The sequence below is a fragment of the Salmo salar genome, chromosome ssa18, assembly GCF_905237065.1.
Source record: "Salmo salar chromosome ssa18, Ssal_v3.1, whole genome shotgun sequence".
NCBI lineage: Eukaryota > Metazoa > Chordata > Actinopteri > Salmoniformes > Salmonidae > Salmo > Salmo salar.
In genome coordinates, this window is record NC_059459.1 from 23483041 (window position 1) to 23604936 (window position 121896).

Below are 121896 nucleotides of genomic sequence, written 5' to 3' on the forward strand. Positions count from 1 at the left end.
ATGTTGAGGTTGGTAGAGGGAGGTAGTCTGTCTTACTGATGCAGTAGGGGGTCATGTTGAGGTTGGTAGAGGGAGGTAGTCTGTCTTACTGATGCAGTAGGGGGTCACGTTGAGGTTGGTAGAGGGAGGTAGTCTGTCTTACTGATGCAGTAGGGGGTCATGTTGAGGTTGGTAGAGGGAGGTAGTCTGTCTTACTGATGCAGTAGGGGGTCATGTTGAGGTTGGTAGAGGGAGGTAGTCTGTCTTACTGATGCAGTAGGGGGTCACGTTGAGGTAGGTAGAGGGAGGTAGTCTGTCTTACTGATGCAGTTGTGGCTGCTTTGCGTGATGTATTGTTGTCTCTACCTTCTTGCCCTTTGTGCTGTTGTCTGTGCCCAATAAAGTTTGTACCATGTTTTGTGCTGCTACCATGTTGTGTTGCTACCATGTTGTTGTCATGTTGTATTGTTACCATGCTGTGTTGGCATGTGTTGCTGCCTTGCTATGTTGTTGTCTTTAGGTCTCTCTTTATGTAGTGTTGTGTTGTCTCTCTTGTCGTGATGTGTGTTTTGTCCTGTATTTATTTTTTATTTTTAATCCCAGCCCCCGTCCCCGCAGGAGGCCTTTTGCCTTTTGGTAGGCCGTCATTGTAAATAAGAATTTGCTCTTAACTGATTTGCCTAGTTAAATAAAGGTTAAATAAATAAAAAAAATGTAAAAGTAGGTGGTCACAGGGTTGGGCGGTGTCTGTGTGGAGTCTGAAGTCGCTAGGGCAACAGGCCTGCCTGCTCTGCTTGGAGAAGAGGGGCGGAGGAGCAGACAGCAGGCAGAAAGCTAACACAATATGATGCCCCGTCACCTTATTAATTCAGCCACTTACCTAGATGGCAAGTTAAACTTAGGGGTCATGTAAATGCAGAATTCTCAGTTTTTCAAGCAGGAAAAAAAGATTAACGCGTAAGAAATCTCTTGCTGCGTTTTGTAAACGCAGCTCTAAAATGCTTCTTATTGTGATTTCTGCTCGGCATCAGACTCATTTTGTGCTTCAGTTGCACTTCGAAACTCTGAGAATTCACCAACGGGCAGCAGACAGCGCTCTGACTGATGTGTAGCTACTTTTCTCCAGTACTTTTCTCTGTGTAGCCAGACTACTTTTCTCCAGTACTTTTCTCTGTGTAGCCAGACTACTTTTCTCAAGTACTTTTCTCTGTGTAGCCAGACTACTTTTCTCCAGTACTTTTCTCTGTGTAGCCAGACTACTTTTCTCCAGTACTTTTCTCTGTGTAGCCAAACAATTTTTCTCAGGTAAAATGCAATATTAACTTTAAAGCAAGACATTAGGAAATGTAGCTGGCTACATTCTTTCTATGATAGGCCTAAACATTAGAAATATGATGGACATGTATCGTTTTTGCAAATACCCCGGTCACGAAGAGAAGTCTTGTTGATGTTCAAAGAGAGGTCTTATTGACATTTTCCTGTCATTGTTGATTTAGTCTTGACTGCATCGAAACACTAATAATCTGTACTTTCCCTCCAATTTTGTTTACAGTTTGAATTGACTTGTCAGACTCTTGATTAAAAAAACATAGTATGTTATTGAACATATCTGTAACAATTGCAATTATACAGTATAATGTTATTTTGTCTTTTCTAGAACTGAACAAGAACCGAAGGAAGCTGTTTGAGCCTCCTATCAGGTCCTCCTTCCTGGAAGGGGGAGCCAGCGGGCGTCTGTCTCGTCAGTTCCACGCTGACATGGCCAGTGTCAGCGGCCGGTGGTAGAGCTCCACTCCCCCAGGACCTAACTCGACAGAGACCCAGCCTTCAGTGCCTCTCTCTGGGCTTCTGTCGCCCAGTCTCCAGCCTCTCTGGGTCTCAGTGGTCCACCCTCCATCTTATGCTTAACAATGACTGTTAAACTCTATTTTTTTGGTTGGGGGGGGGGCATAACAAAAAGCCATAGTTTAACCAGAAGTGCCAAAAAAGACATTGCAGTGGTATAGAAAGTCCAGTGTTCACTCCACATAGTGCTAAAATGTTTTTGTGGAGTATCTACACATGAAGGGTATTTGACAAGTTATGAAGGACAGGTACTGTCTAATAGTTGTAATTTTTTGTTGAAGGGAACAGGCCAAATGATTAGTACGAAATAATTACATTGATACCGTCTGCATTCGTAGTATGCTGTTGTATCAATGACATGCACTTTAACAATACTAGAATTTTGCCTGTGAAAGCCTGATTCCTCTTATTGGAATACCTATGCATTTTGTATTAACTCAAAGCACAGATGTATTTGTACCAAGCCAAATGTAAGCACTTAGTGAGATGGGGTAATGAAGTTAATTAAGTTCAAAGGTCAAAGTGCCCAAGTGACATCATCAACTTAATACAGAACCTAGAGAAATGACCTTTGACCCCTCACTGTTTTGATTGATTGACATTCCACAAAGGTCAGTGTTGTATCCACCAGCAGTTGGGCAGCAGTCTGTCAAGGTCATATGTATTTAGACAAATATGATTTTGTATTTGCATTATGATTATTTTTTTTAATCATCATTTTTGGGGGGAGGTTTTAATGATAATCAGTGTACATGTATTTTTTTTATGTTTTCATTATTTTATACATTCATGAATGAGTTCCTATGGTTTGTAATTTGTTTATTATTAGTCTCTTTGATCATTTCTTTTGCCCCATAATCTGTGGAGCGGTCAGGCTGTGCCATGAGACGGCAGCAGAGAGAGAGAGCGCAATCTGTCAGAAGTGACTCTGTTTGTTGGCCTCCTATGGTTTTCTTAGTCCTTGTCATTATGTCTCCTGTTAACCTTTCTGTGGTCTCTACTCTATGTTGAATCCCACTGTGTTCCTCTATCGATTCAGGAGACTAGTCACTATTCCCAGACTGTGTGCTTTTATCTTTCCATTCACTTTGGCTGCCTTTAGAGCTGCGGACAGAGCAAGAACCTACTACAATGTAGAATGCCTCCACACTACTACAGTATAGAATGCCTTTACTTCTCTCTCTACAGTAAGTTGCTCAGCAGGGAATCGTTTCTGTTAGAATATTGGCATTTCTCTGAACAGGACTGACACTACTGCTCACCTAGGGGGTACACCACACCGTCGGTGGAAACTCAACCTTGTTTCATCTGACAGCCCCTAGCCTAGACACGTTTCTCGACATTTACCAAGATTTGTCCTCATGGAAGAGTCTAAAGTCTTCATAACATTTATTCTAGATTAAATGAACTATAGTGGAAATATACAATTTTCAGTATCAGTTGTGAAATCAGATATCCGGGAGTCTTGTAAAGCTATATTTGATGAAGTAACAGGATTATGTGCGCAGTGGTGCTGCTTATCAAAGGATGGGCTCACTCTGAGCTCTGTGTTATGTTCGGGTTCATATAATGGCACAGTATACTCATACCCTTTTGTTAATGTTGGCTGACTCTGGAATGTGTATTTGCTATAACTGCTTCAGATTGAACCCCCAGATTAAGCCTGGAAGTTGAGTCTTTTTGCATTCAATCATATACATAGTGTTCGTGTGAAGTACTCACCATCTTCATGTGCAGAATGTTTGTTGGTAGATGGTACAGCATTTGACTGACAATGCAGTGGCCTCTCAATCTTCAAACTAGATTCTAGGTTCAGAATGTTGAAGTAGATGGAGAGAACATTTCAAAGCAACTTGCATAACAAAATTGTTCTTAAATGTTGTGTGTTTCTGCACAGCAGCAACATCACTCTTAGCATCAACCGTTCTGTAATCACGCACAGAGAGAAGTCATTTATTTTTCTTGTTGCATGCTTCCTCTCTTGACCATCTGTTGTATCATGTGTTTACACTATACCACTTTCCTAACTGATTTGAGCCATTCTCAATGTCGTTGTTGTATTAATATAACATATTCTGACATGGTTGTCATTTCCGACCAGTAGTACAGTGGTTCATTTTCTTAGACATTTTAAAAAGAGACAGGATATAAAAAGGGATTTGTTACTCCACAAAGAAATATGGGGTATGTTTAACCCTTTATAATGGTACTATATTGAAGCTGTTCAGCATTGATTTATGTCAGTGCAGTTATGTCGACCCATGTACCTACAGTGCAGACGACAGTGTTTGTTTTCGCTTCTGTAAAGCCTCTGGTCATTTGTCTGTTTGGAGGGCAATAGAGATTGTTGTCTGTCAAGTGAATGTTAGAGTGAGAATTATTGATGCCTTTTATCTAGTTTAATGAAGGGAGTCATTTGCAATCAGTTTACCACCAACCTCCTTTCCCCACACCCTTTACAGAACCGTTATGCAATTGTCTTCCATTTTTGTGTTTAGTCCTTGTTATTCCTAAAGGGATACATTTGAAGGGGTCTACTTTGTACTGAGATAGATCAAATGGTACAACATGTATAATGAATGTAAACCACTAAGGAATTTATGTATGTATTGCTTTGCGTTTCTATCCTGTGCAGCCATGCTTGTTTTTTAGCAGTATAACACCAGTTTCCTGTGAGAAAAGGTACAGTTCCAAAAATATTCCACGAAGAATTTAAGGAGTGATATTGCCTTTTGCCATAGTTATTTTCCTTTTGTTGATAGGATTGTTGAGCAGGACATTGTTTTAGCTCTGTTGTTAAATCTGTAAATATAGTACAGATAAAAAGTGTTTGAGGAGTTATCAAATGTTATTACAAAGGAAATAAATGTATGCAGTAAAATGTTTCCTTTTGTTTTTGTTCATAGCACATACATTTTGACTGTTAAAGTGAAGAATGATATTCAATGTGTGAAGAGAGTGAATTTGATACAATACTACGGTAACCATAGCTGAGGAAAGCCTGTGTGAGGCCCACACTCTCATAATCTGGAATATAATCCAACTCTTGGTATGTCCGATTTGGTGCCAAAGCTGACATGTCCACTAATCCCGAGGCAGGATCTATCTAATCCCAGAGAATGAATCGACAGAGCACTAGGAAACACTAACCCATACCAACCATCCTGCCTGAATCACCCCCGTACTAAATAAGGAATGTATTGTCTCACCAATGTAACGTTCCGCCCCCTTCTCTCTCTTTCCCTCTTCCCTCAGATTCACTGTAGAGAGGAGGGAGGAGGAGTAGCAGCAGCTGGCAAATGTAATCCATTCCCATGTAATTAAGTGGCCCTAGGGTCAATGGTGGGTGCACTGTTCTACTCTCTACTGAATGCATCACCCTTCCAGTCAGGTCACAGCTACATTCTCAGCTGTATTGTGTTTTGGCTGTATACCTACCCTTTACCACTTTGACAATCTATTGTATCGCTCTTTCTGTCTTGCTCCAAATGATGTGTGATGAGCTCTCTGGAGCAAAATGGCTGCCATGGCATTGCCCAGGTGGGTGCTACACATTAGTGGTGGATGCAGGGAGTTTCTGCTGCATGTAATGTAAAGCCCTTTGGGCACCTGGTGGGAAAAAAACACTATGTAAATCCCATCTGTTATTGACTGAATATTTAGATGTGTTTATCTCCTCCAGGGGGCACTACAGTAACAAAACTCCTCCACTAGGCCTACCGGTGTATTGAGCTAAATTACAGAAAAACATTTATTTGAATCATTCAGCTTTACTTAGTGGCTATTATTAGAACATGCTCCTTGAATTTGTTAGGCTTTTACAGAAAATTGCTTCTAAGAGGAAATAGTGGCTCAACCTTTTATTGGTGTGAGCATTTCAAATTCTTGGATGTAGACATATTTATGGTACATCTCATTTAGCTTACAGTCTATTGAATTATTTCATTTTAATTTGAGGCTGTAAAACAGTCTGAGGCATATTCATTGCCCTCCTCTTTCCCCATAGCAGATGTATGCGCTCTGATGTAGAAATCTTTCATCCAATGCAATGCAAATGGACCCTCTCCATTCACAGCAGAAACAGCTGGCCTCATTGAAATGTTTTCTGAACAAGCATAGCGTGTAGACTGATTCCCCTCGTTATCTCATAAAGCATCATTATCTGAATAGGAGCCCTGCTGGGGAGAGAAAGCTGAACAATATATCCCAGCCTTTCATGTAAATCTATATGTAAAGTTAATGTCCAATGGTTGTTCTGTGAGGATGTGTTGTGAGGAAGAAATTTCTCCTGGAATTGTTACTCTTTTGAAATAAGTTATTTCATTAACATTAGAAACCAGTTTTCTCTGTCCTGTAAACAGTGCTGCCATTTAGACATCAATGAAGATGGTGTGATGGCATCTAAAAATAAGAGTAAAAAAAGATGCCATCCAAAAATACTTTCTCCCTCGCAAAATGTCACTGAGGATGGTTACAGACCGAAGGCTTTCCAGACAGTGTTGTCACCTCACCTCTTGTCACCTGAGTAGCTTCACTGTCAGAATATCTGACTATTGTAGAAATGCTCTGCATGTTCTACGCAACGTCTATGAGGATACATTGTTTGAAATTGAAATGGTATTGACTTACACCCTGGTCTCGACAGTATATTGCGTTTGAGAGCTACATTTTTTTGGAACAGTAATATGTTCTTTTGGGCAGCTGCCACATGAATGAAATGTAATATCTAATCCTAACTCTGGTCAGTATTACATAATGGAGCAGTCGGACTACGGGAGTTATTACATTGTTGTACTAAAAGTCTCTCGCACTCGCTTCAGGTAATTGCCTTGCTGCAGGCAGAACAATAACATTTTCTTTGTGTGAAAATGTCCATTTGAAATGCTGTTCCAAAGAGAGAAGCTGCTTCTGCTAGTCCTACAGTAGCATCACAGAAGAAATCATAGATTGTAATTAAAAGACCTTTAAGTCTCTAACTATGCGTTCAATGAACCCCCAGGCTCTTACTATTTAAAGAACAGCAGCATACCCACACCAGACCACTACTCTGACAGACAGAAAGGAGATTGGTGTTTGGGTGGTGTTCATTTCAAGTACAATATAATCTGTATACTAGGCTATGCAGTGCATTTAGATACTATAGTTACAGTACTCCTTTTCCTTTGATGTAATTCCCAGAATTCTTAGAGCAGATAATCAGACTTGGCCATGAGATTGTTTAGTCAGAAGATCACAAACACACTTGGCTTCACAGAGCTCTGAACACTGTTAAATCACTGTATGTTGTGCAACAGTGCTCTTTAATTCTGTCCTCATCAGCTCTGGCTCACAAAGTCGTCCTGTCAGTGTCTATGCCAGTGTTTCCCTGGACAAGCACACCTGATTTAACTTGGCAACTAATCATCAAGCCCTCAATGAGTTGACTCAGGTGAGTTTGTCCAGGGCTACAACACAAATGTGTTCTGTTGGGGGGTACTGGTGGACTGAAGTTGGGTAACATTGGTCTAAGACAAGGTCACGTACATTTAATTTAAACCAAGACCTAATTCATAGTCATGTTTGAAATGCTGTCATTTCAATTTACTCCCACATTCAATCCTAGGTAGTGAATGACTCATACCCTCATTGTGATAAAAGCATTTATTCGCAGGGAATCTTCCTTGCATCTGTCTTTCTCTGCTTATTTATAGCTGCTTATTACTAGATGTCCACTCATAACTTGGATGGAATGACCACTGTCAACTCACTTTGTGCATGGCCATTAATCCAACAGCACAGACCGAGCTCACTGCAAATCGATGACAAGCTCCATTTCACTCACCAAGACACCCGCACACATTACCACCCTTTGGACGGACTGTGTTGGTAAACCGTTAGGCCCTGTCACAACACAGCGTCCTATGACGACTGTGACCCCATTGCATGTCCGGTGTTCACCCCCAGGGGAGGTAGTTAAGTGTTACACCCTTAGAGTACTGTTGCTGGGCTCCTGCCAGTCTCCGTAGTGTGTGTGAAAGGACCAGATTAGCTCTCTGGTCCAGATGAGACCAAGATGAAATCAAATTTATTTATATAGCCCTTCTTAGATCAGCTGATATCTCAAAGTGCTGTACAGAAACCCAGCCTAAAACCCCAAACAGCAAGCAATGCAGGTGTAGAAGCACGGTGGCTAGGAAAAACTCCCTAGAAAGGCCGAAACCTAGAGAGGAACCAAGCTGTGAGGGGTGGCCAGTCCTCTTCTGGCTGTGCCGGGTGGAGATTATAACAGAACATGGCCAAGATGTTCAAATGTTCATAAATGACCAGCATGGTCAAATAATAATAATCACAGTAGTTGTCGAGGGTGCAACAGGTCAGCACCTCATGAGTAAATGTCAGTTGGCTTTTCATAGCCGATCATTGAGAGTATCTCTACCGCTCCTGCTGTCTCTAGAGAGTTTAAAACAGCAGGTCTGGGACAGGTAGCACGTCCGGTGAACAGGTCAGGGTTCTATAGCCGCAGGCAGTACAGTTGAAACTGGAGCAGCAGCACGGCCAGGTGGACTGGGGACAGCAAGGAGTCATCATGCCAGGTAGTCCTGAGGCATGGTCCTAGGGCTCAGGTCCTCCGAGAGAGAGAAAGAGAGAATTAGAGAGAGCATACTTAGATTCACACAGGACACCGGATAAGACAGGAGAAATATTCCAGATATAACAGACTGACCCTAGCCCCCCGACACATAAACTACTGCAGCATAAATACTGGAGGCTGAGACAGGAGGGGTCAGGAGACACTGTGGCCCCAACCGATGATACCCCCGGACAGGGCCAAACAGGCAGGATATAACCCCACCCACTTTGCCAAAGCACAGCCCCCACACCACTAGAGGGATTCTTCAACCACCAACTTACCATCCTGAGACAAGGCCGAGTATAGCCCACAAAGATCCCCGCCACGGCACAACACAAGGGGGGGTGCCAACCCAGACAGGAAGACCACGTCAGTGACTCAACCCACTCAAGTGACACACCCCTCCTAGGGATGGCATGGAAGAGCACCAGTAAGCCAGTGACTCAGCCCCTGTAATAGGGTTAGAGGCAGAGAATCCCAGTGGAGAGAGGGGAACCGGCCAGGCAGAGACAGCAAGGGCGGTTCGTTGCTCCAGTGCCTTTCCGTTCACCTTCACACTCCTGGGCCAGACTACACTCAATCATAGGACCTACTGAAGAGATGAGTCTTCAATAAAGACTTAAATGTTGAGACCGAGTCTGCGTCTCTCACATGGGTAGGCAGACCATTCCATAAAAATTGAGCTCTATAGGAGAAAGCCCTACCTCCAGCTGTTTGCTTAGAAATTCTAGGGACAATTAGGGGGCCTGCGTCTTGTGACCGTAGCGTACGTGTAGGTATGTACGGCAGGACCAAATCGGAAAGATAGATAGGAGCAAGCCCATGTAATGCTTTGTAGGTTAGAAGTAAAACTTTGAAATCAGCCCTTGCCTTAACAGGAAGCCAGTGTAGGGAGGCTAGCACTGGAGTAATATGATCAAATTTTGGGGTTCTAGTCAGGATTCTAGCAGCTGTATTTAGCACTAACTGAAGTTTATTTAGTGCTTTAGCCAGGTAGCTGGAAATTAGAGCATTGCGGTAGTCTAACCTAGAAGTAACAAAAGCATGGATTAATTTTTCTGCATCAATTTTGGACAGAACATTTCTGATCTTTGCAATGTTACACAGATGGAAAAAAATCTGTCCTTGAAACAACCTTGATATGTTCGTCAAAAGAGAGATCAGGGTCCAGAGTAACGCCGAGGTCCTTCACAGTTTTATTTGAGACGGCTGTACAACCATCAAGATTAATTGTCAGATTCAACAGAAGATCTCTTTGTTTCTTGGGACCTAGAACAAGCATCTCTGTTTTGGGGCTTCACCATGTTTCATTGAAATGTACAGCTGTGTGTCATCCGCATAGCAGTGAAAGTTAACATTATGTTTTCAAATGACATCCCCAAGAGGTAAAATATATAGTGAAAACAATAGTGGTCCTAAAACGGAACCTTGAGGAACACCGAAATGTACAGTTGATTTGTCAGAGGACAAACCATTCACAGAGACAAACTGATATCTTTCCGACAGATAAGATCTAAACCAGGCCAGATCTTGTCCGTGTAGACCAATTTTGGTTTCCAATCTCTCAAAAAGAATGTGGTGATCGATGGTATCAAAAGCAGCACTAAGGTCTAGGAGCACGAGGACAGATGCAGAGCCTCGGTCTGACGCCATTAAAAGGTAATTTACCACCGTCACAAGTGCAGTCTCAGTGCTATGATGGGGTCTAAAACCAGACTGAAGCATTTTGTATACATTGTTTGTCTTCAGGAAGGCAGTGAGTTGCTGCGCAATTTTTGAGAGAAATGGGAGATTCGATATAGGCCGATAGTTTTTTATATTTTCTGGGTCAAGGTTTGGCTTTTTCAAGAGAGGCTTTATTACTGCCACTTTTAGTGAGTTTGGTACACATCCGGTGGATAGAGAGCCATTTATTATGTTCAACATAAGAGGGCCAAGCACAGGAAGCAGCTCTTTCAGTAGCTTAGTTGGAATAGGGTCCAGTATGCAGCTTGAAGGTTTAGAGGCCATGATTATTTTCATCATTGTGTCAAGAGATATAGTACTAAAACACTTGAGTGTCTCCCTTGATCCTAGGTCCTGGCAGAGTTGTGCAGACTCAGGACAACTGAGCTTTGGAGGAATACGTAGATTTAAAGAGGAGTCCATAATTTGCTTTCTAATGATCATGATCTTTTCCTTAAAGAAGTTCATGAATTTATTACTGCTGAAGTGAAAGCCATCCTCTCTTGGGGAATGCTGCTTTTTAGTTAGCTTTGCGACCGTATCAAAAATACATTTTTGATTGTTCTTATTTTCCTCAATTAAGTTGGAAAAATAGGATGATCGAGCAACAGTGAGGGCTCTTCGATACTGCAGGGTACTGTCTTTCCAAGCTAGTCGGAAGACTTCCAGTTTGGTGTGGCGCCATTTCCGTTCCAATTTTCTGGAAGCTTGCTTCAGAGCTCGGGTATTTTCTGTATACCAGGGAGCTAGTTCCTTATGACAAATGTTTTTAGTTTTTAGAGGTGTGACTGCATCTAGGGTATTGCGCAAGGTTAAATTGAGTTTCTCAGTTAGGTGGTTAACTGATTATTGTCCTCTGACGTCCTTGGGTAGGCAGACGGAGTCTGGAAGGGCATCAAGGAATCTTTGGGTTGTCTGAGAATTTATAGCACGACTTTTGATGATCCTTGGTTGGGGTCTGAGCAGATTATTTGTTGCGATTGCAAACGTAATAAAATGGTGGTCCGATACTCCAGGATTATGAGGAAAAACATTAAGATCAACAACATTTATTCCATAGGACAAAACTAGGTCCAGAGTATGACTGTGGCAGTGAGTAGGTCCGGAGACATGTTGGACAAAACTCACTGAGTCGATGATGGCGTCGAAAGCCTTTTGGAATGGGTCTGTGGAATTTTCCATGTGAATATTAAAGTCACCAAAAATGTGAATATTATCTGCTATGACTACAAGGTCCGATAGGAATTCAGGGAACTCCGTGAGGAATGCTGTATATGGCCCAGGAGGCCTGTAAACAGTAGCTATAAAAAGTGATGGGCACTAAAGCCGTCCATAGAAACATACATGTTTAGATACACATACCAACACTGGTCTACACAGGCCCCAATCCCTCTTTAAACCAACCATGTCAGGCTGCCTAAAGCCAACACACATAGCCTTCAATCTCTAGCAAATATATTTTACTATTTTTATTTAACCTTTATTTAACCCACCTGTAGCACGCGTTCCAGCAGGTATATCTCACTTGTCACCCCCAAAGCCAATTCCTCCTTTGGCCACCTCTCCTTCCAGTTCTCTGCTGCCAATGACTGGAACGAACTACAAAAATCTCTGAAACTGGCAACACTTATCTCCCTCACTAGCTTTAAGCACCAGCTGTCAGAGCAGCTCACAGATCACTGCACCTGTACATAGCCCATCTATAAATAGCCCAAACAACTACCACTTCCCCTACTGTATTTATTTATTTATTATGCTACTTTCCACCCCAGTATTTCTACTTTGCACACTCCTCTACTGTCAAATCTACCATTCCAGTGTTTTAATTGCTATATTGTATTTACTTCGCCACCATGGCCTATTTATTGCCTGTACCTCCCTTATCTCACCTCATTTGCTCACATTGTATATAGACTTATTTTTCTACTGTATTATTGACTGTATGTTTGTTTTACTCCATGTGTAACTGTGTTGTTATATATGTCGAACTGCTTTGCTTTATCTTGGCCAGGTCGCAGTTGTAAATGAGAACTTGTTCTCAACTTGCCTACCTGGTTAAATAAAGATGAAATAAATAAAAATAAATAAATAAAACTAGGCAAGTCAGTTAAGAACAAATTATTGTTTACAATGACAGCCTAGGAACAGTGGGTTAACAGAACAACAGATCTTTACCTTGGCAGCTCGGGGATTCAATCTAGCAACCTTTCTGTTACTGGCCCAGCACTCTAACCACTAGGCTACCTGCCACCCCACTATGGCTTGGTGAGTCTCTCCTTTTTCCCCTTGTGTTCCTCTCCTCTCTCTGTCACCATGGTCTCACGTGGGTTCTGATCTAAGTGCCACAGAGTGAGCAATATGACAATACAGTATGACGATATGACACACAAACACACGGGCTGTGTTACGCAAGCGTGCATTTAGTAAGAGCCTCTGCAATGAGAAGAAAGGGGGAGGGAGAGGGGATGGACGGACTGGTGTGGTCACAGATCAGTGTGGAAGGCTCAGCGGAATCCCTTCCTGCATAAGGCTCTGATGTTAACGCAGGGTGACTCCCCCTAGGGGTTAGCATGGGAAGGGGGCTGCAGGGAGGAAGGAGCAGGGGTGGGAGGGCTGCAGAATCACTCATCCTCATCTCCCTCCTCTCTAGAACCAGATGAGTGAGAGAGCGAGAGAATCCTGTTAGTTAGTTTAGCTAGTAGAGGCTATAATGGCTGTTTGGCTGTAGATGACTTAACTGTTAGTTAATTACATGGAATTGTTATGTAAACAGACAAATCCGAAACAGATGCTGTCTTAATCTGTTTTCTCTGTTAATTAAAGCACTGCAATTAAACAACATGGGGTCATTACCAATTGTCTCACAAACACTGGCCTGATATAAACTAACACTGTGGACAAACACATAGAAACTACTTGTCTTGTCATATGCGTCGTAAAAAGTGGACCAAAACGCAGCGGGTATATGAATACTCCTCTTCTTTTATTAGAAGGAAACCGAAACAAAGACGAAAAACAGTCCTGTAAGGTACTGACTATACATGGAACAACTACCCACAAAAATAGTGACTAAACCCCCTACTTAAATATGGCCTCCAATTAGAAGCAACGAAGAACAGCTGCTTCCAATTGAAGGCCAAACCAAACCTGAACATAGAAATAGACTAAATAGACATTCAAACATAGAAATAGACAACATAGAACATTACCCAAAAACCCAAGACACATAAATCAAACACACCCCTGCCACGTCCTGACCATACTATAATAACAAAATGACCCCTTACTGGTCAGGACGTGACATGTCTAGACTACACTCAAGAGGCTAGTGTAGTAGGACTCCAGTTGATTTGATGTGCCAGTTTACACACGTCATAACGCACACTGTATGTATTGGTTATATTTGGATTAATAGCTTGGTTTGAGAGTAATATTGTCCAAGCAACTTTTCTCATACAAATAGCTGTAGAGAGAGCAATAAAACACATTCACCTTCAATTTTAATGAGATATATTTTTGGCCAGGGCCGGCATTAGGGGGCTTGGCCCAACCTACCGTACCTCCTTGCCAGTCCAAATAATATATTTGACCGAGACACGCACCAACAGAAAGACGCATCAATCTTAGTTAAAGCATCCGAGCAAGAGAAACAGTGCTCCTCTGTCTCAGTATGTGTACACCATGTGTCTGATGTCCGGGCCAAAAGAGTATGGCATGTCATACTATTTCTGGCCAGACAGCATCAGACACGGGCTACATATAGAGAGAGGGTCGCTGTTTCGCTCGTGCGGATGCTTTCTCCGGTGATATAGTTTCAGCAGAGAGGAAGAGGCGAAAGGAGAGAGCCCACTCTTGCCAGAATATGTCCAGTGTAAGCCCAATGCGTTTCTATGGGAACATGCAGACCTAAGCCTGTCGCCTGCTTTCCCGCCTTTGGGACAAAGACTCCCATTGTTAGAGCGGAGACATGAGCATCTCATCATTGTATACAGATCTCTGATTTCAGACTTGCGAATTGGAAAGGAAAGTTGGCGAGTGCACAGTGCACTGTTAGGATGCTGGATTGCTGTAAAGTAAATTGATGTTTCACCAGAATTATATAATTGCTCCTGTCTAAATAAAATCATTAAAAATACTTCACCAGGGAGCATGACTTAGCCAACGAGGATCATTAGCTTCTTTTAAAAAAAAATGCTATGGATTGTTTCAAATCACAAGTGTGTTTGGGAACCCCACAATTTAGGTAGTGCACGTGGCAATAGGTCTAGCTCAGGTATTCCCAGACTGGGGTATGCGTAATGCCGTCAGGGGTACGCAAAATAAAAATAAAATAAATACTAATAATATTCTTCACATTTATAAAACAGTCCATTGATATTTTCCAACGGGGCTATACATTTGGGTGAGGTTTTTTTCTCGCCTGAGTAGCCTCGTTTCACTGTCAGAAATAAAATGAAACCATCTAGTGTTCAGCGAAATAACAACACAATGTCAAATTACAGGTAGCCTAGTCAAATAATTAACATCCAATCACATTAACCGTTACTCTCTAGCGGGAATTCCACTAACGGTCCGTATGTAGCCAAACGTAGCTGCTGCTCATGTTGGTATCTGTACTAATGGTGCACGGAAGCCATGACAGGGAGACATAGTGGATTGGTAACGTGTACACAGCTGCATCCACCGAGAGGCTCTTGCTGCCAAAGGAATGCCTGACTGCTTGAAAGACATTTTGGACACTACAGTGAAAATGGTTAACTTTGTTAAAGCAAGACCCCTGAACTCTTGTGTATTTTCTGCACTATGCAATGATACGGGCAGTGCCCATGTAATGCTTTTACAACATACAGAAGTGCGCTGGTTATCAAGGGGCAAAGTATTGGCACGTTGTTTTAAATCGAGAGAGGAGCTTAAAGTTTTCTTTACTGACCATAATTTTCACTCGTCTGACCGCTTGCATAATGACGAGGTTCTCACAAGACTGGCCTGTCTGGGTGATGTTTTTTCTCGCCTGAATGATCTGAATCTAGGGTTACAGAGACTTTCTGAATTTAGGATTACAGGGACTCTCTGAATCTAGGGTTACAGGGACTCTGTAACTATATTCAATGTGCGGGACAAAATTGAGGCTATGATTAAGAAGTTGGAGCTCTTCTCTGTCTGCGTTAATCAATCAAATCCATCAAATGTAATTATAAAGTCCTTCTTACATGAGCTGATGTTACAAAGTGCTGTACAGAAACCCAGCCTAAAACCCCAAACAGCAAGCAATGCAGGTGTAGAAGCACGTTAACAAGAACACACAGGTCTTTCCAACATTGTATGATTTTTTGTGTGTAAATGAACTCAAGCTTATGGACAATGTCAAATGTGATATAGGGAAGCACCTGTGAGTTGGGTGCGCAATTATGCAGGTACTTTCCCAAAACGGATGACACAAACAACTGGATTGTTATCCCTTTCATGTCCTGCCTCCAGTCCACTTACCGATATCTGAACAAGAGAGCCTCATCGAAATCGCAACAAGCGGTTCTGTGAAAATTGAATTTAATCAGAAGCCACTGCCAGATTTCTGGATTTGGCTGCGCTCAGAATATCCTGCTTTGGAAAATCGCGCTGTTAAGACAGAGATGCCCTTTGCAACCACATACCTATGTGAGAGTGGATTCTCGGCCCTCACTAGCATGAACACTAAATACAGGCACAGACTGTCTGTGGAAACTTATTTAAGACTGAGACACTCTCCAATAAAACCCAACATTGCAGTTACATGTATCCTTTCAAGCAAATCCTTCTCATTAACCTGTGGTGAGTTATTCACCATTTTTGATGAACAAATACATTCTTTTTTGTAAGATGGTTAAATAAAGAGCAAAATTATTGATTATTATTATTATATTATTATTTGTGGTCCTATAAGAGCTCTTTGTCACTTCCCACGAGCCGGGTTATGACAAAAACTCACTCATTCTTATGTTTAATAAATGTATCGTATAGTGTGTGTGTGTGGCAGGCTTACAATGATATGCAACAACAACAAAAAACACATGAGAGTGCGCTGACCCTGGTGCTAGAGGGGGTACGTAGCTGGAGGTTGAATTTTTGAAGGGGTACGGGACTATAAAAGGTTTGGGAACCACTGGTCTAGCTGATTGAGTTGTGGCTGTTAGTGAAAAGTGTCTAAAATATGTGTCTTGAGCATAATATCAAAGGCTGCATCAAGAAGGGGAAGGGTGTGTGGCGAAGATGTGGTGCGTCTCTCTCCAGAATGCATGCAGATGTAGGAAAGTGCCCATTTGTCAATGTCTTATTTCTGATTGTCTTAACTCACCAAGTAGGCTACACCACCATTTTTTTTTTTTACATCTATTGCGAATGATAATTCCTCAGTATTTTAAAAATGTTTCCAACACTCCCGGCTGTGAATAATCACCAAGCCTCTGTGTGAAAGAGCAAAATATCATGATCTGATGATCCCTTATATCCAGTGGAAACGTCATAAAAACAGCTTTCTGTGATAATTTGATACAATGTTGAACTTCACTAGCAACAGCTCAAGTCAAGACAGATAGAAAGAAGCAGAATTTTCAGTTATTTTTTTCTCAGCTTTAGGCCTAGAAACAAAAATATAAAACGCAAAACGCAACAATTTCAATGATTTTAGTTACACTTAATATTGGGAAATCAGTCAATTGAAAATGCCATAGGCCCACCCACTTGGGAGCCAGGCCCACCACTAGGGAGCCTGGCCCAGTCAATCAGAATTAGTTTTTAACTCCTCAGTTTCATCAGCTGTCCGGGTGGCTGGTCTCGAACATTCCCGCAAGTGAAGAAGCCGGATGTGGAGGTCCTGGGCTGGCGTGTTTCCACGTGGTCTGCGGTTGTGAGGTCAGTTGGACATACTGCCAAATTCTCTAAAATGATGTTTGAGAAATGAACATTACATTCTCTGCCAACAGCTCTGGTGGACATTCCTTTCAGTCAGCATGCCAATTGCGCTCTCCCTCAAAACTTGAGACATCTGTGGCAATGATTGTGTGACAAAACTGCACATTTCAGAGTGGCCTTTTATTGTCCCCAGCACAAGGTAAACCTGTGTAATGATCGGCTTCTTGATATGCTACACTTGTCAGGTGGATGGATTATCTTGGCAAAGCAGAAATGCTCACTAACAGGTATGTAAACAAATTTGTACACAACATTTTTGAGAACTAATCTTTTTGTGAGTATGCAACATTTCTGGGATCTTTTTTTCAGCTGATGAAACATGGGACCAACTCTTTACATGTTGCATTTATATTTTTGTTCAGTATATTTGACTTAGTTAATGATGGAAGTTATAGGCCTTCTGCTGCATTGGCCTATAGGCTATTCATGAGTTCTATGCTCTAATTTCTTTAGCCGCTAATGGATCACAGCGTAGCAATGTGTCCATATGGCAGAGGATAGTGTCCTTGCCATAGTTTAATTTGACATTTTAGACTGTTAATCATAAAATCAGAAGTAAAATTATACAATGTGACAATGATTTTGAGAAACAAAGTTATTATTGAAATGAAACTGTTCCACGAAAATGTGCATATAAAAATAATCATAAATAGCACGCAGATCGGTATAAAATGGTAGGATAACTTGTAAGCTTCCCCAAACTTCAAACTCACGAGCTGCTTAAGGTCTTTACCAATACACCCATTTAAACAATTGTGAAAGCGCAAGCGCGCGACACATAGGAGGTCCCGTGAAAAAACGGACCCGCCTATGGAAACCAAATGCACTCCAACTGATTCATTCTAGCGCCCGGTCGGTTTTAAGCCAGTTAATCTCGCTACTAAAAAGGGAGAACTGGCCTTACTGAATCAGAGTGCGGTATACAGTTAGAATCTCATCAGAGTGTGCTGCATTTGTAATGCCATGGTGATTATGGGCTTATGGATGTTTAATTCGCCTGCCCATAACCCCACAAAGTAATCCTCCTCAAAATGAATGCACATTAATATGCAGGCAAACTATTTGTCCTTTAAAGCTCTCCAGAAGTGTTCATATGCCCTGTATTGGACCAAAATTCAGAAACACATTGATAATAGACATGGTTACCTACATTGTGAACAGCTACACATCCTTAGTTGACGCTGAATCTGCTGCAAGAATTGGCATGCGACTTAGTTTAGTGTTTCCACATCGTGTGTGTTTACAAGCACACGCGCATCCTTGTGTGCATGCCTGCGTGTATCCGTAGGGGGGTTTAGGGCTTCCCTATTTCCAAGTGTATAAATTACATATACGCTGCAGTTACTGCCTATGCCTTCTCAGCAGAATGACTCAGTAGTCCTATCAGTATCGGCGCAGACGAAGACAGAGCAGACCGTGCCTGCTGAAAAGATACCACACATCTTTGTCCAAATACCCCATGACGCTGAAGCCAACCGTGAAATGCAAAGTGTCACCGCGCTCTAATGTCGCGTGAAGCGCAGAGTATACTTTCAGAATGGAGGTTGCTCGACAGAAAACATCCATGTCTACCGATCATCATTCATAGGGCCTCCAGTTTTTGTATTGGAATTAACTATTAACATATTGTTACATTTTAATAATATTGCCAATAGCATATTTTGTTTTGCTTCAGCACTGTCCTTGACCCTCATGTTTTGTAGGCTACTACATGCCGTGTTCAGAACAACTGGCAACTCCAAACTCGGAAATCTCCGCGTTCAGACTTCAGTGCGTTCAAGACACCGTGGAACTCGAAAAAAACTAACTCGGACTGTGAAAAATCGTTTTGAACGGACACCCAACTCGGAATTCCAAGTTCGAGTTCCGAATTGTTTTGAACGCGCCATTTCATGAGCTCCGACTTTCCGACCTGAAAATAATGATCATAATTTGACCTCCTATTTTTCCGAGTTCCCAGTTGTCTTGAAAGCAGCATCAGTAGCAGCACTTGACATTGTGACCTGGAGCGACCGTGTCATTATAGCCAGCTCAGTGGGCGTTGCTGTCACTGTGGCCCACTGATGGACTGGGTGTGGGGACTGGGGAGAGATACTGCCCCCCCCCCCCCCACACACACACACACACACACACACACACACACACACACACACACACACACACACACACACACACACACAGGGAGTGACCACTGTTAGGTCATTATTAATAATCGCAAGGCAATTACATGGATCAATACATTTATAATTTGTAGTCTTCATAAATGTAGAATGACGCCATCTGTTTGACAGTAAATCCCGCCTGTGTCACGTTAGACTCAAGAAAGGGCCCGTGGCTAAAGGATTGTGGCAGAGATGGGCCAAGGTTGTTTAAAATACATTATTCTTCTTGTCATGATAGGTGAGGGGTCGTTACCGCTTCATTAACGCATGGGCCACTTGCACCTGCGCTCCTGTGGAGAGCGCGAGTCGCGGAGAGAGCTCCAAATAAGGATATATATGGACCACCTCGTTTGGCTGACGTTAGCAGAAACGGAACGCAAAATAAAGAATGTCTATAGAGATTTAAATTGCGTTTTAAACCGTAGGGGTGGAAGGTGTAATCTGGTTACATAAAAGCCCTTAGAAATTGCTCACTCGCCCCTAATCCGGTATTCATGTTCCACTGTCCTGCGGCTGAATAGGAGAAACACTTGTGGCTTTCATTGAAAATAGCGCGCGCGTGGGACCTATTAATTGGAAAAAATTATATAGCCAAACATTAAAAGGATTGGCTCATCTTCGTAGTATTTATTCCTATCACGTTGCAGCGTCAAATCGGCAGTGTGCTGGCGCTCGTGACGATTTGCTGACGCGCCTTTAGCCCCCCCCTTCCCCGAAGAGTGAAGCTGCGAGAGAGCAAAGAGGCTGGGAACCGGTCACTCTCTCTCTCGCTTTCTTTACCGAATGTGAAGGAAGGCAAGTCCTGCGGCAAAAATCAGCGAAATCCCACCGATTCCAGGAGAAATGGAGGTTCCAAACTTGGGACACAACCTAACTAGCCCGATGAGTCCGTGTGAGGGCATGATCAAGAACCTCAGCTTGGATGCGATACAGTTATGCGAGCGAGAGGGTAAGCGCAAAATAAATGTAGTTTAGGCGTTGTAATTCCAATGATCACCCCCATCCCTTTCCACAAATATCATTCTGTGTGCATTAGAAGATTCCCTGACATCAGATAATGAAAGATGATAGCCCTCTATAGTAGTGTCACAATGTCTGAATAGGTGTCCAAAAAGTGCATAAAGCTTCTGTTTGGCCCTTATTTTATGATGAAAATGTAACAATATGGGCATGTTTACAGTTTATCTGGATTGGATGGAGACCGGTGCGCTGCTGCATCAGCGGCATAGCCGAGGGCGTCAATGCATAGATTTTTCTTCACATAACCTACCCTATCTATGGAGCCTATGCATTTACGTTTTCACAACGAAACGAAATGGTCATATCAGAAAATTGCTACGAAAGCAATTTGGCGCAACGGTGGGGTTTCACCATTTCAGAACCATGGACGTGGACAGCAGTCGGCAAAGCGCTTTTACACAGGTTCCAATGGATAGAGACTAAGATAAGGATATTATTCTTGCCTGGTGCAGCTCTGAACAAAGCTTGAAATTACAAATATATAGTCTATATTGAAGTAGCCTACAGTTAGAGCTGTTTTCATTTCAGAAACCACATCCACAAGCCCAATATAAGGATAGCTTTGAATATGCATTATTTAACAGGCTCTGACTAAGAAAAGCTACATGATTTGATGATTCAGCTGGTTGAGAAGACAACTATTTAGGTATGCTACAGAGGAATTGCTTTACAATGGCTCAAACATTATGGTCTGATCCTTAAACGGCTTTGTTGAAGTTCACATTTCGATACCAGGCCTATTAATTGTAGCTTAATGTGACCATTTTATGTGAACATTTCAATACTGGATGTGAAATGCATGATGTAGTCTAGGACCTAAGTTAGCCTACTAGGCCTATATTTACCAGGATGGATTTTTATTTTTGCAACATTGAGATCATTTTGAGAAATTCATGCAGATGGAGGCCAGCTGTTGCTAGGCCTAGCCTGGGCTACTTTTCTCTTAAGTGTAGGCCTATATCCTACGATGGCTGATTTGAATGGAAAAAATAGCAAGTCATGATCACTGGAAGACTGGGCTCAAAGATGGCTGCACCCATAGAAAGGAGTGTGCAGACAGAGATGGAGCATCCACACCCTTCACTCTAATTCCTTAGATCATTTTACAACAGAGTGAGATAGAACATGGACAAATCCATTTGTTCCATAATATGCTCGATGACACATACTCAATGCATTCATTGCATTACAAGACAATAATCGACAAACTATAAGGTATGGCCTAGTCACAGAAATACTAAAGATGTGTTTTTAGAAAGATGTTGGTAGTGAGCATCTTAAACTGAGCTTTTGATTTGTACATAGGGGGTGTTGTCTAGGGCCTATGTAGTCAATGGTGGTCTTCACAAGACCACACAAGCAGGGCAGTTAGACCCTGCCAGCATCCTTTGGATTGGTTCATTTTCTCATCTGCTGCTTAGTGCGATGCAGTTGATATCCTCTTATACAACTCTGGCCTGATTTAATTGTAGTAATGGTATACGCTGGACTTTCTGAGGGATGTAGTTGTTGGTGCCAGCTCTGTGCTTTGTACTTGTATTGGCCCCTCTGCAGCAAACAAGCACTCTCCTATTTGTCAGGCAATACTGGGTAAATAGTGGCTAAGTGTCCTTGAGCTGCCCATTGTTTATAGTACAACAGCACAGCAATCTCTGTCATTACTTTATAGATCCTGAGGGGAAATGACAGGGTTATAACCAGGCGTCTGCATCCTTTACACAACAATGTCATTTTAGTATGAAGCTCTTTTCCCAAGACAGGCTAATTCTTCACTGGCTTTGATGATGCTTGATGTAGCCTACATCATCATCATCGGTTTGTGTTTTTCAACACTCCTATGTAGATTTCAATATCTCTGATCCAGGGTCACTGATGATAGGGCCGATGCCATGATAACAATAAAACCATAGCTACTAGACAGACCATATAAACATGAAAGCAGTTTAAACCATGGTTTTAGAATAAATCAGGTGTAGGACAGGATGATCTCCTGAAAAAGCATTCTCATTAACACCACAGACAGCTTTGAGGTCTTATACCTCAACATCACATGTAGTTTATTCTGCTTTGACAGACTAAAGCTTGCAGCAAGTTGTTTTGATGGGTTAGTATCATTTTAAATCTTCAAAGTTGTGTTTTCGTGCCATTTCCTTAGGCTTGTTCAAATGTAGGGACTGTGCCCAAGCTTTTACGAACTGTTTGCTGTCTACAAATACAATATATTCAGTTCTCTTGGAAATGTTCCCCAATGTATTTATAAAACATTTAATTTCATATTTATTTTAGTGCCGCAAACCTGTCAAATTATCTAGCATATGATCAATATTTAATCGTCAACACAAACGTGAGGTTTCCTAAGTCAACCCAGACTAGCAAATGGCTTCGTCAGAGGCCTATCCCATATGTTAGCGTTGTGATGTGTATAAAGTGGTGGTGGATAGCAGCAGAGATAGATTTGTGTGTGTATATATATATATATATATATATATATATATATATATGTGTATATATGTGTGTGTGTGTGTGTGTGTGTGTGTGTGTGTGTGTGTGTGTGTGTGTGTGTGTGTGTGTGTGTGTGTGTGGACACCACCTCAAGTTAGTGGATTCGGCTATTTCAGCCACACCCGTTGCTGACAGGTGAATAAGATCGAGTACACAGCCATACAATCTCCACAGACAAACATTGGCAGTAGAATGGCCTTACTGAAGAGCTCAGTGACCTTCAACGTAGTACCATCATAGGATGCCACCTTTCCAACAAGTCAGTTAATCAAATTTCTTCCCTGCTAGAGCTGCCCCTGGCAACTGTAAGTGATGTTATAGTGAAGTGGAAACGTCTAAGAGCAACAACAGCTCAGCCGCGAAGTGTTAGGCCACACAAGCTCACAGAATGGGCCCGCAGAGTGCTGAAGCGTGTAGCGTGATAAAATCTTCTGTCCTCGGTTGCAACACTCACGAGTTCCAAACTTCCTCTGGAGGCAACGTCACGTCAAGAACTGTTCGTTGGGAGCTTCATAAAATGGGTTTCCATGGCCGAGTAGCCGCACACAAGCCTAAGATCATCATGCGCAATGCCAAGCGTCGGCTGGAGTGGTGAAAAACTCACTGCCATTGGACTCTGGAGCAGTGGAAACATGTTCTCTGGAGTGATGAACCACGCTTCACCATCTGGCAGTCCAACTTACGAATATGGGTTTGGCAAATGCCAGGAGAACGCTACCTGCCCCAAATGCATAGTACCAACGGTAAAGTTTGGTGGAGGAGGAATAATGGTCTGGGGCTGTTTTTCATGGTTCGGGCTAGGCCCCTTAGTTCCAGTGAAGGGAAATCTTAACGCTACAGCATACAATGACATTCTAGATGATTCTGTGCTTTCAACTTTGTGGCAACAGTTTGGGGAAGGCCCTTTCGGGTTTCAGCATGACAATGCCCTGTGCACAAAGCGAGGTCAATACAGAAATGGTTTGTCGAGATCGTTGTGGAAGAACGTGACTGGTCTGCACAGAGCCCTGACATCAACCCCATCAAACACCTTTGGGATGAATTGGAACGCAGACTGCGAGCCAGGCCTAATCACCCAACATCAGTGCCCGACCTCACTAATGCTCTTGTGGCTGAATGGAAGCAAGTCCCCACAGCAATGTTCCAACATCTAGTGGAAAGCCTTCCCAGAGGAGTGGAGGCTGTTATAGCAGCAAAGGGGGGGCAACTCCATGATTTTGGAATGAGATGTTCAACGAGCAGGTGTCCACATACTTTTGGTAATGTAGTGTATGTGAGAAGGCACACGTGACTGAGCCTTTCCCCTCTGTCTCAAGAGGAGCTCTGAGAACTGCATAGAGAAATAAAATAACTGGAACTGACATCACCATCTGAAGGAGCCGTTATTCTTTGTTAAAAAGCCAAACATCCATTTTGAATGCTGTATAAGAAATTCAGGCCCACTTGTCTACCAAATCAAATAAATGTGTGCCAACCAGGTCTAATCTCAATATAAATGTATGTCCAGTGGTCACCAATTCAGTAAGTTACCATGATGGATGGGTGACATTAATTTAACCAAGTCTGTTCTCTAAGAGACCTCCCAACCGCCATCCCCCATTCCAGCTGTGAGCCTACCATCTGTCTTTCAGCAGCACCAACTAAATGAACAGTAGCCATAAGCCCCCTCCCCAAGAGCCCAATATTACCAAACATTATCTCAGGACTGATGCCATTTATTTTTCTAAAATATACTAACAACACTAAACAAGAGGCTTAGATTCAAATCCCCTAAAAGCCAGTGGAAACCATGGAGAAACCTTTAAGAGAGAAATCCAGGAACTGAAAGGGGAAATGGAGTCATACTCTTGATAGCATACCAGTAGTGTTTACAAATCATATTAAAGATTTGTTATGATTTATTGTCCTGACACTCTGACAACTCATCTGAGTAAGCAGGCATGAGAGCACATATTTTGTGTGGACAGTTGCCCCATGACGGTGTCTGGCAGTAGCCTTGTTTACACATTGCACTAAAATGTGGGTTTCGTGATCTGCTCAATCCGATCAAAGTTAGTCAATGTTAAAATGTGTCTCTTATCCGTCCACTGTGTCCACACTGTGGCCAGATTTCCTGGTGCTGTCCTGTATGCAAATTATTTGACTGATATTCTTTCAGAATAATATTAATGTAATATGTATTTATTTTATGTCATTTTATTGATGCCATAAGTCAATGGTGCTACCTGTCAATGATTTTAGATGCCGGTATAATGATAATTTAAATGGTTTGACCCTCCAGATCTGTTTACACTTGATTGATATCCAGATACAAATGGGTCCCTGACTACCTCCGGAGGTACACAATGTGTATTTTAATCATCTACACCTGTATCAAAATGTGGGCACAATCACAATGTGCACAAGATCAGGACAAAGAAAGCATGTTAGCACTAGGTGTAAACGGGGCTTATTACACTGCTGCTGCTCTCCACCTCATCCAGACCAGACACTGCACTTCCAGCTCTCTGGGGATTTAACCCTTTGCTATGAACAGATTGTGTAACCTAGTTGGGGGGACAAAATTATGTTGGAATCGAAATGGTTATTTAGGTAAAAGGGTCTTCTTGATAAAAATGATAAATTACGTATATCAACAATGCTATGTAAACAGTTCCATAAAAGAAAGATTATTATGGCAAAGTATTCTGTTGAGGGATTTAACATAATTTCCTCTCACTCTGGTTAAATATGCTAATTCTATGCAAATGAAACACAAAGACTCACCTCTTCATCCTCCCCTAAGAGTCCTTTTGGATTTAATGAATTTGCTAGAACAGCTGGGTAGATTTAGAGCTGAACTTCTTTTATGATATTTTTTACATTTATTTAGTCATTCACTCCGCATTCTTACTCATTGTTTTCTGTTTTTGTTTCTATTTTATTGTTTTCTTTGTTGCTCAATTATCCTGTGATTTGATTGGAGTAATAATGCGTTACACACAGTATCTGTATGGAGCCATATGAACAGAGCTTTGTGTTTCGCTTGTAGTAGAATGTTATCGCTTTCACTCTCAGCCTGTGCTATCTTGCCAGTGTATTTTGAACGTCTTGCACTGAATCGTATTTGGTGTTTATAGTGTTGTGTTGGAGTCTTTTAGCGTGAGAATGAACCAAAAAGAAATGGTCTGTCTAGACAGCACCTCCGGATTTCCAACCACCTATAATGCTTCGACTTTGTATTCATAGCAGTGCAGGCTGCTGAGGGGAGGACGGCTCATAATAATGGCTGGAATGGAGCAAATGGAATAGCTTCAAACACATGGCAACCACGTTTGATGTATTTGATACTGTGAGGGAAAATGTTGTTGTCTGAAGAGATAGCATTGAATTGTACCCAGCATCTCCTCTCGTTCTATCTTGGTTCGTGCAGGTGACTGTGACCTCATTCTCAGTACGCCCAGAACACTGTTCTGGGATCCAAAAGGAGTATCTCAGTTTCAAGGTCCCAGCTTTGAGAGATGAAGCCTCGTCAGTCACTTGCAGGAACCAACATTAATAATGAATAATGTAAACCATGCTTATATGACTTGTTTGTGTAGCAGTATAAAAGGACTGAGAGGGAACGCCCTTGTCAGAGTTTTCATCAAGCTAGGGTTGAGTTTGTGAACATCTCCGGCCGTGATAATAAAGATTGATTCATTTACATTGAGTTTGTGTCCTTAGTGGTGAATTTCCACGACAATACCATTCCATCTATTCCGCTCCAGCCATGACCACGAGCCCAGCCTCCCCAATTAAGGTGCCACCTACCTCTTGTGATTTATAGCCTATGGGTCATGTCGACACTCAGGAAAACTCCTCGCCCAAATCACAAGACAAGCCATGCATATATGTTAAGGAGGTTGATATTGATTGTTGATTTTGTTTAACTTCACCATATTGCTCAAATTAAAGGGCAGTGCTCAATTAGTTTCATTTGACAAGGTTAAAGTAAAGGACACATTTGCAGCAAATTGCGATTCTTAGCCATGCTTCCTGGCCTTCCATGTAAATGATGAGATTGTGAGCCATTGATTCAATGAATGAAATGCAACCTGCTATACCAATGTTCATGTATTTATTTACAAATCACTGTCTTATTTACAGAGCAGACAGATTGTATTCTGAAAGCTACTGCATAAATACGGCAATGCGGATTTCATTGAGACCTGCATCACGCCAATGTTTCTATTTCAAAATGTGGCAAAGTGATAAACACCCTGCTGCACCTGTGTGATTGTGTGAATAAGCTTGCAATCTGCTGGTGACATAACTGTGAGCTGTGTCTTCACAGACCAGACAGCTGGCTGGCTTAGAGCCTTCAGTATGACAAGACTCATTTATAATCCTCTGAAATGATGGACCAATATATTGCATGCCATTTCAGAAATGGAAATAATGTATACAGTATGTCCTTCCATTGGCTCCTTGTCGCCCCACCAGGCATAATTCTCTTTTCCACAGCTTCCTTTCTCTTGGGTTTGATGAGCTATTGAGCTGTCTGAGTTATGCTGCATTGGTAAATGCCTTTTTAATGACCTAACACTGAACATCATTATGCTCACAATGTGAGCTCACCATTAGTCTGGCAGTCAGGGCTAGTTTGGGAAATTCCAGACCTAGGGTGTATGCTGGAACATTAATACATTGTGGGAGGCAACCCGTCCATCTGAGAGGCTACGTCACAGCCTTCATTACCTAATAGGCATATTGATTCCAATGACTTCCAAGCCTGTCGAACGGAACAGGCCTTAAGCGGAAATTGTCTGTGACCATTGCTTGATGTTAATTATGGGAGCCAGTTAGTTTTAGGCCTCAGGCTTGGATCACCATCACACTAGGTTAGCTTGGGAGAACACCTATAATACTCAACTACAGCAGTTCTGGCTGACGCAGATACAGTACCACAAGGCCTGGGCCAAACAGGCCGACAGCACCATCAATGCAAGGCAAGCGTTCTAGGATTCATACAGTATAGTAAAATGATAACAAAATAATGAATGTTGAATCCATTAGGTAATGCTCGACTATGTTTTATTAGAACATTAAAGGGTAGGTAGGATGAGTTTTTACTCACCAAAGTAACAGCGTAGTGAGGTCAAAGACTTAGTTACTTAGTTGTAGTCACAGTGTGTTTACCTATAACCACACCGTATAATAGTTGTTTTGGGATTTAGAAATATTTATTAACTTATTTTTTATATAGAACATCAATTCAAACATTCAATTGAGCAACCTTTTTCAGATGAATAGTGAACACAGAGTGTTCTTCACAGTAGTAGAACTTTGTGGGATCAGCAGAACCAAGGAATGGTTGCACCTGCCTCTCTTCCTCTCTGATTCAGATGGGTTGGGTTAAATGCGGAAGACACATTTCAGTTGAAGGCATTCAGTTGTACAACTGACTACATATCCCCCTTTCCCTTTCTGCCATTAGAAGAAGAGCACTACCCACAGCTGTTGCTCCACCTTCATTCTATGGATGTGATTGTTGCTGTTGTTTTTACTTTTTCAATCAAACCTGACACTTAAAAAAAAAAAAATCAGATACTAAGCAACAGGAAAAGACAGGAAATTAATGAGGAGAAATTACAGTTGTGTATTGTTTATTGACATATGTGCTCTCACCATGATGATTTATCCTCTCTCTTCAGGAGGCTGATGACCCAAAGCAGCAGGGAGGCACGGTCTTGGGTATCCAACAGCGCCAAGTAGTGTGACTCGTGGCATGAGGCGACAGGAAAAACATACTGCCCCTGATCAGACAGAGAGTGAGAGACACAGGGAAGATAGAAATTAGACGAGTAATGCCTCTACCTGATGTATAGACAGAGCATGCTTCTGATCACAATACAAACTTACACAAAACGTATGTTATATATACCTACATGTACATTTTCTTAACTACTTTAGCTAGCTAGCTATGGATTAGGCGCCCCAAATCAGCATCCACAGATCGCAGCAGCTGTTCCCTTGCTGCCCCAAAGTCAATCAGCAAAATGTATTTCATAAAGCCCTTTTTACATCAGCAGTTGTCACAAAGTGCTTTACAGATACCCAGCCTAAAAGTCTGCTGGAACTGTGTATCAATGTCTTTAAAAAGTAGTCTCATACAGTTGACTTTGGAGGTCCAGCTCTCGGACTTTACCTTCTTTGATTTGAGTCATCTGCTTTGTATTATGTTAGCTCAATTTATTGCATGCCACAACCTTGCTAGCTGCGGGGTAAATTACTGCACTTCTGACAAACCTAAACAGCGCATTTGTAACTTTGATAACTCCTTTGAGTAGACCTACCCATGCACGTGCTTTGGTGGCACATGACTAGCTAGCTAACAAGCTCGACCTTGTTACGTCTTTACATATAGAGGTAAAACGATGAAAGTTTATAGTCCGTTGGTGGGATCCTGCCCACTAGCTAGCTACGTGTAAATGCTGCTGGGTAGTTATTTCCTATGCTTACTTAACTTCCTTACATCCGGACTGGAGCGGATAGCTAGCTAGCTGCCCAACTTGGCTTGGCCTGCATTGCTTCATTGGTTTGTGTGGAAACAGGTAAAAAATAGGATTGAAAATTAGATGCTTATTCTTGCATTCTGAGTAGCTAGCTAGCTAACTGTCATAGCTTGGAGGACAAATGTTCATACGAAATCCATCACTTTTCCATGTTGGGGGATGGGCATATCCTGCAAATTGTTCCAAGTATACCGTTAGGCCTATACCTAGCTCTACATTTTCATTTGAATTAAACCAATGGACTCACCTTCACATTGACTGGGATTATGATCTTCTTGGCCTGGCGGGACTACATGGGTTGAATTGAGTTTACATTTCTAGAGGCTGTTTATAATGAGTGATGTTTTGTTGAACTGTATAGTGTAGTCACAGATAGAACGGTTAGTTACCAGTAGCTTTGGTCTAGTGAATCTAGGTCCAGGGCTGAGCAGACTGCAGCCCCACAGGAGGGCCTTTGGAAAGAAAGGCAGAAGGAGCTGGTGCTGCTGCTGAGTCAAACACGGTCTGTCTGTTAGACCTCCTCTGTGCAAAGAGGAGGTCTTTAATCCCATCATCACCTGATCCTCTCCTCCTGCTTCCATTTATCCCTCTTTCTCAGGGGAGAGGGCCAGACAAAGTAAAGAACCTCCACAGACTGTGAAGATGGATCACATCAAAGGGATCATGCATTTAGGCCTATTTGTCAGGAGGAAATAGCCTACGTAATTCAATGGTTGACTAGTTGGTACCCATTTAGTAAATGTACAATAATCCAATATTGCTCAGCAAGTACCTACCTACTGGTATCAGCTTCTTTAGAAACGAAGGTATAATATTTTATGGAGCTGTGTGTGTCCCTTTAGTTGGACATAATTTGCCACACATTTTGAGTAATTTAGCACATCATTATCACAGTTTAGTCATACTAGGCCTAGACCTAATTCTGTGTGATTAGATGGCCATAGGCTAACGAAAGCAGTTTGTAATGCTGTTATGTGGGCAAACGTTGACAGCATTAGCCAGGCTTACATTTGACATTTTAGTCATTTAGCAGACACCCTTATTCAGAGTGACTTACAGTTAGTGCGTTCATTTTAAGAAAGCTCTCCCGACAACCGTTATCACAGTCGTAGTACCATGCCAGTATCAGTGTAATTCCTCTATTTGCAGGTTAATGAGGTGGGATTAGTGTAAACAGCTGAATAGCTAAATCAGCATTCTGGCACAGTGGCTTGGGCTGTGTGGGATGGTGCTAAACAGCCATCCAAAATCTGGTTGGGTTTGACTCAGTGCTTTGCTGTTGGCCAACACTTAATTTTCTCAAACCAGTGTTCAGTGTTTGCAGATAGCCTAGCGGTTCTAGAAGTTTGTTTAGCACAGAGCAGAAGACCTGTGTTGAAAAATGCCCCTTGACAGAAACCCATTTTTGCATGCCTGGTTCAATAACCTCAGTATGAATTATATGGTTTATATGTTTTGTAAAAACTCCATATGAACCAATTTGTGGAATTACTCAATTATCACCTCGCCTCAAAACTCATGGTCCAAGATAGGCGTTCCATGGGCCGCTGCTTTTCCCAGTGATAATTGAGTCCCATGCATTACCCAAGAATTCCACATTCTTGATCCTGTATTTAGTTCCTGTATTCTGAGCTTGCACAGAAAACAAATGGTTGCCATGCTTTGAGTAGGTGCTTTAGTGTGTAGTGGATTCTCATGGCCATGCTACAAAGCTCTTATTCACTCACTTGTTTTGGTGTATAAGGCAATTTGTATGCCTGTGCGTCTTTGTGTGTGTGTCATGACATTTTCATGAACACTTAGACATTTTGTAGCCCCAAAAGGTGTCTAAACATGCTTTTAGTGAGGAAATAGTGAATTTGTCCTTGCTACACACACCTGTTAAAAATAGGCAGTGCTGGACTAGATACCGAGGAACATGGTCTGACTTATCAGAGCAATCTTCTATCTACTTTCATTTTCTTTGTGTGTGACAAAAGAAAAATGTCCTCCATGAAAGAAAAAAGCGAGGCTTTATTAAGAGATCCATCTGTGTTGGGTTGAGTCACTATAATCATCAGCGTTTGAAATATTTAATACCGTATGTGCTTGTAATCTGAGGGGATTGCAGCGTTGCCATGACAACAGATACACGGTGGAGCTCCCGCTCTTTAGTAAACGCTCCACAGAGCACAGAGGCAGCTAAGTGGTGGAAGTGCTCCCTGTAGGGGACTGTAGGGCCCTATCTTATGTATTAGGTGTCTCAAAAAAAAAAAAAATGCCAGTAGTTCTCTAAATTGTAAAATATTATAGATGCATTTCTCATCTCCTTAAGCATTACAGCCCAACCAATCCCTTTGTCCCTGTGCTACAGGCAATAAATCACAGGACAGCAGCATCGTAGAGATGGAGGAGCTTCCTGTCCCTCAGAACATCAAGATCAGCAACATCACATGTGACTCCTTCAAGATTTGCTGGGACATGGAGCCCCGGGTCAAGGAGCGCATCACTCACTACTTCATCGACCTCAACAAGAAAGAGAACAAGAACTCCAACAAGTTCAAACACAAGGTAAACTATTAACACGCACACAACAACAACTAGGCTATTTCAAAGGAATAATTCACAGTTTATAATACAATCAATCGAATGTATTTTATAAAGCCTTTTTCACATCAGCAGTTGGCACAAAGTTATTAAGATACCCAGCCTAAACCCCCAAAGAGCAAGCAATGCAGAAGCACAGAGGCTAGAAAAAACTCCCTAGAGCCAGAAGTTGTCTATAAAATAATTTCTACATGAGGCCAGTTGTTTAGTTTGAGCTATAACACCAACCAGTATGTACCCACATCGTAACCTTTATACCCCAGAGAAGTAGTGTAACAGGCATAATGAGTATATAAACGGAGAGTATCTTAAATAATTCAACCCCCCCCCCCCCCCCCACACAATTTTTTGGCTTAACTAACACTCGCACCTGACTTTTTTCCAGCTTACTATCTCTGACTTTGCTGATAGCTCCTTTAAAGAGGGAAAGTGTACTTACGGTGATATGTGGTTGTCCCACCTTGCTATTTTAAGATGAATGCACTAACGAAGTCGCTCTGGATAAGAGCATCTGCTAAATTACTCAAATTGAAATGTAAACAAAGGATAGGTAACCTTTTACCAGAGCTCAGAAGCAGAACTGACACTCCCACACTCTAACACGAGGGAACCTTTTGTATTCAAACAGATTAAGCCCTGAGCATGAATGATATCACACAGCGCAAGCAGAGAGTCATTGCACAAATATGGCTGCTGTTTCAGCCTTTAATCTAATGCATCTAATGTAACATTTTTACAGATCTATTTCATCAGTTTCCCATTCACATTCTGTGGGGAGTGAACATAAAAGCCCCCCCCCCCCCAAAAGAAGTGGTTTTCTTCCCATTCTCTGTGTGAATATACATAGATAGAATGCATTTACTTTCATTACAGCACGCTGGGCCAATGTTGTGCATTAATGTACTGCTGTTGTCGCTACACAGGGCTGGTGTAATATTGCAGGGCGGGCCCAATCTATGTCCTGCTAATGCATAGAGACAGGAAGTACTAGGCTCCATGGCATACATTAAATCAATATTGAGGAGATGGGGGAAGGAGTCTATACATGTCGTTCATGCAGCTTAAAGGTCAAATTCAGCCATTTTTTTCTCAATATCAAATAATTTCTGGGTAACAATGAAGTACCTTATTGTGATTATTTTAAATTAAAATTGTAAAAAATTTACAAAAATAGCTTCATAGCAAAGAGCAATTTCTCAAGCAAGAATTGTTCTGGGACTGTCTGGGCGTGGTCTGACTGAGGAGGGGAAAACTAGCTGTTATTGGCAGAGTGGTTTGGAACTCTTTCTTATAGGTCTATTAACTAATTTACCACCTGGTGATGTCACCAGGCAGGCCAAAACTTTATCCCACCAAAACAGGCAGACATTTCAGGTGGTCTTTTCAAACGGCTTTTACAGTAAAAGGGCAATACCATAATTTTCACAGTATTATTCCAACCTAATAGTGTGGAAATGTATATAATACATAGGAAATTCACGTTTTTGACTGCACTGGGCCTTTAACACTAAGCAGTGTATTTATGCTGATTTGTGCGTGGCATTAAAAGGAGGAGGCCACTACTGATATGTTGCTTTTGCAGCTGAACGGTGAATAATGTGTTTATTCAGAGTTTGTTTTGTATGTAGAGTTGTAAACTTTGTGTATGTTGAGTTGAAGCTCTGTCTGCCGGTGTCCCTGTCCAGGATGTTCCCACCAAGCTGGTGGCGAAGGCAGTGCCTCTGCCCATGACGGTGAGGGGTCACTGGTTCCTCAGCCCGCGTACGGAGTACACCGTGGCCGTCCAGACTGCCTCCAAACAGAGTGACGGAGACTACGCCGTGTCAGAGTGGAGCGAGATCATCGACTTCACCACCGCCGGTAAGGCAGGGGGCAGAAGAGGGACAGGGAAACAAAGCATTTATTTTTTGACCTATCCCTAAAACCTTCTGTCTTTATTTGATATAGGCCTACATGCTGTATTCTCTCATTAATGGCTAATCCTAACCCCTGTTTCCAGATTATTCCACGGTGCATCTAACCCAGCTGCTGGAGAAGGCTGAGGTCATCGCAGGCAGGATGCTGCGCTTCTCTGTGTTCTACAGGAATCAAAACAAAGAGTACTTTGACCAGGCCAGGTACGTACAAACGTCTGCACAACAGCCCTAACAGCCAGCACAGTTTTATTGTGATCTTATGATACAGTATGTAAAAATGGTATAATACGGGGAACTCACGTAATGTAGAGATACATGACCCTTTGCTGTACCTCCTTCCATTGTAACTGAAATTGTCATAGGCTTTTCTCAAAGCTCAAAGCCAGTGGTCCAGATGGTATGGCTTAATGCTTTTTTTAATATATACTCAGATAGTATAGGCTGTGCATGTGTAGGTCTAGTTCTGTATTCGGAGAGTTAATCTAAGCTCAACAGAAAGATATTATTGCAAAAAACTGCCTCCAAATCCATAAAAAAAACTATGCTTACATTGCATCATACAAAAAGTAAAGTATCTGGGTTGGCAGATTATATTTGGGTAAAACAGCCGTTCCGGATATTTGTTTACTTATAGGATTTTCTGCATTCGGAACTAGAAGTGTACCATGGTCAGGAAACCTCTGAATTACTATTTTATATAACAGCAGCTTGCACAAGCTAGGTAGAATAACTGCTTGCTTGCTAACCCGTGTTTAATTGCTATATTGTAATTACTTCGCCACCATGGCCTATTTATTGCCTTAACTTACCTCATTTGCACTCACTGTATATAGACTTTTTGTTTTATTTTGTTCTACTGTATTATTGACTGTATGTTTTGTTTATTCTCTGTGTAACTCTGTGTTGTTGTGTGTCGAATTGCTACGCTTTATCTTGGCCAGGTCGCAGTTGTAAATGAGAACTTGTTCTCAACTAGCCTACCTGGTTAAATAAAGGTGAAATAAATAAAAATTGAAAAAAATAATAATAATTTGGTTCCCATTTGCGCATATGTTTGCTGGAACAAATTACCTCCCCAATGACTGCATGCGTTGGACCAAAGTCTTAAAACGTAGCAGCTTTAATTGCTGGAATACAAAGCCTTTTAAAGTATATTCTGATGAAAGAGGAAGCCGAGTGTGTAGCAAGCACCTGACTGGAAAGCAAGATGGAAAAGGGGGAAAGGGAGAGGAACAGAGTGAGAGAGAGGAGAGAGACAGAGAGGAGAGAAGTCTGGTGTATTTTTAGTTGTTTGCTGATGTGTTAAGCGATTATGTATTTTTTCTTCTTGGTGGATAAGAGCACTTTCTGTTCTTTAGTTTTATCTTCTCTTATTTTCATTTCTCTGTGGTGTAGCATGGTGAAAACTATACAGAAACGGCTTCATCTCATGGAGAATACACCCAAGGACAGTAAAATAAGGCCTTTCCTATGATGACCCGGATGGGACCTTAATAATTAGATAGTTACCATGACAAAGAGACAATTATGGTTATAATGGCAACCTTTAAAGTGTTACCAATGTAATTACGCCAATAATTGAAGCCTTTGGAGCTCAGATTTGCATCATAGGATATCTGACTGCCAATTTAAACCTCACAAGGTGCTTTCAGGTTTCTGCTATTCGTTTGATGGCATCCAGAGAGATTGTATTTCGGCAAGATATCTGTCAGGTTTTTTTTGTCTGAGTTCTGACTAGGGCCAAAGAAAGGTCTGTTTGCCAGTGAGAAAACTGAGGAGCAATTCATTTTTCTAGTAGATGAACTAGATGAAATTGATTAGATCAGTCTTTTTACTCATTATTTCCGAAATGCATCCTTTCTGAATAGGTTGTTCGCGTTGTCAAGAGACACATTAACAAGCTTTCAATAAGATTCAGTTGCTACCCAAATCCCTGTTTGTATCGATGATACATTTATTGTAATAACCTATAGTATAGTGATTACTCAGACAGTTATCCATGTCTCCTCTCCAGGGAGGTGCATGGGAACCACATGCTGCCAGCTGTGAAGGACAACAGTGGAAGTCATGGCTCACCTATCAGCGGGAAGCTGAAGGGCCTCTACTTCAGCTGCAACACAGAGTTCAACACAGGCAAGCCCCCCCAGGACTCCCCCTACGGCCGCACACGCTTTGAGATCCAGGCTGAGACCCTGTTCAACCCCAAGACTAACCTCTACTTCGGGGACTTCTACTGCATGTACACGGCCTACCACTACGTCATCCTAGTGCTGGCCCCACAGGGCTCGCCCGGCGATGACTTCTGTAAGGCAAGGCTGCAAGCACTCGACATCACCAACAACCACTTCCTGACTTGCACGGTGGACGAGGAGGCGGGCGACGGGGCGCTGGTTTTCCGGCACGCCCAGGATGTGATCCTGGAGGTGATCTACACAGAGCCTGTGGACCTGGCGCTGGGCACGGTGGCAGAGATCAGCGGGCACCAGCTCATGAGCCTGTCTACCGTCAACGCCAAGAAGGACCCCAGCTGCAAGACCTGCAACATCAGCGTGGGACGCTAGTGGGAGACTGAACTGCACCTGTGCTACACAGACGTACACACACGCAACCCCAACCTTTACCCACCTCTATATCCACAAAGGACCACCCTCCCAAAAGAAGAACATTGCAGGAGAGGGACCCAGACTGTGAAAGAAATTTAACAACAGGGTAGGGTGCTAGAATTCCCAGTCCCCACACACACACACACACACACACACACACACACACACACACACACACACACACACACACACACACACACACACACACACACATCATCCATTTTCCTATTCAACCTCATAGGAACCACCCTCCCAAAAGTGTGGCATTCTATTCATCCCTCCTGCCGTTCCCATCAGAAGAGAAACCATGCAAAAGAGGGAGGAGCCCCAACTGAAAGATCTACAGCTGAAGTGTGGGATCCTAACAAGCCTTGGTCAGCATCATCCAAACCGCTAGCCAACACTGACTGATCCTAACAAGCCTTGGTCAGCATCATCCAAACCGCTAGCCAACACTGACTGATCCTAACAAGCCTTGGTCAGCATCATCCAAACCGCTAGCCAACACTGACTGATCCCTTTAAATGTTCTAACCAAACATTGTTCCGTGCATGTATTCACACCGCTTTTCTCATTGATTTTCTCTACGGTTGTTTTTCAAACGTTTCCTCCCGTTGACTTCTTCAAATGTTCTGTTGTTCACTTCAGTCCAGGTAGACAGATGGTTGTGTTCCTGTTTTCCCATCTCTCCTGGAAGGCGTTAGAATGGTTCAGATCCGACAGATCTAAGTTACTCCCTCCCTCTATCAGCAGAGACTGGTACTAATTTAGGGCTGTAGTGTCATCATCTTTATGCCAAAGGTAACACAAAAGGACATAACTTGCTGTAGAATAACAATACTAATGCAACAGCCACTAAAAGCATATTAACTCGGAGATCAAGTTGAACTACTTGCTAACCATTAAGAGCATGATGCAGTATGTACAGCATGACTTTGAAAACTGACTCTGTCAGTTCATCTACCATAGCTACCCTTCTGCAATGTTATGTTTGATTTATTCTAGTTATAAGGAAACCATAAACTGTGTTTAGTAAAGTAATGTGAAAAAATATTTATTTTTTACTGATATATATACACATATAAACCAGAAGTGCACAATGTCAAGAGCTCTGATCCTAGTAAAGAATTGAATTTTTGGATGAAAAACACAAAAAGGAGAAAACAACACAGATTTGAGTAACTTGCACTATGCCAACATTCACAAGTAATTTTTTTTCCAAGGTAATGTATAACTTGAATTGCCACAATTCATCATATCAACTATGAACTATTACATATCATAGTACAATGTGGGACTAAAAACTGATTGACATGCACAAACATTCTACAGGATTGTCGGATTGTGTATTCGGATGACATATCCCCTTTGCCAAGATTGCACTTTTCAAAGCGCAGCATTTTAACGTAGTAGACCACGTTACGTACCTGTTATATCGACATTAGTTTGGCAAGAACAAAATGGAAGTAACAATAAAGTGCCATAAAATAGCTTAGAATAGCATAAAATAACATGTATCTAACTTCAACTGTGATACATATTTGTTCTCTTTTTTCCTTAAAATGAAAGTGTTACACTCGCTACATCAGTTGCAGAAAATATTATAATTACATCAGTTGCATAAAAAAAGTATAATTTGTCATGAATAACAAAGGACTTGTTAAGGGACTAGAAATAGCTGGATGTGGCCCAGCAATTCTTGCATCATCTTGCCATCACTCTTAACCAAAGTGAGAGTCAGTCAACATCAAAGTCATTTAAAGTGCATCACCATGTAAGCATCGCATGAAACATGACCAGAAGTACCGGTATCTCACTTTGAAATTTGTTCTGGAAAAAAATGTATCCAATAAAGTGAGCAAAAAAAACTGTTTCAAAATAAAAGTCCCACTGTGAAGGAGGCTCAAACTGTCTTCGGAGTATCCCGTTTACTGAGCAGGACTTCCAGCAAACGGAGTTTAGCTTTTAAGTTCTTGTACTCGCAGTACTCCTCTGCCATGGGCCCACGGTCCTCTTTCTGGGCAGCCCTTTAAAGACGAGGAAGAGAAAAATACTAACTTAACATTTCAGACAAGCTGCAGCTTTCATTACTGGTATAGTCCCTGTGTTGCCTTATTCAGATAACTTTGTACAGTAAGTATTGTAATCAGAACATTTTATTTTACTTTCAAAAACCGCTACATGTACAAAATATGTGTATAGTTCAGAGCAGTTGTCTCTATCTCTCTGTCTCTCTCCCAAGTACTTCTTTGTGTCGTATTAACGTCAGTAAATGTGCATCACGCTGTTGTGATTCTTCTGAATTCTTCTGGTGGATGTTTTCTTTTCTTTTTCACAAGGCATTGTTGAACTATGAAAACCAAATGTTCCAGTTTATTAAAAGAAAATTAAAGGAAAAGCAAACAGTGAAGTGTAACGAGTCTTACCGGCCGGTCTGTGTGTAGAAGTGGTCCTCAAAGACTCGGAGAGCTGAACGGAGTCTCTTCTTCTCAGCTCGCGTCACCCTCAGCTGCTCCAGTAACTCTGACCTACAGTACAGTAGAAATGGTCAGGGACAGGACTGAATACATACAGCATGGCCTCAACACTTCACTTGCCCAAACCCAAATCAACCCCTATGCACTGGCGAGAGAAGTTACACCTGGGAGAGCATACCTTGATGCCTCGTGCAGTGTTGCCGTGGTGACACTGGGCGGCTGTAGACCTTTGATCTCCTCCAGAGGTGACACCAGGGGCATATTGGCCACTTCACTATGCGGCAGACGCAGTGACTCATCTGAAGACACACAACGCAGCGCTGTATGAGGTAGCCAGGTGCTGTCCTTCACACACTCTTCATCAGAACCCTCCTCTTCCTCCTGTAGGGAAACAGAGCACAGAGGCTGAGAGGTGTGTGTGTGTGTGTGTGTGTGTGTGTGTGTGTGTGTGTGTGTGTGTGTGTGTGTGTGTGTGTGTGTGTGTGTGTGTGTGTGTGTGTGTGTGAGAGAGAGAGACTCACTATGGTGGTGATGACAGGGATGGTGGTGGGTGAACACAGGAGCTGCTGTTTGACCTGGCGGTAGCGATCATAGAAAGGCTTCATCAGAGTCTTCTCCTGTCTGGTGCTCTGAAAACACACACAATATATATGGGAGAAAAAAAAAAAATCTAAACAATATGCAATTGTCATTGAGAAGCTACACAAAATAGGACATTTACAAGGAACACTAGGCAGTCTTACCGGTCGCCCATACAGGCTCTCAAAGTAGAGCAGACACTTCTGCAGGGAGACCTTCTCCACAGCCATCTGAGCTGGAGTCATCTCCTGCAAGAACACACCAGTGGTAATACAGTCAGACACCAGGCCAGAACCAAACTAATACACAACACCACAATTACACTGACAGAATAACACCCTCCGGTAGGTGGCATGCACACCACCCACAGCTTCCAAGTATATTACTAGCTAATGTCCAGTCTCGAGATAACAAGGTAGACGAAATTAAGGCAAAGGTTGCTTTCCAGAGAGACATCAGGGATTGTAACATACTCTGTTTCACGGAAACATGGCTCTCTTGGGACATGCTGTCGGAGTCGGTACAGCCACCGGGATTCTTTTTGCGTCGCGCCGACAGAAATAAACATCTCTCCGGGAAGAAGAAGGGCGGGGGTATATGTTTCATGCCTAACGACTCATGGTGTGATCGTAACAACATACAGGAAATCAATTCCTTCTGTTCACCTGACTTAGAATTCCTCACAATCAAATGCCGACCGTATTATCTCCCAAAATAATTCTCGTCAGTTATTGTCACAGCTGTGTATATCATCCCTCAAGCGGATACCACGACAGCCCTCAAGGAACTTCACTGGACTTTATGCAAACTGGAAACCATATATCCTGAGGCTGCATTTATTGTAGCTGGGGATTTTAACAAAGCAAATTTGAGAACGAGGCTACCTACATTTTATCAGCATATTGATTGTAGCACTCGCGCTGGCAAAACACTGGATCACTGCTACTCTAACTTCTGCTATGCATACAAAGCCCTCCCCTTTCGGCAAATATGACCACGACTCCATTTTGCTCCTCCCTTCCTATAGGCAGAAACTCAAACAGGACGTACCCGTGATAAGGACTATTCAACGCTGGTCTGAGCAATCGGAATCCACGCTTCAAGATTGTTTTGATTACGCGGACTGGGACATGTTCCGGGTAGCCTCAGAGAATAATATCGACTTATATACGCTGATTCGGTGAGTGAGTTTATAAGGAAGTGCATAGGAGATGTTGTACCCACTGTGACTTTTAAAACCTACCCTAACCAGAAACTGTGGCTAGATGGCGGCATTCGCGCAAAACTGAAAGCGCGAACCACTGCATTTAACCATGGCAAGGTGACTGGGAATATGGCCGAATACAAACAGTGTAGTTATTCCCTCTGCAAGGCAATCAAACAGGCAAAACGTCAGTACAGAGACAAAGTGGAGTCGCAACGGCTCAGACACGAGATGTATGTGGCAGGGTCTACAGACAATTACGAACTACACGTCTTGCTTCCAGACAAACTAAACACGCAACAGCGCCTCTTCAACCTCAGGAGGCTGAAGAAATGTGGCTTGTCACCTAAAACCTTCACAAACTTTTACAGATGCACAATTGAGAGCATCCTGTCAAGCTGTATCACCGCCTGGTACGGCAAATGCACCACCCACAACCGCAGGGCTCTCCAGAAGGTGGTGCTGTCTGCACAACACATCACTGGGGGCAAACTACCTGCCCTCCAGGACACCTACAGCACAGGAAGACCAAAAAGATCATCAAGGACAACAACCACCGGAGCCACTGCCTGTTCACCCAGCTACCATCCAGAAGGCAAGGTCAGTACAGGTGCATCAAAGCTTGAACCGAGAGACTGAAAAACAGCTTCTAGCTCAAGGCAATCAGACAGTTAAACAGCCATCACTAACATTGAGAGGCTGCTGCCAACATACAGACTCAAATCACTGGCCACTTTAATAAATGGAACACTAGTTACTTTAATAATGTTTACATATCTTGCATTACTCATCTCATATGTATATACTGTATTCTATACTATCTATTGCATCTTGCCTATCCTGCTCGGTCATTGCTCATCCATATTTGTATATTCTTATTCCATTCCTTTACTTAGATTTGTGTGTATTGGGCAGTTCTTAGATATTGGGCAGTTCTCAGATTACTTAGATATTGCTACACTGTCGGAACTAGAAGCACAAGCATTTTGTTACACTCACAATAACATCTGCTAACCATGTGTATGTGACCAATAACGTTTGATTTGATTTGAGCTAATCAAGAGTAGCCTAATCTTGGTAAGAGAATAGGTCCTTTCACAGCCTATACGTACATTTCCATCGCATTACCACTATGTGGGGTTTTACCTTGATGTTATCTGGCAGTCCCTCCTCCTCTCGTTTCTCCATCAGTCTCTTCATCAGGCTATCAACGGTCTCCTCCAGTGAGGGTTTGTTGTTACTGTTGTGGTAGTGTTCCATCGCCCCCTTGGGTTCACTTGTGGACCTGCATGTCCCTGTGTTTCCCCCTTTCTGCTGCTCTCTGAGCCCCTCTGCACACTGTTTCAGCTTCAGCTCTACAATGGTTCCATTTTATGATATAGAACAGCCATACAAATAGCAATATAGATTCAGAATACATGTCCTTCCTCCACAAAGAAAAAAACATAAAAATGGCATAAATAACAAATATAAACAACATTCTACAGCCACCAGGTGGTGTGTCTTGGTGTTACATTCAGCCTCTATTAACACAGGGGTTTCTAAACACATCTGATTGCACCTCGTCAAGGACTCACCTTTGAGCTGCTTTCGAGACTTGGCGAGGTCCCGCATCAGTCTGGACAGCTCAGGATGGGCAGTCCTATCATTGTGTGCTGGCTGTCACAGAAAAACAACACACACCTCATGAATATTACACAGAGAAAAAAGTATGTTCATCATACTGTATCTGGCAAACTATATCCTATCGTTATTATCAGTCCATAAACACTAGGTGGAGCCACACTAAATATATGCGCTAGACTGGATGAAGAAGTACAGCCCTGGAAAAGACAGAAGTGTAATGGTTGTAAACATCCAGTAGGTGAAGTCTTGTCCTTGAATCGGTCTACAGTTTTTCTCATTTGCGTACAAGCAATTTTTGGATCTGTGTTGAAACGCATCTATAGCAGAACAGCAATAATCAAATGCTTGAATACATTTACAGAACTTCTGATCATTGTCTTGCCTTAGTACCTGATTTGCATATCTTAGAACACCTTTCGCAAAACTTTAAACGTCATCAGTGGGGGAAAAAGAAATGTTAAGTGTTCACAGAATATAACACATTGTTTTCATCAGAAGAGAAATGTGTGTAATTGTGTTCACTGTCTCCGCAAACAATGTGCTTATTTTTTATAACGTTTTTTTAATCAGGAATAATATTTGATTTGATGTGTATGACATTTCTTGGTGAAATATGCATAAAAGGAGAGTAATTCCCCATAATGCTGCCCCTTTGTAGCTGAACTTTTTGAAAATCTACAACATTGTCGCAAAAAATGCTGGATTTCAGTTTCCAAAGGCTCTGTGCAGCTGGTATTGGGCTGACTGCGCTTTAGAAAAGGAAACTGAAGTCAAGTCTGCTTCTCAGCCCCAGACAGCTGAGACAGACAGAGAGGCAGAAAGAGAGGCAGAAAGAGAGTGAGATTTGAATCAGTCTAAACTGGCCTGGCATAGAGGGAGTAGAGATATGACTGTCTGTGGCTTTGATTCTCTCACAATACAGTCTTTATGAGACTGTCTGCACTAAAACCATCATCAGTCAAACCATGGATTCATTCAGAAACTAAAAGGTTGGGCTCTGGGCTATAATGGGGTTGTAAATAATGTTTCACGGTTTCACTGTCTCACCCTGTACTGTCTCTCTTGCTCAAAGTGCTCCTCGAAGCGTCTGATCCTCTTCCTCACGTTCTGGATGTGTCTGTTGAGCGTCGTGACCGATGGGGCCTTGTTAGCGCCCTCTGCTGGTTCAGTCCTCACTGTGTAGTGAGCCCTGAGGAGGAAGGGAGAGCTACAACGGTAAGTTCCCATGATTATCTATTACATACCGTACAAACACGTCCAGCACCACCACACACACACTAACGCAAAAAGCGAACACAAACACACAACACTTGGACACAGACTCATACATCCTGATGTGTTGAAAGCAGGGTGGGGAGGGGGCCGTTTCAGGGTCCGTGTTGAAGCGGTGGCCCAAGCTGAGGTTGTGGCTGCGGGGGGACGGTACGGGACAGTCACCCACCGCAAGGCGCTGGAGGAGAGGACTGGGACTAGGGGTCATCAGACACTCACTGCTACTGCCCTCAGAGAGAGACAGGGAGGGCCTCTGGACCGGACTAGCTTCTGACAGAGAGGAGAGGGAGGAGGGAAAGAGACAACAGTGGTCAAAGTACATCAATTAAATGAAGACTAACAGGTTTGAAATGATATACAAGCTAGCCATGTACTTGTGCACCTGTCCTATTCACCCTCTGAATGGCACACATACATAATCCATGTCAAAATTGTCTCAAGGCTTAAAAATCCTTCTTTAACCTGTCTCCTCCCCTTCATCTACTCTGATTGAAGTGGATTTAACAATTGACATCAATAAGGTATCATAGTTTTCACTTGGACTCACCTGGTTCAGTCTATGTCAAAAACAACTGACTTCACTTCAGTCCTTCACTTTGGTCCTTTGTAGCTCAGTTGGTAGAGCATGGTGTTCACAACACAAGGGTAGTGGTTTTGATTCCTGGGAATACCCATATGTAAAATGGGTATACACACATGACTGTAAGTCACATTGGATAAAAGTGTCTGCTAAATGGCATATATTATATTATACACTGAGTGTATAAAACATTAGGAATTGCTCTTTCCATGACATAGACTGACCAGGTAAATCCAGGTGAAAGATATGATTCCTTATTGATGTAACTTGTTAAATCCACATCAATTAGTGTAGATGAAGGGGAGGAGACGGGTTAAAGTAGGATTCTTAAGACAATTGAGACATGGATTGTGTATGTGTGTCATTCAGAGGGTGAAGAATCTACAAGTCTCTACAAGACAAAAGATTTAAGTGCCTTTGAACGGGGTATGGTAGTAGGTGCCGGGCACCCGGTTTGAGCGTGTCAAGAACTGTAACGCTGCTGGGTTTTTCACGCTCAACAGTTTTCTGTGTATATCAATAATAGTCCACCACCCAAAGGACATCCAGCCAACTTGACACAACTGTGGGAAGCATTGGAGTCAACATGGGCCAGCATTCCTGTGTAACGCTTTCGACAACTTGTTGAGTCAATGCCCTGATGAATTGAGGCTGTTCTGATGGCAGAGGGGGGCTGCAACTCAATATTAGGAAGGTGTTGCCATAAGACTGATACTAACCATAAGACTGATACTAACCATGAGACTGATACTATCCATGAGACTGATACTATCCATGAGACTGATACTATCCATGAGACTGATACTATCCATGAGACTGATACTATCCATGAGACTGATACTATCCATGAGACTGATACTATCCATGAGACTGATACTATCCATAAGACTGATACTATCCATGAGACTGATACTATCCATGAGACTGATACTATCCATGAGACTGATACTATCCATAAGACTGATACTATCCATGAGACTGATACTATCCATGAGACTGATATCATCCATAAGACTGATATCATCCATAAGACTGATATCATCCATGAGACTGATATCATCCATGTGACTGATACTATCCATGAGACTGATACTATCCATAAGACTGATACTATCCATGAGACTGATACTATCCATGAGACTGATACTATCCATAAGACTGATATCATCCATGAGACTGATACTATCCATGAGACTGATACTAACCATAAGACTGATATCATCCATGAGACTGATACTATCCATGAGACTGATACTATCCATGAGACTGATACTATCCATGAGACTGATATCATCCATAAGACTGATATCATCCATAAGACTGATATCATCCATGAGACTGATATCATCCATGAAACTGATACTATCCATGAGACTGATACTATCCATGAGACTGATACTATCCATGAGACTGATACTATCCATGAGACTGATACTATCCATGAGACTGATACTATCCATGAGAATGATACTATCCATGAGACTGATATCATCCATGAGACTGATACTATCCATGAGACTGATACTATCCATGAGACTGATACTATCCATGAGACTGATATCATCCATAAGACTGATACTATCCATGAGACTGATACTATCCATGAGACTGATACTATCCATGAGACTGATACTATCCATGAGACTGATACTATCCATAAGACTGATACTATCGATAAGACTGATACTATCCATAAGACTGATACTATCCATGAGACTGATACTATCCATGAGACTGATATCATCCATAAGACTGATACTATCCATGAGACTGATACTATCCATGAGACTGATACTATCCATGAGACTGATACTATCCATGAGACTGATATCATCCATAAGACTGATATCATCCATGAGACTGATACTATCCATGAGACTGATACTATCCATGAGACTGATACTATCCATAAGACTGATACTATCCATAAGACTGATACTATCCATGAGACTGATACTATCCATAAGACTGATACTATCCATGAGACTGATACTATCCATAAGACTGATACTATCCATGAGACTGATACTAACCATAAGACTGATATCATCCATGAGACTGATACTATCCATGAGACTGATATCATCCATGAGACTGATATCATCCATGAGACTGATACTATCCATGAGACTGATACTATCCATAAGACTGATACTATCCATGAGACTGATACTATCCATAAGACTGATACTATCCATAAGACTGATACTATCCATGAGACTGATACTATCCATAAGACTGATACTATCCATAAGACTGATATCATCCATGAGACTGATACTATCCATGAGACTGATACTATCCATGAGACTGATACTATCCATAAGACTGATACTATCCATGAGACTGATACTATCCATGAGACTGATACTATCCATGAGACTGATATCATCCATGAGACTGATATCATCCATGAGACTGATACTATCCATGAGACTGATACTATCCATGAGACTGATACTATCCATGAGACTGATACTATCCATGAGACTGATACTATCCATAAGACTGATACTATCCATGAGACTGATATCATCCATGAGACTGATACTATCCATGAGACTGATACTATCCATAAGACTGATACTATCCATGAGACTGATACTATCCATGAGACTGATACTATCCATGAGACTGATACTATCCATGAGACTGATATCATCCATAAGACTGATATCATCCATGAGACTGATACTATCCATGAGACTGATACCATCCATGAGACTGATACTATCCATAAGACTGATACTATCCATAAGACTGATATCATCCATGAGACTGATACTATCCATAAGACTGATACTATCCATAAGACTGATACTATCCATGAGACTGATACTATCCATGAGACTGATACTATCCATGAGACTGATACTATCCATGAGACTGATACTATCCATGAGACTGATACTATCCATGAGACTGATACTATCCATAAGACTGATACTATCCATGAGACTGATACTATCCATGAGACTGATACTATCCATGAGACTGATACTATCCATAAGACTGATACTATCCATGAGACTGATACTATCCATGAGACTGATATCATCCATAAGACTGATATCATCCATAAGACTGATATCATCCATGAGACTGATATCATCCATGAGACTGATACTATCCATGAGACTGATACTATCCATAAGACTGATACTATCCATGAGACTGATACTATCCATGAGACTGATACTATCCATAAGACTGATATCATCCATGAGACTGATACTATCCATGAGACTGATACTAACCATAAGACTGATATCATCCATGAGACTGATACTATCCATGAGACTGATACTATCCATGAGACTGATACTATCCATGAGACTGATATCATCCATAAGACTGATATCATCCATAAGACTGATATCATCCATGAGACTGATATCATCCATGAAACTGATACTATCCATGAGACTGATACTATCCATAAGACTGATACTATCCATGAGACTGATACTATCCATGAGACTGATACTATCCATGAGACTGATACTATCCATGAGACTGATACTATCCATGAGACTGATACTATCCATGAGACTGATATCATCCATGAGACTGATACTATCCATGAGACTGATACTATCCATGAGACTTATACTATCCATGAGACTGATATCATCCATAAGACTGATACTATCCATGAGACTGATACTATCCATGAGACTGATACTATCCATGAGACTGATACTATCCATGAGACTGATACTATCCATAAGACTGATACTATCGATAAGACTGATACTATCCATAAGACTGATACTATCCATGAGACTGATACTATCCATGAGACTGATATCATCCATAAGACTGATACTATCCATGAGACTGATACTATCCATGAGACTGATACTATCCATGAGACTGATACTATCCATGAGACTGATATCATCCATAAGACTGATATCATCCATGAGACTGATACTATCCATGAGACTGATACTATCCATAAGACTGATACTATCCATAAGACTGATACTATCCATAAGACTGATACTATCCATGAGACTGATACTATCCATAAGACTGATACTATCCATGAGACTGATACTATCCATAAGACTGATACTATCCATGAAACTGATACTAACCATAAGACTGATATCATCCATGAGACTGATACTATCCATGAGACTGATATCATCCATAAGACTGATATCATCCATGAGACTGATACTATCCATGAGACTGATACTATCCATAAGACTGATACTATCCATGAGACTGATACTATCCATAAGACTGATACTATCCATAAGACTGATAGTATCCATGAGACTGATACTATCCATAAGACTGATACTATCCATAAGACTGATATCATCCATGAGACTGATACTATCCATGAGACTGATACTATCCATGAGACTGATACTATCCATAAGACTGATACTATCCATGAGACTGATACTATCCATGAGACTGATACTATCCATGAGACTGATATCATCCATGAGACTGATATCATCCATGAGACTGATACTATCCATGAGACTGATACTATCCATGAGACTGATACTATCCATGAGACTGATACTATCCATAAGACTGATACTATCCATGAGACTGATACTATCCATGAGACTGATATCATCCATGAGACTGATACTATCCATGAGACTGATACTAACCATAAGACTGATACTATCCATGAGACTGATATCATCCATGAGACTGATATCATCCATGAGACTGATACTATCCATGAGACTGATACTAACCATAAGACTGATATCATCCATGAGACTGATACTATCCATGAGACTGATACTATCCATAAGACTGATACTATCCATGAGACTGATACTATCCATGAGACTGATACTATCCATGAGACTGATACTATCCATGAGACTGATATCATCCATAAGACTGATATCATCCATGAGACTGATACTATCCATAAGACTGATACTATCCATAAGACTGATATCATCCATGAGACTGATACTATCCATGAGACTGATACTATCCATAAGACTGATACTATCCATGAGACTGATACTATCCATGAGACTGATACTATCCATGAGACTGATATCATCCATAAGACTGATACTATCCATGAGACTGATATCATCCATAAGACTGATATCATCCATGAGACTGATACTATCCATGAGACTGATACTAACCATAAGACTGATATCATCCATGAGACTGATACTATCCATAAGACTGATAGTATCCATAAGACTGATATCATCCATGAGACTGATACTATCCATGAGACTGATACTATCCATAAGACTGATACTATCCATGAGACTGATACTATCCATGAGACTGATACTATCCATGAGACTGATATCATCCATAAGACTGATATCATCCATAAGACTGATACTAACCATAAGACTGATACTAACCATAAGACTGATACTATCCATGAGATTGATACTAACCATAAGACTGATACTATCCATGAGACTGATATCATCCATAAGACTGATACTAACCATAAGACTGATACAATCCATGAGACTGATATCATCCATAAGACTGATACTAACCATAAGACTGATACTATCCATGAGACTGATATCATCCATAAGACTGATACTATCCATGAGACTGATACTATCCATGAGACTGATACTATCCATGAGACTGATACATCCATGAGACTGATATCATCCATAAGACTGATACTAACCATAAGACTGATACTAACCATAAGACTGATACTATCCATGAGACTGATATCATCCATAAGACTGATATCATCCATGAGACTGATACTATCCATGAGACTGATATCATCCATAAGACTGATATCATCCATGAGACTGATACTATCCATGAGACTGATACTATCCATAAGACTGATACTATCCATGAGACTGATACTATCCATAAGACTGATACTATCCATAAGACTGATACTATCCATGAGACTGATACTATCCATAAGACTGATACTATCCATAAGACTGATATCATCCATGAGACTGATACTATCCATGAGACTGATACTATCCATAAGACTGATACTATCCATGAGACTGATACTATCCATGAGACTGATACTATCCATGAGACTGATATCATCCATAAGACTGATATCATCCATGAGACTGATACTATCCATGAGACTGATACTAACCATAAGACTGATATCATCCATGAGACTGATACAATCCATGAGACTGATACTATCCATGAGACTGATATCATCCATAAGACTGATATCATCCATGAGACTGATACTATCCATGAGACTGATACTAACCATAAGACTGATATCATCCATGAGACTGATACTATCCATAAGACTGATACTATCCATAAGACTGATATCATCCATGAGACTGATAGTATCCATGAGACTGATACTATCCATGAGACTGATACTATCCATAAGACTGATACTATCCATGAGACTGATACTATCCATGAGACTGATACTATCCATGAGACTGATATCATCCATAAGACTGATATCATCCATGAGACTGATACTATCCATAAGACTGATACTATCCATGAGACTGATACTATCCATGAGACTGATACTATCCATAAGACTGATATCATCCATGAGACTGATACTATCCATGAGACTGATACTAACCATAAGACTGATACTATCCATGAGACTGATATCATCCATAAGACTGATATCATCCATGAGACTGATACTATCCATGAGACTGATACTAACCATAAGACTGATACTATCCATAAGACTGATACTATCCATAAGACTGATACTATCCATGAGACTGATACTATCCATAAGACTGATACTATCCATAAGACTGATACTATCCATGAGACTGATACTATCCATGAGACTGATACTATCCATAAGACTGATACTATCCATAAGACTGATATCATCCATGAGACTGATACTATCCATGAGACTGATACTATCCATAAGACTGATACTATCCATGAGACTGATACTATCCATGAGACTGATACTATCCATGAGACTGATATCATCCATGAGACTGATACTATCCATGAGACTGATACTAACCATAAGACTGATATCATCCATGAGACTGATATCATCCATGAGACTGATACTATCCATGAGACTGATACTATCCATGAGACTGATACTATCCATGAGACTGATATCATCCATGAGACTGATACTATCCATGAGACTGATACTAACCATAAGACTGATACTATCCATGAGACTGATACTATCCATGAGACTGATACTATCCATGAGACTGATACTATCCATAAGACTGATACTATCCATGAGACTGATACTATCCATGAGACTGATACTAACCATAAGACTGATACTATCCATGAGACTGATACTATCCATGAGACTGATACTATCCATAAGACTGATACTATCCATAAGACTGATACTATCCATGAGACTGATACTATCCATAAGACTGATACTATCCATAAGACTGATATCATCCATGAGACTGATACTATCCATGAGACTGATACTATCCATAAGACTGATACTATCCATGAGACTGATACTATCCATGAGACTGATACTATCCATGAGACTGATACTATCCATGAGACTGATATCATCCATAAGACTGATATCATCCATGAGACTGATACTATCCATGAGACTGATACTAACCATAAGACTGATATCATCCATGAGACTGATACTATCCATAAGACTGATACTATCCATAAGACTGATATCATCCATGAGACTGATACTATCCATGAGACTGATACTATCCATGAGACTGATACTATCCATAAGACTGATACTATCCATGAGACTGATACTATCCATGAGACTGATACTATCCATGAGACTGATACTATCCATGAGACTGATATCATCCATAAGACTGATATCATCCATGAGACTGATACTATCCATAAGACTGATACTATCCATGAGACTGATACTATCCATGAGACTGATACTATCCATAAGACTGATATCATCCATGAGACTGATACTATCCATGAGACTGATACTAACCATAAGACTGATACTATCCATGAGACTGATATCATCCATAAGACTGATATCATCCATGAGACTGATACTATCCATGAGACTGATACTAACCATAAGACTGATATCATCCATGAGACTGATACTATCCATAAGACTGATACTATCCATAAGACTGATATCATCCATGAGACTGATACTATCCATGAGACTGATACTATCCATAAGACTGATACTATCCATGAGACTGATACTATCCATGAGACTGATACTATCCATGAGACTGATACTATCCATAAGACTGATACTATCCATGAGACTGATACTATCCATAAGACTGATACTATCCATAAGACTGATATCATCCATGAGACTGATACTATCCATGAGACTGATACTATCCATAAGACTGATACTATCCATGAGACTGATACTATCCATGAGACTGATACTATCCATGAGACTGATACTATCCATAAGACTGATATCATCCATGAGACTGATACTATCCATAAGACTGATATCATCCATGAGACTGATACTATCCATAAGACTGATACTATCCATAAGACTGATATCATCCATGAGACTGATACTATCCATGAGACTGATACTATCCATGAGACTGATACTATCCATAAGACTGATACTATCCATGAGACTGATACTATCCATGAGACTGATACTATCCATGAGACTGATATCATCCATAAGACTGATATCATCCATGAGACTGATACTATCCATAAGACTGATACTATCCATGAGACTGATACTATCCATGAGACTGATACTATCCATAAGACTGATATCATCCATGAGACTGATACTATCCATGAGACTGATACTAACCATAAGACTGATACTATCCATGAGACTGATATCATCCATAAGACTGATATCATCCATGAGACTGATACTATCCATGAGACTGATACTAACCATAAGACTGATATCATCCATGAGACTGATACTATCCATAAGACTGATACTATCCATAAGACTGATATCATCCATGAGACTGATACTATCCATGAGACTGATACTATCCATAAGACTGATACTATCCATGAGACTGATACTATCCATGAGACTGATACTATCCATGAGACTGATACTATCCATAAGACTGATACTATCCATGAGACTGATACTATCCATGAGACTGATACTATCCATGAGACTGATATCATCCATGAGACTGATACTATCCATGAGACTGATACTAACCATAAGACTGATATCATCCATGAGACTGATATCATCCATGAGACTGATACTATCCATGAGACTGATACTATCCATGAGACTGATACTATCCATGAGACTGATATCATCCATGAGACTGATACTATCCATGAGACTGATACTATCCATAAGACTGATACTATCCATGAGACTGATACTATCCATGAGACTGATACTATCCATGAGACTGATACTATCCATGAGACTGATACTATCCATGAGACTGATACTATCCATGAGACTGATACTAACCATAAGACTGATACTATCCATGAGACTGATACTATCCATGAGACTGATACTATCCATAAGACTGATACTATCCATAAGACTGATACTATCCATGAGACTGATACTATCCATAAGACTGATACTATCCATAAGACTGATATCATCCATGAGACTGATACTATCCATGAGACTGATACTATCCATAAGACTGATACTATCCATGAGACTGATACTATCCATGAGACTGATACTATCCATGAGACTGATACTATCCATGAGACTGATATCATCCATAAGACTGATATCATCCATGAGACTGATACTATCCATGAGACTGATACTAACCATAAGACTGATATCATCCATGAGACTGATACTATCCATAAGACTGATACTATCCATAAGACTGATATCATCCATGAGACTGATACTATCCATGAGACTGATACTATCCATGAGACTGATACTATCCATAAGACTGATACTATCCATGAGACTGATACTATCCATGAGACTGATACTATCCATGAGACTGATACTATCCATGAGACTGATATCATCCATAAGACTGATATCATCCATGAGACTGATACTATCCATAAGACTGATACTATCCATGAGACTGATACTATCCATGAGACTGATACTATCCATAAGACTGATATCATCCATGAGACTGATACTATCCATGAGACTGATACTAACCATAAGACTGATACTATCCATGAGACTGATATCATCCATAAGACTGATATCATCCATGAGACTGATACTATCCATGAGACTGATACTAACCATAAGACTGATATCATCCATGAGACTGATACTATCCATAAGACTGATACTATCCATAAGACTGATATCATCCATGAGACTGATACTATCCATGAGACTGATACTATCCATAAGACTGATACTATCCATGAGACTGATACTATCCATGAGACTGATACTATCCATGAGACTGATACTATCCATAAGACTGATACTATCCATGAGACTGATACTATCCATAAGACTGATACTATCCATAAGACTGATATCATCCATGAGACTGATACTATCCATGAGACTGATACTATCCATAAGACTGATACTATCCATGAGACTGATACTATCCATGAGACTGATACTATCCATGAGACTGATACTATCCATAAGACTGATATCATCCATGAGACTGATACTATCCATAAGACTGATATCATCCCTGAGACTGATACTATCCATGAGACTGATACTATCCATAAGACTGATATCATCCATGAGACTGATACTATCCATGAGACTGATACTATCCATGAGACTGATACTATCCATGAGACTGATACTATCCATGAGACTGATACTATCCATGAGACTGATATCATCCATAAGACTGATATCATCCATGAGACTGATACTATCCATAAGACTGATACTATCCATGAGACTGATACTATCCATGAGACTGATACTATCCATAAGACTGATATCATCCATGAGACTGATACTATCCATGAGACTGATACTAACCATAAGACTGATACTATCCATGAGACTGATATCATCCATAAGACTGATATCATCCATGAGACTGATACTATCCATGAGACTGATACTAACCATAAGACTGATATCATCCATGAGACTGATACTATCCATAAGACTGATACTATCCATAAGACTGATATCATCCATGAGACTGATACTATCCATGAGACTGATACTATCCATAAGACTGATACTATCCATGAGACTGATACTATCCATGAGACTGATACTATCCATGAGACTGATATCATCCATAAGACTGATATCATCCATAAGACTGATACTAACCATAAGACTGATACTAACCATAAGACTGATACTATCCATGAGATTGATACTAACCATAAGACTGATACTATCCATGAGACTGATATCATCCATAAGACTGATACTAACCATAAGACTGATACTATCCATGAGACTGATATCATCCATAAGACTGATACTAACCATAAGACTGATACTAACCATGAGACTGATATCATCCATAAGACTGATACTAACCATAAGACTGATACTATCCATGAGACTGATACTATCCATGAGACTGATACTATCCATGAGACTGATATCATCCATAAGACTGATACTAACCATAAGACTGATACTAACCATAAGACTGATACTATCCATGAGACTGATATCATCCATAAGACTGATATCATCCATGAGACTGATACTATCCATGAGACTGATATCATCCATAAGACTGATATCATCCATGAGACTGATATCATCCATGAGACTGATACTATCCATAAGACTGATACTATCCATGAGACTGATACTATCCATAAGACTGATACTATCCATAAGACTGATACTATCCATGAGACTGATACTATCCATAAGACTGATACTATCCATAAGACTGATATCATCCATGAGACTGATACTATCCATGAGACTGATACTATCCATAAGACTGATACTATCCATGAGACTGATACTATCCATGAGACTGATACTATCCATGAGACTGATATCATCCATAAGACTGATATCATCCATGAGACTGATACTATCCATGAGACTGATACTAACCATAAGACTGATATCATCCATGAGACTGATACTATCCATGAGACTGATACTATCCATAAGACTGATATCATCCATGAGACTGATACTATCCATGAGACTGATACTATCCATAAGACTGATACTATCCATGAGACTGATACTATCCATAAGACTGATACTATCCATGAGACTGATACTATCCATGAGACTGATACTATCCATAAGACTGATATCATCCATGAGACTGATACTATCCATGAGACTGATACCATCCATAAGACTGATATCATCCATGAGACTGATACTATCCATGAGACTGATACTATCCATAAGACTGATATCATCCATGAGACTGATACTATCCATGAGACTGATACTATCCATAAGACTGATACTATCCATAAGACTGATACTATCCATAAGACTGATACTATCCATGAGACTGATACTATCCATAAGACTGATACTATCCATAAGACTGATATCATCCATGAGACTGATACTATCCATGAGACTGATACTATCCATAAGACTGATACTATCCATGAGACTGATACTATCCATAAGACTGATACTATCCATGAGACTGATATCATCCATAAGACTGATATCATCCATGAGACTGATACTATCCATGAGACTGATACTAACCATAAGACTGATATCATCCATGAGACTGATACTATCCATGAGACTGATACTATCCATGAGACTGATATCATCCATAAGACTGATATCATCCATGAGACTGATACTATCCATGAGACTGATACTAACCATAAGACTGATATCATCCATGAGACTGATACTATCCATAAGACTGATACTATCCATGAGACTGATATCATCCATGAGACTGATACTATCCATGAGACTGATACTATCCATAAGACTGATACTATCCATGAGACTGATACTATCCATGAGACTGATACTATCCATGAGACTGATATCATCCATAAGACTGATATCATCCATGAGACTGATACTATCCATAAGACTGATACTATCCATGAGACTGATACTATCCATGAGACTGATACTATCCATAAGACTGATATCATCCATGAGACTGATACTATCCATGAGACTGATACTAACCATAAGACTGATACTATCCATGAGACTGATATCATCCATAAGACTGATATCATCCATGAGACTGATACTATCCATGAGACTGATACTAACCATAAGACTGATACTATCCATAAGACTGATACTATCCATAAGACTGATACTATCCATGAGACTGATACTATCCATAAGACTGATACTATCCATAAGACTGATACTATCCATGAGACTGATACTATCCATAAGACTGATATCATCCATGAGACTGATACTATCCATGAGACTGATACTATCCATAAGACTGATACTATCCATGAGACTGATACTATCCATGAGACTGATACTATCCATAAGACTGATATCATCCATGAGACTGATACTATCCATGAGACTGATACTAACCATAAGACTGATATCATCCATGAGACTGATACTATCCATGAGACTGATACTATCCATAAGACTGATACTATCCATGAGACTGATACTATCCATGAGACTGATATTATCCATGAGACTGATACTATCCATGAGACTGATACTAACCATAAGACTGATACTATCCATGAGACTGATACTATCCATGAGACTGATACTATCCATGAGACTGATACTATCCATAAGACTGATACTATCCATGAGACTGATACTATCCATGAGACTGATACTAACCATAAGACTGATACTATCCATGAGACTGATACTATCCATGAGACTGATACTATCCATGAGACTGATACTATCCATAAGACTGATACTATCCATAAGACTGATACTATCCATGAGACTGATACTATCCATAAGACTGATACTATCCATAAGACTGATATCATCCATGAGACTGATACTATCCATGAGACTGATACTATCCATAAGACTGATACTATCCATGAGACTGATACTATCCATGAGACTGATACTATCCATGAGACTGATACTATCCATGAGACTGATATCATCCATAAGACTGATATCATCCATGAGACTGATACTATCCATGAGACTGATACTAACCATAAGACTGATATCATCCATGAGACTGATACTATCCATAAGACTGATACTATCCATAAGACTGATATCATCCATGAGACTGATACTATCCATGAGACTGATACTATCCATGAGACTGATACTATCCATAAGACTGATACTATCCATGAGACTGATACTATCCATGAGACTGATACTATCCATGAGACTGATACTATCCATGAGACTGATATCATCCATAAGACTGATATCATCCATGAGACTGATACTATCCATAAGACTGATACTATCCATGAGACTGATACTATCCATGAGACTGATACTATCCATAAGACTGATATCATCCATGAGACTGATACTATCCATGAGACTGATACTAACCATAAGACTGATACTATCCATGAGACTGATATCATCCATAAGACTGATATCATCCATGAGACTGATACTATCCATGAGACTGATACTAACCATAAGACTGATATCATCCATGAGACTGATACTATCCATAAGACTGATACTATCCATAAGACTGATATCATCCATGAGACTGATACTATCCATGAGACTGATACTATCCATAAGACTGATACTATCCATGAGACTGATACTATCCATGAGACTGATACTATCCATGAGACTGATATCATCCATAAGACTGATATCATCCATGAGACTGATACTATCCATGAGACTGATACTATCCATAAGACTGATACTATCCATAAGACTGATACTATCCATGAGACTGATACTATCCATAAGACTGATACTATCCATAAGACTGATACTATCCATGAGACTGATACTATCCATGAGACTGATACTATCCATAAGACTGATACTATCCATGAGACTGATACTATCCATGAGACTGATACTATCCATGAGACTGATATCATCCATGAGACTGATACTATCCATGAGACTGATACTAACCATAAGACTGATATCATCCATGAGACTGATATCATCCATGAGACTGATACTATCCATGAGACTGATACTATCCATGAGACTGATACTAACCATAAGACTGATATCATCCATGAGACTGATACTATCCATAAGACTGATACTATCCATGAGACTGATACTATCCATGAGACTGATACTATCCATGAGACTGATACTATCCATGAGACTGATATCATCCATGAGACTGATACTATCCATGAGACTGATACTAACCATAAGACTGATACTATCCATGAGACTGATACTATCCATGAGACTGATACTATCCATGAGACTGATACTATCCATAAGACTGATACTATCCATGAGACTGATACTATCCATGAGACTGATACTAACCATAAGACTGATACTATCCATGAGACTGATACTATCCATGAGACTGATACTATCCATAAGACTGATACTATCCATAAGACTGATACTATCCATGAGACTGATACTATCCATAAGACTGATACTATCCATAAGACTGATATCATCCATGAGACTGATACTATCCATGAGACTGATACTATCCATAAGACTGATACTATCCATGAGACTGATACTATCCATGAGACTGATACTATCCATGAGACTGATACTATCCATGAGACTGATATCATCCATAAGACTGATATCATCCATGAGACTGATACTATCCATGAGACTGATACTATCCATAAGACTGATACTATCCATGAGACTGATACTATCCATGAGACTGATACTATCCATAAGACTGATATCATCCATGAGACTGATACTATCCATGAGACTGATACTAACCATAAGACTGATACTATCCATGAGACTGATATCATCCATAAGACTGATATCATCCATGAGACTGATACTATCCATGAGACTGATACTAACCATAAGACTGATATCATCCATGAGACTGATACTATCCATAAGACTGATACTATCCATAAGACTGATATCATCCATGAGACTGATACTATCCATGAGACTGATACTATCCATAAGACTGATACTATCCATGAGACTGATACTATCCATGAGACTGATACTATCCATGAGACTGATACTATCCATAAGACTGATACTATCCATGAGACTGATACTATCCATAAGACTGATACTATCCATAAGACTGATATCATCCATGAGACTGATACTATCCATGAGACTGATACTATCCATAAGACTGATACTATCCATGAGACTGATACTATCCATGAGACTGATACTATCCATGAGACTGATACTATCCATAAGACTGATATCATCCATGAGACTGATACTATCCATAAGACTGATACTATCCATAAGACTGATATCATCCATGAGACTGATACTATCCATGAGACTGATACTATCCATGAGACTGATACTATCCATAAGACTGATACTATCCATGAGACTGATACTATCCATGAGACTGATACTATCCATGAGACTGATATCATCCATAAGACTGATATCATCCATGAGACTGATACTATCCATGAGACTGATACTATCCATGAGACTGATACTATCCATGAGACTGATACTATCCATAAGACTGATACTATCCATAAGACTGATATCATCCATGAGACTGATACTATCCATGAGACTGATACTATCCATGAGACTGATACTAACCATAAGACTGATATCATCCATGAGACTGATACTATCCATAAGACTGATACTATCCATAAGACTGATATCATCCATGAGACTGATACTATCCATGAGACTGATACTATCCATAAGACTGATACTATCCATGAGACTGATACTATCCATGAGACTGATACTATCCATGAGACTGATATCATCCATAAGACTGATATCATCCATAAGACTGATACTAACCATAAGACTGATACTATCCATGAGATTGATACTAACCATAAGACTGATACTATCCATGAGACTGATATCATCCATCAGACTGATACTAACCATAAGACTGATACAATCCATGAGACTGATATCATCCATAAGACTGATACTAACCATAAGACTGATACTAACCATGAGACTGATATCATCCATAAGACTGATACTAACCATAAGACTGATACTATCCATGAGACTGATACTATCCATGAGACTGATACATCCATGAGACTGATATCATCCATAAGACTGATACTAACCATAAGACTGATACTAACCATAAGACTGATACTATCCATGAGACTGATATCATCCATAAGACTGATATCATCCATGAGACTGATACTATCCATGAGACTGATATCATCCATAAGACTGATATCATCCATGAGACTGATATCATCCATGAGACTGATACTATCCATAAGACTGATACTATCCATAAGACTGATACTATCCATAAGACTGATACTATCCATGAGACTGATACTATCCATAAGACTGATACTATCCATAAGACTGATATCATCCATGAGACTGATACTATCCATGAGACTGATACTATCCATGAGACTGATACTATCCATGAGACTGATACTATCCATGAGACTGATATCATCCATAAGACTGATATCATCCATGAGACTGATACTATCCATGAGACTGATACTAACCATAAGACTGATATCATCCATGAGACTGATACTATCCATGAGACTGATACTATCCATAAGACTGATACTATCCATGAGACTGATACTATCCATGAGACTGATACTATCCATGAGACTGATATCATCCATGAGACTGATACTATCCATGAGACTGATACTAACCATAAGACTGATACTATCCATGAGACTGATACTATCCATGAGACTGATACTATCCATGAGACTGATACTATCCATAAGACTGATACTATCCATAAGACTGATACTATCCATGAGACTGATACTATCCATAAGACTGATACTATCCATAAGACTGATATCATCCATGAGACTGATACTATCCATGAGACTGATACTATCCATGAGACTGATACTATCCATGAGACTGATACTATCCATGAGACTGATATCATCCATAAGACTGATATCATCCATGAGACTGATACTATCCATGAGACTGATACTAACCATAAGACTGATATCATCCATGAGACTGATACTATCCATAAGACTGATACTATCCATAAGACTGATATCATCCATGAGACTGATACTATCCATGAGACTGATACTATCCATAAGACTGATACTATCCATGAGACTGATACTATCCATGAGACTGATACTATCCATGAGACTGATATCATCCATAAGACTGATACTAACCATAAGACTGATACTAACCATAAGACTGATACTATCCATGAGACTGATACTATCCATGAGACTGATACTATCCATGAGACTGATACTATCCATGAGACTGATACTATCCATAAGACTGATACTATCCATAAGACTGATATCATCCATAAGACTGATATTATCCATGAGACTGATATCATCCATAAGACTGATATCATCCATGAGACTGATACTATCCATGAGACTGATACTATCCATAAGACTGATACTATCCATGAGACTGATACTATCCATGAGACTGATACTATCCATGAGACTGATACTATCCATGAGACTGATATCATCCATAAGACTGATATCATCCATGAGACTGATACTATCCATGAGACTGATACTAACCATAAGACTGATATCATCCATGAGACTGATACTATCCAAAAGACTGATACTATCCATAAGACTGATATCATCCATGAGACTGATACTATCCATGAGACTGATACTATCCATGAGACTGATACTATCCATGAGACTGATATCATCCATGAGACTGATACTATCCATGAGACTGATACTATCCATGAGACTGATACTATCCATGAGACTGATATCATCCATAAGACTGATATCATCCATGAGACTGATACTATCCATGAGACTGATACTATCCATGAGACTGATACTATCCATAAGACTGATATCATCCATGAGACTGATACTATCCATGAGACTGATACTATCCATGAGACTGATACTATCCATGAGACTGATATCATCCATAAGACTGATATCATCCATGAGACTGATACTATCCATGAGACTGATACTAACCATAAGACTGATATCATCCATGAGACTGATACTATCCATAAGACTGATACTATCCATAAGACTGATATCATCCATGAGACTGATACTATCCATGAGACTGATACTATCCATAAGACTGATACTATCCATGAGACTGATACTATCCATGAGACTGATACTATCCATGAGACTGATACTATCCATAAGACTGATACTAACCATAAGACTGATACTATCCATGAGACTGATACTATCCATGAGACTGATACTATCCATGAGACTGATACTATCCATGAGACTGATACTATCCATGAGACTGATACTATCCATAAGACTGATACTATCCATAAGACTGATATCATCCATAAGACTGATACTATCCATGAGACTGATATCATCCATAAGACTGATATCATCCATGAGACTGATACTATCCATTAAACTGATACTAACCATAAGACTGATATCATCCATGAGACTGATACTATCCATAAGACTGATACTATCCATGAGACTGATACTATCCATAAGACTGATATCATCCATGAGACTGATACTATCCATGAGACTGATACTAACCATAAGACTGATACTATCCATGAGACTGATACTATCCATGAGACTGATACTATCCATAAGACTGATACTATCCATACGACTGATACTATCCATGAGACTGATACTATCCATAAGACTGATACTATCCATAAGACTGATATCATCCATGAGACTGATACTATCCATGAGACTGATACTATCCATAAGACTGATACTATCCATGAGACTGATACTATCCATGAGACTGATACTATCCATGAGACTGATACTATCCATGAGACTGATATCATCCATAAGACTGATATCATCCATGAGACTGATACTATCCATGAGACTGATACTAACCATAAGACTGATATCATCCATGAGACTGATACTATCCAAAAGACTGATACTATCCATAAGACTGATATCATCCATGAGACTGATACTATCCATGAGACTGATACTATCCATGAGACTGATACTATCCATGAGACTGATATCATCCATAAGACTGATATCATCCATGAGACTGATACTATCCATAAGACTGATACTATCCATGAGACTGATACTATCCATGAGACTGATACTATCCATAAGACTGATATCATCCATGAGACTGATACTATCCATGAGACTGATACTAACCATAAGACTGATACTATCCATGAGACTGATATCATCCATAAGACTGATATCATCCATGAGACTGATACTATCCATGAGACTGATACTAACCATAAGACTGATATCATCCATGAGACTGATACTATCCATAAGACTGATACTATCCATAAGACTGATACTATCCATGAGACTGATACTATCCATAAGACTGATACTATCCATAAGACTGATACTATCCATGAGACTGATACTATCCATAAGACTGATACTATCCATAAGACTGATATCATCCATGAGACTGATACTATCCATGAGACTGATACTATCCACAAGACTGATACTATCCATGAGACTGATACTATCCATGAGACTGATACTATCCATGAGACTGATATCATCCATAAGACTGATATCATCCATGAGACTGATACCATCCATGAGACTGATACTATCCATAAGACTGATACTATCCATGAGACTGATACTATCCATGAGACTGATACTATCCATAAGACTGATACTATCCATAAGACTGATATCATCCATAAGACTGATACTATCCATGAGACTGATATCATCCATAAGACTGATATCATCCATGAGACTGATACTATCCATAAGACTGATACTATCCATGAGACTGATACTATCCATGAGACTGATACTATCCATAAGACTGATATCATCCATGAGACTGATACTATCCATGAGACTGATACTAACCATAAGACTGATACTATCCATGAGACTGATACTATCCATGAGACTGATACTGTCCATGAGACTGATACTATCCATAAGACTGATACTATCCATAAGACTGATACTATCCATGAGACTGATACTATCCATAAGACTGATACTATCCATAAGACTGATATCATCCATGAGACTGATACTATCCATGAGACTGATACTATCCATAAGACTGATACTATCCATGAGACTGATACTATCCATGAGACTGATACTATCCATGAGACTGATACTATCCATGAGACTGATATCATCCATAAGACTGATATCATCCATGAGACTGATACTATCCATGAGACTGATACTAACCATAAGACTGATATCATCCATGAGACTGATACTATCCATAAGACTGATACTATCCATAAGACTGATATCATCCATGAGACTGATAGTATCCATGAGACTGATACTATCCATGAGACTGATACTATCCATAAGACTGATACTATCCATGAGACTGATACTATCCATGAGACTGATACTATCCATGAGACTGATATCATCCATGAGACTGATACTATCCATAAGACTGATACTATCCATGAGACTGATACTATCCATGAGACTGATACTATCCATAAGACTGATATCATCCATGAGACTGATACTATCCATGAGACTGATACTAACCATAAGACTGATACTATCCATGAGACTGATATCATCCATAAGACTGATATCATCCATGAGACTGATACTATCCATGAGACTGATACTAACCATAAGACTGATATCATCCATGAGACTGATACTATCCATAAGACTGATACTATCCATAAGACTGATACTATCCATGAGACTGATACTATCCATAAGACTGATACTATCCATAAGACTGATACTATCCATGAGACTGATACTATCCATAAGACTGATACTATCCATAAGACTGATATCATCCATGAGACTGATACTATCCATGAGACTGATACTATCCATAAGACTGATACTATCCATGAGACTGATACTATCCATGAGACTGATACTATCCATGAGACTGATACTATCCATGAGACTGATACTATCCATGAGACTGATACTAACCATAAGACTGATATCATCCATGAGACTGATATCATCCATGAGACTGATACTATCCATGAGACTGATACTATCCATGAGACTGATACTAACCATAAGACTGATATCATCCATGAGACTGATACTATCCATAAGACTGATACTATCCATGAGACTGATACTATCCATGAGACTGATACTATCCATGAGACTGATACTATCCATGAGACTGATATCATCCATGAGACTGATACTATCCATGAGACTGATACTAACCATAAGACTGATACTATCCATGAGACTGATACTATCCATGAGACTGATACTATCCATGAGACTGATACTATCCATAAGACTGATACTATCCATAAGACTGATACTATCCATGAGACTGATACTATCCATGAGACTGATACTAACCATAAGACTGATACTATCCATGAGACTGATACTATCCATGAGACTGATACTATCCATGAGACTGATACTATCCATAAGACTGATACTATCCATAAGACTGATACTATCCATGAGACTGATACTATCCATGAGACTGATACTATCCATAAGACTGATATCATCCATGAGACTGATACTATCCATGAGACTGATACTATCCATAAGACTGATACTATCCATGAGACTGATACTATCCATGAGACTGATACTATCCATGAGACTGATATCATCCATAAGACTGATATCATCCATGAGACTGATACTATCCATGAGACTGATACTAACCATAAGACTGATATCATCCATGAGACTGATACTATCCATAAGACTGATACTATCCATAAGACTGATATCATCCATGAGACTGATACTATCCATGAGACTGATACTATCCATAAGACTGATACTATCCATGAGACTGATACTATCCATGAGACTGATACTATCCATGAGACTGATATCATCCATAAGACTGATATCATCCATAAGACTGATACTATCCATAAGACTGATACTATCCATAAGACTGATACTATCCATGAGACTGATACTATCCATAAGACTGATACTATCCATAAGACTGATATCATCCATGAGACTGATACTATCCATGAGACTGATACTATCCATGAGACTGATACTATCCATGAGACTGATACTATCCATGAGACTGATACTATCCATGAGACTGATATCATCCATAAGACTGATATCATCCATGAGACTGATACTATCCATGAGACTGATACTAACCATAAGACTGATATCATCCATGAGACTGATACTATCCATAAGACTGATACTATCCATAAGACTGATATCATCCATGAGACTGATACTATCCATGAGACTGATACTATCCATGAGACTGATACTATCCATGAGACTGATACTATCCATAAGACTGATACTATCCATGAGACTGATACTATCCATGAGACTGATACTATCCATGAGACTGATATCATCCATAAGACTGATACTAACCATAAGACTGATACTAACCATAAGACTGATACTATCCATGAGACTGATACTATCCATGAGACTGATACTATCCATGAGACTGATACTATCCATGAGACTGATATCATCCATAAGACTGATACTATCCATGAGACTGATATCATCCATAAGACTGATATCATCCATGAGACTGATACTATCCATGAGACTGATACTAACCATAAGACTGATATCATCCATGAGACTGATACTATCCATAAGACTGATACTATCCATGAGACTGATACTATCCATAAGACTGATACTATCCATAAGACTGATATCATCCATGAGACTGATACTATCCATGAGACTGATACTATCCATAAGACTGATACTATCCATGAGACTGATACTATCCATGAGACTGATACTATCCATGAGACTGATATCATCCATAAGACTGATATCATCCATGAGACTGATACTATCCATGAGACTGATACTAACCATAAGACTGATATCATCCATGAGACTGATACTATCCAAAAGACTGATACTATCCATAAGACTGATATCATCCATGAGACTGATACTATCCATGAGACTGATACTATCCATGAGACTGATACTATCCATGAGACTGATATCATCCATAAGACTGATATCATCCATGAGACTGATACTATCCATAAGACTGATACTATCCATGAGACTGATACTATCCATGAGACTGATACTATCCATGAGACTGATACTATCCATGAGACTGATACTAACCATAAGACTGATACTATCCATGAGACTGATATCATCCATAAGACTGATATCATCCATGAGACTGATACTATCCATGAGACTGATACTAACCATAAGACTGATATCATCCATGAGACTGATACTATCCATAAGACTGATACTATCCATAAGACTGATACTATCCATGAGACTGATACTATCCATAAGACTGATACTATCCATAAGACTGATACTATCCATGAGACTGATACTATCCATAAGACTGATACTATCCATAAGACTGATATCATCCATGAGACTGATACTATCCATGAGACTGATACTATCCATAAGACTGATACTATCCATGAGACTGATACTATCCATGAGACTGATACTATCCATGAGACTGATATCATCCATAAGACTGATATCATCCATGAGACTGATACTATCCATGAGACTGATACTAACCATAAGACTGATACTATCCATGAGACTGATATCATCCATAAGACTGATATCATCCATGAGACTGATACTATCCATGAGACTGATACTAACCATAAGACTGATATCATCCATGAGACTGATACTATCCATAAGACTGATACTATCCATGAGACTGATACTATCCATGAGACTGATACTATCCATAAGACTGATACTAACCATAAGACTGATACTATCCATGAGACTGATACTATCCATAAGACTGATACTATCCATAAGACTGATATCATCCATGAGACTGATACTATCCATGAGACTGATACTATCCATAAGACTGATACTATCCATGAGACTGATACTATCCATGAGACTGATACTATCCATGAGACTGATATCATCCATGAGACTGATACTATCCATAAGACTGATACTATCCATGAGACTGATACTATCCATGAGACTGATACTATCCATGAGACTGATATCATCCATGAGACTGATACTATCCATGAGACTGATACTAACCATAAGACTGATACTATCCATGAGACTGATACTATCCATGAGACTGATACTATCCATGAGACTGATACTATCCATAAGACTGATACTATCCATGAGACTGATACTATCCATGAGACTGATACTATCCATGAGACTGATACTAACCATAAGACTGATACTATCCATGAGACTGATACTATCCATGAGACTGATACTATCCATGAGACTGATACTATCCATAAGACTGATACTATCCATAAGACTGATACTATCCATGAGACTGATACTATCCATGAGACTGATACTATCCATAAGACTGATATCATCCATGAGACTGATACTATCCATGAGACTGATACTATCCATGAGACTGATACTATCCATGAGACTGATACTATCCATGAGACTGATATCATCCATAAGACTGATATCATCCATGAGACTGATACTATCCATGAGACTGATACTAACCATAAGACTGATATCATCCATGAGACTGATACTATCCATAAGACTGATACTATCCATAAGACTGATATCATCCATGAGACTGATACTATCCATGAGACTGATACTATCCATGAGACTGATACTATCCATAAGACTGATACTATCCATGAGACTGATACTATCCATGAGACTGATACTATCCATGAGACTGATATCATCCATAAGACTGATATCATCCATGAGACTGATACTATCCATAAGACTGATACTATCCATGAGACTGATACTATCCATGAGACTGATACTATCCATAAGACTGATGCGATATCATCCATAAGACTGATATCATCCATGAGACTGATACTATCCATGAGACTGATACTAACCATAAGACTGATACTATCCATGAGACTGATATCATCCATAAGACTGATATCATCCATGAGACTGATACTATCCATGAGACTGATACTAACCATAAGACTGATACTATCCATGAGACTGATATCATCCATCAGACTGATACTAACCATAAGACTGATACAATCCATGAGACTGATATCATCCATAAGACTGATACTAACCATAAGACTGATACTAACCATGAGACTGATATCATCCATAAGACTGATACTAACCATAAGACTGATACTATCCATGAGACTGATACTATCCATGAGACTGATACATCCATGAGACTGATATCATCCATAAGACTGATACTAACCATAAGACTGATACTAACCATAAGACTGATACTATCCATGAGACTGATATCATCCATAAGACTGATATCATCCATGAGACTGACACTATCCATGAGATTGATATCATCCATAAGACTGATATCATCCATGAGACTGATATCATCCATAAGACTGATACTAACCATAAGACTGATACTAACCATAAGACTGATACTATCCATGAGACTGATACTATCCATGAGACTGATACTATCCATGAGACTGATACTATCCATGAGACTGATACTATCCATAAGACTGATACTATCCATAAGACTGATATCATCCATAAGACTGATACTATCCATAAGACTGATATCATCCATGAGACTGATACTATCCATGAGACTGATACTATCCATAAGACTGATACTATCCATGAGACTGATACTATCCATGAGACTGATACTATCCATGAGACTGATACTATCCATGAGACTGATATCATCCATAAGACTTATATCATCCATGAGACTGATACTATCCATGAGACTGATACTAACCATAAGACTGATATCATCCATGAGACTGATACTATCCAAAAGACTGATACTATCCATAAGACTGATATCATCCATGAGACTGATAGTATCCATGAGACTGATACTATCCATGAGACTGATACTATCCATAAGACTGATACTATCCATGAGACTGATACTATCCATGAGACTGATACTATCCATAAGACTGATATCATCCATAAGACTGATATCATCCATGAGACTGATACTATCCATAAGACTGATACTATCCATGAGACTGATACTATCCATGAGACTGATACTATCCATAAGACTGATATCATCCATGAGACTGATACTATCCATGAGACTGATACTAACCATAAGACTGATACTATCCATGAGACTGATATCATCCATAAGACTGATATCATCCATGAGACTGATACTATCCATGAGACTGATACTAACCATAAGACTGATATCATCCATGAGACTGATACTATCCATAAGACTGATACTATCCATGAGACTGATACTATCCATGAGACTGATACTATCCATGAGACTGATACTATCCATGAGACTGATACTATCCATGAGACTGATATCATCCATGAGACTGATACTATCCATGAGACTGATACTAACCATAAGACTGATACTATCCATGAGACTGATACTATCCATGAGACTGATACTATCCATGAGACTGATACTATCCATGAGACTGATACTATCCATAAGACTGATACTATCCATGAGACTGATACTATCCATGAGACTGATACTATCCATAAGACTGATACTATCCATGAGACTGATATCATCCATGAGACTGATACTATCCATGAGACTGATACTATCCATGAGACTGATACTATCCATGAGACTGATACTATCCATGAGACTGATACTATCCATGAGACTGATATCATCCATAAGACTGATACTATCCATGAGACTGATACTATCCATGAGACTGATACTAACCATAAGACTGATATCATCCATGAGACTGATACTATCCATAAGACTGATACTATCCATAAGACTGATATCATCCATGAGACTGATACTATCCATGAGACTGATACTATCCATAAGACTGATACTATCCATGAGACTGATACTATCCATGAGACTGATACTATCCATGAGACTGATATCATCCATAAGACTGATACTAACCATAAGACTGATACTAACCATAAGACTGATACTATCCATGAGACTGATACTATCCATGAGACTGATACTATCCATGAGACTGATACTATCCATGAGACTGATACTATCCATAAGACTGATACTATCCATAAGACTGATATCATCCATAAGACTGATACTATCCATGAGACTGATATCATCCATAAGACTGATACTATCCATAAGACTGATACTATCCATAAGACTGATACTAACCATAAGACTGATATCATCCATAAGACTGATACTATCCATAAGACTGATACTAACCATAAGACTGATACTATCCATAAGACTGATACTATCCATAAGACTGATACTAACCATAAGACTGATACTATCCATGAGACTGATACTATCCATAAGACTGATACTATCCATAAGACTGATACTAACCATAAGACTGATACTAACCATAAGACTGATACTAACCATAAGACTGATACTAACCATAAGACTGATACTATCCATAAGACTGATACTATCCATAAGACTGATACTATCCATAAGACTGATACTAACCATAAGACTGATACTAACCATAAGACTGATACTATCCATAAGACTGATACTATCCATAAGACTGATACTATCCATAAGACTGATACTAACCATAAGACTGATACTATCCATAAGACTGATACTAACCATAAGACTAATGAAGACAGATGAAGAGACGCGATTGATTCACTGAAACAAGCACTATATATATCATAGTGTACAAGATATCACACAGTGCAAGAATAACAATTATGCTCACAAGGAGATGAGGGTCTATAAATACCTGTCAGTGAGGTACTGATCATGTCATGTTCCTGTTTTGGGAGGGAGTGGAGAGATGGGGTTAGGCTCTGGTAGTCCTTGGTACAAGGGGGGTGATCTAGGTCCTCTTGAGGGGTTCCGAGTGGCGAGGGGCACAGCTCAGCCTCCAGAGCTTGCTGCTTGAGGGAGGGGCTCTGGAAACAGAAGCAGAACATGTCTTCAGAATGAGGGTTCTGGGGGAGGGTGCTGACTCTCTGTCTGTGGTGGGTGGAGAGGTTGGAGAAAGCCAGATGCTGGCCCTGGGCTTGTCCTGAGGGGAAGCGATCCTGTGTTGTGTCCGTGTGCCCCACACCTCAGTTATCAAAGTGTAAGACGTGACGTTAACGGTCACGTAATGGGGCTCATCTCAGTTCAGCTCTCGCCTTGGTTTCATCAGACCTGGGTCCACATGTGATCCCAGTTGTTAGATCCCTGCGTGTGCGACAGCGTTCTCCGGTCCCTCAGAACAGTGAGATCCCTTCGGGCGTAATATCACTGTGTTCTCCTTATCACTCCTCTATTCCCTGATTCAGTACAATCCATATATGTGTTTTCCCTGTTTTTCCGGTCTGTCTGCTTTCCCAGTGATCCTTCTACTGCTCCAGCTCTCCTCCACATGGATTATTCATAGCGCCAGGGAAACGTCAGGAAAACCACGCGTGTGGGAATATGATGTGGGGGGGCGTCTCCGTGGTAACGTCGTGAGGCTGAGCATTCTAACTGGAGAGCAGAGAGGCTGACGTTGTTAGCTCAGTGTGAGCAGCAGTACTCGGATAAAATGGCTTTTTATGCATAAATATGGGCTAGGGTGGGGGAAAGAGGGGTTCATTTAGTTTCGTTTGACATCATGATTTGGTGATGTTCTAGAACCTCCCTCTCACCGTGTGCGTCAGAGAGGAGAAAGAGGAGAGGGAGGGGGCTGTTACTCAAACACACACACACATACACACGCACAAACGCTAACACACACTAACCAGTATGGACACACACTAGACATTAGCCAATGCAAAAGTATTCCACTTCAGAAAATATATACTGTAGTATGAATACATAAGACATATCTTTAATTAACTCATTATCTAATATGAGAACTGAAGTGAACCATTATATTCTGAGCTGTTCAAAAATACCCATACATCAACATGTTTTTGTCGTTGTATTTGTCACTCTTCTCGTTATAAATTATAAGATGTAGCTTGATATAGTGTCTCATGTCATAAATGAAATACTATCTTGACTTTCAGAGGATATAGTTACCTTTTCAGAGTCAGACAGGTTTATTCCATCGGCCATCTGGAATCGGGTCATGCTGAAAATTAAACATTTTACGTTGAAAGAAATCAACTGCAAAGTTATAATAGTAAATAAATAAAAATGTTATATGATTCCATTTGTTACAGGTCAGAATGGGCATATTAAAATAATATGTAATGGGATATCATAATATCTGACTATCATAAGCGGTTTTGACGAAGGAAGCGTTTACACAGGCAACGAATTTAGATTTTTTTTTTAGTTTTTAAAAAGATCTGTTGTGAAAAGATCTGATGTGATTGGTCAAAAGAACAATTAGTAGAAAAAAGATCAGAATTGGGCTGCCTTTGTAAATGCAGCATAAGAGCCCTGGGTGACAAAAAATATAATGCTTTTCAATTAATGGTGATGGCTACAATTATCATAAGTTAAATCAATGAAGAATCTAGTTCCATACAATAACAATTAGTTAAATCAATGAAGCATTTAGCTGCATTTAGCAGCAGTACATTACAGGCAGTGCTGTGCCACCCTGCCAGAGTACAGGGTAAGTGTATGTTCCGCGTGACTAGATATGACTGTCGTTATTTGGACTGGAATCATATCCGAGTCATGACTGTAGGCACTGCTGTGTTCTGTTAACCTACTTCTGCAGCACTGAGCTCAGCTAGTGGAGAGAATCGGAGCTGCAGGACACCAATGCTGAATTCAAAACAACATACAGAGAAAAAGGCATAGCCACAGATTTGTCTGACTGGTCCAAATGTAGAACTCCTGTTTCTACACAACTATGTCTGACCTAGCTACAATTGTTGTAGCCTTGTCACAAGTTGTTATTGGTTATTGCTTTTGAAGCGCTTTGAGATTTTGTTTGCAATGAAAAGCGCTATAGAAGTCTAATACATTATTATATGTCCTTATATTCTTAACATCAGTTAATACCTATTTAGTTAAGTGGGCTAAGAATATATTAAGAATGAGGGATAATGCTTCAGAAACTGAATACATTATTTACGATTGTCTTGTAGCATTGTTTTAATATCCCTTTTCGGTGGCGTTGTAATGATGACAATCAGGCTAGTTCATTGCTAGGTCCATTATTTGGAATCTTGGTCCTAAGTTTGCTGTACCTACAATGACATCATACAGGTTTCCCTTATGCATGTCAGTGGATGTAAATCGGGAAAATCGGTGTCGATTTCGACAGTCCAGGTGTAAAGATCATGGGTTTTTGTGGACTCTTCAGGTGCCAAGATCATCGATACAGGAGAGCCATGAGAATAGGAAGACAAATCAGAGCAAAAGGGAAATGGAGAAGAGGACAATATGTCCACTGCAAAGACAAACTGGAGGAAGCAACTCCTTGAAGACATTGATGCACATTTGATGGTCAAAAAGAGATAAGACAGGTTGAGGGAGCTGCTGATATCACAGGTGGCTGGGGGCACCTAGTGAGTGGCCCTGCACCCACAGAAAGATGGACCAGGATGCCTATCTTGCTCATTTTATTAACCTTTATTTAACTAGGCAAGTCAGTTAAGAACAAATTCTTATTTTCAATGACGGCCTAGGAACAGTGGGTTAACTGCCTTGTTCAGGGGCAGAACAACAGATTTTTACCTTGTCAGCTTGGGATTCAATCTTGCAACCTATCGGTTACTAGTCCAACGCTCTAACCACTAGGCTACCTGCCAACCCATGAGGAACTTAATGGAAATATCCAGGCATCAGACTGAAAAGGCCTCAGAGTCTGTTGTGGGCTGAGAGGTGTGAGGTCCTCCACCCCTTGGAATATCTGCCCAGCTACCCTCAGGACATGGCATGACCCATAGAAAAACACAATGAGTATAATTTTTTTTTACAACCCCAATGAATACTAGGCTAACTGTCTTGGCTCATACAACAAAAGACAGACTAGACTATCACCTTAGTGTTGTAGCTGTATTGTGATCAGAATATTGTACCGTTTCTGTTCTGTATTTCTGTCTACACCCCAGGGACAGACAGCATTGACTAATTTTACATGTTCCCTGTGTCTCTGTCTGGCCGGGGCAGAATGTATTTTCTGTTCCTTTACCTGACCATGGTCCGGTTTGGCACCAGCCCTGAGCTGGTCCTGGTGACCCCGAAACCCGGCTAAGACCACCTCTTGCTGTGGGCAATCAGGCAGATCGAAAGAGCGAGGAGCCATGGTCACATGGTGAGAGCAGATCAGTACCTGCCATTTAGGGGCCTACCTTCCACTGCCCTCATCTCACCCAAAAGAACTGTTACACACGTCATTCAAGGGTCTGCAAACATGCTCATGTTGCTACTGTAGGAATATCTAAAAGGTTATTGTGTCTTTCAGGACTACATCACGGCAGAGGTTTTCAGCCGAAAGATTGTTCCAGTCCGAATTAAAGATGCTACATTTGGATTGGGTCAGAAGAGTAGTAGCTGGCTCAGTACAGTTTTTCCCTCTCCTCTAGCAGCAGAGATATCACTGCTCTGTTGCTGCTGACCTTCCTCAAATGGTTCTTAATCATCTGTTTGTTTTCAACATGAAGGTGAAAAAGTGGTTTGGGTTAAGGCTTCTTTCATAGCACACCAATTAAAATAGAGTTGAGCATTGAAATGTGATTGTTCTGTTGCGATAATTTTATTATACCATATGAGTCATTTTAGTCAATCATTAGAAAGACTTGTCTTGATTTGACGGGACTGTTGGGATAGGCTTGGTGATGCCTGTGAATCAGCCAGTAAACAAATGCTAGCAGCCAGCAGTGAGAGAACATGTGCCTTATTCCCTAAATCATTACCAAAATAACTTACTCCTACTTCCTCTACTGTATTGGCCACTCCCTCAGCCCTTGCATGTGATTGATATTACCATGAAAGTAATATATCTGTTGACACAAGTAAAAGTCTGTCTTCCCTAAAAGCCTTGTACCTGTCTTTGTGCTGGTCTTGGTTCTGGGTGTCCTGAGCCTGCCAGCTCACTGCCACACACCTGACGCGCTCTGAGCTGGAGGGGTCATGATCCTAAAACCCAATACGGACAATGTCTTTATCAATAGACTGTACGCACAGACTCATTAAATGAAACACACCATACCATTATGTACTCAGAGAATATTGGCCCAATTTACCCATTCTGACAAATTCATATTTCACCATACATATCTCAGCGAATGTGCACTTCTGCTCATTAGGTAGTTATTTCTTTCTATAGACTGCTTAATAGTGAGCCGTGCTGCACGTCACAATAACACTGTGGTTTAGAAATAGCTCTGGATGTGTGACGATGTTAACATCTAGTCTATCACTGAATAATATAGAGTGGTAAATACATGTATACACTTAAAGTGTGTTGAGCTGAGGGTGAATCACCAATCATTTGTTTTCAAATCAAATTAAAGTTTATTTGTCACGTCCGCTGAATAAAACAGGTGTAGACCTTACAGTGAAATGTTTACTTACAGGCTCTAACCAATAGTGCAAAAAAGGTATTAGGTGAACAATAGGTAAGTAAAGAAATAAAACAACAGTAAAATGACAGGCTATATACAGTAGCGAGGCTATAAAAGTAGCGAGGCTACATACAGACACCGGTTAGTCTGGCTGATTGAGGTAGTATGTACATGTAGATATGGTTAAAGTGACTATGCATATATGATGAACAGAGAGTAGCAGTAGCGTAAAAGAGGGGTTGGCGGGTGGTGGAAAACAATGCAGATAGCCCGGTTAGCCAATGTGCGGGAGCACTGGTTGGTCGGCCCAATTGAGGTAGTATGTACATGAATGTATAGTTAAAGTGACTATGCATATATGATAAACAGAGAGTAGCAGCAGATGCAAATAGTCCGGGTAGCCATTTGATTACCTATTCAGGAGTCTTATGGCTTGGGGGTAAAAACTGCTGAGAAGCCTTTTTGTCCTAGACTTGGCACTCTGGTACCGCTTGCCATGCATTTTGCATTGTTATTGAGGTGAGTGAGAGAGTGAGTGAGTGAGTGAGTGAGTGAGTGAGTGAGTGAGTGAGTGAGTGAGTGAGTGAGTGAGTGAGTGAGTGAGTGAGTGAGTGAGTGAGTGAGTGAGTGAGTGAGTGAGTGAGTGAGTGAGTGAGTGAGAGAGAGAGAGAGAGAGTAGGGGAAGAGAGAGAGGGAGCTCTATACACACCTGGTAATAGTCTTCTTTACTGTGGTCCATGAGTCCACAGATGGCTAAAGGGGTTGTGCCCCTCTCCTTTTCTTCATCCTCTTCCTCCTTTATGCTGGAGGAGGTGGCTGGGTCTTCCTCCTGTTGTGACCTTGTCCTGCTCAGGAAGAAACATCCAAGCTGAAGTACATTCCTCAATACTTTTACCATAATGACCTGAGATTTGAGCAGGCAGGTTAAGGTGGATCACCTTGATCTTCTCAGTAAGGACATCACAATGAAGCATTAATACATTAATAAACTGCACATAAAGTAAGTGAACAGATGAAGGGGTCATATGGGGGAGGGTGACTAAGTGACATCATCTTCAACCCCCCCGGGGACTCTGGGACAGAGAGGGGAAAGCTCAGGAGGTATGAAGGACGGGCCACAGCACCACAGAGACCCACCTTCCCCTGGGACATCCAGGATCCTCCTCCTCCTGTTGGCTAGGCTCCACAGCTGGTCCAGGATTCTCCTCCTCCTGTTGGCTAGGCTCCTCAGCTGGTCCAGGATTCTCCTCCTCCTGTTGGCTAGGCTCCCCAACTGGTCCAGGATTCTCCTCCTGTTGTCTAGGCTCCTCAGCTGGTCCCGGATCCTCCTCCTGTTGGCTAGGCTCCCCAGCTGGTCCAGGATCCTCCTCCTCCTGTTGGCTAGGCTCCTCAGCTGGTCCAGGATCCTCCTCCTGTTGGCTAGGCTCCCCAGCTGGTCCAGGATTCTCCTCCTCCTGTTGGCTAGGCTCCTCAGCTGGTCCAGGATCCTCCTCCTGTTGGCTAGGCTCCTCAGCTGGTCCAGGATCCTCCTCCTGTTGGCTAGGCTCCCCAGCTGGTCCAGGATCCTCCTCCTCCTGTTGGCTAGGCTCCCCAGCTGGTCCAGGATTCTCCTCCTCCTGTTGGCTAGGCTCCCCAGCTGGTCCAGGATTCTCCTCCTCCTGTTGGCTAGGCTCCCCAACTGGTCCAGGATAAGCGGAACAGGTGAGAACACAGCCAGGCTCTCCATCCACAACATCCTCCAACAGGTCTGGGATCAGGTGCTGTGTGTGGGTGGTGAGGTGTGAGCCAAGGTCCAAAGTCTCAGGACTACACAGAGGGGGATCATACAAGTGCAATGTTAAAGGTACGAGTGATATTTGTGTTTAGCTGGAGGACATAATGCTTATTATTGTCCCCTTTTCCTCCAATAACAGCCTAAATAATATACATTGTGCAAATTTGAGTAACAAGTTCAAGAATGGACAACAATATTTTGAAAATCCACTTGAATTAGGCTAAATTAAGCATACACCAAAGCCTTTGTAAAGATTGACTTTCACAAAATCAAGAACTGTCTTCCTACTTCTGGGTGTGAAGACATTTCGTTTTTTACTCATTTCAGACCTCCAATTGGTCATCTCCCTGCTCTCAGCGAAACAAAAGACAACTGATCTGCCAAGGTAGATACATATGCTGCCAGTAGTCTGAGAACGTAACCAAAGTGGTCTAACGCTTATGCACAGGGCTAGCAGCAGCAACTAGCATCATGTCCAAGCTGTCTCACGCTACAGAAACACGAGATTGGCCCATAGTGGCAGGAGCCTTTCTGGTTCGGACAAGGCTTAGGGGAGATCGGGTTTGGTTGTCACAGTGCTAATTACTCTATATCTAAATGGTGCTCTGTAATTCATTTTAAGGTTAAAATGTGTGAATTCTTTGAAATAAACTCATCCACCTGGTCAATTCACATCAGCATGAAAAAACATTGAGGTGAGGAGAATTTTTGTTTTTCATAGGTAAAAAATGAATAATAATAATCTTTGTAAATGTTTGCTATTTTGGAGTATCCATGAGCTCCTAGGTCAGTGTTTTATTCACTGCTTTAGCACACTCTGCCAACCCGGATGTCCTAGCTGTGTCTGAATCCGGGCTTAGGAAGGCCTCCAAAAATCCAGAAATGTCCATCCCTAACTATCACATTTTCCGACAAGATAGAACTGCCAAAAGGGGGCGGAGTTGCAATCTACTGCAGAGATAGCCTGCAGAGTTCTGTCATACTATCCAGGTCTGTGCCCCAAAATTTGAGCTTCTACTTTTAAAAATCCACCTTTCCAGAAACAAGTCTCTCACCGTTGCTGCTTGTTATAGACCACCATCAGCCCCCAGCTGTGCCCTGGACACCATATGTGAATTGATTGCCCCCCATCTATCTTCAGAGCTCGTACTGTTAGGTGACCTAAACTGGGACATGCTTAACACCCCGGCAGTCCTACAATCTAAGCTAAATGCCCTCAATCTCACACAAATGATCAATGAACCTACCAGGTACAACCCCAAAATCCGTAAACATGGGCACCCTCATAGATATCATCCTGACCAACCTGCCCTCTAAATACACCTCTGCTGTCTTCAATCAGGATCTCAGCGATCACTGTCTCATTGCCTGCGTCCGTAATGGGTCTGCGGTCAAACGACCACCCCTCATCACTGTCAAACGCTCCCTAAAACACTTCAGCAAGCAGGCCTTTCTAATCGACCTGGCCCGGGTATCCTGGAAGGATATTGACCTCATTCTGTCAGTAGAGGATGCCTGATTATTCTTTAAAAGTGCTTTCCTCACCATCTCAAATAAGCATGCCCCATTCCAAAAATGTGGAACCAGGAACAGATATAGCCCTTGGTTCACTCCAGACCTGACTGCCCTTGACCAGCACAAAAACATCCTGTGGCGTACTGCATTAACATCGAATAGCCCCTGCGATATGCAACTTTTCAGGGAGGTTAGGAACCAATATACACAGGCAGTTAGGAAAGCAAAGGCTAGCTTTTTCAAAAAGAAATTTGCATCCTGAAGCACAAACTCCAAAGAGTTCTGGGACACTGTAAAGTCCATGGAGAATAAGAGCACCTCCTCCCAGCTGCCCACTGCACTGAGGCTAGGAAACACTGTCACCACCGATAAATCCACGATAATTGAGAATTTCAATAACCATTTTTCTACAGCTGGCCTTGCTTTCCACCTGGCTACCCCTACCCCGGTCAACAGCTCCGCACCCCCCACAGCAACTTGCCCAAGCCTCCCCATTTCTCCTTCACCCAAATCCAGATAGCTGATGTTCTGAAAGAGCTTCAAAATCTGGACCCTTACAAATCAGCTGGGCTAGACAATCTGGACCCTTTCTTTCTAAAATGATCCGCCGCAATTGTTGCAACCCCCATTACCAGCCTGTTCAACCTCTCTTTCGATTCGTCTGAGATCCCCAAAGATTGGAAAGCTGCCGCGGTCATCCCCCTCTTCAAAAGGGGAGACACTCTAGACCCAAACTGTTACAGACCTATATCTATCCTACCCTGCCTTTCTAAGGTCTTTGAAAGTCAAGTTATTAACAAACAGATCACCGACCATTTTGAATCCCACCGTAGCTATCTCCGCTATGCAATCTGGTTTCCGAGCTAGTCATGGGTACACCTCAGCCACGCTCAAGGTCCTAAACGATATCATAACCGCCATCGATAAAAGACAATACTGTGCAGCCGTATTCATCGACCTGGCCAAGGCTTTCGACTCTGTCAATCACCACATTCTTATCGGCAGACTCGCCTGGTTCACCAACTACTTCTCAGACAGAGTTCAGTGTGTCAAATCGGAGGGCCTGTTGTCCGGACCTCTGGCAGTCTCTATGGGGGTGCCACAGGGTTCAATTCTCAGGCCAAATCTTTTCTCTGTATATATCAATGATGTCACTCTTGCTGCTGGTGATTCTCTGATCCACCTCTATGCAGACGACACCATTCTGTATACTTCTGGCCCTTCTTTGGACACTGTGTTAACTAACCTCCTGACGAGCTTCAATGCCATAAAACTAAATGCATGCTCCTCAACCAATCGCTGCCCGCACCTGCCCGCCCGTCCAGCATCACTACTCTGGACGGTTCTGACTTAGAATATGTGGACAACTACAAATACCTAGGTGCCTGGTTAGACTGTAAACTCTCCTTCCAGACTCACATTAAGCATCTCCAATCCAAAATTAAATCTAGAATCGGCTTCCTATTTCTCAACAAAGCATCCTTCAATCATGTCAAACATACCCACGTAAAACTGACTATCCTACCAATCTTTGACTTTAGCGATGTAATTTACAAAATAGCCTCTAACACTCTACTCAGCAAATTGGATGCAGTCTATCACAGTGCCATCCGTTTTGTCACCAAAGCCCGATATACTACCCACCACTTCGACCTGTATGCTCTCGTTGGCTGGCCCTCACTTCATATTCGTCGCCAAACCCACTGGCTCCAGGTCATCTATAAATCTTTGCTAGGTAAAGCCCCACCTTATCTCAGCTCACTGCTCACCATAGCAGCACCCACCCGTAGCACGTGCTCCAGCAGGTATATTTCACTGGTCACCCCTAAAGCCAATTCCTGGTTTGGCCGCCTTTCCTTCCAGTTCTCTGCTGCCAATGACTGGAACGAATTGCAAAAATCACTGAAGCTGGAGACTCATATCTCCCTCACTAACTTTAAGCATCAGCTGTCAGAGCAGCTTACAGATCATTGAACCTGTACGTAGCCCATCTGTAAATAGCCCATCCAACTACCTCATCCCCATATTGTTATTTATTTATGCTCCTTTGCACCCCAATATCTCTACTTGCACATTCATATTCTGCACATCTATCACTCCCGTATTTAATTGCTAAATTGCAATTATTTCACCACTACGGCCTATTTATTGCCTTACCTCCCTAATCTTACCTCATTTGCACACACTGTATATAGACTTTTCTATTGTGTTATTGACTGTACGTTTGTTTATTCCATGTGTAACTCTTGTGTTGTTGTTTGTGTCGCACTGCTTTGCTTTATCTTGGCCAGGTCGCAGTTGTAAATGAGAACTTGTTCTCAAGTGGCCTACCTGGTTAAATAAAGGTTAAAAAAAAATAAAAAAAAATAAAAGCCATGTGGTAACTAGCATCTGAATTTGCATTGAGGGTATTGGGGATGGGTGTCTCATGGAATGTGGGGTTGGTTGTCACATTCAACTCTATTATAATAAATTGGCATTGGTTGTGGGCAATTCCATGGTAAACAAATGATGGTAACAGAATGACATTATGGTTCCCTAATCTGTACTATACAGAAATGCATAATTACGAATGTAATTCTCTTCATGGTGATACATCCTGAAAAGGTACACAAGGTAGAAACATTTAGAATCCTCCTTTGCATGTTTGGGTATTATTCTACACACTGGCTATTACTCTAATGAGCTCTGCCCCAAAACAATACCAGATTTGATTGGTCCAGCCGGAACCAAATCTGTACCAATCATAGACGTCTATGTATCACAGGTATGGACATCACAGTACAGCAAAGTAAAGCATCATAGAGCACAGCACAGTACAGTACAGTACAGTACAGTAGAGTACAGTACAGTAGAGTTCAGTACAGTAGAGTTCAGTACAGTCAATTATATTGTACTCTACTCTAGTGTGCTCTACTCTACTGTACTATACTGTTTTCTAAGACCCCTTTTCCATCTGTTTCCATCCGTTTGACCTGAAATCAAAAGCCATTGCTTATTCCTATTTTTTAAGACGGAAAATGGTTGAAAAATGCCTTAGTATGCCTTAGTAAATAAAATCAAATATATAGTCTTGACTCTTAGCTCATTTGACACCAAATGTTATGTACTCCTATGTTAGTGCTCATGGGGCCTTTTACATGGAAATACCCTTGTCACAATCCAACCCATTGTAACCATATTGTTCAGGGACACTGCCACTGCTAGGATACAACAAATCCTAAGGTCCTTTGTGCTTCTGCTATAAAAAGCTCCCTGAATTTCCTCTTTTTCTGTCACATGCATGTGCAAACACACACATGCCACTTTCCACGCAGACCTAGCCACTCTCCGTCACTCAAGGAGCGCACTTGATGATCCTCAACCACGAGACACTTGCGTTCAGTCTGCGTGGTCAATGCAGCACATGCAACAATGCTGTTTTTACTTTTCTTCTTAATATATATATGCACTAGTGTTCTATAGTGACACTGTTAGTTTGTGTTTCTTACATCAGCAAACAGCTAGTTTATCTTTTCTTAGCAAGTTGCCATAAATCTTGAGACGCTAATTGTTAGCCGCTAACGCAAAAATCTAGCTAGCTAGCTAATAAATGAACTGAGTAAGAGCAAACGTAGCTAGCTAATACAGCCTGACAATACCAGTGATGGTGTAGATCTAAATCAGCATGTTGTTTGTGCAACAGTATCTTCTAAATCAAACAGGAATATGCAAAGCAAGAATATGTTAGCTACATAAAGTAGCTAAGAGAAAACATGCAATATAGCCAAAGCCTATAGGGTCCCCTAGGAAACACGTATAAACACTTAGTTCCTACCCTGTCACAATAACTCCTCCCTGCCATTTTAATTCGTTGTCATCTCAAACAACACTTTATTCAAAGTGTCCACTATTCTATTCGAACTATATAATTACAATAGTTGTTATATTTCCACGATTCCAACGGTTTTGCTCTAATTCGCAAGTCAAATCGCAATCGCAACGTTTGGTTAAAAATAAATCCTAGATTATTTGCCCATATCCTGCAGCCCTACGTGACAGTGTGGAAATTATCTCAATTTAGCAGTGGTGTAAAGTACTTAAGTAAAAATACTTTCAAGTACTACTTAAGTCGTTTTTTTTTGTATCTGTACTTTACTATTTTTATTTTTGACAACTTTTACTTTTACTTCACTACATTCCTAAAGAAAATACTGTACTTTTTACTCCATACATTTTCCCTGACACCTAAAAGTACTCGTTACATTTTGAATGCTTAGCAGGACAGGAAAATGGTCCAATTCACACTTGCCAAGAGAACATCCCTTGTCATCTACTGCCTCTGATCTGGAGGACTCACTAAACACAAAGACTTTGTTTGTAAATTATATCTGAGTGTTCCCCTGGCTATCCGTAAATTAAAAAAATAAGACAATGGTACCATCTGGTATGCTTAATATAAGGAAATTATTTATACTTACTTTTGATATTTAAGTACATTTTATCAATTACATTTACTTTGATACTTAAGTATATTTAAAACCAAATACTTTTAGACTTTTACTCAAGTAGTATTTTACTGGGTGACTTTCACTTTTACTTTAGTCATTTTCTATTAACGTATCTTTACTTTTACTCAAGTATGACAATTGGGTATTTTTTCCACCACTACAATTGAGCGCAGGAAATGCAGAAATGATAAAAGTGCTGAAATTTGTTTTGGTTGAAGTTGAATTGAACAGTAAAAAACAATCAGAATGAAGACTCACTGAAATCATTTAGAATGTAAACTCAGCAAAAAAAGAAACGTCCTCTCACTGTCAACTGCATTTATTTTCAGCAAACTTAACATGTGTAAATATATAACATAACAAGATTCAAAAACTGAGACATAAACTGAACAAGTTCCACAGACATGTGACTAACATAAATTGGATAATGTGTCCCTGAACAAAGGGGGATCAAAATCAAAAGTAGCAGTCAGTATCTGGTGTGGCCACCAGCTGCATTAAGTACTGCAGTGCATCTCCTCCTCATGGACTGCACCAGATTTGCCAGTTCTTGCTGTGAGATGTTACCCCTCTCTTCCACCATGGCACCTGCAAGTTCCCAGACATTTCTGGGGGGAATGGCCCTAGCCCTCACCCTCCGATCCAACAGGTCCCAGACGTGCTCAATGGGATTGAGATCCCGGGCTCTTCGCTGGCCATGGCAGAACACTGACATTCCTGTCTTGCAGGAAATCACGCACAGAACGAGCAGTATGGCTGGTGGCATTGTCATGCTGGAGGATCATGTCAGGATGAGCCTGCAGGAAGGGTACCACATGAGGGAGGAGGATGTCTTCCCTGTAACACACAGCGTTGAGCTTGCCTGCAATGACAACAAGCTCAGTCTGATGATGCTGTGACACACCACCCCAGACCATGATGGACCCTCCACCTCCAAATCGATCCCGCTCCAGAGTACAGGCCTCGGTGTAACACTCATTCCTTCGACGAGAAACGCGAATCTGACCGTCACCCCTGGTGAGACAAAACCGTGACTCGTCAGTGAAGAGCCCTTTTTGTCAGTCCTGTCTGGTCCAGCGACGGTGGGTTTGTGCCCATAGGCGACGTTGTTGCCAGTGATGTCTGGTGAGGACCTGCCTTACAACAGGCCTACAAGCCCTGAGTCCAGCCTCTCTCAGCCTATTGCAGACAGTCTGAGCACTGATGGAGGGATTGTGCATTCCTGGTGTAACTCAGGCAGATGTTGTTGCCATCCTGCTCCTGTCCCGCAGGTGTGATGTTCGGATGTACCGATCCAGTGCAGGTGTTGTTACACGTGGTCTGCCAGTGCGAGGACGATCAGCTATCCGTCCTGTCTCCCTGTAGCGCTGTCTTAGGCGTCTCACAGTACGGACATTGCAATTTATTGCCATGGCCACATCTGCAGTCCTCATGCCTCCTCGCAGCATGCCTAAGGCACATTCACGCAGAGCAGGGATCCTGGGCATCTTTCTATTGGTGTTTTTCAGAGTCAGTAGAAAGGCGTCTTTAGTGTCCTAAGTTTTCATAACTATGACCTTAATTGCCTACCAAAGCTGTTAGTGTCTTAACGACCGTTCCACAGGTGCATGTTCATAAATTGTTTATGGTTCATTGAACAAGCATGGGAAACAGTGTTTAAACCCTTTACAATGAAGATCTGTGAAGTTATTTGGATTTTTACGAATTATCTTTGAAAGACAGGGTCCTGAAAAGGGGACGTTTCTTTTTTTGCTGAGTTTATGTGTTGCCACCGTAGGATCACTCACTACTCATTAAGCAAATGTAGAATTTTTATTATTCAAAAACTAAAAATACCGTCAAATACCGTCATACCGTCCAATTTAAAAAAAATACTGTGATATAATATTTTGACCATATCGCCCAGCCCTAACACCATGTTGGAATAAGATGTGAGGATAAAAAATGTCCCTATTTCAAACCAATACCTTGGTCTGTCTATTAATACTGAAAAAAGCCTGGTAAGATATACTGGTGCTGAGAAATAAAAAGTGTGACAACCAACCCCGGTCTACCCTACATATTTTACTTAGCAGCAGCAACTTCACACTGAGTTCACCTCATTCAACTCAACTGAGTAGCAAAACATACAGTACCAGTCAAAAGTTTGGACTCACCTACTCATATTTTAGATTCTTCAAAGTAGCCAACCTTTGCCTTGATGAGAGCTTTGCACACTCTTGGCATTCTCTCAACCAGCTTCATGTCCCTGCAATGCATTTCAATGAACAGGTGTGACTTGTTGAAAGTGGAATTTCTTTCCTGTGTTTCTGCCAATCGGTTGTGTTGTGACAAGGTAGGGGTGTTATACAGAAGATAGCCCTATTTGGTAAAAGACCAAGTCCATATTATGGCAAAAACAGTTCAAATAAGCAAAGAGAAACAACAGTCCATCATTACTTTAAGACATGAAGATCAGTCAATCCGGAGCATTTCAAGAACTTTGAAAGTTTCTTCAAGTGCAGTCTCAAAAACCATCAAGCCCTATGATGAAACTGGCTCTCATGAGGACCGCCACAGGAAAGAAAGACCCAGAGTTACCTCTGCTGCAGAGAATAAATTAATTAGAGTTAACTGCACCTCAGATTGCAGCCCCAAAAAATGCTTCACACAGTTCAAGTAACAGACACATCTCAACATCAACTGTTCAGAGGAGACTGTGTGAATCCGGCCTTCATGGTTGAATTGCTGCAAAGAAGCCACTACTAAAGGACAAAGGGTGGCTACTTTGAAGAATCTCAAGTATAAAATATATTTGTATTTGTTTAACAATTTTTTGGTTACTAAATGATTCCATATGTGTTATTTCATAGTTTTGATGTCTTCACTATTATTCTACAATGTAGAAAATAGCAAAAATAAAGAAAAACCCTTGAATGAATAGGTGTGTCCAAACCTTTGACTGGTACTGTATGCATTGTAGAAATGCTACTAGTATACCTAGAAAGCATTCTACAACATTTTTCAAGAACAGTCATCTAGCCTAATCTAAAAATAGGATAGTAATTACACTAACAAATACATTTTTAGGAATGCAGTGTAACATTGCAATTTTTAAACATGCAACCAAACAAGTGTTATTCACTGTAAATATTCAGTCCTTACTCGCAAAGCACTGTAGCTCAATTACTTTTTCCTGGGATGCTGAAGCAGAAAATACAGGAGAATATTTGGGACACTCAACCAATTCCAAACAACTAACTAACCAACTAGCCGAGTACATCTGATGTACTGCCCCCTCAACCCAGTCACACATAAACACACAGCGTGCATGCGCACACACTTAAGGATGGCCCACTCGCCTCAGAGCGCACTTAGCAATTGGATATGCTGCTCAGGATAAACCATTATAAGCTGTGAAACCCAGGTGGAAGTAGGTCAGAGGCTGTCAAAGAGATAGAGAAAGCAACACCTCTTACCCAGACCCTCAGTCAGAATCCCTGCTGAGTACTACCCTCAATGCAATGTAACAAGGGACAGTAGGGATTTAATAATATATAGTCTGTGTAGAGGGATTCTCCTAAAGATCTTTGATAGATATGATTCAGACTACATACTGAACAGCCAAAGAGGAAGAGTCCACATATCTAGACACAACATCATTATGCAAATGACTAGGATACAGCTCCGTAACAAATATCATCCCTTAATATAAAGTATATCATGAATATATCTTATCTATTTACAAAGCCCCTCTCACTAGTGTAATGAGAGGCATCTGTGAAATCCTCGGTGATATCAACTTGACTGTTTCCTACTCTCATTTGCCAATAGGTAAGACACACACACACACACACAAGCACAAACACCAGCTCTGAGTCATTCCTGCTAGTTCCAGACGGTGTTGTCTGACTTTAAATTGTCCTTTGACAACCTGATCCCCAACCAGCCCATTGAGGGTGGCAGGTGGCAGTGGTCTGGGAGCATGGGTAGCTACCCACACCGACCATGTCCACATACCACCACACACCAAACACACAAACCAACACACACACCACACACACGCACAAGGAGGGTGAACTCTTTAAACCGACAGAGAGTGTGTTGACCCTACCATGTGTCAAGTGAGCATCTAGGTCAGGGGTCGGCAACAGACGGCCTGCGAGTGATTTTTTGTGGGGGGGAATTTTAGGTAAAAATAGACTAACATCACCAGGAATTCAGCCCCAAAATTTTGTAATTTAGGAAATCTGTTCCCAAGCATTTCTGTGAATAGAAAAAGAGCTGTGATCGCATCTCAATGTAATCAAGGTATACAATTATTGTTCTTTTCAAAAACAACCTCTTTTTGTGCTTAGTTGTGGTCAATTTTCAGTGTATAAATTATTATAATTATGTTCCAGCCTCCAACCATCCACTCTGACAAAAATCGTCCCGCGGCTGAATCTATTTGCATACCCCTCCTCTAGGCTATCTGGCAAAGGATTGAGGCCACTGCTGACAATGGGAGTTCTAGTATGGTCCAGTTACCCTCTGATACACATGATTTCCCAAACAAACACAACTTCAATTGACCTTATTTAGGGCTGTGGCGGTCACAAAATTTCATCAGCCGGTGATTGTCAAGCAAATAACTGTCGGTCTCACGGTAATTGACAGTTAATTTAGCATTTCCTGGCTTCCACACATAGCCTTCAAGCCACTGATGCAGACCTTTGTAACATCTACATTTTAAAAAGTTGAATAAATCCATGTAATATAGCCTACACCTTCACAATAAATCCCTCATTTATTTTAGACAGGTCTAAAGAAACAGGATTATAAGAAAATGTAGTCTATTTCAGAAGAACAGAATAGCATAGTCTGAGTTGTCCTTATGTTAGGTCCTGATCTGGCTATGCCATATGGCTGTGGGCTACACTAGTTCATTTAGTAGACAAGATTTGGTTAGAATTCCGTGACATTATTTTATAGTTTGAAGAATACAATTCAACAAGGCTGAATAATTTGAGGGAGTGAGCACATGAAGATATTCTGTTTGGAGCGGTTAACAAAGAAATAGGTACTCCTATATGCTTAATTTAGAGTTATTAATGTAACTTTCATTGTTCTACAAACGTTGGGCTATATGTTTTGATTTTTAATACATTATAAGGCTGCATGATGCGACTCTAATGCTGATTTGAAAAAAGTAGCTTGAAAGGCATGAGCTCTGCTTTGTTTTCTTTGCGCAGGCTGAACACACATCATCAGTCTCTCATTCACAATTTGACAAGCAATTGATAATGCCTCAAATTTCCCGGCGGCATCCCCTTTGCGTGGCCGTAATGCACCCTAAAAAAAATCCATGCCTTTTGCTGTTGTTCCCTTCTCCCTGAGGGCTGCCAGCTCCGGAGCTGGTTTCTGGTTTCCTCTCTCTGCATTGTTGGGAATGGCCCATAAGTGAGCATTTCACTGTTATTCTACACCTGTAGTTATGAAGCATGTGACAAATACATTTGATTTGATTTAAGGAATATATCAAATATCCTTGATGAATGGGAGTAAACAAAATATATGAATAGTACTTTTCAGGTCAGAACTGTTAGACTAACATGATTTCAGTAAATACTTTCAGACATTGGCACAAGTTGAGAGGTGAACCATCAGTGAACCTTCGCTGGTGTAGTACATTGAATTGTACATACCGGTTGTCTAAATAAAGCTTTCTTTGATTTACAACAGGAATAATAGAGCCTTACAAGGAGCTATGTGAAGTGTAAAGCTTCCATCAGATCGTATCATTATAAGGCCTCAGTGAGAGGGCAGTGAACCGTGGTACTCCTCTGTATCCATTCACAATGTATGTCAACAAGAAAGTTGGAGTGAGAGAGAGAGAGACGGGTGGGGAGTGAGTGAGAGAGAGAGTGGGTGGGTGAGTGAGTGAGAGAGCGAGATAGAGAGGGGAGAGAGAGAGCGAAGGAGTGAGAGAGAGCGAGACAGAGGGATTGAGAGGGAAAGCCGAGGGAGGGGAGTTAGAGAGAGAGCGAGAGGGGAAGTGAGAGAGAGAGAGGGAGTGAGAGATGGAAACTGAAAGACTACCTCAGTTTCTCTCTCATACATGCACAAACACACAGCAGGGTCTCACTCTCTTTCCTACTAGCTCTTACGCCGCTCTCACACACATGCACAAAATCGCTCATAGCTAATATTAACCTAGGAGTCACATGCAGAGCCATGGGGAAAGAAATAAAAAATATAGTCAATGAACCTTTTTCACTGCATCCAAAATACTTCGCACCCGCATCCAAGTCTCCAAAATAGATGTTTCCACTTGCTAAGGGGCAAGGCCTCTTCAGTTCGGTGAGGAAACCTTACGTTGAAACAGATGGCTGTATTATGTATATTTTTCTTAGGAACTAATTAGTAATTTTCCACTTTTCTACACTTTCCAATAGTGAGGCAGAGACAATTTTTATTAATGTAGGAGGAAAGAAGTAGATGCTCAACCAATGTGAGTAGAGGTGCAACTTAATAATGTGTAGACAGGAAAAGGCGCAATGCTCACTCACCCATTAAAAAGTCATACTTTTATTAGACAAGTTTAAAAGAATCTGAAGAAGGTCATTGAAGGCCGAAACGTCCTGGTGAGCGAGCGTTACGCCTTTTGCTGTCCTATTAATGTAATAGGGGAATTCTGATACTACAATCTGATATAGATGCGAATAGGTCCATTATCTTTCTCACTGGATGTATTGAGAAAGGTTCATTGACTATATATTTTATTTCTTTCTCCATGGCTCTGCATGTGTCCTTCTCCACCTGTAAGTGTGAACACGTTTTCAGCTGCTTGTCATCTCTCCTGTGTGGCGAAGAGGACTTTCGAAGAGACCAGGGTTAACCAGGACAAATGTCAAATGAATGTGTTGCGGCAGAAGTATGTTTCACTAAAACTGAAGCCATTGATAACGGTAATCCGGTAAAGACATCATATTTCAATGTATCTAATCCAAAGAGGAACAGAATAATTAAGATTGATTATAAGCAGTTCCTTCCCACTGGGCACACCATGTCATTTCAACATGGAAGTTTGGGTAATATTTTCTCGACATGTTGACGTTAATGAGATTTCAACCTTTATTCACCAACTCAAAAATCCAACAAGAAGAAGTTTGTTGAATTCCGAATGTGTTATCACTATGCTTTCAACCATCTAAAAGCACAACCAAATTCCAGCGGAAAAACAACATATGATTTTGGGTTTAGTTGTCATCTAAATGTGTTATCTGCACTTTCAACTATATAAAAAAAAGGTTAAACAGGAATACAATGTCAGATATTTTGTATTTATACAACAACTTAATGTGTTATCACTGTGCTTCATCAAATAGCAGAGCCAAATGACCTGGATTGTAGTTGAGATTACATTAAAGTACATAGTATAAGTGATAAATGCAGTTCAAGATTCTGCACAGATTATTATAGTAATTGTGAAGATCTCCACAGACCTGCAACCCTTGCATGCTATCTTGAACTTCCACGCTTTCTATGATTACATAAGAAGGCAAGTATAGTTACAGGAGGCTAACTTCAAAATGTGGCCATGGATGTGTTATTAATTTTAAGGTTGAATAAATACTGTTGCATTAGTTTGTAAGATAGCCTTATCTTTAGGCTATTTCCAGTATTACAAAAAGATTATTGAAATATGTTTGGTTGACAACGCAGAATAATTTCATCTGAGCCACTGGATTAATTAATGGGGGCCGCAGGTAGCCTAGCGGTTAAGAGCGTTGGGCCAGAACAGAAAAGTCACAGGTTTTAATCCCCGAGCCGACAAGGTGAAAAATCTGCCGATGTGCCCTTGAGCAAAGCACTTAACCCTAATTGCTCCTGTAAGTCAATCTGGATAAGAGTGTCTGATAAATGACTAAAATGTAAATGTTCATCCTTTTCTTTAACTTTTATTTTTGGTTTAGTTGGAGACATGAAACAAACATATAATTTGTTAACTTGTCGACAAGTTAATAGGCAATTGACTGTATTGCTAAAGTGATATTGAATTGTATTTGGTTGTCAACAAATTCCAGTATGTCTACAAATTATGTTGTATTCATGTCTCCATCTCAACCAAGAATCAAAGTTAAAGAATACGATTAACTCAGTGACACAGATGAAACAATCCAAGCAGAAGGTACATTTCCTTCAAATATTGATATTTGGTTGCGTTGACAACCAAACACAATTCAATATCCAGTTTGTCTACAAATTAATAATTGATATGTTGGATTCACGTCTCCATCTCAACCAAAAATCAAATTTAAAGAATAGGACTACATCTAATCTAATCAAACTTTAAATGCACTTTATAAAGTTTGATTTGATTGAAGTCCTATGCTTTAACTTTCATTGTTGGTTGAGATGGAGACGTGAATGCAACGTATTAATGATTAACTTGAAGATTCCATTTGAAGTCAACCATCCATTTGAAATCAACCAAAGCTTGAAACCCTAGGCTTATATGTATTGTCTATTTTTAGTTGAACCCTGGGTTGAATTGAAACAATATCTGTTGATGACTTTGCAAATGCTATATAGGCATAAATAGTATTATTGATGATATACACTACATTACCAAAAGTATGTGGACACCTTTTCGTCAAACATCTCATTCCAAAATCATGGGCAATAATATGTAGTTTGTCCCCCATTTGCTGCTATAACAGCCTCCAATCTTCTGGGAAGGCTTTCCGCTAGATGTTGGAACATTGCTGTTGGGACTTGCTTCCATTCAGCCACAAGAGCATTAGTGAGGTCGGGGACTGATGTTGGGCGATTAGGCCTGCCTCACAGTTGGCATTCCAATACATCCCAAAGGTGTTCAATGGGGATGAGGTCAGAACTCTGTGCAGACCAGTCAAGTTCTTCCACACTGATCTCAACAACCCATTTCTGTATGGACCTCACATTGTGCACGGGGGCATTGTCATGCTGAAACAGGAAAGGGCCTTCCCCAAACTGTTGCCACAAAGTTGAAAGCACAGAATAGTCTAGAATGCCATTATGTTACTGGAAATAAGGGGCCTAGGCCCCTTCACTGGAACTAAGGGGCCTAGCGCAAACCATGAAAAACAGCCCCAGACCATTATCCCTCCTCCACCAAACTTTACAGCTGGCACTATGCATTCAGACAGGTAGCATTCTCCTGGCATCCGCCAAACCCAGATTCGTTCTTTGGACTGTCAGATGGTAGAGCATGATTCATCACTCCAGAGGATACGTTTCCACTGTTCCAGAGTCCAATGGTGGCAAGCTTTACACCACTCCAGCCGACACTTGGCATTGCGCATGGTGATCTTAGACTTGTGTCCAGATGCTCAGCCATGGAAACCCATTTCATGAAGCTCCCGACGAACAATTCTTGTGCTGACCCTGAAGTTCCTTCCAGAGGCAGTTTGGAAATTTGACAAACTGACTTGTTGGAAAGATGGCATCCTATGACGGTGCCACGTTGAAAGTTTTTCAGTAAGGCCATTCTACTGCCAATGTTTGTCTATGGAGATTGCATGGCTGAGCGCTCGACTTTATACACCTGTCAGCAACTTTGTGGCTGAAATAGCCAAATCCTCTAATTTGAAGTGATTTCCACATACTTTTGTATATGTATTTGCTCTGTTAAACCTACCCTTTGGAATGACTTTGATAGTAACAGTGAATATATTTAGTTATTGTAACGCCCTGGCCATAGAGAGGGGTTTTTGTTCTTTATTTTGGTTAGGCCAGGGTGTTACATTGGGTGGGCGATCTATGTGCATTTTTCTATGTTGGTTTGTTTCATTGATTTTGGCCGTGTGGCTTCCAATCAGGCACAGCTGTAGAGCGTTGTTGCTGATTGGGAGTCACACATAAGGAGCATGTTTTTCCTTTGGGTTTTGTGGGTAATTGTTTTCTGTTGAGTCTTTTGCACCTGACAGGACTGTTTGGCTGGCAGTTTTCTCATTTTGTTTTGTGTAGTGTTCTTTAGTAAATTAAAATAATGATGAACACTAACTCCGCTGCACCTTGGTCTACTCTCTCTCACGACACAGTTGTTAAGAGGTCTCTTAATAATCATTCTCACAATAGCACATTGGTAGTAGTCAGTGACAAATATAAAAGCTAAGCAGGGCTTGGTTAAAACCCTGGATGGGAGAACAAATGAATAGCTGTAGATCAACTCTCCATGAATCTTGTTCTGGAGGCAGCTCTGCAGAGTGGTCACTAGCTGGCACAGTAATAAAATCTGATTCTAACCTTAAATTAAGACCAAAAAGCTAATGTTTGTTTTCATGAATTTTGACAATATAGCCTTAGCAGCTGGCCTATCTAAGAAGAAATCACTCAGTTCTGCCTCCAGAACAAGACTCATGATAATAAATGTCAACCTGCATCCCATTCAGTAGTGCAGCATGGTATGTGGATCTACTTACAGTTTTGGAACTGCACAAAGTCAGGGCTCTATAGTGCAACCATTTTTTTGTATTTTACCTCCTTTTTCTCCCCAATTTCAATCTTGTCTCATCACTGCAACGGGCTCGGGAGGCGAAGGTCAAGTCATACGTCCTCCGAAACATGACCCATCTAACCTCGCTTCTTAACACCCGCCCACTTAACCCAGAAGGCAGCTGCACCAATGTGTCAGAGGAAACACTGTTCAACTGATGAACGAGGTCAGCCTGCAGGCGCCCAGCCTGCCACAAGGAATCAGTAGAGCGCGATCAGCCAAGTAAAGCTCCCCCAGCCAAACCCTCCCCTAACCCAGACGATGCTAAGCCAATTGTGCGCCGCCCTATGGGACTCCCGATCACAGCCGGTTTGAACCCTGCGTCGATAGTGACGCTCCTAGCACTGTGATGCAGTGCTTTAGACCGCTGAGCCACTCAGGAGGCCCCCAGTGTGACCATTTGACTCGTGTATATGTGCCTAAATATATATCTGTGAGACCTAGAATTTCTATTTAGTAGCACCCGTGCGCCCAGAAAAATTAAGGATTCTAGCTTTAACTAAAATATTTGTGTGTGCCTACATTTTTCCCTTTAGGCGCACAGTGCTCCTGGTGTGTCAGTTGAGGGATTTGTAACACTTCCTGTGACCAATGTCAGAGCAAATCAACTGACACCATACAAATGTTTCCCTGAGTTTTTGGGGCCACAAAGCCAGATTGATGATCAGACATCCAGGGAACCAAAGCCTAACATCCACACGCACACACAGGAGTGGCCTCGGTTTCTGCAGACACTGCACTAATAAAGTTATCAAAACAATCATAAAATTATATAATGTACATAACTGAAGTCCTTAAATGGAATCATAAATTTTTTGTATTATTTATTTATATATTTTTTGACTCTGTATTGTTGGGAACGGCTCGTAAGCAAGCATTTCACGGTAGAGTCTACACCTGTTATATTCGGCGCATGTGACAAATACAATTTGATTTGATTTCACTTCTAGACCTCAGCTGATTCTAGTAATATATGGTGTGGCTGTTGAACAAGTTGAGGATAATAAATTACTTGGCGTTACCTTGATTGTAAACTGTCATGGTCAAAAATGTATATATTCAATGGTTGTAAAGGCGGGGAGAGGTCTGTCCATAATAAAGAGATGCTCAAATGAACAGCAAACCTGGTTTCAAAAACAGATAAAGAAACATCTCACAGCACAACGGCTCTCCCCTATTTGACCTAGACAGTTTGTGTGTACGTATTGATATGTAGGCTACATGTGCCTTTTTATTTATTTTATTTTATTGATGTAGTTCTGTCTATTAATATTCTGTATTATGTCATGTTTCATGCTTTGTGTGGACACCAGGAAGAGTAGCTGAAGCTTTTGCAACAGCTAATGGGGATCCTAATAAAATACCAATTACCAAACTTCATAAAAGGATGATAAAAATATATAAATGCTTCGTAGTGTGCATTGAGGTAAGGTCAAAGTTCAGAAATGCTTGTTTACAGTTATTGCTTATAACAATGTTTTACATTCAGTTGACAAGCACATGATGTAAGCAGAGAACTTATATGTTCTAAGAGGTGTGACACAGCTTGTAAAGATGTGTGACTGAATTATCCAGAACAATGAACAGAGAATGTGGCATGATTGTTCCATATATTACTGCATAAGTGCACATACCTGGCATGGCCATTTAGAAAGGAATGTTGTACATCCCGGGTACACTGTATGTTTACCTTGTGTAGACATTCTCAACATATAACCACTTTTGTTGTTGCTTTACACTTTCATATTATTCCATCTCTCGAATGGCTCTCATATGGGCTCTTTCAGAGACGTCCAGGTGATACTATGCAGGGGACTGTACCTGTTCAGGTTAGATGGCGTCCATGCCTTTCTGGGTGTGTTGGTAGTAAGACTTCCTGTCTCTGACGTGGTGCTGTCTCCGTCAAACCTTCCCACACTGTTACTCTCCTCTGACCGAGAGGTGCTGGGAGGACCCCCCAGTCTCTCCTGCAGCCGGGACTATAATGACACATTACTCCCTGAAATGTCCTCTTACCGTACATGACACAGCACTATACGATGCTCGATTACTATGCTATCAAACATAATATTGGAGATGTTTGGTTTGTTCTGTATAACCACCAAAGGCATGTGACTTATTTGGGGAATTTCCAACCAATACTTACCCCACACCAGCGTGTGGCCAGTGTTTATGTTAATGTCAGCTCTAATGGTATAGTTTCCATCAGGAGTGTGACACTAAAGACTTGGGGCGAGCAGAATAAACAACCTCTGCATTATCAAGACAGTTGCTTTTTTTACCTTTATTTAACTAGGCAAGTCAGTTAAGAACAAATTTTTATTTTCAATGATGGCCTAGGAACAGTGGGTTAACTGCCTTGTTCAGGGGCAGAATGACAGATTTTTACCTTGTCAGCTCAGGGATTCAATCTTGCAACCTTTTGGTTACTAGTCCAACACTCTAACCACTAGGCTACCTGCCGCCCCTTTGTGAGTTGCATAGCCATTGTTATGTAAATGGGAGCTGAAAAGTACCAGTGGTCTGGCCTTGGCCCTAAGTCAGAGCAGGTCCACTGAGGCCATGGCTCTGTGAGACACTGGAGCTGGGCCGTGGAGGTGGAAACACAAAAGGCTGAGCCTTTATGGTAAAACACTGGGGTAAGTTTCAGGTGGAAATATGCCATAATACTGTATGATATTATCTATTGTTGCAAAGTGAACAGAGTTCACTGGGGTGGGATGATGCATAATGAAACCCATCACCTGTCTTCACAGGGGTCAGGGGAAGCAGGATATCCTGTCATTTCTTAAAGATAACAGCATTTGAAGGGTTAAGTTCAGAGTCAGGGCTATTGTTAATTTAGTGAAAACATTATGAACCTCTGTAAGCCTATCCTCAGACAGTACAAATCACTGTGGAGAAAGGAATTCATTATCATGTCTCACCTCAAAATGGGACAGGGCTGCGAGGGGTGGGGGTGGTGATGGGGTGTCCTGGCTAGGAGGGGTGTGTGGAAGGTCCAGGGGACAGATAAAGACAACCGAATGATGTCTCAGGAGGTGGAGCAACAGAGCATTACACACACTCTGCTCTTCCAGCATCCTAGGCCCTGATGGAACACTGTACAGAGAGAGGGAGACCAAACGTCAATGAAAATGTGTTATCAGAGGAGATGAAGACCTCGTTTTTACAGCGATTGTATGCCATTTACAACTATTTCATTCACACCATTAGTGTAAAATGAGATTTGCTTCTCCATTCAATTCAATGTCAATACTAAAAACCAGAGCCGGCCATATTTGGTTGGGGGCCCCCCCACCTCACAGGCAAAACATTTGATTGGCCCCCCTCTTGACGGTGGAGATTTAAAAAAATATGTTTTAAAGTACATTTCTTGCAATTCTATACATTTTGCCATGGGGAGTAGAGAAAATCTTGCCGCTTTAAAGCAAACTTTCTGCAATTCTACACATTTTGACATGGTGCAGAGAGAAAACATTTTTTTTACAGCACATTTCATGCAATTCTACCAATTTTGCAGTGTGGTGGAGAGAAATGTGTGCAGTTTTAAAGCTAATTTCCTGTAGTTCTACACATTTTCCAAGATGTATGCCATGTTAATGATATCTGAGTGAGAGTCACTAACAAAAGCAATGGGGCCCCCTGCATGCCCGGTCGGTATTCTGCCATGATTACTACACAGAACAAAAATATAAACGCAAAGTGTTGGTCCCATGTTTCATGAGATGAAAGATCACAGAAATGTTCCATATGCACAAAAACAGCATTTCTCTCAAATTCTGTGACGTTGGGGTTACGAAATAGGCAGGCATAAGCTACGGACAACGAACACAATTGCATTTATCGATGGCAATTTTAATGCAGAGATACCGTGATGAGATCCTGAGGCCCATTGTCGTGCCATTCATCCGCTGCTATCACCTCATGTTTCAGCATGATAATGCATGGCCCCATGTCGCAAGGATCTGTTTACAATTCCTGGAAGCTGAAAATGTCCCAATTCTTCCATGGCCTGCAAACTCACCAGACATGTCATTCATTGAGCATGTTTGGGATGCACTGCATCAATGTGTACGACAGCATGTTCCAGTTCCCGCCAATATCAAACAACTTTGTACAGCCATTGAAGGGAAGTGGGACACCATTCCACAGGCCACAATCAACAGCCTGATCAACTCTATGCGAAGGAGTTTTGTTGCGCTGCATGAGGCACCAGATACTAACTGGTTTTCTGACCTACACCCCTACCTTTTCTACTTAAGGGTTCCCCCTAGTGAAATTCAACATGTAGTGCAGTTTGCCATGGAACGTAAAATAGTGTTGAGTACTTGTTGGGTAAAACTAAGTGGAAAATGAAAATCAACACATTTCAGACTAAGAAATTCTAAAAGCAATGTGGATTATCTTGTAAAGCCAAATATCTTTTAACAAGGATTACTGAACACTTGACCCGGTTCCAAAGTTTTCACCGTGAGCTTTCAATTCCAAAAAACAAATCCTTTCAACAGCCTCCACTTGTCCTACATTTTAGAGATCTGATTAGCTCATCCAACCTTTCCAGAAGGAAGGAACTTGAATGCCGGGCAGGAACATTCCAGCAGCATACCCCCCTGCTGGCTTGCCTCTGAAGCTAAGCAGGGTCAGTCCTTGGATGGGAGACCAGATGTTGCTGGAAGTGGTGTTAGAAGGTCAGTATGGAGCTCTCTTCCCTCTAATCTTAAGATAAATGCCCAAGGGCAGTGATGGAGACATAATCTAATTCCTAACTCTCCAGCGGATGTGTGGTGAGTGTTCTAGTGCAGATTGGTTGCTATGCGTAACCCAAGTGGGTGCTACACATTGCTGTTGTATGTGGTAAGCTTCCCTCTAAACTGCTTTGGGTGTCTAGAAAAGTGCTACAGTGCTTTCAGAAAGTATTCATACCCCTTGACTTATTCCATGTTGTGTTACAGCCTGAATTCAAAATGGATTAAATAGATTTCTTTCTACACACAAAAAACAATAATGACAAAGGGAAAACATGTTTCTAGATTTTGTTAGCAAATGTATATAAAATTAAATACAGAAATATCTCATTATATAAGAATGCAATACCTTGTAGAAGCACTTTTGGCATTGGTTACAGATGTGTCTTTCTGGGTAAATCTCTAAGAGCTTTGCACACCTGGATTGTACAATATTTGCACATTATTATTTTAAAAATTCTTCAAGCTTTGTCAAACTGGTTGTTTATCATTGCTAGACAACCATTTTTCAGGTCTTGCCATAGATTTTCAAGTAGATTTCAGTCAAAACAGTAACTCGGCCACTCAGGAATATTCACGGTCTTCTTGGAAAGCAACTCCAGTGTAGATTTGTCCTTGTGTTTTAGGTTATTGTCCTGCTGAAAGGTGAATTAATCTCCCAGTGTCTGGTGGCAAACAGACTGAATCAGGTTTTCCTCTAGGATTATGCCATTCCGTTTATTTTTTTATCCTGAAAAACTCCTCGGTTCTTAACGATTAAAAGCATACCCATAACACAATGCAGCCAGCACTATGCTTGAAAAAATGGAGAGTGGTACTCAGTAATGTGTTGTAATGAATTTGCCCCCTAACGTAACACTCAGAACAAAAATGTAGTTGCTTTGCCACATTTTTTGCAGTATTACTTTAGGTGCAAGTTCCTCTCCAGCAACTGAGTTAGGAAGGACGCCTGTATCTTTGCAGTGACTGGGTGTATTGATACTCCATCCAAAGTGAAATTAATAACTTCACCTTGCTCAAAGGGACCTTAAATGTCTGCTTTTTTATTTTTTACCCATCTACCAATAGGTGCCCTTCTTCGCGAGGCATTGGAAAACCTCCCTGGTCTTTGTAGTTGAATCTGTGTTTGAAATTCACTGCTCGACTGAGGGACCTTACAGATAATTGTATGTGTGGGGTACAGAGATGAGGTAGTCATTCAAAAATCATGTTAAACACTTATTGTGTCCATGCAACTTATTATGTGACTTGTCAAGCAAATGTTTACTCCTGAACTTATTTAGACTTGCCATAACAAAGGGGTTGAATATTTGTTGACTCAAGACATTTCAGTTTTTCCTTGTTCATTTGTAAAAATGTAGAAATTGTGTATAAGCCAGTGACAAAAAATCCCAATTTAATCTATTTTAAATTCAGGCTTTAACACAACAAAATGTGGAAAAAGTCAAGGGGTGTGAATACTTTCTGAAGGCACTGTATATACAGTAAGTCCAATCAATCAATTTACCTGGAAACATTCTCTTTTTACGTCTTTTTGTTTTTCTTAGAATGTTTTTGCTGTTACCATCTGTTTGTATGTTTTTTGGGGAGCTCAGGTCCAGGCAGAACCGTAGGGGAGAGTAGGTTATGTTGAGCCAAAGGGTTAGTTGAGCCACCCCTTGTTTCTAGGAAACCATCCACAAAATGAATCATGTGATCAAAGATTTACGAAGAGGTCATCATTTCATGGTGTCTGTGAAGGAAGAAACCACATGGAAAAAGTGGTAAGCAAGTTAGATCCAAAAAAACTGATTTTCAAAGTGAAATTAATTTATTGTTATAGGTTTCATGATGCTTGTATCTAAACCAAAGTAAATTGTTTTAAGATTGTTTTATACATCAGTTGGGGTCTCTATAGGATACAATATGAGGTTCTAAACCTAGCATGAAAGTGCATCCTTGTAGCTGTGTGGGCTAATATATTCAAAATATCTGCATTAGAGTAAGTTGAGCCAATGTCCTATACAAATGATGATGACATTTTGTCAGTTTTATGCCTAGTATTTTTGCAATGTGTCATACATATGAACTCAAGTGCATTTTTATTGTTACAAGAGCAGACATCATCATGCCCCGTGTATACAAACGTAAAACAAGCAGGGGTCTAGCCTTCCTTGAGGTTCTTGAGAGAGCAGCCAAGGAAGTGAGAGAAGGGAAGAAGTCCATTGGAGCAGCAGCAAGGATGAATAAATAGACTGAATGACACTGATATGTACATTGACAAAAAAGAAAACCAACATGGACCTGTGTGAAAGAGAGGATACAATAGAGTAGCAGAGGAACACAAGGTCTTATCTGAAGACACGGAGTCTGAGCTTGCTAAACATATAAACAACTTCAAGGACCAGTTTCATGGGCTTAGTAGCCTTAAATGCAGAGAACTTTCCGACAAATTGGCACATCCCTGTCCCTGACAACTGGTCAAGAAGGGCAAGGGTAAGTGATATTGAACAGAGAGATCTATATCTGAATGTAGGCAAACATTTAAGAGATACAAGATACCACATTCCATTAATTAAACATTAACCTACAAGCACCATCACCCACTGTCACAGGACACCATCACCCACTTACCCCAAGGCGGCTCAACTTATCCTGTCCCTATGCTCAACTTACCTCATACCCGGGTAAGTTGTTCCAAGAGACCACTTTTTTTGGACAAGCTATGTTTTCTAAACTTTTATGTTTACATTAATTCTGATTATCTCAACATCTTGAAATATATACAGATACCTTTGTTAGAAGAATACTATATTTCCCTTGACGTAGAGACGTAAAAAAAATTGCTAAACTTACCCCACTCTCCCTACTGAATGGCACAACTTTAGAATAAACGGAGGGAAGAGAATGTGAAACATTGGGGTGTATAGAGTTTGTTTGTGCGAGGCCGAAGCAGGTACAGATCATGACTTTAATGTCATGCCAGTGACATAACAGATGTATAAGCAACAAAAGACGCATGTTGGGTGAGCGCAAAGGGGGTGGTACCAGCCCTTTTGAAAGGGCCAGATTACAGCGTGATAGTTAAAGAGGAGGTAAGCCAAGAACATGAGGTACAAGCACATGTGCCAAGTATGGGGGACAAGAGGGTTTTTAAACCCTGAGTGTGTGACTGGAAAATGTGAAAGTATGGGGGGGTGAAGCGGTGGGCCGCTAAATGGGAATACCCTTGTGACAGCTGCTGCTGCTTTTCTTTCTATCTTTCTCCTTCTCTCTCTCTCTCTCTTTTCTGCCTTTTCTTACCAGTCTTGCCCTGGCGGGCTGACAGCGCAGGACGTCCGGACCGGGACTTCATACTCCTCCTATCGCCTTCCTACTTCAATCTGTTGTCATTTTCTCTTGCATCCAAAAATGTATAACAAACTCTGCAGGCCAGACACTTCACTCTTATTTCCAGTACTCAGACAGACGTAGGAGAGGAGGGAGAGGAGAGTGGGGGGATAGGGGGGTGCTGACTGCCATAACAGTTGCAGCCAAATACTGTATACTGGCACCATTGCACTTGTCTTAAACAATTCTCTGTTTCTTCTAAAATAATTGGAAATTGAACACGTTGTTATTGGATTGTCAACATTGCAGAACCTATTTTTTTTCCGGGGGGGGGGCTTAAGTTTACAATGTTAATGAAGAAAATTCTAACAAATGGCAATGACAAAATTATTGCCACCCTGGAGCTAATACTTAGTTAAACAGCCTTTGGCAATGATAAAAAATACATGTAAAAAAAATGTGCTTGCTGCACCTTTCTACTGGCAGTTTGGCCAACTCTTCAGATGTAAACTGCTTAAATTCTTCAATGTTGTGTGGTGTCTTCCACCAACTACTGTTTCCAGATTTCGTCATAGGTTTTTGATGGGATCTGGACTCATCAATCTGTTATTGAACCTCTCCTATGTTTGATTGTAGGGAGGGTGTTATTTTGATTGAATGTTTAATTTGGTAATCTGTAAATTTATCACTGATCTGTACTGCCAAAAAGCACTAGTTTTGTTTAATTGGTCCACAGAACATTTCCCCAGGATTTAATGCTTGTTTAGGTGGGTTTTTGCTTCTTGTGTCTCAGCAGTGGGGTTGTCCTATGTTTACCAATGACCAAATTAAGCATTCAAAGAAAAGAACAATCAAACAATCAAACACGGGGGAGGTTTGATAATGCTGTGGGGTTGCTTTGCTCCCTCTGGCACTGGGGGCCTTGAACGTGCAAGACATCATGAAATTATGGTAGCAGGTGTTTTGGAGTGCAGTGTTCAACTCAGTGTCCAAAAACTGGGCCTCTGCTGAAGGTTGTTAGTCTTTCAGCAGGGCAACAACCCAAACACACATAAAAAGTACCCAGGAATGGTACATGAGTAAACACTGGACTGTTCTGGAGTGGCCAGCGATGAGTCCAGACCTGAATACCATCACAAACCTATGGCAAAATATGAAAACAGCAGTTGGTGGAAGGCACCACTCAAACATTGAAGAATTTGAGCAGTTTGCAACTGAAGAGTGGAACAAATTGCCATTAGAAAGATGCAGCGAACGGATGGCTACAATAAAAAATGTTTTGCAGTTATCTTTGTTAAGAGTATTCACTCAGGGACCAATATTTTTGTCCATGAGATTATTTACAGAGCTCTGTAAACTGGTGAACTACAGCTGTACAAGAACTTCTGTCGGCCACTGCTTGTCCTGCTCTATCGCCGCACTCCACACCCATTTCCTCAATTGTGTCAACTCCCCTCCAACCTTTCCAGCTCCTAATTGTGCAACTGTTCTGATATGTCTTCATTTCTTGTTATTTTTGTACTATTGGATTATGTGTGTATTGTAATTGTAGTGCTAGATATTGCTGCATTGTTGGCGCTAGAAACATAAGCATTTTGCTGCACCTGCAATAAACATTTGCAAAACTGTGTAAGCGACCAATAAACTTTGATATAATCTGTGAGGATTGGAACTGCCAGTCATGTTTAATTGTTATAAACTAATGTTAACCTGAACTACGACTACAGTTGTGTAGGTTACTAACCAATTGAATACAGTGGAATAATGTTTTAGTCTCTTTTATTAAGACAACTAGCTATTATGACTGATCATTTCCCCCTTGTAATGTTTGCCTAAATTGTATGCCCTGAAAATGTCTCTGGGGTGATCTATGATGTGATGAATAGGGTTGCTATTGGCAATGACTCACTGGAATATACAGGGTCCAAAGACTGTGGCCAGGTTCTCCACGGGCATGTGATTTGATTGGCTGTGAGAGGCCACCCTTGACAGGAAGTGGAGGATGTAAGACAGGATTCTGTGGTTGTCGACAGGTAGGCGGCTGAGTTTCTCTTTCAGAGCCGCGTTCAACTCTGCCTCATTCTTACATTCTAGAGAAAATAAAGAAAATCTTGACATGAACATTAGCAACACTTCATATCAAAATTCAATACCTTCTCATCGACGGGGCTGTAGTGGAGCAAGTTGAGAGCTTCAAGTTCCTTGGCGTCCACATCAACAACAAACTAACATGGTCCAAGCACACCAAGACAGTTGTGAAGACGACAAAACCTATTCTCCCTCAGGAGACTGAAAGGATTTGGCATGGGTCCTCAGATCCTCAAAAGATTTTACAGCTGCACCATCGAGAGCATCCTGACGGGCTGCATCACTGCCTGGTATGGCAACTGCTCGGCCTCCGACCGCAAGGTCCTACAGAGGGTAGTGCGTACAGCCCAGTACATCACCGGGGCAAAGCTTCCTGCCATCCAGGACCTCTATACCAGGCGGTGTCAGAGGAAGGCCCTAAAAATCATCAAAGACTCCAGCCACCCTAGTCACAGACTGTTCTCTCTGCTACCGCACGGCAAGCGGTACCCGAGTGCCAAGTCTAGGTCCAAGAGGCTTCTAAACAGCTTCTAGTTATTATCTATGCATAGCCACTTTAACAACCCTACCTGCATGTACATAATTATCTCAATTACCTCAATACTGGTGCCCCCGCACATTGACACATTGACTCTGTACCGGTTACCCCCTGTATACAGCCCCGCTATTGTTATTCACTGCTGCTCTTAATTATTTGTTTTTCTTATCTTACTTTTTTCTAAATTTTTATTTTTTTAGGTATTTTCTTAAAACTGCATCGTTGGTTAAGGGCTTGTAAGTAAGCATTTCACTGTAAGGTCTACACCTGTTCTATTCGGCGCATGTAACAAATAGAATTTGATTTGATAGCATCAACATCAATAGCATCATTCTGTAGAAAATCTAGGCTTAATCTTTGGAAATACCAATTGCACATCATAAAAGTATTTATCATTACTTATTTTCAGAGTAGTGTTTGAACCGCACGTAAACAAGTGGTGCACATCGCTGAGATCTTTTACCCACATCATAAAGCAAAATTTGCAGAAGCATGTTTGTGGGGACTAAAGGTTAGACTGTGATAGATTAACAATCTGCGATTTTCTCCATGTGTGTCCTGGTCTCACTACTTATGTCAGCTATAGGTTAGCAGAAACACACATATCATATGGAAACAGTGACCTGGATTTAACATACAGTATATGGCATGAGATATGGGTGATAACTCTGAGTGATAAAATCTGTGCATGATAAATGTCACCTTGTCCGAGAGAACTTTACACGGTTATCAAAAGGTCACGCCAGGGTAAGCCTACACAAAACACAGCCTTTATTTTAAGTGTTTCTAAAATCCCCTATGGGAAAAATTAGTGGTGGAAAAACGATTGGAACCATTTCCGTTTGACCGCTAGGTTTTATGGGTATTATGACACCCCCACTCTGGGGCTCTATGGCATCCATGCTTTTAAAAAATGAGCTTGTGCGAGATGTCGGACTCGACAACAGTTGCTATCCATAGAGGTGGGGTTTTTGGATAAATTCCGAAAATAAGGTATGTGGTAAACATAGGTTTAGGAGATCTTATACGTTTTGTTTTATGAGATCATTTTCATCACCTAACATCACTTTTTGTGAATATTGAAGCATTTATGTAATCAAAACAAGCACATAGAGCACATAAAGGCTTCATAATTCATAAAGTTCATGTTAACTGTCTGATCGTATCTCAGAGAACAAAACGTATTAAAGGTTGTGTTAACCTTATTTTCAGCGTTTATCCCAAAACCCCATTCTTTGCCCATTCAATTCACCCATATGAATGGCTGAAAGAACCAGAGGTAGAAAATGCTAACACATTTCCATTTTTTAGGACTACAAGCTGGCGAGCTCTATTGGATCGCTGCGAGTGGTTGCCCCAAATTCTAGGGCGGGCCCTCGCGAAGGGTCAATCGCCATACCTGTGAGGCTGAGAACCAGGTCCTTGCGCTGAGGCTCTGGTATGATGGGACTGGGCAGCTCCCTGAAGAAGAGCTTGAGCAGGGAGGCCACAATTGAGACATCCTCCTCCACCTCAAGATCCATTCTCTCTCCCCTGTCCCACTTCAGCCTCAGCTGCCTGGTCCTTACCACAGAGCCAGACAGACGGAACAGACCCCTCTGCTGCACACCTGGAGTAAGGACAGGGGAGTGACTATGAACAAAGTAATGTGTGTGTGTGTGTGTGTGTGTGTGTGTGTGTGTGTGTGTGTGTGTGTGTGTGTGTGTGTGTGTGTGTGTGTGTGTGTGTGTGTGTGTGTGTGTGTGTGTGTGTGTGTGTGTGTGTGTGTGTGTGTGTGTGTGTGTGTGTGTGTGTGTGTGTGTGTGGCAGTGATGCCTTACCATTTCTGTCCAGGAAATCCACCATGTGTCGCAGAATGTGGGGCACTCCACAAACAAGCTGTCCATCTTCCCTCAGTCTCTCGAGGGTTACCCCAAAGACAGGACTGGTGTCAGGGCCTGGAACAGTCAGCACAGGGCTGATCTTCGCATTGTGCTTCTGAATTCTCACAGCAGACGAGTCGCTCTGCATAGAAAAGACACCAAAACTTTAAGCTTTAGGCATTTTTGTCCTTCCTGAGGCTTAGGATAAGAGTCAACTGGATGGAGTCATCAACACAGTATAAGAGTCAGGTATCCCACAGGCCTATCCACAGTTGTAACTCCTCATTTTTAATTTTAGGTAAATCCAATCACTTTTTGACATAAACCCTACCATACCATGAGACATACATGTCTTCCTCACTGGAAAAGATAAACGGTTGAGATATATATAATTTAAAAGCTTACAAACAGGGTTGTCAAACTATTTGTATAATTTCTTGAATTAAAAAAATTATTAAAATCAAATTTAGATAAAAATGTTAACCTTCAATGTTAATTACTTGAAAACGCGTAAACTCAGATGTTTTTTTTCTTCATATTTACATATGTTGTAGCTTAGACACTATTCTACATCATCTGAGGTTTTTGTTTTGTGCACGCCAATCGTTGAGACACAACATGCTCTTGAATACAGGGTGGGTGTCAAGTTTTGGCTGATACATTTACTAAAACGGGAATAAAATAAAAATGTCTACTTTCAAATGGTACCACAAAGATGGTTGGAGATCCAATGGTGTACCAGTTAAATTGTATGGGTCTGAAGGGATAGGTCCATTCTATGACTTCTATTTCTATGATTGAAATGACACCCACCCTTATTCAAGAGCATGTTGTGTCAACCAATGGCGGGCACAACACGAAAACCTCATATGATGTAAAGTAGGGTCCAAGCTACAACATATGCGAATATAAAAGTTTACCCGTTTTTAGATAATTGATGTTAAAGATGCACTATGCAGAAATCGCTCCTGGTTGCAAAAATTCTAATAGTTTGCCTATTTCAGTTTATGTGACAAAACAAGCAAGTATAGTGTAGAGAATCATTGTACCATCTAAACCGCTGTGAAATATATTTTCAATAATCAAAAATATTGCATATTCAGCTGTTTGAAGTTGTTGTACAAAACCGAAAGTAAAAGATGCAAAAACAAAACGTAAGAACAGGAGGCATACAAACAGCGCACATAAAACATCTACCGCTTCTTAGACTTGATTTCAACGAGAATGACATACCAAGAACTGAAATTTCTATGTGAATTTGATCGGTAGCCCCAAAAGTTACATATTGCAGCTTTATGGTTAAAAAAATAGTCATATTTAAAAAAATGTTTTAATAATAATTCAAGAAATTATGAAATCGTTTGTAAACTTTTAAATGATATCAAACTCAACTGTTTATCTTTTCCAGCGAGGAAGACATGGATGTCTCATGGTATGTTTGTATGTAAAATGGTTCAACTTTGAGCACCTTTATCTCCTGAATGTTTGGCATTCAGGCCCAAAAATTCCCTTTCTGACCACTTTTTCCGTAGGCAAACGTGGATGGAAAGTTTTATTTAAATCAAAAGGGATGCTGTAAAAAAGTGATTGAATTCAAATGGTTTTACCCTTTATTCAAGCCATGCAAAAGTGTAATCTCTCTGGGTTACTGCTTAACTTGCCCTTAATTAACATTAAGCCTACACAATTAGGACTTATAGTGAGGATTTCCACAATTAAGTGACAAACCGAGGAACAAAGTGTCTGCTCAAATGGGGAAATTGTCTGAAGTTACGTAACGTTTGCTGTATTTCCTGTAAAACAGATGATATACGTTAGCTGACTGAGAATTCCCAATTTGGCTGATGCATTCACAGACAATTCAGTTTTCGCTTGCCTGTCTTTTATTCACTAACAAGCTATATCCAATACTGAATTGCACTGTAGGACTTGTGAAATAAGAAATTACTCAAACTTACACAGAGAGATATTGAGGCGCTTGCTCCCATCTCAAGTCGATTTTATTCATTGGAATGTTCTTCCTCCCGATATCTATCGGAAAGTTTGATATTTGAGGCAAATTAAAAAAAATCCATCGCCCACACACGTATGTATATTTACAGATATGAATAAATATACCTAGCTTTACACTGACAGCAAAATAAATAAGAAATGTTTTACTGTAGGCCTTGGCTAGTATTCTCTGTTTACATGTTTGTGTCATGTGACAAGTATTGTAACTATGGAGATTCCGCAGAGGGTGCATTCAATTTCCCGCCCCAGTCAGAATGCGGTTAATTTCCTCCTAACTGAAACATGGTAGTGCATTATAGGCGGCCTGCATGTGCATACTACCTGTTTTTTTTTATTTTCTGCTACCATGTAGCCAAATATACAATGTGCAAAAATGTTAACGCAACATGTAAAGTGTTGGTCCCATGTTTCATGAGCTGAAATGAAAGATCCCAGAAAATGTCCATACACACAAAAAGCTTATTTCTCTTACATTTTGTGCACAAATTTGTTCACATCCCGATTAGTGAGCATTTTTCCTTTGCCAAGATATCCACCTGACAAGTGTGGCATATGAAGAAGCTGATTAAACAGCATGATCATTACACAGGTTCACCTTGTGCTGGGGACAATTAAAGGCCGCTCTAAATGTGCGGTTTTGTCACACAGCACAATGTCACAAGTTTTGAAGGAGCGTGAAATTGGCATGTTGGCTGCAGGAATGTTGCCAGAGAATTTAATGTTCATTTCTCTCCCATAAGCCATCTCCACCATTGCAAAAAAAGATTGCTGTTAGAGTGCAGTATAACTGCAGTATGTTGCAAATACCGTGTCCAAAATAACACCGTTTTTTTTTACTGCAGTAATTTTGCAGCGTAACTGCCGTTATTCTGCAATTTCTGCTTACAAAATACCACAGTCGACTGCAGTTACTGCACCTTTACTGCAGTTTCAAAACTGCACTCTTTTTTTGTAAGGGCAAAGAATTTGGCACTATGTCCAACTGGGCCAACTGCAGAACACGTGTATGTGGTTGGGTGAGCGAGAGGTTTGCTGATGTCAACGTTGTGAACAGTGGCCCATGGTGGCGGTGGGGTTATGGTATGGGCAGACATAAGCTAAACAAACAAACACAATTGCATTTTATTGAAGGCAATTTGAATGCAGAGATACCGTGACGAGATCCTGAGGCACATTGTCGTGCCATTAATCCGCCATCATCACCTCATGTTTCAGCATAATGCACGGCATGATGACGCAAGGATCTGTAAACAATTCCTGGAAGCTGAAAATGTCCCAGTTCTTCCATGGCCTGCATACTCACCAGACATGTCACCCATTGAGTATGTTTGTGATGTTCTGGATCGAAGTGTACGACAGCGTTCCAGTTCCTGCCAATGTCCAGCAAATTCGCACAGCCATTGAGGAGGAGTGGGACAACGTTCCACAATCAGCCTGATCAACTCTATGCGAAGTAGATGTCATGCTGCATGAGGCAAATGGTCACACCAGATACTGGCTGGTTTTCTGATCCACTCCCCTACCTTTTTTTTGTATGAGTATGTGACCAACAGATGCATATCTGTATTCCCAGTCATGTAGATTAGGGCCTAATGAATTTATTTCAGTTGACTGATTTCCTTGTATGAACTGGAACTCAGTAAAATTGTTGCATTTATATCTTTTTTCAGTTCCACTGAGATGCAGTTTTTTAGTGGGAGGATGGTGTACTGCCAAATGACTGAATTATGTCAATCTTTCCAAGTAGTGCTCCCTCACCAAAATGTTCACCACATGTGCTGAAGTCAAGAGAGGTCTTCAGTGAATCATATTATATGTTAGTCAGACAGCATTTAAAACACATCCAGAATCACAATATTGAATTTCATTTTATTGGCACTTTTGTTTAAAATAACAAAATAGAAGAGAAATATTGCAAACATAAATCTGTAACACTGACATTAAAAAAATAAGAAAGTGGTTCAACATCATATAAAAAGTGACAGCTCTACTGTTTCTAGCCTTTTTGGATCACAGATATTTTGTATTTTATACCCTGTAAATACTTCTACAAAGACGCTTGACAGAATAAAACAATATTATTATATATTGTGGTACAGTTTACATACAAAAATCAGATGTTCAAGTGACTAAAGCGGGAATCACAATCATTCTATTCTTTAAAAATATAAAATCATAACTACAAAATATAGTGCTATTAAAAAACAAAAACCACAGACAGAAAAACAAGATTTTAACCAGCCTGCTGAACAAATGCAGGAAACCGGTCATGCCATAAAGAACCAGCATGCATTAGAGGAACTGGGCTTTATTCCTGTACAGTCTCTGGTATTTGCACAGCATATTCTTCAGCAAGTTCTTAGTCAGGTCAAGACAAAATGAGGTGTTCAATACCTCCCCAACTCAAACAAACACATTTGGACAGTACAAGTAAAATACAGCACAATGCCAATGAATTTAAAATCAAGATCTATCCATCCTTTAAAAGCAAGGCTTGTATTCGTCAGGCATAATGTGTTGACAGGCATCCACCATCCTGGTGCTTTGGTAAGATAGAAACAAACAGTTTGTTCGGCTAGAATTAAAAAGATTACATTCCCTCGTTTTTTTCCCCAATCCCTGTATTTTTTTCCTAGAGGAAATACCTGGTAAATTCTCACAGGCAAAGTACACAAGTATTTTCCATTTGAGCCCAGTGAAGATCCGGAAATGTAAAAAAACAGCATTCATTCTAAGTAAACATAATCTATTGTAATAGTTTGTTTAAAAAACATTTTGTTGAATAGGCCTCTTAAAATGAGACCGTAATTAAAATGTTCAACATAGGCATCTTTCAAAATTCTGTATTATAATGTAAGAAGTATTAAAAACACTAAAGATGTATAGAAAAGGCCTACTCTACTTCAATACTCTTCTCAGCTATGTGAAATCTGGCACTAGGAATACTTCTCAACAACCTCTTGAAGGGTATAACATTTATCAGAAAAAAATCCTGGGAACACTGTTGATGTGAAAGTTGGTGTTCAGGCTACAGAGGCAACTTTGTCACAGTTGCTGGTGTACTGAATGTCGAACCTGTCGATATCAGCCTTCTTTTTGTCCCACCAGGGCAGAGCACAGAGAAAGAGCGTGACCCCACCCAGGAGCACAGAGCCTCCACTGAAGTAAAAGGCCAGGTCATAGGACTGGGTCCAGTCAAAAAAACACCCTTGAACAGGAAAAAGAGGAGAGAAAAATTATAATTTTTAAAATTAGAAACAAAATCTCAACAAAGCATGAGTCAGCTAAAGACTAGCTAAAGGCAAACATCTTGAGTTCAACATTCTCACTCACACATTAAGATGACAATCTGTAAAATTATTTGACATATGGCAGAGTGAATCTCTGCAAAAGCATGAATATGAACCTGTACCATCTCTAAACTAAATCAGGACCACACACACTCCGCAATGATGTTGACCAAAGGTGTCAGAAGTGGGATCTTTCTTACCAACAACAGGGGGCCCAAGCACTATCCCGAATCCACCGAAGAACATGAGGATCCCATGGGCTTGGGTCAGTTTGTCCAGCCCCACGATCTTGGTGGTGATGTATGATGTTAGGGACCAGTTCCCAGAGAAGAAGCCCACCACAGCTGAGAGGATCTGCAGGCCTACATAGCTCCTGGAGATGGGGATGAGGAGAAGCGCCACCCCAGTCCCCAGCAGGGTGAAGGCGTACAGGAACAGACTGTTGATCCACCTCACGTCTGCTAGTATGCCCAAAGTCAGCTTGCCCATGCCGGCAGTGACTGCTACAATGGAGACCAGGGGGATGATGCTGACCTCGTCGATGAGGCCCTCACTCTGGGCTACATCCTCCATGAAGAGGACTGGAGGGAAGGCTCCCAGGCTGAACAGGAAGATGGCGATGCAGAGGGCCATGAAGTTTCTGTTGTGCAGGAAGTCAGCTGTGGAGTGCATGTACTTTGAGTAGGCCTGACGCTTCTCCTTGATAATTTTCACAATGGCTGAACCTGCCATGAAGCCCCCTTTTTTGTTAGTTGTGGTGATGTCTTTGGCGTCAATGATGATCAGGAGATCCTTGACCGTCAAGGTTCTCTCGCTGGCGCCTGGTGTAGTCTTGAGGTCGTCAGCAGGCGGGTTCTCAAAGAGCTGCTCCTCTGTGCGCTCCAGAGCAGCCTTTTGTTTGAGGTAGTAGGCAGGCATGTTCAGAGGCCTCATGAAGCCGGCACAGGCCATGAGGTTGAGGGCCAAGGCCCCGATGATCAGCAGGCAGCCGTCCAGGTCAAAGAGAAGAATCAGTTCATTCTGAGCTGTGGCATAGAGGAACCCTCCCACACTTGTGCCTAAATGAGAGAAAGGAATGATTTAGTGTTGGCATTCCAAGAATAATCCATTAGAAATACATTTATATTAATTCAATAAAAGCTTTGCTTAGTGGCACATCTTTGCCTAAAGCTACCCTCCCTGTTCTCCATTGATACTGCTGGATATTCCCTAAGGCAATTTCACTTCAGATTTGAATGGGTTTTCCTCAAAGGGACAAAAACAGAATGCCCCAGAACTGCGTTGTATTACCAGTGTTCTCCTTGTCACCAGTCCACTTCCCTAACCACAAGGCTGCACTGTTTTTAGACTAGAATGTTTACCTTGGCATTCCAAGACTTCCATCTTCTGAAACAAGAAAGAACTGAGCATGGAGACTTGGTGTGAACCCAGTAAGCGCAGAGGGGGGCTGAGGTACCTGTGGTGACTATGCCGAGGGCGAGGCCACGTCTCTTGTCAAAGTACTGACAGGTAATGGTCAATGTGGCAGCATAGACAAGACCGCAGCCAAGACCTGCGGACAACAAAAACAGCAGAGGTAATTTTATTAGCACATTGTAGAGGAGCATTTAGCTACAGTACCTTAACCATGATGAAGAATATATTTCATGTTCTGAACAAAGCCTTGCACAGTAAACTGTGTACCTTAAAATGTAAAAAAACTCTGACTAAGGCCATCTTGGTCATGTACTGTAATAAATTCACCATGTTGAAAATCTGTTGCTCTCTGATAAAGTCGTTACATATTATTCACAACACAAAAAACTTTTGTCTAGTGTAAAATCACCTCAAGAGACTCTGGTAATTTGATCCACAAAGGATGACGAGGGTGGGGGGTGGGGACTGAGCCTTACAGTCTGAAAATAGACGCCTTTCTTCAAATATGCATGGCCTCGCTCTCAGGTCAATGCCACAGGCAGTGTTGACAGTGAGTCTATTGGGCTCTATCCCATCAGCATGGAACAGTTGTCACTGGGTGTTAGATAAGGGGCTGTAATGGGGCTGTCAAACTATTTGGGGGGCACCAAAGGCATCTGGGAATCTGACTGCCATGTTTATATCTCTGAATACATCCTACATATACCCTCATTCAACACCAGAGGAGGCTGGTGGGAGGAGCAATAGGAGGGTAGGCTCATTGTAATGACTGGAATGGGATTAATGGAACAGTAGCAAACAAACCAAACATATGGAAACCACTCAGTTCCATGTATGCCATTCCAGACATTACAATGAGCCAGTCCTCCCCCACCAGCCCCCTCTGTCCTACACATACCCTCAGTGCAAGTGTGCTCGAGCATAGGCATGAACCTATTCACTTACAGCTCCAACTTAATTCTTCTTTATGTGTCAATTCTTATCTCTGAGGAAGTCGTCTTATCTAGCAGTGAAAGACTGGTTATTGTGTAATATTTATATGTAATGGTGAGTTAAAACAGTTCACGCCTATGGAACGCCATTTGGGTCTTTGCGTGTCAAAAAAGATACACGTCAAATAACACTATTTGACACGTCAAATAACAGTTCTACTGTAGAATGTTGTGCTGGACCGCAACTTCTGGGGTAGCTATCTAGCTTTAGCTTGGTACCTAGCTAGCACCAATACAACCAGCCTGAAAATAATGAACAGTAGAAACTGCAGTCATTTTTCATTATTCTTAGCAATGACTTAGGAATCCTTGTGAGTATTAGCTAGGTAGCCACTTGTTGTTCGCCTATTGAAATTGAACTTCAGTTCATGAAAAGAAATAGCTAGCCAGCTACTAAACCCTGTTGCCCAAAGCTAAAGTTATAAGCAGCCAGCTAGCTTCATGAGGCTTGACCGGACCCGGTTGTGAAGCTAGCCACAATAATGATTAGGCACAATAGTGGTTCTCACTTACCGACGACGATCCCGTAAGAGAAGATGAGGAACTGGACGTTAGGGGCGAAGGCACTGAGCATCAGGCCCCCTGCCACCATGACCCCACTGAAGATGGTCACAGGCCGCGCCCCAAAGTTATCCACACAGGCACTGCAGACCGGACCTGGGGAAGAACCCAGGACAGAGAGGAAGTGTGAATTAATTGTGTGTGTGGAAGAGTTGTGTATATTGCTGAATAAGCGCAGAGACTTAGAGAGGAGCAAAAATGTGATGACACAAAGACATAAGATGGAATTAATATGGTGCTTTCAGGATCCATGTGGTGTAAGCAAGATTAATTTCCTAAACAATAATAAACTAACCAAAAGGAAAGTGATCCCAGTCAAGGTGTACTGTACATGTGGGGTTATTCCATGGCAGGAAAACATGATGTACTGTATCAACTCTAACCTTGTGACATGGTCCCCTTCTCTGCCCTGATATTATTTTGACCTTATAATTGACACTTTTTTATGGTTCCCTATTTAGGACAGAGAGTTCATCTGTGCTCTTTAGCCTCTGCCATAGGCGTGTGGTTGGTTAGGTTTGTGACTCCACTTGTCCTCCTCACATTTCCCCTGAGGCCTAAAAGCAGCACTAGCTAGTTATTAGACACCTGAGCAGAGGTTAAGGGTCAGGGAAAAGGACAGCGTTTGATGCTCATCATCCTCACAGCATAACAAATTTAAAAGCACACAGAGTTACAGAAATATATCTATTTATGGCAAATGGGACCACTTCTAGCCTGATTGATGGACCTTTTAGGGGGGACGGTAAAAAGGTCTGGCTGTGCATTTCAAACAAGGGAAATAGAGGTCTGGTTAGGACAAATTGGATCCTTCAGTGGACAGAAGCGAGGACTTGGGCCAAGCTTTGGAAGATGTTATCATCTGCTGCCAATTTATTAAAGACTGCTATGTTTCCCTAGCGTCATGCCAAGTCAAATGCAGCCCAAGCTGATTAGCTTCCAAAGTTATACACTGCACTGTTTGTATTAGTCCTTGTGTCTTATGCACATTCAAATTGACAACTTGTTTCAGCAGAGTCAAACTATTTGTTGTGCGGAGACATATTGAATTCCTGGTCAGACCATTGAAAACCGAGGGTGTCCTATTGAACCCTCTCTCCCCCTCCTTTCCATTTCACCACCAATTAAAACAGCCCATGGTTTAAGGCTGCATAGCTCAGCTGCCAAGCCCCACACATGTACTGGGAGCCATCAGTCTAGTCATGACTTTTACCTGACCTCTTTGAAAAAGTGACAACATGAAGGGAGGCTTAGCCTGGCGGTGAACCAAGACCATGATATGCTATCTCTGATCCTGTTTTGCCAAAATAATTCAAACCAACTTTAAGACAGCCATGCAGCGAATCTCTCCCTTCCTCTCCCCTAAGTGCTCCTCCTGCAGGTATGACTGTGCTGACTTGTAGATGATAAAATCAATAAACACAACTTAGTGTTATGAGCACCACAAAGTGCATCCATATTGCACAGTTCCCTTCATCTACTTAGGACAAGTCAGACAAAGTCAGCGCTGCACTTTCACAGCTGTTGATATGTCCCAGGGAAAATACGTATTTTGCCATCTCTGCTCTCCAAACAAGATTACTTGGCAAAATAACTGGTCTGTGACTTTACCTATAATGCTACCATTGTTGTATGTGTTTTTAGGCCGTTTTCTACCAGAAAAGTTGTTTATTGCCTTCAGTTGCTTTTTAATTATACAACAGATGTCAGACATGCATACCAGGTGAGACTAAGACAATGTAGCTGCAACTGTAAAGTGCATTGATAAGTCAATTCAGGTCTAACTACTGACATGATATTTAGCATATCAATTCAAAGCCATGCCAAGCAAATCAACATGGAAAGCTTGAAGAGATGTTCTGATGCTGAGTTGAATACATTTGATTTTTTTAATAAAATAAAAATCAACTAACTAAAATACCATATCTATAAACACATTCAACGATGGTGGCATTATGGGTAAAGTAACAGAACAGTGAGCTCTGAAGGTATTCCCTGTCTTTGGATGAGAGCATTAGCCTATACCCATACAGTATCTAAATAAATAAACAAAGGTGTTTGAAGAATACTTACTGGCTATGAGTCCCACTCCAGAGACCAGGGAGCCAACCCAGGCTGTCATGCCTTTCCCCTCCTGGAAGGCGTGGAGCCACTCCGGGTACAGGATGCCCACGGACTGGGGGGAGCCGTAGGCCAGGAACTGGGCCACGAAGCAGACCACAACAATGACCCATCCCCAACCTCCATCCAGCACATTCTTTGAGCTCTGAAGACTCATGCTGTCAACAGGGAGGGTTCCTTGGGGAAAACAGGGGAGAAAAAAACAAAGTGTTAAAAGCGCAGGTGGAATGGATGAGACTACAGACAAAATAAATACCAAGCAAGTTCGGAGACATAAATGATAAATGTCCTAAGCTACTTTCTAAAGTTGTAGATAAATGCCAAATAAACACTCACGTCTTGATGTTGATGCTGCTCTTGTCTGGTCTACCAGGCAGGTCATCTGTTTAAAACAGAGTGCAACCTTCTCATCCTGCGCTGCCCATGTTGTGCCATCACAAAGACCACACCTTGAAGGAGGGGAGTTTGGCATCTGGATTGCCTACCTTCTACTTTAACCTGCCTATCTCCCCTCAGTTCTGGCACGAAACACTGAACTTTTAGAGGCCCATGCTTTCCAGTGCTAACAAGAATAAGAAATAAAAATCACTGTTCATATGAGCACGACTGCAGCATCCTCTCTTCTACCTATTAGTTTTTAAAAGCAAAAGTTGTGCATCTATCAATTTGCAGGTAGGCTTAACACCATTATAATGAGGAACACCATGCCATCTACACATACACTATATACACAAAAGTATGTGGACACCCCTTCAAATTAGTTGATTTGGCTATTTCAGCCACACCTGTTGCTTACAGGTGTATAAAATCGAGTACACAGCCATGCAATCGCCAAACATTGGAAGTAGAATGGCCTTACTGAAGAGCTCAGTGACTTTCAACGTGGCACCGTCATAGGATGCCACCTTTCCAACAAGTCAGTTTGTCAAATTTCTGCCCTGGTCAACTGTAAGTGCTGTTATGGTGAAGTGGAAACGTCTAGAAGTAACAACGACTCAGTCGCGAAGTGGTAGGCCACACAAACTCACAGAACGGGACAGCCTAGTGCTGAAGTGAATAACACATAAAAATTGTCTGTCCTTGGTTGCAACACTCACTACCAAGTTCCAAACTGCCTCTGGACGCAACGTCAGCACAAGAACTGTTCGTTGGGAGCTTCTTGAAATGGGTTTCCTTGGCCAAGCAGCCGCACACAAGCCTAAGATCACCATGTGCAATGCCAAGCGTCGGCTGGAGTGGTGTAAAGCTCACCGACATTGGACTCTGGAGTAGTGGAAACGCATTCTCTGGAGTGATGACTCACACTTCACCATGTGACAATCCGACGGACGAATCTGGCATTGGTGGATGCCAGGAGAACACTACATGCCCCAATGCATAGTGCCAACTGTAAAGTTTGGTGGAGGAGGAATAATGGTCTGGGGCTGTTTTTCATGGTTCGGGCTAGGCCCCTTAGTTCCAGTGAAGGGAAATCTTAACGCCACAGCATACAATGACATGCTAGACAATTATGTGCCTCCAACTTTGTGGCAGTTTGGGGAAGGCCCTTTCCTGTTTCAGCATGACAATGCCCATGTGCACAGTGAGGTGCCCACATAATGCATACAGAAATGGTTTATTGAGATCAGTGTGGAAGAACTTTACTGCACAGAGCCCTGATCTCAACTCCATCGAACACCTTTGGGATGAATTGGAATGCTGACTGTGAGCCAGGCATAATCGCCCAACATCAGTGCCCGACCTCTAATGCTCTTGTGCCTGAATGGAAGCAAGTCCTCACAGCAATCTTCCAACATTTAGTGGAAAGCCTTCCCAGAAGAGTGGAGGCTGTTATAGCAGCAAAGTGGGGACAAACTCCATTTTAATGCCCATGATTTTTGGAATGAGTCGTTCGATGATCAGGTGTCCACATTCACATGTAGTGTAGCTACCTATTTTTCTTCATGAAACAATATGGGTTTTATCAGCATCTGCAACAAAGGAACTACACTGATATTCGTCACCCATTACACATAGCCAACAAAATATATAATGCAGTATCTAGCCATAGGCCTGCTATGCTATAATGTTGTGATATAGTAGCCTACTGTTATTTTATTAACAAGAGGAAATACATGCGACTTACCTTAACAACAGCCACATGCACAACAACAGGCAACTGCAGGATAAGTGCGCGTTCGCCTACAAGGAGTTGCCATGAAGGATGGTCTCCCTATAATAACTATTTGTATAGAATCGAAATATATATATTTAATTAACATACATTACATGCAGATGCCGCGCTTCCGCAAGGCTATATCTGAGGTGTGAGCAGACCCGGGTGCCAGAAGCTCTACGCGCACAGTATTCGTTTTATACGGTTTATTTGCCGGAGAACAAACCGGTTTAAAGCTGTTTTTGCTGGTCGTGCTTTATACGCCCGCTACCTACGTTGAGGAAACTCTGCTGCCTCTTCATCATGCCCGACTATGTGAAGCTATAGAAAACAATGCGCACGGCTCCCCACTGCCACAGAGTACACACAACTGAGAAGCCCTATCAATTCATGATAATACTGGTCATAGGTGGGGTGGGAACCATGTAAACTTTTCTTCAACTGCGTACAAAGAATCGACTTGCCAATCAATTACAACATTTAGAATTTGTAATTGGCCTACCTGATGATCAGATAGCACTTCAAAGTATTTCAATCAAATCAGATTGAATGTGCGTCTCAAATAGTCTACTGTAAAATCGCCGTCTTGGAATTTGTAATAACTACATTTAGTAATTATTTGTTATCTTAGTGAAAAATAGCTATTTCTTTTCTCTTTACATGTAATTCACATTAAGACCACACGATTTCACCAAATTATTTTCCAAACACTTTCCCTGGCTGCCACTTCTCTTGCTATCCATTTATTTTTTTTTTTTTTAAGTTTAACATATTTTCTAATGAATTTAGATCTATAGTTGATTTTTCAATATACAAGTAGGAAAGCCTGAAGATAAATAATGCACTTGATTAGAGAGAGAAATGTCGATCATTTTTGAGAAAAGTAGTAATATGTTGGATGAGTGTGTTGGGGGCAATTCGCCCCCACCCTCCTAGGGGGTAACT

General features: G+C 40.9%; 4 protein-coding genes across 20 annotated transcripts in view; 2 read left to right on the forward strand and 2 right to left on the reverse strand.

Annotated features, from left to right (window-relative positions):
• The window catches only part of LOC106577067 (protein bicaudal C homolog 1), an 85024-nt gene extending 80319 nt beyond the window's left edge, over positions 1-4705 (forward strand). For all 8 annotated transcript variants that reach the window (XM_045700900.1, XM_045700901.1, XM_045700895.1 and 5 more), the window contains exon 21: positions 1637-4705. In XM_045700900.1, the coding sequence (XP_045556856.1) occupies positions 1637-1764 (128 nt within the window). In that variant the 3' untranslated portion in view covers positions 1765-4705. The remainder of the gene's footprint in view (positions 1-1636) is intronic.
• Positions 4706-17312: 12607 nt separating this feature from the next.
• LOC106577069 (phytanoyl-CoA hydroxylase-interacting protein-like) lies at positions 17313-38837 on the forward strand. Of its 5 annotated transcripts, XM_014154794.2 has the most exons (6): positions 19964-20218; positions 28467-28583; positions 31681-31877; positions 33599-33773; positions 33913-34030; positions 35844-38837. In XM_014154794.2, the coding sequence occupies exons 2-6, from the start codon at positions 28541-28543 to the stop codon at positions 36388-36390; spliced, it is 1080 nt and encodes a 359-aa protein (XP_014010269.1). In that variant the 5' UTR covers positions 19964-20218; positions 28467-28540; the 3' UTR covers positions 36391-38837. The 5 variants fall into 5 exon arrangements, with proteins under 5 accessions (XP_045556859.1, XP_014010268.1, XP_014010269.1 ...); XM_045700903.1 differs by lacking the exons at positions 19964-20218; positions 28467-28583 and adding an exon at positions 17313-17334; XM_014154793.2 differs by lacking the exon at positions 28467-28583 and having other exon boundaries at positions 19921-20218.
• On the reverse strand, positions 38239-110602 carry LOC106577150 (protein FAM13A). Of its 2 annotated transcripts, XM_014154950.2 has the most exons (21): positions 110522-110602; positions 110362-110434; positions 108362-108545; positions 107941-108150; positions 105825-106005; positions 98786-98960; positions 97680-97837; positions 78716-79384; positions 78288-78423; positions 77059-77150; positions 74130-74181; positions 72856-73027; positions 43647-43860; positions 43366-43507; positions 42270-42351; positions 41839-42047; positions 39653-39736; positions 39431-39538; positions 39088-39290; positions 38859-38960; positions 38239-38459 (listed from the first exon to the last, which is right to left on the reverse strand). In XM_014154950.2, exons 2-21 carry the CDS (start codon positions 110389-110391, stop codon positions 38336-38338), a joined length of 3327 nt encoding a protein of 1108 aa, XP_014010425.2. In that variant the 5' UTR covers positions 110392-110434; positions 110522-110602; the 3' UTR covers positions 38239-38335. The 2 variants fall into 2 exon arrangements, with proteins under 2 accessions (XP_014010425.2, XP_045556858.1); XM_045700902.1 differs by lacking the exons at positions 105825-106005; positions 108362-108545; positions 110362-110434; positions 110522-110602 and having other exon boundaries at positions 107941-108095.
• Positions 110603-112265: 1663 nt separating this feature from the next.
• On the reverse strand, positions 112266-121339 carry LOC106577148 (monocarboxylate transporter 9). 5 transcript variants are annotated; one of them, XM_014154946.2, is made up of 7 exons: positions 120922-121339; positions 119133-119178; positions 118749-118973; positions 116628-116771; positions 115163-115258; positions 113907-114764; positions 112266-113624 (listed from the first exon to the last, which is right to left on the reverse strand). In XM_014154946.2, exons 2-7 carry the CDS (start codon positions 119176-119178, stop codon positions 113440-113442), a joined length of 1554 nt encoding a protein of 517 aa, XP_014010421.1. In that variant the 5' UTR covers positions 120922-121339; the 3' UTR covers positions 112266-113439. The 5 variants fall into 5 exon arrangements, with proteins under 5 accessions (XP_014010421.1, XP_014010418.1, XP_014010416.1 ...); XM_014154943.2 differs by having other exon boundaries at positions 119133-119358; positions 121060-121338; XM_014154941.2 differs by having other exon boundaries at positions 119133-119358; positions 120922-121338.
• Positions 121340-121896: the final 557 nt, after the last annotated feature.

Excerpts from the sequence above, each read along its gene's own strand:
- LOC106577150 (XM_014154950.2), bottom strand. The coding sequence starts at position 110,391 with ATGGGAGCAAGCGCCTCAATATCTCTCTGT. Across the intron at positions 108,151-108,361 it reads GGATTTCCTGGACAGAAATG|GTGTGCAGCAGAGGGGTCTG; the intron begins GTAAGGCATCAC and ends TCCTTACTCCAG. Across the intron at positions 43,861-72,855 it reads GATCAGTACCTCACTGACAG|AAGCTAGTCCGGTCCAGAGG; the intron begins GTATTTATAGAC and ends CCTCTCTGTCAG.
- LOC106577148 (XM_014154943.2), bottom strand. The coding sequence starts at position 119,268 with ATGCCAAACTCCCCTCCTTCAAGGTGTGGTCTTTGTGATGGCACAACA. Across the intron at positions 114,765-115,162 it reads CCTCGGCATAGTCACCACAG|GCACAAGTGTGGGAGGGTTC; the intron begins GTACCTCAGCCC and ends TCTCTCATTTAG. Across the intron at positions 113,625-113,906 it reads GCTTGGGCCCCCTGTTGTTG|GGTGTTTTTTTGACTGGACC; the intron begins GTAAGAAAGATC and ends TTCCTGTTCAAG.
- LOC106577069 (XM_014154793.2), top strand. The coding sequence starts at position 20,113 with ATGGAGGTTCCAAACTTGGGACACAACCTAACTAGCCCGATGAGTCCG. Across the intron at positions 20,219-31,680 it reads ACAGTTATGCGAGCGAGAGG|GCAATAAATCACAGGACAGC; the intron begins GTAAGCGCAAAA and ends CCTGTGCTACAG. Across the intron at positions 31,878-33,598 it reads CCAACAAGTTCAAACACAAG|GATGTTCCCACCAAGCTGGT; the intron begins GTAAACTATTAA and ends GTCCCTGTCCAG.